Source organism: Mustelus asterias, chromosome 5 (genome assembly GCF_964213995.1).
Source record: "Mustelus asterias chromosome 5, sMusAst1.hap1.1, whole genome shotgun sequence".
In the NCBI taxonomy this organism is placed as follows: Eukaryota; Metazoa; Chordata; class Chondrichthyes; order Carcharhiniformes; family Triakidae; genus Mustelus; species Mustelus asterias.
The window spans coordinates 86,741,778-86,863,673 of NC_135805.1; the positions used below are offsets into that span (position 1 = coordinate 86,741,778).

The 121,896-nt window shown below is 42.9% G+C and overlaps 1 protein-coding gene across 1 annotated transcript; it reads left to right on the plus strand.

Moving 5' to 3' along the window:
• The first annotated feature begins 40,584 nt into the window (after positions 1-40,584).
• slc30a2 (solute carrier family 30 member 2) lies at positions 40,585-118,009 on the plus strand. The gene is made up of 8 exons (XM_078213735.1): positions 40,585-40,906; positions 66,307-66,515; positions 69,087-69,233; positions 102,141-102,294; positions 107,316-107,526; positions 115,149-115,254; positions 116,541-116,675; positions 117,702-118,009. Exons 1-8 carry the CDS (start codon positions 40,827-40,829, stop codon positions 117,845-117,847), a joined length of 1,188 nt encoding a protein of 395 aa, XP_078069861.1. The 5' UTR covers positions 40,585-40,826; the 3' UTR covers positions 117,848-118,009.
• The last annotated feature ends 3,887 nt before the right edge of the window (positions 118,010-121,896 follow it).

The window sequence follows — 121,896 nt, forward strand, 5'->3', positions numbered from 1 at the left end:
CTTGCTAATTTTTAAACTCAATACCCCGGCCGATGAAGGCAAGCATGCCGTATGCCTTCTTGACTACCTTCTCCACCTGCATTGCCACTTTCAGTGACCTGTGTACCTGTACACCCAGATCCCTCTGCCTATCAATACTCTTAAGGGTTCTGCCATTTATTGTATATTTCCTCTCTGTATTAGACCTTCAAAAATGGTAAGTATGATAATTGGCTGAATGTACAGGAGGAAGGACAAGGAACAAAATCTCTGGATTGGCAAAACGATGTAAAGATGTGGAAACGCAAAAAACATAGTATCAGTTCTGACACTGAATCAGAAAGTGGCTGCGACCCTAGAAAAAGATTACAAACTTGTGGATGAAGTCCTTCTTGTACGGGAGAAAGTTCATATAGTAGTAGTCTGGAAAGGGACAGGAATGGAAGTAGGGTCTGTAGTTTAATAAGAATGAGGCCCAGAGAGCAAATTAAGACTCTCGATTGAAGTAGAAGACCAAGAGATTGTAGTAGCTGCTAACAAATTGGAAAATAAGCTCATAAAGGATGTCAAACAGAAAGAATTAGAAAGTTGGCAGGAATTTGGAGTATTTATTGAAGTACTTGACAGGGCACAGCCAGCTTTACCTCACTGGTGGATCTGTACAGAAAAGGTACGCCCAGATGGCACGTATAAGGCCAAAGCGAGATTAGTACTCCAAGGCTTTGAAGAGAGATTAGGGGATCAGGATATTAGGGTGGACTCGCCTACTGCAGGAAAAGTAAGTTTGAGGATTTTCTTGGCATCATTCCTGGGAGTGTAAATCAATTGACATAAAGGCTGTGTTTTTACAAGGTGAAAAGCTTCAAGGAGAAGTTTTTTTTTAAACCCAAAGAAGCTAGTGATGTAGAAGGAAAGCTATGGAAGTTGAACAAGCGTGTTTACAGCTTGAATGATTTGTTAAGAGTATGGTATTTTTCCGTGAGGTCTGTCCTATTGAAAACAGGTAGCGTTTAGTTAAAGGCGGACCCCGCAATGTTCTATTGGCACCATAAAGGAAAGCTTGCTGGAATTTTCGTCATGTCTGTTGATGATTTCTATGGGGAGATTCTGTTGAATTTGAGCAAGAGATAATTGAGAAGATAAAGAAGGAATTCAAGGTAGGAAGACAGGCTTTTAAATACATAGGTTTGGGTGTTAAACAAAACAAGTTATGAGTGACACTGAATCAACATTTTTATCTAGAAAATTTAATTTTATCCCTATAACTTAGGTTAGATCCTCACAAAATGAATATCCAGCTGCCAAGCAAAAAAACGGAACAACTGAGAAATTTGATAGGGCAGTTGAACTGGTTGTGCACTCAGATTAGTCCTGGCACTAGCTATGATGTGTTAGAGCTAAGTACCATGATGAAATATGCTTCAATTGAGGATATTCTGAGAGCAAATAAAACTCTTAAAAAGCTACATTCAGAAAGATGCATACTCAGGTTCCCAGCTTTGGGTGAGCCAGAAGAAATGAGGTTGGTTATTTATAGTGATGCTTCACATGCCAAACTCCCAGATGGATAGTCTAGCACAGCAGGGTTTATCTACTCTTGGTGGGAAAAAAAGAGAAGTGTTGTCCATTGGCTTGGGAAACCAAGAAAATAGTCATATAAAACACATTAGCTGCTGAAACACTGGCATTGGTAGCTGGATATGGGGGTTTACTTGTTTAAACAATATATTGTCAGAAATTTTATATAAGTGGCATGGCAGCACAGCGCCAGAGACCCAGGTTCAATCCTGGCCTCAGGAGTGTGGAGTGTGCACATTCTCCCCATGTCTGCGTGGGTTTCCTCTGGGTGCTCTGGTTTCCCCCCACACTCCAAAGATGCTCAAGTTAGGTTGATTGGCCATGCTAAATTGGCCCTTAGTGTCAGGCTTATTAGCAGGATAAATGGGGTTGCCTGGGTGGTATTGTTGTTGGTGCAGCTTGATGGGCCAAATGGCCTTCTTTTGCACTGTAGGGATTCTATGGTTTATAAAGGGGAATGTGAAAAGCGTTTACCCATAGAATGTTATGCAGACAACTGATCACTTTGAACAATGTTCATTCAGCAAAGAATGTAACAGAGAAAAGGCTCAGAATAGACCTAGCCAGCATAAAAGAAATGTTGGAGAGAAGAGAAATCTCCATAATGCAATCAGTTGATACAAGTCACCAGCTGTCTGACTGTTTTGCCAAAAGAATTGCCAGCCCTAAGAAATTATTAAATGTATTAGAAGAGGGGCATCTTATGTTTAATGAAATTAAAAACAAATCTGTTTTTTTTATAATGGCTTATGTATATTTGGTAAAGGAATTACAGGATTCATAGATGTGAGGACATTTATTTCTGTTTGAATCCAAAAGAATGTTCTTTAAAATGTTATTTTTTTCTTCCAAATCTTTGATTTAAAAAGAAAGGAGGGGAATCTGCCAATGTACTACTAATCAGAGTGTAGCAATCACCTTGTTAACACCTTGGCAAGAACCAGTAACATTGATTGTGTTATAAATAGAAACAACTGCAACACTTTGGGGGTTGTGTTCCTGTATGCCTGCAGCTCTGACAATAAAATAGCTTGAACCTCAAGACCAGTGTAAAATGATTCTTCCATCACAACCATTTATCATGAGTAATACTGAAGATGATGAGAGATTGCATCCTGGTCCTTCTCAATCACATTCTCAGCCCTTTCCAGAAGGAAAAAACAGTAAAATGGAAAATAAGAATACTAGTCTGAACTGGTCTTGTATACTTTAAAATGGAACAGCAGTAAAATGGGGAAATAGGAATATTAGTTTGGACGGTTCTTTCCTTCCGGGTTAGCTGGTGCTCTGGATGTCTGGAAGAGAGCACCAGCTGGGGTGCAACTGGCATCCATCCTAAACATCTCTGCACTCTCAGTGCCAGTGATCAGTCCAGGTACAGAATGTCATGCATGCTGTGCACATCAATGTGAACTTCCTGCATCTATTCAAAGTATTGTCATATATAGCTTTTCACTATGGAGAAGCTCATGCACTCATAGTCCCAAGCCATTGTGGTCACGTCAGCTGTATGAATTCTGTCCATGACCGCAGACTGATCTTGTCTGAGTGCAAAACCAACTCAACTTCAAACAAGCTTCTCAACTGCTCTGTTTCTTCTTTAGATGTGACATTATGGGGGTGATTCTCCAAAAGTGCTGAATTGGTGGGATAACTGTTTCAGGTCATGACTGTTTTTTCAGTGCAGCTTCAGACGCGAATCTCCCCACTCTGTGCAATGCAGAGGTCAAAATCGGGAATCTCATTAAAAACTTGGGGGGCGGGGCCTATTCACGCCAGAGTTTGACAGTTCTGGAACTCTGCGCATGCATAGTGGTCCCGATCTGTCAGTCTCCCCATTTGCTGGCCAGCTCGATCTCTGGCCAGCCTGGGACCCCCACAGTGCTGTCCCTCCAGCCAACCCCCCACCCCACCACAACCTGATTGCGGCCCCCACAACAATTCATGAGCCAGTCCTGACCTCCCCTGCCCTGGAGCACCCTGATGTCCAGCTCACCCCCCCAGCGGTGGTGATCCCCTCACCCCCCTCACCCTGGCAGACTCCCCCCCTCCCCCACCCCCCCCCCCACCCCCCGGGCGGCAGGCCGCCCCTCCCCCCCCCCGGCAGACCACCACCTTCCCCAGCCTGCCCCAATTGCTGGTCTCCCTCCAGCCCAGACCAATCCCCAAGCAGAGTGGCAATGGGACCCCCCCCCCCCCCAGTAATCACCCTCTGGACCTTGCCCACGTAGGCTCTGCCCCTTGGCACTGCCTGATGCCCAGTGGGCAGTGCCAAGGTGCCCCTTGGGCATGGGCACATTGCCCGTTGAGCAGTGCCGGGGGCACAGGCTGGCACTGCCAGGGTGCCCATGCCCAGGGGCATCCCCCCGAAGCCCAACCCCTTGGGGAGCCCGGATTGCCCCCCCTTCATTCTGGCGGGGTCTCCCGCTAGTTCCCCGAACATGGGGAGCTACTCTAAACCCCACCGGAATGAAGTACTCCTGGCGGAGTGGGAGATGCTATCGGGCCTGGCAAGTTCACATGCAAAATATATTTTTTAAAAGATTCAAATGACTTACCTCTCTTCCCACCGGTTTCCAGCGCGGTCTCGACTGTGACTGTTCGCTGGCTGTGGGAGATGCGCATGCGTTCCCGACGCATGCACGAATTCCGCGAAACGACTGACACACAATTCTCCCGACCAGACCCGCCAGAAAAGTTGCGGGTTGCAATGGGAGAATCGGGCCTTATATTTCTGTAATGACCAAACACGATTAATTGGGATATGAGAAACACTTTCTGAATAAGTTACTCTGAACCTATTCTGCTTACTGTCCAAACCAAGATATTTAAAAGTCCCTGAAGTCTGGTTCCAATCTTCAATTCCAAAGTAACACCTCATAATAAATCACTATGCATCGTGAAGATACCTGAAAGTTTCCCTTTTTTGATATAAACATTGAGGGATCTGCATTTAGTTGAACACTGTCTACTTTCAGCAAAACAGATCACACTGGAAAATACCACACCCATGAGGCATCATGCAGGCCATAATGCATTTCTTTAGTTTTCATAGTTTCCTTTCTGCATTGCTTGCCTCTTTAGGCTGTTTCAGAAAACTCTTTCCTTGAAATTTTTCACCCTGCAGAAATACAGCTTTAATATCAATTGTTCTACAATCCCACGAATATGTGGCCTGATAAATACTTACGGCATCATTTTCCCGCTGGGGGTGAATGCACTCTTATATCTGTATCACCCAGTCGCTTTTTAAAACCCAGAGTAATTAGCCTTTCTTTAACTTCATAAATTCCATCTGCAAGGAATTTCTCCTTCCAAATCCATCTATGTGACCAGGCTGGTACCACCTGGTACTTCAGAATAAATTCTAAATTCCTTCCAACGAACTAATTCCTGGTGTTTTTCCTTACCTTTTAGTTTATTGGCAGTCACTGAAATGTGTATGGTCATGGGGCCTTCTGCTTTAGTCCCATTGTGGGACTGTTCTGTAGCTCTCCTTGTGCCGTGTGTTCTATTCAAGCTGGTGGCCTCCACTTGCACTTTGATGTTTTTTTCAGATCAGCTACTTTAGATCTCTGTTTCACATGGCTTTTGCTGGTTTGTGATCATTTCAAACAAAAGAGTCACTCTCACCCAGAATCAGAACTTACACTCCACTTTCTTACTTTCCATTCTTTTACCCTATTCCATCAGTCCATAGACCTCACTTTTCTGCCATGATCTTAAAAATTTAACCAATGTTTAAACTTGCCAATAGCTTTTCTTACACATCCCACAATAGTTGCATCCCTCCACTCACTGGACTCTTCTGGAATATTTGTCACCTGAGTATGCACTTCAGGCAAGTGGCCTTTGAATGTAACATCCTTGTCTTGTGTGTCATGTTTCACAGCCTACCACCATCCAGCCCCTGAAATATTGTATTCTGTTCCTCAGGGCAGTCATTGCAATACACATGAGTATGTGAGGTGCCGGGTGCCTCATCACTTTTGATCAGCGGCTCAGATTCTGAGAGTTTGTATATCAATCCCAATTCACTGGGAGGAATGAACCTTACTAGTTAGATTACCATGTTGGATAACCACTTCCTTACCTATTACTTTACCAGGTCAATTCCATTCCTTACAGCCCTCTCTTTTGCAATATCCACAGAATTAAAGTCTATCTCAGACAGTATGATACAATGCTTTAGAGCTCTCTGAATTTTCTTTTAGACCTCAACTTTAATGATAGCCCTTCTCTCAATGTAAAGCTTTCAACTGCGCAAGAAAAAATGAACTAATCATGCTGTAATTTTTTTGGATAAAAAGAAATAGTGGTCCAAGTGACTGGCTGACCTTTGCCCGACAAGCACCTATAGAAACCCTACAGTGCAGAAAGAGGCCATTTGGCCCATCAAGTCTGCACCGACCACAATCCCACCCAGGCCCTACCCCCATATCCCTACATATTTACCCACTAATCCCTCTAACCTACACATCTCAGGACACTAAGGGGCAATTTTAGCACGGCCAATCAACCTAACCTGCACATCTTTGGACACATCTATAGGAAAGAAGTTCAGAAAGAAGCCATTTGCCAGACAGACATAAAAGGAGAACTGCAGACACAAGCAAAGAAGCTGGGGGTGAAGGCAATCAGTATATTGTCCTTGCCATGTATTACTTAATCATTATTAATACTTCTCTAACACTCTGATCATCCCTTTTGTAAAGGGGATACAATAATGTCCCGATTGGGTAAAATGCATATCCACTGACACCTGAGACTTTGTATCTGTTTAATTAAAAACTCACTTTCAAAAATATTTAACCAAGGATTGCTTTCGCAGCCATATTTCCTTCCTCAGTCACTGTTTCTGATTCTGACATACCCCATGTGGATTCCAACTGAAGTTCCATCCATCATGTTTTGAATCCACCCAGGATTACAAGTATCTCTGCGACGTACAACGTCCCCGGACTGCTGTTCCTGCTACATCCTGAGATTCACACTCAGTGCCATGCACCACCATGTGTACACACACACACACCTTTCTCTCCAGCAGCACTGATGCACCCAATCTCAAAGCAGTCCTTCTACCAAGTTCCATTTCATTCTTTGTCTCACCTGACACCTTAACAGGAAACTTTTTCCCTTCCTTACAGGTGTTAAAAATGCAAGCTCCAACAAGTTATTGGTACCGATGCCCATTTGGATCCTTTCTCAACTTCCCGTCCCTCTGACTCCATCCCTTTTTCTAATCCCATTTCTTGCCATGTATTCAGTATTCAGTACTGATGTTAACCCCCAAGATCATTCTGCACTCAGCGAAGGACTCCGTTTTCTCCCCTCAATGTATTTTGGTCTCAGCATGGCAATGAACATGAAGAAGGGAAAGAGTTAATTTTTTTTTGTACTCAATGTATGTTGTACCTAAAAGGTTGAACTTTGTACCTGGAATGTATCACAAACATAACCCTTCCTTATGGCTAGTCTCCCCTTTGTTTATATTGCTCCTGGTAGTAGTATAAGCCATTTGTTCATGTCTTTCATCTTTTACTTTTAGTAGTATAAGCCATTTGTTCATGGTTCCCTCGCTTGTTTATATCATTCTGATAAAACAGACAGTTAAATATAGATGTTAGGTGGTAAGTCTTTCTTTCCCGTAGGCTTGTCTATGATTTAAACAAAGGAAGCAGCTACCAAATGGTAGAGTGTGAGAATGGCTGTTTGAAGGAGGACTCCCACTGGGACAGCTGCAATCGTACTCAGTCACTTCAAAGGAAAAGCTGCGGGAAGAGCAGGGGACCAGAGGTGGCACCTTGGCTTCGACTACCAGGAGAATTGTGCTTTATGACCCAAGGATATCAGATAGTCTCTAACCATGATCCAGAGACTATCAGAAGCTGTTAAAGGAACTATAATTTACGATCAAGGACTGTTAACTGGACTTTGCTTTATGGCTTGTATTGGGAACCCTGATGTATAAATATCCACACTTCTTGTGTTCAGAGAGAACTTTGGCTTCCGCTTTCAAGGGGTCAGGTTCTCCCTCAAGCTTGTGAGAATAAAGCCTGACTGTATTTAGACTCATACCAGCCTCAAGAGGTATATTTACCGACTTCAAACACTTCTTCTGTTGTCTATGATTCCATGCTCACTTCTTGGGCAGGGATCCTCCCCTGCATTCAATGAACCTTTTTAACTGCCTCCAATATTCTCCCTCTACCTGGCCCCACCCCCTGGCCTCATGCCCGTTCTTAAGCTTTTAATTGAGAACTCTTGGTGTGAGAACTCTTGGCCACCTCAATTTCTCTGCCCCCTCACCCACTCCAACCTGTTTCCTTTTGAACTTGCTGCACTCTGTTTTCTCAGGTCTAACCCTGATTTTGTTATCATGCCTGCTAACAAGGGTAGACTTTGTTGTTTGGCACACCGACCTCTACCTAGCACAGGCTGAACACCAAATCTCAGACACTTTTTCCTACCTCCCACTGGACCATGTCTCCACCACTAAACATCAAGTAATTGTTTTCAGGACTGTCACTGACCTCATTGCCTTTGGAGATCTTCCCTCCACAGTCTCCTACTTCATAGACCTCAACCCCAAACAGCCCTTTTCCACCTCCTTCCTAAAATCCACAAACAGGACTGTCCTGTTTGACCCATCATTTCAGCCTCTTCCTGCCTCACTCAACTTATTTCTTTCTATCTTGACTTTACTTCCCTTGTCCAGTCTCTTCCCATCTACATTCATGATTCTTCTGATTTCCTATGTCATTTCAACACATTACATTTCCTGGCCTTAACGGCCTCCTCTTCATTTTGGATATCCAATCCCTCTACAGCTCCATCCTCCACCAGGATTGTCTGAGAGCTCTCCACTTCTTCATGAACAGTTGCCTGAACAATCCCCATCCACCACCCCCTCCTCCGCCTGGCCGAACTTGTTCTGTCATTGAATAGTTCCTCCTTTAACTTGTCTCACTTCCTGCAAATAAAAAGTATGACTATGGGTACCCCACATGGGCCCAGTTATGCCTGTCTTTCTGTGGGGTATGTGGAGAACTCCTTGTTCCAGTCCTTATCACTCTTTTTCCAGTTCATCGATGAATGTATCGGTGCCACTTCTTGTTCTCGTTGGACCTGGAGAAATTAATGAACTTTGCTTCCAATTTCCACCCCTCTCTCACCTTAACATGGTCCATCTCTGATACTTCCCTTTCCTGACTTTCCTGTCTCCATTTCTGGTGATTGACCATCTACCAATATTCAGTACAAACCCACTGACTCCCACATCTAGCTGGACTACACCTCCTCACACCCTGTTTCCTGTAAGGATTCTATCCCATTCTCCCAGTTTCTCCGTTACATTTCTTTCCGGTATGATGCCACTACCAAACATATTTTCCCCTCACTTCCCCAGTCAGCATTCCAAATGGATCGTTTCCTTCCCTGGTTCACTCTTCACCACCCCCAACACTTCATCCTCTTCCCATGGCACCTTCCCATGTAAGCACTAGGACTGTAACATCTGCTCTTTTACCTCTTCCCTCCTCACTGTCCAAGGCTCCTAAGACTCCTTTCAAGTGAAGCAGTGATTCACTTGCATTTCTTTCAATTTATTCTGCTGTATTCACTGCTCACACTGTTCTTCCTCTTTAATTGGGAGATTAAATGCAGACTGGGTTACCACTTTGTGCCACACCTTCGCTCCATCTGCAAGCACGACCCTGACCTTCCAGGCGCTTGGCATTTTAATTCATTAACTTGCTCTCATGCTCACATTTCTGTTGCTAGCCTGCTGCAATGTTCCAGTGAAGGCCAACACAAACTGGAGGAACAGCATCTCATCTTCTGATTAGACACTTTACAGCCTTCTGGACTCAACACTAAGTTCAACAAGTTCAGGCTATGAATCTGTCTTGTAGTTTGATTTTTTTCCAACTCCCACCCCCAATGTCTGTCTGTTTCTTGTCGTCATGTTTTGCTTTCAGACAGTGCTGACTCTTTTTCTGCTATTAACACATCCTGCTTTCAAACTGGGCTGACCTTCATATCTATTTTATACCTCCTTTAGTCTACAATATTATCATTACTACTCCCTCTGTTTTATGACCTTTGTCATTTAATCTCTCCTGACCTCCAACCTATTCTTGACCTTCTGTTTTGCTCCCACCTACTCCACCCCCTCCTCCCCACCTCCGTTTTCAACAATTTGAAACCCAACACATTTTTCCTCTTCAGCTCTGAAGAAGGGTCATATGGACTCGAAGCATTAACTCTTTATCTCTCTTCACTGAGTGTTTGCAACATTTTCTGTTTCTATTTCTGATTTCTAGCATCAGCAGTATTTTGCTTCTATTGCCTTGCATCTGACTCTGTCTTCCTGCCTCAGGGGGAACTGCGCATAGCTGCTTCTGCCTTTGGTATCTCCTCCTGCACACCCATATCATAGAATAATAAATTCATAGAATCCCTACAATGCAGAAGGAGGACATTCAGCCCATCGAGTCTGCACCAACTCTCTGACAGAGTATCTTACCCAGGCCCTCCCCCCACTCAATCCCTACAACTCCACACATTTACAATGGCCCATTGAACTTACATATCTTGGAACACTAAGGGGCAATTTAGCATAGCCAATCCATCTAACCTGCACAGCTTTGGGCTATGGGAGGAAACTACACAGACAGTTAACCAAGGCTGGAATTGAACTCAAGTCCCTGGAGCTGTGAGGCAGTAATGCTAACCACTGTCCCATTGTGCCACCTGCACCGTAGGGTGGTACAGGTTGAGCAGTACCTTATCTAACTGAGTGCAACGTTACTGCATCTGCACAGATGGATGATATGCTTGTAAAGTGTGACGGTGCTTCTTTGGATCTTTGCTGGTCATCTTCGCCTGGGGCCAGAGGCAAGGCGGACATCTACACCTGTACAAGACGAAGAGTGCTTAGAGAGCACAGCCCTTTGCACTGCTGAGGCTTCCCAATGCAGTTCTTTTAACTGCCAGTGGGTTGGCAGATCCAATCATTGAGTGCATCTGCAAGTATTTTTCTAAGAAGTGGCATATGTCACTGGCAGCCTCCTTACTTAGACTAAACTTTCTCTGGCACTGCTTCACTGAGTGAGTGATTTGATGGACTATGCAGCTGTATTTTGTGGCAAGGTACATTCTGTATGTCCTTTCCAATGGCTTCACCATCAGGAGAATACTGTCAAATGGGGTGGAGTGCAATATGCACCTTCTTAGTGAATGCATTTCCCTCTGTAATCACTGTCTCAACTTGACTGCCATTTTAACAGGGCAGACTTCCTCCATCTGCAATCCTGGCTATTGCCATCATTCAATCCTCTAGTGGTGTGATGATGATGTGAACGTAGGACATCCCTCCACCTGTTTGTGCCCTCTTTTGAGGAGATGCAGCGGCGTAGTCGTATTGTCACCAGACTAATAATCCAGAGACCCAAGATAATCCTCTGGGGACATGGGTTCAAATCCCATCACGGCAGATGGTGAAATTGAGCTTTTTCAGATAAAGCTCGGCACAACATCGTGGGCCGAAGGGCCTGTTCTGTGCTGTACTGTTCTATGTTCTATGTTCAATAAAAATCTGGAATTAAAAGTCTAATGATGACTAAGAAACGATTGTCCTAAAAATGCATCTGGTTCACTTATGTCCTTTTGGTGAGGAAATCTGCCATCCCTTTACCTGGTCTGGCCTACATGTGACTCCAGACCAATGGCAATGTGGTTGACTCTTAAAATGCCCTCTGAAATGGCATTTTAACGGCAATTAGGGAAGGGTGACAAATGCTGGTCCAGCCAGTAATGCTCACATCCCATGAATGAGTTTTTAAAAAATGAGTCAGCATTGCTGTCCTCTATGGCCAATACATATGTTACAGTTATGATCCTTAGCATTACTATAGCTGTGGGGCATTCTGAGGAGTCAGGCAGAGGCCTCGGCATAGACCTTCCTCATGTTCCAGAGCAGCACGAGCCCTGACGCTCCCTCAACTGGGTGTCTTGTTGGAAGGTGAATACCCAGATGTCTGACCTGATGGTTTGGGGTAGCACCTTGCTAGAGCACATCAGGTCATTGAACCTTTTCCTGCACTGGATTCAGGTTCTTCTCAAGGCCTCCTAGGTCTGTGCAAGGTCTTGCCATGCACGCAAATAGTACTTCTCTCTTCTCCCTCATGGCATCCAAATCTGTGCCTGAAAAATGAGGTTGCCCTGCCCTGGGTTTCAGGTCTATGGCTCTCCTCAGCTATCACTATTTATACCAGAAGTTTTCTGTGCATTTTCAATATTCATTTTTAGAACTCGTGGTTGCTATGTGAGTTTAAATCAGGCCCACACTTGGATCCTTGATCTACCTCTGTTCCTTTTCCCATGGCTGTGCATTGGCTGCCAAACCCATCTCCACACCAATTAACTGATCATCTGTCAGACTTGAGGCCCATTCCTGTTCCCCAAGGAGGGACTTCATGACCCAGAATCTGTCCTGATTTCCATTGTCTGCCCCTGATGGGGAGGCTATTGGAAAGGATACACAGAATGTACCTTGCCACAGAACACAGCTACATCACTCTGTCAGTGAAGCAGTGCCAGAGAAAGCTTAGACCAAGTAAGGAGGCTGTCAGTGACATATGCCACCTCTTAGAACAATACTTGCAGATGCACTCAATGATTGGATCTGCCAACCCACTGGCAGTTAAAATAACAGTGCTGAGTTACTACATGACAAAATCTTTCCAAAATCCCTTGGGGATATATCTGGTTTAATTTGTAGTGCAATCAAGGATATGACAGATGCTGCTTTTTCACATACAGCCCTTTCACAGCAGCAACAACTGTTAGGGCAAAAAAAGTTTTACCACTGTGTTTCTTCTAAAAATCTGCTGGAATATGGTTTGTGTTGCCACCATGATTGGTGGATTCCTGGTGCAGTTCTTGGTTACTGGTATATGTGACCTAATCTCCTGAGACAGACTATAATCTTACTCTGACACTTGCTTTCAACTGGTTTATTAACACTAAATATAAGATAGGTTACAGAGTAGGTATGTCGCTCCTGAGTACAGAGTGTTCCAACCTCTCTCTCGGGAGTCTCGCACATGACTGCTGATGTCACTGGTACATCAAAGTCTACACCATTCATCAACACATCTGTTTTGTTAACCCTTTACACTATATCTTCTCTCAAGCATTCTACCAACTTCTTCATAACAAAGTGAAATGACGTTTTTAACAATTTACATTGCATTTCTGTAATTCCCCATTATGGCTACAGATTCTATCTCAATTTCTACTCCTACTATTTCTTTGCCAACTCCCACCTCCCCCCCACCCCCGCCCCCCCACCCCCCACTCGCATCCTCCAAGTCACTGTTATGAGGATTCAGTCTCCCACAGCATTCTCAACCCTGAGGGAAGACATTTTAGCAACATGTGGACTTCTTGCTTTTCTTTGAAGAACATCATCATGAGCAAAATGGGACAACAACTTTGCAGTAGTGCTGATTATTGGAGTGTAGACATCAGAACTTTAAGGACAATGGTCCTTTCTCAACAAGAGACTGATGCATGAGAGACCAATTTGTTACTGCCTCAAAGCACACTGGGGAAAGACCTGAGAAAACAAATGATCTTCAAGTTCAACAAAAACTATCACAGCCATATCACTCACTGCTGCATTGAAGTCATTGAATTTATTGAATTGATTTATTATTGTCACATGTACTGCAATACAGTGAAAAGTATTGTTTCTTGTGAGCTATACAGACAAAACATACCATTCATAGAATACATAGGGGAGAAGGAAAGGACAGGGTGCAGAATATAGTTTTGCAGTTACCAATAGGGTGAAGAAAAAGATCAGTTTAATATGTAATAGTGTCATTCAAAAGTCTGACAGCAGGGAAGAAGCTGCTCTTGAGTCAGTTGGGACGACTTTTCAAACTTTTGTATCTTTTTCCCGACGGAAGAAAGTGGAGGAGAGTATGTCTCGGGTGTGTGGGGTCCTTGATTATGCTGGCTGCTTTCCTGAGGCAGTGGGAAGTGTAGACGGAGTCAATGGATGGGAGGCTGGTTTGCGTGATGGACTGGGCTACATTCATAACCCCATCTGCCTTGATCTGAGATTCCACCGAACCTGGTCGATATGAATAAAAGCAACAAAATTGCCGTAGGTCTTTCAGGAAACAAAGAGATGTTTTCCCAGTGGTAATTTGGAAAGAACATTTTCTTTCTGTGGGTGGTGGTAACATTGCCACGTTTTTCCTGTATGAGGTTGCTCTATCATGGGCAATGGAAAGTATTTTGGAGGATATGAAGATAAGACAACACTATCTTCTACAATGGGTTGAAACTGTAAGACGATATGAAGACATTTTTCCTGTAAATTTTGAATAAATTGAAGACAAAGGGCGGAATTCTCCGGCTGTTCACTCCAATGGGATTCTGTGGTCCCACTGCAGTGAGAAGGACTGGAACAAGGAGTGTTCCGCACACTCCTTGGAAATAGGTCCTACCAACCTTTTGCCAGTATAATCCTCTATGAACTCAAGCCTGGAATCAAATAAATCATTCTGCCTGGAAGGCTCTTCATAGTCCGCCAGTTACAGACTAGACATTGATTGGTAGGTTCAGTGGAATAACGATCTGAATGTTGAAAGTGATGGTTTTAGTGCCAATCAAACAGATTGCTTTGTCCTGGATAGTGTTGAGCTTCTTGAGTGTTGTTCATCAAGTGGAGGGTATTCTAGCACACTCCTGACTTGTACATTATAGATGGTGGACAAACTTTGGGGATTCAGGAAGTGAGTTATTCACTGCAGAATTCCCAGTCTCTGACCTGCACTTGTAGATACAGTATTTATATGGCTCGCCCAGTTCAGTTTCTGGTCAATGGTAACCCCCAGGATGTTGATAGTGGGAGATTCAGCTACGGTAATGTCATTAAATGACATGGGGAGACAGTTAGATAGTCTCTTGTTGGTGATGGTCATTGCCTGGCACTTTTGTGGTGCAAATATTACTTGCTACTTATTAGTCCATGCCTGAATGTTGTCCAGGTCTTGCTGCATATGGACACAGACTGCTTCAGTATCTGAAGAGTCACGACCGGGACAGAACATTGAGCAATCATCAGTAAATCCTCATGTCTGACCTTATGATGGAGAGAAGGTCATTAAAACAGCTGAAGGTGTTAGGACTAGGACATTCCCCTGAGGAACTCCTGCAGTGATGTCCTGCAACTGAGATGATTGATCTTCAACAACTACAGCCATTTTCCTTTGTGCTAGGAATGACTCCAATCAGTGGAGAGTTTTCTGCCTGATTCCCAATGATTTAAATTTTGCGAAGGCTTCTTGATTCTGCATTCAGTCAAATGTGCCTTGATGACAAGGGCTATCACCTCTGGAGTTCAGCTCTTTTGTCATTATTTGCACCATCTGTAATGAAGTTGGGAGCTGAACATTAAGAAAATAAGAACATAAGAACTAGAAGCAGGAGTAGGCCCTCTGACCTTTCGAGCCAGCTCCGCCATTCAATAAGATCATGGCTGATCTTTTCATGGACTCAGCTCCGTTTACCCATCCGCTCACCATAACCCTTTATTCCTTTACTGTTCAATGAGGTAGCCTCAATTGCTTCACTGAGCAGGGAATTCCACAGATTCACAACCCTTTCCTCCTCAACTCAGTCCTAAATCTGCTCCCCCTTATTTTGAGGCCATGCCCCCTAGTTCTAGTTTCACCTGCCAGTGGAAACAACCTGCTTCTATCTTATCTATTCCCTTCATAACCTTATATGAGATCTCTCCTCATTCTTCTGAATTCCAATGGGTATAGCCTCAGTCTACTCAGTTTCTTCTCATAAGCCAATCCTCTCAACTCCGGAATCAACCTAATGAATCTCCTCTGTACTGCCTCCAGTGTCAGTATATCCTTTCTCAAGTAAGGAGACCAAAACTGTACACAGTACTCCAGATGTGGCCTCACTAGCACCTTATACAGCTGCAACATAACCTCCCTGTTTTTAAACTCCATCCCTCTGGCAATGAAAGACAAAATTTCATTTGCCTTCTTAATTACCTGCTGCACCTGCAAACCAACTTTTTGTGATTCATGCACAAGGATACCCAGGTCCCTCTGCACAGCAGCATGCTGCAATTTTTTACCATTTAAATAATAGTCTATTTTACTGTTATTTCTACTAAAATGGATGACCTCACATTTACCAACATTGTAATCCGTCTGCCAGACCCTTGCCCACTCACTTAGACTGTCTATGTCCCTTTGCAGACTATCAGCATCTTCTGTCCACTTTGCTCTGCCACTCATCTTAATGTCATCTGCGAATTTTGACACATTACACTTGGTCCCCAACTCCAAATCATCTATGTAAATTGTAAACAATTGCGGCCCCAACACTGATCCCTGAGGCACACCACTAGTCACTGATCGCCAACCAGAAAAACACCCATTTACCCCCACTCTTTGCTTTCTGTTAGCTAACCAATCCTCTCTCCATGCTAGAGGTGAGTGCTGTTTGACTGAGAGGGGTGCTTTTGGAGTTGGATGAAAACAGGGAGTTAGGTTAAACAGGCAGCAGAGGCTACAAGTGAGAGTGCTGCTTGGTAAGTAAGTGTTATTTTTCCTTTTTGCTCTTGGCTTTGTAGTTGTTATTGTACACTACTATAGTGTTTCTGTGTAATTTCTGTGGTTTATAGTTTGAAAAGGTTATACTCGGTAGTAACAAGGAGCAGGAAAGAAGGGCCCTAGAAAATTGGATATAATCTGAAACAAAACATCTTTCAAAAGTTTAATTTAAAGGGGTAAGACAAGACAGGAGAGCTCCAAGCCGTGGTTTGCTCCTCTTGCTCCATGTGGCAGGCTGGGGACAGTTCCAGACCCCTGGGTCAGCATGTGTGCAGGAATTGTCTCCAGCTACAGCTCCTGGAAGCTCGAGTTTCAGAGCTGGAGCGGCAGCTGGAGACACTGTGGAGCATCCGTGAGTCAGAGAGTATCGTGGGTAGCTCGTATAGAGAGATGGCCAAACCGCAGGCTCAGATTCCGCAGGCAGGAAGGGAATGGGTGACTACTAGACAGAGCAAGAGAGATAGGCAGGTAGTGCAGAAATCTCCTGTGACCATTCCCCTGCAGGACAGTTATATCGCTTTGGATACTGTTGAGGGGAATGACCTCTTTAGGGAAAGCAGCAGCAGCCAAACCCATTGCACCACAGTTGGTTCTGCTGCAGAGGGGAGGGGTAAAAGTGTGCCAGTGCAATAGTTATAGGGGATTCAATTGTAAGGGGAGTAGACAGGCGTTTCTGTGGCCGCAAACGAGACTCCAGGATGATATGTTGCCTCCCTGGTGCTAGGGTCAAGGATGTCTAAGAGCACCTGCAGGACATTCTGAAAGGGGAGGGCGAACAGCTAGTGGTCCTAGTACACATTGGTACAAATGACATAGGTAAAAAAAGGGGTGAGGTCCTAAAATAGAATATAGGGAGCTAGGAAGAAAGTTAAGAAATCGGACCTCAAAGGTAGTGACCTCAGGATTACTACCAGTGCCACGTGCTAGTCAGAGTAGAAATCAGATATTGGATAAATACGTGGCTGAAGAGATGGTGTCAGGGGGAGGGTTTCAGATTCCTGGGGGAGGTGGGACCTATACAAATTGGATGGGTTACACCTGGGCAGTACTGGGACTGATGTCCTAGGGGGAGTGTTTGCTAGGTTTCCCATTGTCCACTGCAGATGTAATGTTCTCAAAGGATTCCACCAAATTAGTCAAACATGACCTGCCCTTCATGAACCCATGCTGTGTCTGCCCAATGGGACAATTGATATCTAGAGGTCTCACTATTTCTTCCTTGATGATAAATTCAAGCATTTTCCCTACTACAGAAGTTAAGCTAACCGGCCTATAGTTATCCGCCTTTTGTCTTCCTCCTTTTTTAAACAGTGGTATCACATTTGCTGTTTTCCAATCTGTGGGAACCACCCAGAGTCCAGCGAATTTTGATAAATTACCACTAGTGTATTTGTTATTTCCCCCGCCATCTCTTTTAGTACCCTGGGATGCATTCCATCAGGGCCAGGAGACTTGTCTACTTTTAGCCTCCATTAACTTGCCCAACACTACCTCTTTTGTGATAATGATAGTTTCGAGGTCCTCACCTGCCATAGCCTTCCTGTCATCAATTTTTGTCTTGTTATTTGTATCTTCCACTGTGAAGACCGACACAAAAAACCTGTTCAATGCCTCAGCCATTTCCTCATTTCCAATTATTACATCCCCCTTCTCATCCTCTAAAGGACCAATGTTTACTTTAGCCACTCTTTTTCATTTTATATATTTGTAGAAATGTTTGCTATCTGTTTTTATATTCTGAGCTAGTTTACTCTCACAATCCATCTAATTTTTATTGTAGCTTTTTTTGTGGCTTTCCGTTGACCTTTAAAGATTTCCCAATCCTCTAGTTTCCCATTAATCTTTGCCACTTTGTATGCATTTTCTTTCAATTTGATACCCTCCTTTATTTCCTTAGATATCCATGGCTGATTATCTCTTTTTCTACAGTCCTTCCTTATCACTAATATATACTTTTGCTGAGCATTGTGAAAGATCGCTTTGAAAGTCCTCCACTGTTTCTCAATTGTCCCACCATAAAGTTTTTTGCTCCCAGTCTACCTTAGCCAACTCCTCCCTCATCCCATTGTAGTCTCCTTTGTTTAAGCACAAGACATTGGATTTTACCTTTTCGCGCTTCACCTGTATTTTAAATTCAACCATACTGTGATCGCTTCTTCTGAGAGGATCCCTAACTGTAAATCTTAATTATTCCTGTCTCATTACACAAGACCAGATCTAGGATAGCTTGCTCCCTTTTCGATTCCATTACATACTGTTCAAGGAAACTATTACGGATACATTCTATGAACTCCTCCTCAAGGTTGCCTTGACTGGCCTGGTTTGACCAATCGACATGTAGATTAAAATCCCCATGATAATTGTTGTACCAGTTTTACATGCATCAGTTATTTGTTTATTTCTCGCCCCATCGTGATGTTATTATTTGGTGGCCTATAGACTACACCTATCAGTGACTTTTTTTCCTTACTATTTCTAATATCCACCCAAGTGGATTCAATCTTTTTTCTCCATTGAACTTATATCATCTCTCACTACTACCCTGATGTCAACCTTAAATATCGGAGCTACACCACCTCCCTTACCTTCCTGTCAGTCCCTCCGAACAGTCTGATACCCCTGGATATTTAACTCCCAGTCGTGACTATCCTGCAATCATGTCTCTGTAATGGCCACCAAATCCTATTCGCAATGATTTGTGCCGTCAACTCATTTACCTTGTTTTGAATGCTACGAGCATTCAGATAAAGTGCCTTTATGCTAGTTTTTGTGCCTTCTTTTTGAATCCTAACACCACCATTAATAACCTCTCCTGAGCTCTCCTTCCTTTTAACTTTTTTCCTGATTTTAGATGTAGTTGAAAACCTTTCCCCCCCATGCTAACCTGCTGCTTTGCTTTCCATTAACCGTTATACTTCCCGTAGTTTTACTCTTCCCTTCCCCCCCACTTGCTTGTTTAAAGTCCTTTTGACCACCCTATTTATCCTTTTCATCAAAACACTGGTCCCAGATCGGTTCAGGTGAAGACCGTCTCTATGGTACAGATCCCTCCTATTCCAATACTAATGCCAATGTCCCATGAAATGGAACCCCTCTTTCCCACACCATTCCTTTAGCCATGTGTTAACTTCCCTAATTTTCTCAACCCTATGCCAATTCGCACATGGCTCGGGTAGTAATCCAGAGATTGTAACCCTTGAGGACCTGTTCTTTAATTTAGTTCCAAGTGCTTGGTAATCCCCAAACAGGTCTTCTTTCCTAGTCTTGCCTATGTTGTTTGTCGCAACATGGACCACAACAACTGGATCCTCCCCCTCCCACTCCAATATCCTTTCAAGTCGTCAGAGATGTCCCTCACCCTGGCATCAGGGAGGCAACCTACCATGCGGGACTCACGATCTGGCTTACAAAGGATGCTATCAATCCCCTAATTATAGAATCCCCTACAACTACCACTTTACTTTTTGCTCCCCCCTCTTGAATGGCCTCCTGTACCATGCTTTCTGTAGCATTAGTGAGTAAATTATGGCTGAGTAAGTACCACTTGATGGCATAGATGACAAACTTTCCATCACTTTGCTGATGATCAAGAATAGACTGGGGTGGTAATTCACTGGAAATTGTCTTGCTTTTTTGGACAGGACATACCTGGGCAATTTTGCACATTGCCAGGTAGATGCCAGGGTTGTAGCTGTACTGGACCAGCTTGGCTGGGGGTGGGCCTAGTTCTCGAGCACAAGTTTCAGTACTATTGCTGGAATTTTTTCAGGACCCAAAGCCTTTGCAGTATCCAGTACCTTTAGCCGTTTTTTGATATTATGTGGAGTTAATTAAATTAGCCGAAGAGTGGCATCTGTGAAGTGGGAGATCTTCGGGAGGAGGCCGAGATGGATCACCCACTCAGTACTTCTGGCTGAAGATGGTTGCAAATGTTTAAACTTTGTTTTTTGCACTGATGTACTGGGCTCCCCCACCATTAAGGATGGGGATATTGAGGTTGGAGGTGTACTTGCCAGAAACCCTTGCTTCCCTGCTGCAAGACAGGCCGCTCTGCATAGTCTCCATGACTCAGTTAGGGCGGCACGGTAGCACAGTGGTTAGCACTGCTGCTTCACAGCTCCAGGGACCTGGGTTCGATTCCCGGCTTGAGTCACTGTCTGTGTGGAGTTTGCACATTCTCCTCGTGTCTGCGTGGGTTTCCTCCGGGTGCTCCGGTTTCCTCCCACAGTCCAAAGATGTGTGGGTTAGGTTGATTGGCCATGCTAAAATTGCCCCTTAGTGTCCTGAGATGTGTAGGTTAGAGGGATTAGTGGGTAAATGTGTAGGGATATGGGGGTAGGGCCTGGGTGGGATTGTGGTCGGTGCAGACTCGATGGGCCGAATGGCCTCTTTCTGTACTGTAGGGTTTCTATGATTTCTATGATTTCAGTTCAGACCAGCTACAGTGAGGCACATGTGAAGGCAAGCAAAATTATCATAGTGATATTTTGGGTGTTAAAACCTTTTATTTGATGCTTGGAACGTTCAGCATTTGCAGTATTCAGGACCATGCAGTACCAGCCAAAGACAGTTGTGCGTGTCTAACTGTACACAGCCTTTGGTAGAGGTATTTCATTGGACTTCACCATGAATATGAAAGGGATAGGGGTCTGAATATTCAGCAAGTAACTTAATATCCACTGATCCAAAGAACACTTATACAGTGGTCAATTATCAGGAGATCAGCATTCAACTCCATTAAAATGCCCACATTGAAACCACTCAACCTTTGTGATAAACTCTTAATGTGGGCTTTCACATTTTACATTTAAACAGTAAATAAAATAGATACAGCAATGACTCAGTGAAGCAATTATTGTTTATTGTAGTGATAGTGAATGTCTGTAGGATGTGTAGTGTGATTGGCTGTTCTGACATTAACCTTTGTGATATGATTGCCTATCTTGTAGCTATGCTGCGATGCAAAAGCCAAATTTCCAAATGTTCCTCATGGGGAAGTGGTAGAGGAGGTTTCAAGGTTTGCTGTGCATGTTCTAAGGATTGTTCTGGCACCTGACCACCATCTGTTTCTAGCAATGTGGGACCAACAGATTGGGAATGCAGGGGACAGCACAAGTTGCATTACTCATTTGGAAAGTCAGTGCAGGGATGATGGACCGAATGGCCACCTTCTTTGCTGTAGCAATTCTGTGTTTCTGTGATCATCTTTTGTCATTGACCCAGGAATAATAATTCTTTCAGCAGCATCGTGCTTCACCTTGTCTTTCATGCGCGATTCAGCAACAGCAACTTTTTTTTTCTCTGCCATTTCCTTGGCTTGGTTTCTCCCTGTAAGCTGTTCATCCGTACGGCTTCCTTTCTCCACAGATGCTGCCAGAGCTGCTCAACGCTTCCAGCAATTTCTGATTTCACTTCAGATTTCTGGCATTGCTGTATTTAATTTCTTACAGTTTCCTAGGCTGCTGTCAAAAGGATTATGAGTTAAGTAAATTCATTTCTTTCCCCTTCTTCAGTATGCTCACAAACATTCACAGATGTACTCGGTATGCATTTTTCTAGCTGGCTGAAATATAATTTGTGCACAGCCAAGCAATCAAAATAATGCTTTACTCCCTAAGCAGACATGTGTTAATGGAGTAGGGAATCCAAAGGACTCCTTTAATGATGATTACTGTGTATAGCATGAGAGAGAGAGAAGGGTCAAGCAATTATGGAAGATAATTATACGCAGGTCATAGAACTTCAATAACCTGCTCCATGTAGGTGAGGTGAATTGGCCATGCTAAATTGCCCCTTAGTGTCCAAGCAGGTGTAAATTAGGGGGATTGGCAGGGCCAGCAAGAGATGGAAATTGAAGAACGGAACGTTGTAACGAAGAAGAAAGGAAATCTGCTAAAGATCAGTTTTGTAGAAAGGACTCCCAGTGCTGGAGTGACAGGGACTCTGATCGAGATGGCTGGAGGGATTCCTGTGTTATAGGAAGAGATTCTGAATGGAGACGTGGTGGAACTGATGCAGAGTGGTGGCGAAGGGAAAATTGTGGCTTTGATGATAGGCCAGCCTTCTGTTGTGAGGTAACGGGGATAGGGCGCAGGGTGGCCCTGGTTAAGATGTCAGAGTAAGAAGTTTAACAACACCAGGTTAAAGTCCAACAGGTTTATTTGGTAGCAAAAGCCACACAAGCTTTCGAAGCTCTAAGCCCCTTCTTCAGGTGAGTGGGAATTCTGTTCACAAACAGAGCATATAAAGACACAACCTCAATTTACATGAATAATGGTTGGAATGCGAATACTTACAACTAATCAAGTCTTTAAGAAACAAAACAATGTGGGTGGAGAGAGCATCAAGACAGGCTAAAAAGATGTGTATTGTCTCCAGACAAGACAGCCAGTGAAACTCTGTGGGGGTTACAAATAGCGTGCACTACAAATAGTGTCAGAGTCAGTGCAGACTTAATGGGCCAAATGGTCTCCTTCTCCACTGTAGGGATTCTATGATTTGGAATGATATATAGAACATAGAACATTACAGCGCAGTACAGGCCCTTCGGCCCTCGATGTTGCGCCGACCAGTGGTACCAATCTAAAGCCCCTCTAATCTACACTATGCCAATATCATCCATATGTTTATCCAATAACCACTTGAACGCTCTCAACGTTGACGAGTCCACCACTGCTGCAGGCAGGGCATTCCACGCCCTTACTACTCTCTGAGTAAAGAAATTACCTCTAACATCTGTCCTATATCTCTCACCCCTCAATTTAAAGCTAAGTCCCCTCGTGCTAGCCAACACCATCCGAGGAAAAAGTTCTCACTATCCACCCTATCTAATCCTCTGATCATCTTGCATGCCTCTATTAAGTCACCTCTTAACCTTCTTCTCTCTAACGAAAACAACCTCAAGCCCCTCAGCCTTTCCTCATACGATTTTCCCACCATACCAGGCAACATCCTGGTAAATCTCTTCTGCACCCTTTCCAACACTTCCACATCTTTCCTATAATACGGCGACCATAACTGTATGCAATACTCCAAATGCGGCCGCACCAGAGTTTTGTACAGTTGCAGCATGACCTCCTGGCTCCGAAACTCAATCCCTCTACCAATTAAAGCTAACACACCGTACGCCTTCTTAACAACCCTATCAACCTGGGTGCCAACTTTCAGGGATCTATGCACATGGACACCCAGATCCCTCTGTTCATCCACACTACCAAGTATCTTACCATTAGCCCAGTACTCTGTATTCCTGTTACTCCTTCCAAAGTGAATCACCTCACACTTTTCCGCATTAAACTCCATTTGCCACCTCTCAGCCCAGCTCTGCAGCTTATCTATGTCCCTCTGTAACCTGCCACTTCCCTCCGCACTGTCTAAAACTCCACCGACTTTAGTGTTATCCGCAAATTTACTAATCCATCCTTCCACGCCCTCATCCAAGTCATTAATAAAAATGACAAACAGCAGTGGCCCCAAAACAGATCCTTGCTAGTAACTGAACTCCAGGATGAATATTTCCCATCAACCACCACCCTTTGTTTTCTTACAGCTAGCCAATTCCTGATCCAAACCACTAAATCACCCTCAATCCCATGTGTCCGTATTTTCTGTAAAAGCTTACCATGGGGAACCTTATCAAACGCTTTGCTGAAATCCATATACACCACATCAACCGCTTTACCCTCATCCACCTCTTTGGTCACCTTCTCAAAGAACTCAATAAGGTTTGCGAGGCACGACCTATCCTTCACAAAACCGTGCTGACTATCCCTAATCAAATTATTCCTTTCCAGGTGATTATAAATCCTATCTCTTATAATCCTTTCCAAAACTTTGCCCACAACAGAAGTAAGGCTCACCGGTCTATAATTACCAGGGTTGTCCCTACTGCCCTTCTTGAACAAGGGGACAACATTTGCTATCCTCCAGTCTTCTGGCACTGTTCCTGTAGACAATGACGACACAAAGATCAAAGCCAAAGGCTCTGCAATCTGCTCTCTAGCCTCCCAGAGAATCCTAGGATAAATCCCATCCGGCCCAGGGGACTTATCTATTTTTACCCTTTCCAGAATTGCTTACACCTCCTCCTTATGAACATCAATCCCATCCAGTCCAACAGCCTGCATCTCAGTACTCCCCTCAACAACACTGTCCCTCTCCAGTGTGAATACCGATGAAAAATATTCATTTAGTGCCTCTCCTATGTCTTCAGACTCCACGCACAACTTCCCACTCCTGTCCTTGACTGGCCCTAATCTTACCCTAGTCATTCTTTTACTCCTGACATACCTATAGAAAGCTTTAGGGTTTTCCTTGATCCTACCTGCCAAAGACTTCTCATGTCCCCTCCTGGCTCTTCTTAACTCTTTCTTTAGGTCCTTCCTGGCTAACTTGTAACTCTCAAGCGCCCTAACTGAGCCTTCACGTCTCATCTTAACATAAGTCTCCTTCTTCCTCTTCACAAGAGATTCAACCTCCTTAGTAAACCACGGTTCCCTCACATGTCTGCTTCCTCCCTGCCTGACAGGTACATATTTATCAAGGACGCGTAGTAGCTGTTCCTTGAACAAGTTCCACATTACAATTGTGCCCATCCCCTGCAGTTTCCTTCCCCAACCTATGCCAGCTAAATCTCGCCTAATCGCATCATAATTTCCTTTCCCCCAGCTATAACTCTTGCCCTTTGGTATATACCTATCCTTTTCCATTGCTAAAGTAAACGTAATCGAATTGTGGTCACTGTCACCAAAATGCTCACCTACCTCCAAATCTAACACCTGGCCTGGTTCATTACCCAGTACCAAATCCAATGTGGCCTCGCCTCTTGTTGGTCTATCTACATGCTGCGTCAGGAAGCCTTCCTGCACACACTGGACAAAAACCGACCCCTCTAAAGTATTCGAACTATAGCTTTTCCAGTCAATATTTGTAAAGTTAAAGTCCCCCAGTACAACTACCCAGTTACTTTCGCTCCTATCCAGAATCATCTTTGCAATCTTTTCCTCTACATCTCTGGAACTTTTCGGAGGTCTATAAAAAACTCCCAACAGGGTGACCTCTCCTTTCCTGTTTCTAACCTCAGCCCAAACTACCTCAGTAGACGAGTCCTCATCAAATGTCCTTTCTGCCACCATAATACTGTCCTTGACTAACAATGCCACACCTCCCCCTCTTTTACCACCTTCCCTGCACTTACTGAAACATCTAAACCCCGGAACCTGCAACAACCATTCCTGTCCCTGCTCTATCCATGTCTCCGAGATGGCCACAACATCGAAATCCCAGGTACCAACCCATGCTGCAAGCTCACCCACCTTATTCCGGATGCTCCTTGCGTTGAAGTATACACACTTCAAACCGCCTTCCTGCCTGCCAGTACACTCCTGCGACTCTGAAACCTCATCCATGACCTCACTACTCTCAACCTCCTGTACACCGGAGCTACAATTCAGGTACCCACCCCCCTGCTGAATTAGTTTAAACCCTCCCGAAGAGCATTAGCAAATTTCCCCCCCAAGATATTGGTACCCCTCTGGTTCAAGTGCAGACCATCCTGTTTGTAGAGGTCCCACCTACCCCAGAAAGAGCCCCAATTGTCCAGATATCTGAATCCCTCCCTCCTGCACCATCCCTGTAACCACGTGTTCAACTGCTCTCTCTCCCTATTCCTCTCCTCACTATCACATGGCACGGGTAACAAACCAGAGATAACAACTTTGTTTGTTCTAGCCCTAAGCTTCCACCCTAACTCCCTGAATTTCTGCCTTACATCCCCATCCCTTTTCCTATCTATGTCTTGAGTGCCTATGTGAACCACAACTTGGGGCTGGTCCCCCTCCCCCTTAAGGATTTCGAAAACATGATCCGAGACATCATGGACTCTGGCTCCTGGGAGGCAACACACCAACCACGAGTCTCTCTCGTTCCCACAGAATCTCCTATCCGTCCCTTTAACTATGGAGTCCCCAATGACTAATCCTCTACTCCTCTCCCCCCTTCCCTTCTGAGCCACAAGGACAGACTCTGAGCCAGTGACCTGTACACCATGGCTTACCCCTGCTAAGTCGTTCCCCCCAACAGCATCCAAAAGTGTACTATCCCCAATTTCTACGACATTTTTTGTTTCTCCACCCACTTGGATGGCTCCCTGTACCTTGGTGCTGTGGTCAGTTTGCTCATCCTCCCTTTCCCTCCCCTTCTGAGCTGCCGGGCCGCACTCTGCACCGGAGGCACGGCCACTGTTGCTTCCCCGAGGTAGGCTGCTCCCCCCAACAGTACTTAAACAGGAGTACTTATTTTTAAGGGGCACAGCCACTGGGGTACTCTCTAGTACCTGACCTTTCCCCTTCCCCTTCCTAACCGTGACCCACTTGTCTGTCTCTCGTGGCCCCGGTGTGACCACCTGCCTGTAACTCCTATCTATCACCTCCTCATTCTCCCTAACCAGACGAAGGTCATTGAGCTGCAGTTCCAGTTCCCCAATGCGGTCCCTTAAGAGCTGCAGCTCGACGCACCTGGCGCAGATATGGACGTCCGGGAGGCTAGCTGACTCCAGGACCTCCCACATCAGACACTGAGAACAACAAACTGGCCTCACAATCATAATTCCCCCTTTCTTCCAATGACACAGAAAAAAAAAACTGTCTAAACCTACCCCACCTCTGCCTGTTTACACCGAAGCCCGATGAGCCAAAGCCCGTCAGCTCTCACTCTACTTCCCACTCACTCCACTGCCTGCTCCCGACGCTGCCCGCTCAAAAGTGCGGCCTGCTTTTAAACCCTCCAAAAACCTTCCCAAGCTTCTCCTGGGCCTACTTCCTGTTTTGCAAAAAAACCCTCCGATTTTTAACACAAATTTAACTGAAAAATAAATAAATAAATCACATGCAGGAACACACTCCCTTACTCTCAGCCTGCTCCTGTGGAACATATGAAGGAAAGTAACTGGTTTAAATGTTAAGGCAAGCCTTTTAGAGGGGAAAGGACTGATTAGGGACAGTCAGCATGGCTTTGTGAGTGGAAAATCATGTCTCACGAATTTGACTGAATTTTTAGAAAGGGTAACCAAGAGGGTAGATGAGGGCAGAGCAGTCAAAATTGTCTACATGGACTTTGACAGGGTACCACATGGTAGGTTGTTGCATAAGGTTAAATCTCACAGGATCCAGGGTGATTTGATACAATTGGATACAAAATTGGCTTGAAGCCAGAGGGTGGTTGTAGAGGGTTGTTTTTCAAACTGGAGGCTGATGGCAAGTGGTGTGCCTCAGGGATCGGTGCTGGGTCCACTCTTATTTGTTATTTATATTAATGATATGGATGAGAATTTAGGAGGCATGGTTAGTAAGTTTGCAGATGACACCAAGATTGGTGGCATAGTGGACAGTGAAGAAGGTTATCTAGGATTGCAACAGGATCTTGATCCATTGGGCTAGTGGGCTGATGAATGGCAGATGTTGTTTAATTTAGGTAAATGCAATGTGATGCATTTTGGTTGATCGAAACAGGGCATGCTCTATTCAGGGCATTGGGGAGAGTTATAGAACAAAGAGATCTAGGAGTACAGGTTCGTAGTTCCTTGAAAGTGGAGTCACAGGAGGACAGGGTGGTGAAGAAGGCATTCGGCATGTTTGGTTTCATTGGTCAGAACATTGAATACAAGAGTTGGGATGTCTTGTTGAAGTTGTACAAGACGTTGGTCAGGCCACACTTGGAATACTGTGTACAGTTCTGGTCACCCTAGTATAGTAAGAGTGGAGAAATGATTTACAAGGATGCTACCAAGACTTGGTGGTTTGAGTTAAGGAGAGGCTGGATAGACTAGGATTTTTTTCTCTGGAGCGTAGGAGGCTTAGGGGTGATCTTACAGAGGTCTACAAAATAATGAGGGGCATAGAAAGGTGGATATTCAATGTCTTTTCCCAAAGGTAGAGGAGTCTAAAACTAGAGGGCATAGGTTTAAGGAGAGAGGGGAGAGATACAAAAGGGTCCAAAGGGGCAATTATTTCACTCAGAAGGTGGTGAGTGTCTGGAACGAGCTGCCAGATGCAGTAGTAGAGGTGGGTACAATTTTGTCGTTTAAAAAACATTTAGACAGTTACATGGGTAAGATTTGTATAGAGGGATATGGGCCAAATGCGGGCAATTGGGATTAGCTTAGTGGTTAAAACTGGGCGGTGTGGACAGGTTGGGCCGAAGGGCCTGTTTCCATGCTGTTGAAGCGCTATCAATTAGGCAAAAGACTACTTGTGTGCTAATACAACTGTAGGCTTTTATTCATTACAGAACTAGGAGCATATCCTAACAGATAACCAACCCGAACTGAACAAGGGGGAGGAAACAGCTACCTTTATACTGGGTGACAAGGGGAGGAGCCGGCAGGGGATGTGTCCAGGCATGACAAACACAACAACGGTGGTCCAGACAGGACAAAGGCGCAACTGTAGTCCACCACAGCTGTAAACCTCTATGATTCTAAGCAATGAGGATGACAGTGAATTATTTCACACTCATATTGAGGGAATGTACCTAACATTGATTGAAATGTCTGAAGTAAGAGTTTGCAGGTTTCCATCATAGAAAAGTTTGGCAAGAGTATTCTACAACAGAATTGAGCCAATACTTTATAATGGAATACACCAGAGAAGTAATGATGATATTTCACAAGAATGATACAGGCTAAAAAACAAAATACATTCTTATTAGATGCTGAGAAGGATTGCTTGCCAACTATCCTTTTATCAACTGGAACAATTAATATGAACTGTGGAACTACAGAGGTTTACAACACAAAAAGAGTCAATTTGGCCCATCTCTTCTACACTTGTTCTTTACTGAATTACCCAAAACTAATCATGTTGTCCTGTTCACTCCCCACAGTCCTGTATCTTCCTCTGATTCAACTATTTGGGCATTTTCTTTTTGTACCATCTCCTACTTTGACAATGTTGCTCTTAGCTATGCTTTCATAAATGGCTGATCGCATTGCTGAACTAAAAGTATATTATTGTAGTAGTGAGTTTTTGGATGTCATAGCTTCTTTCGCATGTTCAAATTGGCATGTTTATTGAAATCTTTTCAAATGTAGTTATCATGTCAATGGTTCATAATTGCAAATCAAGACATTTTATGCATTCGGACATTTGATAAGAGGCTTTTTGTGAAAACCGAGGCACACGGCATTAAAAGTAACATGTTGTCCAGAAAGATTACTGCAGGACAAAGAGCAGAAGGGTTTTTTTTCAGGTTGGCAGGATGTAATGATTTACCCTGGGATCAGTGGTAGGATGTCTTGCTATTTATTTATTTGGCCATAAACAGAAGAATTATATCAAAGTTTGTTCATGATGCGAAGTTAAAGGGCAATGCAGTGATTCCAGGAGAATGTGTTTATTTTCAGACAAAATGAAGACACAGTTCAATGTAGAAAAATGTGAAATAATGCATTTGGACACAAAGAACAGCGAAAGGAGTTAAATTATCCAAAACTAGGAATCGTAAATATAGGATAGTCACGAGTGATGTCAGGAGAACGTTTTTCTCAAGAGATTGGTAAGAATGTGAAACTTGCTACTACATGGAATAGTTATATAAATGCATATTCTTGTTGTAGCTGAGGTGATTAGCATAGATGCACTGAAGGGGAAGCTAGATATGTACACAACTGAGAAATTAATTGAGGAATAAAAGAAAAGGATATGCTGATCGCGTGAGAAGAAGTAAGATTAGAGCTCATGTGGGGCATGAAGGTCGACACAGACTGACTAACCTGTTTCTGTGCTGTATATTTCATGTAATTCTATGTAATATTTATTCACTTTCACTTAAAAGTGTAATGGTTTGTACCAAATCATTCCATGCTCTAATAATTCTGGTTAAAGAAATTTCTCCTAATCTCTTTCCTTGCGCTCTTCCTGGCAATTTTAGATAGATGGCCTCTCATCACTGACACCTCCCCAGCTTGTCTAAGACAATCTATTTCTGACACAGAGTCAGAACCCTATTGGGCTGGAATGCTGTAAGCAGATAACAACATTGCAAGTAGATGCTTTCAAGAGACCTCATGTACTATTACATTAATAAAATAGTCATCACTTTTTATGTAAACACTAATGTGTAAAAATGATTTTGTGCATAATCAAAATATTTATTTTTGTATTTACCGATTCCTGAATTGTGTCCATATCTTTGCAGAAAGTGCTATGTGTGGGACTCAAGGGAAAAGTAATAATTGATGAGTTCTCCTTGCATCTTTGTCATTTCGGACACTAGGGTGTGCTGCAAGTGGTTCATGTTCTCCCTTATCCTCTTCCTGGTGTCATCCATTTTCTGCAAGATAATATGCTTCTTTCAATAATGTGATCACGCTTCAATTATTTTGGCAGCCCATTCCATTTCATACTGAAAGATATTGAAAGAGCAGTCCAACAACCAAAAACTTTGGATTAGGGTGTCAAGGATTTGCCATGTGTATGTTTCAGCTTTAAAAGTGTACTTCTTATGACCAGTTACCTACTGATCAGGTGTGTTGTGCAGAACAGCAACATTATTCAGTCAGGAACATTTGTTAGAGCAAAAAATTGAGACCTCAGCAAGAAACAATTTTGTCAAATTTTCTATATTCAAAGCTGTCATCAGAGAATTATTGAAGTGAAATCTATGACTAACAAGAGTACAAGAGTTAAAAGGAAGGGAAGGGGACTTAAAACAATTATAATCACCAGGGAAAGAATACCGAGAAAATTATTAGAACTAAAAACTGAGTATTCCCAGGTCCTGATGGGCTAAATCCTAGTGTCTTATAAGGAGTAACTGCTGAGATTGTAGTTACATTGGTTTTAATTTTCCAAAACTCCCTAGATTCTGGAAAGGTTCAATCAGATTGGAAAATAGTGAATGTCACTCATCTATTCAAGGTAGGAGAGAGACAAAAATCAGGAAAATACAGACCAGTTAGCTTAACATCTGTCATAAGGAAAATACTGCAATATGAAGGTGGTTATAGTGGGGCGTTTAGAGAATTTCCCTGCAGGGTCAATGTAGTTTTGTGAAAGGGCAACTGTATTTCATTAATTTATTTGAGTTCTTTGAAGAAGTAACAAGCAACATGGTAGAACCTTTTGATGTGGCCATGTTTTTTTTCAGAAGGCATTTAACAAGGTGCCACATCAAAATAACAGCTCATGGTGGAGAGGAATAGTTAGGAAATGGAGAGTAGGCATAAATGGGTCATTGGCAGCTTGACAAGATGTGACAAGTGGTGACAGTGCTGGGGCCTTAACTATTTACAATCTGTATTAATGACTTGAATGATAGATTGAATGTACAGTTGCTAAATTTGCTGATAACGCAAAGATAGGTGGGAAAGTAAGTTGTCAAGAGGACGCAAGGAGCCTGCAAAGAGACATATCTAGGTTAAGTGAGCAGGCAAAAACTTGATAGAGTACTATGTGGGAAAATGTGAACATGTCCACTTTGGCAGGGAGAATATAAAAGCAGGATATTATTTAATTAGGGAGAGATTGCAAAACTCCGCAGTAAAAGGTGATCTGGATGTCCTGGTACATGAGCAAAAGGTTAGTATGCAGGTACAGCAAGTGATTGGGAAGGCACATGTTTCATACAAGGTGAATGGATTATAAAAATTTTGCATGCAGTTGTATAGGGTATTGGTGGATCAAACCTAGAGTACTTTGTGCAATTTTGGTCTCCTTATTCAAGAAAGTACATAATTGCGTTAGGAGAAGTTCAGAGAATGTTCACTCAACTGATTCCTGGGGTGAAGGGATTATCCTGTGAGGAAAGGTTGGACAAGTTGGGCCTGTATACATTGGATGTTAGAAGAATGAGAAGTGATCATATTGAACCATATGAAGTCCTGAAGGGACATGACGGGGCAAATGCTGAAAGGAGGTTTCTCCTGTGGGAGAGACTAGAATTAGGGGACACAGTTAAAAATAGGCAGACTCCCATTTAAGGCAGAGATGAGGAGAAATATTTTCTCTGAGGGTCATGAGTATGTGGGATTCTATTCCTCAGTGGTTAAGACAGGGTCATTGAATATTTTTTAAAGCTGGATTAGATAGGTTCTTGATTGACAAGGGAGTCAAAGGGTATGGACGTTAGGAAGGAAAGTGAGGTTGAGGCCGCAATCAGATCAGCCATGATCTTATTGAACTGTAGAGCAGGCTTGAGAAGCTGAATGACCTAATTCTGCTCCTAATTCATATGTTCATACATATATTCTTACAAAGATAACAGCCCCAGCCAAACCATTACATTGAGAAGGTGATTATATCTGGACCATGTTTTTCAGAAAATTCACATAGTATATATATTTCCTGTAAATCTTTGTCAATTGTATTCTTAATCCAGATACTGGGAAGCACGCCATAAGTTGCTATGGTAGTCTGATTTCATCTCCTAAATAAATTGGAAGAAAAAATTGGCAGATGAGACAGCGAGCAAACAATGGAAAATATACAAATAGAGGATGCTTAGGGCACAAAGCTGCAAATTCCCACAAGGGTAGATGCTGAGAGACTGTTTCCCCAGGTGGGAGAGTCTGGAACCAGAGGTTATGGTTCTCAGATCAGTGGTTGGCCATTTTGGACTGAGATGAGGTGAAATTTCTTCACCCAGAGGATTGCCAATCTTTGTAATTCTCCAGCCCAGACAGTAGGGGATACTTAGTCATAGTGTGTATTCAAGACTGCAATTTTAATCACTATGGGAATCAAGGGTTGTGGAGGTGAGACAGGAAAGCGGAGTTAATGTAGAAGATCAGCTATGATCTTATTGAATGGCAGAGTAGGCTTCAGGGGTTTTATGACCTACAGCTACTCCTATTTCTTATGATCTTAGATTATGGAGCTGCATTTATTTTTAATAATATCAGACATCAAAATACATCACATTTTTAAACTAAAATGAGTGGTTGTTATTCCCAATTGCCTAGTCTAGTTGTATTTCAATCATGCTGCATATTTTTTAAAATATCAATGGATGGGGCGGCACGGTAGCACAGTGGTTAGCACTGCTGCTTCACAGCTCCAGGGTCCTGGGTTCGATTCCCGGCTCGGGTCACTGTCTGTGTGGAGTTTGCACATTCTCCTCGTGTCTGTGTGGGTTTCCTCCGGGTGCTCCGGTTTCCTCCCACAGGCCAAAGATGTGCGGGTTAGGTTGATTGGCCAGGTTAAAAATTGTCCCTTAGAGTCCTGGGATGCGTAGGTTAGAGGGATTAGCGGGTAAAATATGTGGGGGTAGGGCCTGGGTCGGATTGTGGTCGGTGCAGACTTGATGGGCCGAATGGCCTCCTTCTGCACTGTAGGGTTTCTATGTTTCTAAACTGATGCAAATTGGACTTTCTGTAATCTGGGGAAAATTACACAATCTCCCAGATGTGACAGTGGAGTGTAGTTAGTAGATTAGGGTTTTGCAAACTTGCTGCTGATAGACTAGGAGAAGCACTGACATCTTATGTTGTCCATTTAATTATCTTTTGTTGCTCAACTTTTAAATTTGATATCCATAGTGCTTTTTATTGATTTTTGATGATTATATCTTTCACAGATATACTTGGCTCCTTTCCAAACTTTTGAAACCATCTGACAACACTAGTTTGAAATAATATGTGTGAAGTATCTTAAGTGCATGACTTAATTCTTTCACTAACATAGCTACTTCACTGTCGGGAAAAAGGTACAGAAGTCTGAGGTCATGTACCAACTGACTCAAGAATAGCTTTTTCACAATTGCCATCAGACTTTTGAATGGACCTACCTCGCACTAAGCTAATCTTTCTCTACACCCAAGCTATGACTGTAGCACTACATTCTTCACTCTCTCCTTTCCTTATATATGAACGGTATGCCTTGTCTGTATAGTGTGCAAGAAACAATCATTTTTACTGTATACTAATACATGTGACAATAATAAATCAAATCAACTTTTGTATTCACTGAACAGAAGATGATTGTCGATACTTGGTCAAGTCATTTCATATTACCAATAAGTACACGTGTCGATTTTGAGGGATATAGTAGTGTGGTGGTTATATTACTGAGTTAGTAAACCATTAATTAATTGTTACAGTTGGTGTTATAACTGGACGGAAAAATCCCAGAATGGAACTCTGGCTCAAAAGACCGTAGCCTTTACACTTTTATTAAAATGTGGAGGAACAGAGTCAGAGGACTACTAATTAGGTTTAATAACAAGAAAAGAAACATTAAATATGGAAAAAATTGATGAGTATATAGTAGTCCTTTATTCTCCCTTAGCTTAAAAAATACACATAGATTTTCAGATTGACGTTGACGACTAAGTATATCTTAAGCTAGAATGGTCTCATTAACACAAAGTCCCTTTAAGCACACAAGATCACTGTGGTCAAATACATGCACGCGTTCTGAACCCAAGTTAGTATCTGTGGATTTCTCCTCGGAATCCCCGAGATGATTGTCACTTGAGAGTTTCCAATCTCCACTCCCAAAAACACTCTTTAAAATCTACTCTCACATGCTTTCTCTTCTCAATTTGCATTCCAAATCCAATCCAAATTTTCCAAATGACACTTCTTAGCAAATTTTCCACTCCACTTTTAACAGTGAATCCAGTCTAGGATTTTACAGCCACCCCCCCCCCCCCCCCCCAACCCGCCAAGTCTGCTACCCCACTTTAAATCTGGTTGCTGCAATTGTCCCTTTAACTCAAACACTTTGTTTACTCTTCCTTGAATTCTTCTGAACAATACCTTGGTGTCTGTTCACTTAACACATGTCGTCTTTACGCATTCTTTCTGTCCCTGGTTATCTGGACTGTAACTTGTTCCTTAGGAAGCCTGCATCTTTGCAACTCCCTTATCCTGTGCAGCTTCTCCTGGCAGAGCTGAGAGATGTTCGCTTCTCGATGTCCTGTCCCCAACAGTAATAAACCCAGCTAAAACTAAAACTTAGAAGCATATCAGTCCTTGATGGGCCTCCAGTTGCTAACTGTTGCCCATATACTTCTGCTGGTCTATTTATTCTTCATGCCGTAGCCCTCTCTAAGAACAATAGAATCACATTGGAATTGAAACCAACCCCTATACATACAAACACCTTTGTCCAACACGAATCTAACTATAGGTTTTATCCTTCCAGGCAAAGAAACATTAAATTAGACCCACTTAAGACTATACATTATTTCTAATGTTTACTAATACAAATATAAATACCTTAAAACTACCTTTGCTTTCCGAACATAATAATCCAGAGAATTGAAATTCAAATCCCAACAAGGAACTTTGAGAATTTGAATCTAGTTTTTAAAAAATCTGCAAATAAAAAGACGGTGCATGTAAATATCAGATTTTCACAAAAATCCAACTGTTTCACTAATGGGATGTTGTCAAACTATGTCTGACTCTAACCCCTCATCAATATTATTTGACTCCAACTGCTCTGAAATGACTTAGTAAGTCACTTGGTTGTACCAAACTATTGCAAACAGCACGGCACGGTAGCACAGTGGTTAGCACTGCTGCTTCACAGCTCCAGGGTCCCGGGTTCGATTCCCGGCTCGGGTCGCTGTCTGTGTGGAGTTTGCACATTCTCCTCGTGTCTGCGTGGGTTTCCTCCAGTGCTCCGGTTTCCTCCCACAGTCCAAAGATGTGCGGGTTAGGTTGATTGGCCAGGTTAAAAATTGCCCCTTAGAGTCCTGGGATGCGTAGGTTAGAGGGATTAGCGGGTAAATATGTGGGGATAGGGCCTGGGTGGGATTGTGGTCGGTGCAGACTCGATGGGCCAAATGGCCTCCTTCTGCATTGTAGGGTTTCTATGATTCTATGAGCACCTTCTCCATATAAACTCATTCATCATGTCCCACCACCTTCTCAAAGCAACTAGGGACAGGTTGCAGATGCCAGCCTGACCAGCCATCATGAGAATAGCTACTAATTACAAAAAAAGACCCAGAACGATAATGCTGACTCTGAAGAGGTAATCTTACATAGTCACTATATGATTTATAAGATTTTTTATATACATATAATTTCAACTTTGTGCTACACAGTCCAATAATAGTTCTCCTTTACTTTTATCAGTACTTTCAAGGTGCCAATGCAAACAAATGAATCATACCAAGGACTTTGCTTCTCTTATTTTGGTACAACAGATGTCTAGATTCCATGAAAAATCTTTATGATGTGCTTTGATGCTGAATAACAAAGCCACAGTAGGAAGTAAGGGGAATTTAATAATGATCATTTTTAGCCGTCAAGCAGGGAGAGTTTGGAAAAGAAGAGAGAATAAATAGAATATTTGCACTTCAAACAAATGGGAGTTGAAACTAAAGAAATGCTAATTAACAGTGCTGATAGTTGAGAACAAAGAATAATGTTGCCTACATCTTAACAAAACTTTGTAAAGTATTACATTTCAAGTATATTGCTACAATATGCTCACACCAATAAAGGGGTCCCCTAGTGTTAAAGATGCATAATGCAGGAATGATAACTAAGGAATATTTTTTATTTTGTGCCACTTACGTGTTTCGATAAATTTCCTGTTGTAAGTGAACTAATGCTCAATTGCATTGCAATGGAATATGGGTAAATTCTCCGTCCTTAACAATCTGTGTCCAGTGCCACTGTAATCTCCCTCCAGTGCCACTGTAATCTCCCTCCGGTGCCACTGTAATCTCCCTCCGGTGCCACTGTAATCTCCCTCAGGTGCCACTGTAATCTCCCTCCGGTGCCACTGTAATCTCCCTCAGGTGCCACTGTAATCTCCCTCCGGTGCCACTGCAATCTCCCGCAGTGTCATTTTAATCTCCCACCATTGCCACTGTAATCTCCCTCCAACCCCTCTGCAAATTCCTCCCAGTGTCACTATAATCTCCTCAGGTCCACTGTAACCTCCTCCCAGTGCCACTGTAATCTCCTCCCAGTATCCCTGTAATCTCCTAGTGTCATTGTAACCTCCTCCTTGTGTCACTGTAATATCCTTCCAGTGCCACTGTAACCTCCTCCCAATGCCATTGTAATCTCCCACCATTGCCATCATTTCACTGTCATCTCCCCCAGAGCCACTGTAATCTCATCTTCAATCTCCCAGTGTCACAGTAATATCCCACTGCCACTGTAACTTCTCCCAGTATCACTGTAATCTCCCAGTGCCACTGTACTCACCAGCTAGTGCCACTGTAATCTCCTCCCATTGCCACTGTAATTTTATCCCAGTGCCACTGTAACCTTATAGTGCCGCTGTAATCTCCCTCAGTGCCACTGTAACCTTATAGTGCCGCTGTAATCTCCCTCAGTGCCACTGTAACCTTATAGTGCCGCTGTAATCTCCCTCAGTGCCACTGTAACTTGCTGCCAGTGCCACTGTAACCTCCTCCCGGTGCCACTGAAAACTCCTCCCACTGCCACTGTAATCTCTGCCTCATGCCACTGTAATCTACTCTCAGACCACTGTAATGTCACAGTGACATTGTAATCTCCCCCATGCCACTGTCATCTCTCCCTGGTAGCACTGTAATATCATCCCTGTCGCACTTCAATCTCCCAGTGTCACAGTTATGTCCCAGTGCCACTGCACTCGCCACCCGGTGCCACTGTAATCTCCCAATGATTCTGTAATCTCCTTCCATTGCCACTGAACTTTTCCCAGTGCCGCTGTAATCTTTCAGTGCCACTGTAATCTTACGGTGCCACTATAATCTTACAGTGCCACTGTAATGTCCTCCTGGTGCTTGGAAATACTCAAAAGGTGAAAAGTAATGAAATTGCTCAGAATGTGATCCCTATGATTCTGCCAGCATTGCCTCTGACTGTACCCTCTGGCATTGATCTTATTGGAATTTGCATGGATGGTGGGAGAGTCCCTCATTAAATAAAGAAAAAAGTTGCATTTATAAAGTGCCTTTCATGAAGTATACAGCAGATGGCCACAAGAACCTCTACAGAGTGGCATGTAGGGCCTGTCAACTCCATGACATTAGAAACTTAGGTTTTGTAAAAGTTCCCATCTTTTTGCCAGTTCTCTCCTGGCATGGGGGCATGAGGTAAAAGGTCATAGACTTGCAGCCTGACTACAACCGGGGCAGCACAGTGATATAGTATTTAGTACTGCTGCCTCACAGCGCCTGGGACCCAGGTTCGATTCCTGGCTTGGGGAATCATATGGATTTTGCACATTCTCCCCACGTCGGCGTGGGTTTCGTCTGGGTGCTCTGGTTTCCTCCCACAGTCCAAAGGTGTGCAGCTTAGGTGGATTGGCCATGCTAAATTGCCCCTTAATGTCAGGGGGCTAGATAGGGTAAATGCATGTGTTATGGGGGAGGGCCTGGGTGGGATTGTGGTTGGTGTAGACTCGACGGGCCAAATGGCCTCCTTCTGCACTGTAGGATTCTATGATTCTATAATTGACAACAGCATGAAGCAATGGTGGAACCAAAATCCCAATGGAGTGGTTACATACTTGTCAGATGGTTATATCTATGTCCCAATCTTCAGCCTGGACACTACTACTGAGGAAAGTAAGTTGGGCAGTCATGTTTTGGGTAGACCACACCTTAGGGACTACACTTGGCCAGAGGGTTCAAGCAGATAAAGTTTTTGGTCCTGTTTGCCTCAGGAATTGGATAAAAGACCAGGTTAGACTTAAACATTAGATGCTGAGTAGTGGAAACTAAGAATTGGGTTAAAATAGCAAGTAGTTGTAGAAGGTGTGGTCTACCTTCCTATGATCTGCAAGGTTTTTTATTTAAAAAGACAGCCAAATATTGGTATATTGATCAATAGTGACAAGTGCAACACCAACATTAATGTACTGTGAATGTTGACAGGTCAAGCGTGTCTGAAAAATAGTGGCATTGAAAGTGCAGTTAATGTGTACAAGAGGTGCATTTTGTGCCTCACCATGGTGTCCAAGATTTTTGAGTAGGTTTCATTCACTAATGCATCCTGTTTTTTTCTCAGCCATACCTATCTGAACTGTGTAAATAATACCACCATGTAAAATTCAGTGCTTGCAGAGTGATTAGAGTATCCATTCTGGGAGCTTTGCTCAGTGGCCACATGCCTCTCCCTATTTCACACACTTTACAGTCTCAGCACCAAGGGGCTGGCCATTTCTGTCCTCGAAGTTCATTCCATGATGCAGATGTCCAAATCTAATCCAATGTGGTAAGGAGGAGAATGGGTTTTAACTTAGCCACACTCCACACAGAGAGATCTGAGGAGATGTTGCTTGAGCTGTTTTTGGGCGGTCCATTCAAACTATTCTGGAGGAAGTAGAGGTGTGAAAAGCGTGAAACCGTGAGGCCAGTGTCCAGCTGACACTTCGGTGCCACACTGAGAGGCGAACCTTGATGAAGATGTCTGGGGAAAGCAGGATGTTTCCGGTCAGCGGGGTGGGATGCAGTAAACAATGCTTAAGTGTTGAGTCCAGTAAGAGTTTTAACAACACCAGGTTAAAGTCCAACAGGTTTATTTGGTAGCAAATGCCTGTTGAACTTTAACCTGGTGTTGTTAAAACTCTTTGTCCAACGCCGGCATCTCCACATCATGAGTGTTGAGTGACAGTTATATGAGAAGACGCAGTGTTCAGAAACTATACGCCGCATGGTTGCAGAATCATCGGCCTCAAAAGATGATCAGATGCATGCCAGCTGGGAAGAGAGCATGTGAAGACACCAGAGCGAGACTGATCGCAGGGAAATCCGAATGGAAAATTGACAATGGGGAGACCGCTGCAGAGATTGGCATTAGTCTCTGTGTGACTCTAGCTAGCCTCCTTGTAACGACTGGCTCTCCCTACACCCTCCAAATGAGACATTGCACAATCTGCTTCCCCCTGCCTTCCATTCAACAGGCGTGTTAAGCTCATGTTAAGCAAAGCAAATAAAATTGGATTGAATTTACGGCCCTGAAGAGCTATTTTCTACACACAATGGCCAAACGCTCTGATACCTGTTGGACTCTTCACACGCTCTGTTAAAATACAATAATGTGTGGCAAGCGGCTAACTGCATTTGCGAGGCTCTCCTTGTGCAATTGAAATTCAGGTTTGTATGCCGTATGTTACTCCGTAAGGCGAACGGCACGGAATAAGTTTACAGTTGAGCTGCAGAAATGTTATAAAAGTCAACATTCCGGTAGTGTCGAGGTGGGAACGCAAGGCTACAGACTCGGTTTGCCAGCGGGCTCCACAGAAAGCGGTCGGTGGCAGGGATTTGTTGCCAGTCCTTGGGGACTCGGCAGCAGCATTTGAGTCTGAAAGATGTCAGTCGTGTGGGCACACGTCGCACAGTGTGCAGTGTTAGTGCTCACAGTCAAAAGCCGCTCGAATTGCCCTTTGCACACGACTCACTCTCTGATTAACATATAGCACAGCGGGAAAGAGCCCCTCAGGCAGAGGAGCTTTCAACCCAGCAAGGCAAACTTTACCCGGCCGGAAAGAACCACACGGGAGGAAAGGTTGCCTTCATTTCTCTCAGTGAAATGCTTTATGATTTGAGATGACTTTCAAACAGAGAATCTTCACTGAAGTGATTTAACTCAGTCTAAAGGATATCCGGTTAGTGCTTTCTTAAGTTCCACTGTGCTGCATTATTGCAGTTGGAAATATGGATCAGTTTGTGGATTCAGAAAAAGCTAATCTGATAACTGAAAACAAAGCGAGGATGTACACTCTGCGCCTGAAAAGGTAAGAAAAAAAAGCATAGCGGGCTGTCATTGTTACTGTACAGTTATTATAGCTTGGAATGTGCTTGCATTAAGGAAGGTCACGATGCGTTAATACATTGGCATTCAATGAATCAATTGAAAGGAAATTGCTTTCCGTAGGCTATTTAACTACAATAACCAAATGTATGCGTGTGGAATGTATTTTTCCTGCTATCAGCTATCTCACACAATTGGCGTTTTGCATTTTAAGCACATTAATGTGAAACGAGCTGGTGTTATTACACTGAGGCGATGCTGTTCCGGTTGGCTGTGAGTAAATGTTTGTCTAAGCTCGTTATTCAGTGAATTGGGTAAATGTTTAGCAAATAACGCGGGTATCCAGGTAAACGTGATGGAACCATCACAAATGGTTAGGTTTGGAGTAAAATGATGAGGGCTGGACTTTTAATCGGCTCACCGAAGAGCTGCAGCCCTGTAGGTTTGTAGGAGGCGCATTTAAATTCTGGTGCCATCGCTTTCCCTACTTTTGATTTTGTTGGATTAAATATAGTTCGAGAGGGAATCTGCTGGGCAGATTTTGGAGCCAGTTGATGTATCTTCCCGGTGGCGTTATCACACCCTGCAGTCTACACTGGTGCGCAAGCGGGAGGGAGAATGTGGCCAATTCGGTTACTGCGTTTGTAATCGTGATTATTATCTATGGTAGGCTGTGGGGAATATGCACATGGGTTTATGTTGGCTGTTATCTTTTATATAATTAGTGTACACTAAATACTGTACTTGGACATTTGTTTTAATTCAGCTTGGGCACACATTTTACATGTTACACTTTATGGTTACACGTTCAAAGGGCTTTTGAAGCAAATGCAGATTTCCAGCTGGGTTTCAATGTTTGTATTGTCACTGAGCTAAAAATCCACACTCAGAATAGACCCCCGCAAGAGCAGTTTGTGTGAAGAAAATCATTTTCACGCCTGGTTTCATTTCAGACAATCTGTGATTAATAGCTCGGGGAACTGATCGTTCACCAGATAATGTAAAAGGCAATACTAATGATTGATGCTATTTTTTAAGAAAGATTTTAGAAATTCGTTCACCATTTATTAAAATATTTATTTTAAACGCCCACACTTTGTTTCCCATCTGTTATCGTGGTTTATTTGATAACTTTTGACTGAAACGTTTGCTTTTGAAAGGCAGAAACTGCCACAAATATCCCATTACTTTCAAAATATTCCACATCCATACACAAATCAGTTAAACGGAGCGTTGAAAAGCTGGACCACAATTTCAACTGCATCTGATAAGAGCAAGATTTATAAAACACGATGTGAAAACAAATATATGTTGTATGAATTGAATCACAGAACAGCATTTCAACAATAAATATGTAGGACTTCCCTCAGTGCGTAAAGTTGTAGAAGTAACGTTTCACCACTGCATTGTGACAGCAGTTTGAATAAAGATAGTTTTTCTTAAACTTGACACACAAGAAATCATTCCACATGTCACAGTGATGTCGAAGAATTATTCATGCATAGGGCCAATTTCTACATAGGAAACGATTGGTTATAGCCTATGCTTTCAAATATTTAATAAATACGCCACGCCATTTGCCAAATAAATAGAAACAGAAAATGCTGGAAAGACTCTGCAGGTCTGGCAGCATCTGTGGAGAGAGAAACAGAGTTGACATTTCCGGTCTATGTGACCAGTCTACATTTGCCAAACTTGCCTTCACTCATAGTTTACCGGCGAGCGAGCAGTGTATTTTATCCAGTGTATTAAGTTTAAAACATTGGGCAAGATTTTTTAAAAATCAGCTGAACACACTGCACACTTCATAATGGACTAAAATATTTTCAGTGGCTTATGGTAATTATGGTAATACCAATTCTGCAACACTGGCCATTGTAATTGTAGCATCGTGGATAGTAATCATTGATTAATTTAGTCTTTGAATGCGGTAGATTACTCTAAATACTTCCGTGAATCGTTGTCAACATTCCAGAGCCGCAGGGACGCTTTCTTGGTCTCGGCACTCACCTATACTTTATTCCTCACCTGGACCACACCCGTTGGGCACCACAGGGGCTGGGGTGCATTATCGACCCCGATAGTCACATTATGATTTAATGTTTTAAGTTTCCTTTGTACTTTGGTTCTGTTCGGGCTGTTCCCCTTCCTTTTGGGGAGCTGCCCCTTTTACTTTGTCCCTGAGTTGGTTTATTTGTTTTGCCCTAAAAGAAACCTGGACCACTAATGAAATTCAAACAGGTTTGTAGAAAGAGCACCTACCACGTATCACCTCTGGGTTTGTCTTGATTACCTACTCAGTCCGGGACAGTTCCGTCAATTCAACCAGATTTGTCTAATTGGCGCGCTCCAGAGCTAGAAATGTATACGCTTAATATAGACTTCTAACGAACTCGGGAAAGGACGCAACACTTGAACTGTAAAATAGACCTAAGCTGTTGCGTGAAATCAGCCGTATCGGGGCTGGGGGACAAATCAATAACTAATTTATCTGGCATAATGCTCTTGTGAAATTGGTGGATCACGTCTCTGTATTGTAAATAAATGCAATGTAATTACATTAAGAAATAACACTGATAGTTCTTTTAAATATGTCCCAATATTAAATCTTTAAGAATTGGAAACACTGCACGAAGTTGAGATACCCACTAGCAAATGATCAAATGATATTCGAAGAATAACACATTTTTTATTCTTATATTACCCAATCAATGCAGGTTAATAATTATTGGCCTGCTGTCTGTTGTGTGAAGATTGGACTTGTTTCTATTGCGACGGTTTGGCTATTAGCTTTCCCCTCCACCACCACCAACCCAAAATAACACTTCGAGATCACAAATCATTTCAGATTCCGAGAAATGGGACGAAAGCTTAATTAGGAGATAGGAGATCGAAGCTGCAGATATATTACAGCACAGGCATGAGATGAACTGATCTGTCGAGAAAGGAAACATTCTAATGGCGAGTTTGAATTTACTAGTTAAATGCAGAGGATCATTTTTCTTGCCTTCTGCAAATAATTTTGTATAAAATAAGTATTTTCCATTGGTCGGCCATAAAGTCTGCTTATCCGCCGGATTCCAAAATTACAATGTGGCATTCATCCTTAAATCCAAAGGATCTTGAAAATGATCAGCATTTTCTAAGTGGGAATTACTGGTGGTAAGCAAAAGCACATTTGTATTCAATAAGAAATCTTAGCCACAAGGAAGACGTTAACACGTCAACACATAAACTATTGAAAACCAGACCAGACAAAAAGGGATGCAATTGCAACCGGAGAATCGTCATTGTTTAACAGGGGGGGAAAAAACCTTTTCCGGATGATATTCCAAAGGATATCAAAATTCAGCAAGAGTATTTCTTATCAATCGTCCCAGTAACCTAAAGGTCATTTACTAAAAACAGCTGCATAAAAAATTGTACCTGGAATTGCTTTTGTTTCAAAAAGGAGTATTTGAAAATAATTGAAACGCTGAACCTTGTGAAGCGAACTGAATCCACCCAAAATACTAAGTCACCTGACTTAATGTGTTTATGAATTTCAAACGTCGGGTTACTGCATTACTGACTGTCTGACTTGGAGGTAGGCCCCAGAAATCAGAATAATCGTATTTTCCGAGTTATGGATTGGGTCAGATTGTATCTTCTAATACTAAAAGCCTGTATTTGGAATATTGCAGCACTGTACAACATCTATCAGCATTAAATATGCATTTCATTTGCACTGTAAAATTATCCATTATTAATTTGTAATGTAAAATTATCACTCAATTTACAAATTCCTTATTTGCTTTGCTGAAACTGTTGTTCAGCTATATCATTAAATACATAAGCTTGCCATTGAAAAAATACATTTCAAAATATATACAGAACAAATTAGAATTTCACCTAGAGCGGAAACATTTTGAGTATTATCAAGGTATCTAGGTGCAAACAATATATAGCCCTGTGCCCAATAGTTATCTGCTATCCCATATCCTTACTGTGATGATGTTGTAGAACATGCATTCATGAAGAATAGGAACCACAATCTCCCACAGTAATCTGGAGAACAAAAATATATGCTTGGCACTTCATTAATCCAATGGAACCCAACAGCATAGGAAGCTTCTTCACAAACTGGAACTCTTCAAAATACACACAAGGCACCATTTGTGATTCACAAAGTTAAGGAACAGTAACAACGTAGATTAGATTTAATCGTTTATACCATGATAGCACTAAGTGCTCAGAATGGTTCCAGCTTCAGTTTGGCACCTTCTCTCCCGATTTGGTGAAGTATTTTCTTACAGTTCTACAAGGTTTCCTTTCAGTAGTTTTTACTCTCTTTAGCTGCCAGTCTGCATTTTATACGCTCATACTAAAATTACTCATTTAGCTATATAGTATGTTAATGCTAAATGGGTGGATCAGAGAAGACACACAAATGATGATTTTCAGAGATTAAACTTTGAATGTTGATAAAAGAGTACAGCCATAAACAAATGGTTATATTTGTTTATAGTAACAATAAGTAGTGGCACAGTGGTTAGCACTGCTGCCTCACAGCGCCAGGGACCTGTGTTCGATTCCCGGCTGAGGTCACTGTCTATGTGGACTTTGCACGTTCTCCCCGTGTCTGTGTGGGTTTCCTCCCACAGTCCAAAGATGTGCACATTAGGTGGATTGGTCATGCTAAATTCTCCTTTATTGTACCCGAAAAGGTGCCAGAGTGTGGCGACTGGGGGATTTTCACAGTAACTTCATTGCAGTGTCAATGTACGCCTACTTGTGACTAATAAATAAACTTCAAAAACTTGAAAATGGGATTCTACACATATTCTTAGCTTGCACAAAAACTGCGTGGCAAACTTGAATGTGAAGATGATTGCCAAGGAAACAAACTGGTACTGAGTCACCCAGACTGCAGTGTTTCTTTTCTGTTCGGTGGTTTCTCAATGGGGTGAGCGACCATGGATGCAAAGGATAGTCCTGGTCACTGAACAATTCCATCCAATGTTTCTTCTTCTTAAAATAACATTGACTTCATTGTGTGGAAGTCAACTGTGCCAGTGTATCCACTTTTGAGGTAATGGTCATTGACATATATAATGACATTTCTGTAGTTAGGTACCGCCTGAAAAATAATTGAATGCAAAACCTATTAGTTGACGTAGGCCATAGGATTGATGAGAGGAATACTGATACGCACAAGGGTGCGCAGTGCATGGCACTACCCTGCATTTGAAGGGGATCCACTTCTCAGAGAATTCTCTGCTCAGCTTCTTTCCACAAGAACAGAAATAAAGGCGTTGTTTCATTCAAAAATAGCATTTGTTTACTGGTTGGTACAGGGGTGCACTGTAAATTGCCTCATGTTACCGATGTTTCCCTTTAGAAGCTTAGAAGGATGACATGAGAGCTTCATGCTGTGGTAATCTTCCCTTTTAAAGTAAGAGTTGAACTTGTTCCTGATATTGTCAGCAGTTAGCTTGCAGCAGGTGGTACTGTTTTAGAGTGACCCTTGTGAAACAGAAACAGTATGCACAATGTATCCTCAGATACATCCAATAAATTCTGGAGTGATCTATGAATGCAGTGATGGGTGCAGACGAAATGTGGTAGCATCTGTATTTAGGCATTCATGAGCTCCTTCTGATCACAATGATGCAACATGTTTAGAAGTCCAAAGGAATATTGATCCCCACCACTTCTAGGATGAAAACATCATTAGCAATCAAGAATAATGAAACTCATTTGCTTTAAAAAGTGCCAGATTCTTCACTGCTGGATAACTTTGAAAAATCAACTAATGTGTGCATTAATAAACGTAAAAGAAGCCAAAAAAAAATCACAGAAACCTTACAACCTTACAAGCACTAAAAACTATGAATTAGCTTAACAGCAGGCCAGATCCCAAGTCCTCCTTTTGCAGGATTCATACAGGTATGAATAGAACCCACAGTTGGATGATTTCACATGGGCCAGTTTTATTTCCATCGTATGACCTTCAGTTTAATGTACCAGCTAACATATGATATTGGACATGCCACTGCTCACCATAGCTGAGCAGATTTTCAGATGTAACTTAAGAGGAAATCCAATTTATGTTAACATTTCTTTACTTATCAACGATATAGTGATGGCAAATATATTTGTTTTTGATATCATTATAATTATCTCCAGTGTCTTCCTTTCCTCTGTCAATCCTCATGTTAACTTTCATATACAGATTGAAAATCTACATGTCCCTCTTTACGCTTAGATTTTTTGTACTTTAATTTTCTGCCACATCTAATGCTCCTTCATGATTTGAATTTCGTACTCCCTTGCACTTTGGCAATTTTGTGCAAAAATATTACAATTCCAAAACCTTCCAGATTATCTATTCAGAATATGCAATATTTCAATGTGGATTCATTGCCAAAAAGGGTAAAATGGTAATGTTTAAAATGCTTCAATAACTAACTGGTAAAATGCTAGCTAGTAGTTGAACTGCCTTTCAGATAGTTGAATCTGCTGGGTGGGATTTGATAAACTGAATGTTTCCTGTTTGTAGCTCTTAATCATTTTGCAATTTCCATTAAGGAGCACTGTGCACATGAGTTGGATGTAGAAATTCTGAACGAATGAACTTTTAAATGGATCCAAGCACCAACAATCCAAAAAGAAGAGTCCATTTTATTGAGACAAATTAATGTTCTGCAGTTGTAAGATCATAATTGTGGATAATCATAATCAAATTGCTGCAGATACACAAATTGAACGATCATTTTAAATAATATCTCCAAATGCATTGCAGATAAAAGGAACAAAACCTGCAAATGTGAAATGCAAAATATCCATCAGCATTGGAAAGGAAAGAGGGAAGGTAAATATATCAGTGGAAACCATTCATCCGAACAGAACTGAGTTTTGATTAACGAGTGAAATTCTGTGATGTGATTCAAATTAATAACTGGAAAATTGGGTGTGCTGTAAATCGACCATGCAGATCCCTATGTCCAATTCTTCAACCCATGACCCTTCAAATATGGCTCTGTGTGAGGAGCAGAAGTCCATAACACATACCCTAAGGGTTTCAAAGTGAAACATTAAACGTTTTCCTTCTGATACTTTTTATCTGTTGGTATTTTCAGCATTGCATCTCATTGTCTTCATTTTCCATTCCTGGCTGGTAGCCTTCTATCTTGTAAGATGATGGTTAGTGCCGCAATGTTAACTCTGTGGTTAAGCCTCATCTGGTGTGACTCAGGGGCCTCACTCCAGCATGGCAGTCTCTGCTCCATTTGCTGACAATGGGTTGAGAAGGTGCATGATTCACTGCCCTCTATTTTCTCTGGGCCCTCTGCTCGGCTAGCTGAGCTTTCCGCTCGCCTCTTCCAATAGTCAGCCTCCAGGGGTCACCAACATCAGCAACTGTCTCCCAGTTTTCAGTGTCATTTCATAGCTTGCTTGCAGGTGTCCTTATAGTGGATGAATGGACACGCAGGAGGCCGTGACTCAGTGGCCAATTCACTGCACAGAAGGCCTTTGGGTACATGGCTATCATCCATCTGATGAAAAAGGCCAAGACAGCGTAGGCATTGTTAGCTTGGCAATGAATATATACTGATGGAATTAATACACTTTAGGATCTCTGAGTTGGTGACTTTGTCCTGCCAAGAAGTACCAAGGATACGTCTGAGACAGCGAAGATGGAAACTGTTCAGCATTTTGTCCTGCTCTGCATATGCTGTCCGGATCTCACCACTGTAGAGAGAGTATGCTGAGGGCGCAGGCTTGGTAGACTTGCAGTTTGGTGTTCTCAGTCAGGTTGCTGTTGTTCCACACTCTCTGACACAGCTTGGACATACCAGCCTCAGCTTTTGCGAAGCAATTGTTAATTTTAGCATCAAGTGACAGATTGCTGGTGATTGTGAAACCTAGATATGTGAAGCTATCAACAATCTCTAGCATCAGAGTGTGGTGCTGAGGACAGAGGAGTGGGGGTGATTAGAGATGTGGGAAAGCATACAAAGCCTCAATAGAGCCGAAGTGGCCTGAATGTCTTCTGTTAAATGATTGTGCCCCTCTTCCACTTGTTAAATTCTTTATTTACATCTGTCTCCTTCGCCCCATTGATGCTGTTTCAAAGGGCCATGCTGCTTGCTCCCTGAAGCTCCTTGCTGCTCTCTAACACACAGACACACACATACTTTTCCCTGGCTCCCCTCCCTTGACAGACATACCCAGAATCCCCTCTCTCCAACCAATCCTGAACACCTTAGTCTGTGTTTTTCTTGCAGTTGCCAGACTGAGAAGGTATGTCAATTGTTGATCTTCCAGTCCTGAAACCACATTGAGATTCAGGGTAGATGGATTCAGCCAGGATCTGCAGACTGACAAGAAAAACATGGGCAAATACTTCTCCCATGATGCTGAGCAGGGAGATGCTTCAATAGTTGTTGCAATTGCTGTGATTGTCCTTGTTCTTGTACAAAGCCACAATCTTCACATGTATATCCTGGCATGCTGCTCGTTCCCTCCAGTGGAGACGGAGATGTTTGCGCAGATGTTGCAGGAGCGCTGGTATCCCATGCTTGATGAGTTCAGGCAGCATAACATCAGCACCCAGAGCTTTGCCCATGGTAATTGTGTCAGTAACTTTGTGATGCTTCATTACTGTGGGTTTATTATCTAGCTGTGCCATGGCAGGCAGGCTATCTATGGTGTCTAGACATTCCTTGGTGACAGTCTTCTCCCTGGTGTACTACACAAGGTTGTCTTCCACCCATCTCTCCAAACAGTTTATTTCTGTTTGTGACATCTCTTGTTGCTTTTTTGAACCTTTCATACATGTCCCTTGCATTCCGTGTCAAAGAACATCTGGATATTCTGGCAGAGTTGTAACCAATATACTGCCTAGCAGTCTGCTGGACTTCACTTTGAGCAGCTCTTAATCATAGAATCGTAGAAAACCCTACAGAGCAGAACGAGGCCTTTCATCCCATCGAGTCTGCACTAACAACAATCCCATCTAAGCCCTATCTCTGTAACCCCCATATTTACCCTGCTAATCCCTCTAACCTACGCATCCTGGGACACTAAGGGATAATTTAGCATGGCCAATCAACCTAACCCACACATCTTTCGGACTGTGGGAGGAAACCGGAGCACCGGGAGGAAACCCACGCAGACACAGGGAGAATGTGCAAACTCCACACAGACAGTGACCCAAGCCAGGAATCGAACCCAGGTCCCTTGAGCTGTGAGGCAGCAGTGCTAACCACTGTGCCATCATGCGTAATGTATTCAGAGTTTTCTTGCTCTCTCTCATTAATGAGAGCGGACTAGTTGGCTTCATTAACACGTTCCATCACACTGATGTTGGCCTCAAAACAATGAGTACTTTTTTGCTATTGCTTTTCGTTTGTTGAGAATGCAATATTGTAGATGGTGTCTCAAAGTCGGTTCTATTTCATTTCTCTCCCCGGTAAGGAAATTCTGTGGAGCGCCTGTTCAATTGAGTCATAGAACTGTTGTTTTTTTAATCTGAGTAGACAGTATGACTGATGTTGATGCGAGGATGGCATTTCTGCTTTGAATGAAAAGGCATCAGGGTTGCAGCCTCAACCTGTCCCCCCCACAGGGAGTGATCCGTATCTCAGTCAGTCCTGTGGCAGCTGTGTGAGTTGAGAATGCTGTTCAGAGAGTCACGATTGCTGATGATCAGATCCAGCTAGTTCCAATGCCCTGATCTTGGATGTCTCCAGAACACCTTCTAGCATGTTTTTTTTTTCTGAAAGAAGGTGTTAGATGCGCAAAGCTCATTGTAGCGGCAATGAAGCAGCATGAATTAAGTTTGGAGCACTAAATGGCGGGGGGATTCTATTCTACAAGGACTTCATTTCCTTTAGCGCCTGACCCATTCTCCAACCTCTTTTCCCTTAGGTAGGGTGAAGCCCTCACACATGTTAGGTGGCTTCATGCAAATGAGATAATTATATAATGGTGCCATGGTTGAGGGAAAATATTGGCCAGGAAAAATTCCCTTTCCCTTCTTTGAAATAGGGTCACAGGATCTTTGTATCTCCTGGAGAGAATATACAAGGCCTGGGATTAACAACTCGCCCAAAAGATGGCCCTGCCAGCAATGCAATACCCACTCAATGCTGCACTAAATCCTAAATAAATTGGGACTTCCTAAGGCTCAAAAAGAGAGATCTAGAGGAGAGGGAGAAAGTTATATAAGAGAATAGAGAAAATGTATGCAAAACAATGCTTCCAGATGTGCCAAATAGCAAAACAGGCGGGCACATCATTGAGTGGAATTGAAGGTAATCTTGTGACCTTGTTTGATAGGTAGAAGATAAAGAGAAAGGATAAAGTCAAAGTTCTTTGATCAGCAGAGCTAGATAGTGACAAGAACATCCCACTAAACAACTCTTCCCATTTGGACCTAATTCATCCTTTGCATCCTTGCCGGTAAACATTTAATAATCTGCTACTGATTTAGTTTATCAATTAGTTTCTCAAGCCATATTTTATGAAAGTTTTTAATCTAAACAAATAATCCAATGTCATCAGACTATATGCAATGCTGCAATCACAAATTTTAATTTATATGCCTACATTTTAACTGTGAGCTGTTAATCTATGTATAAATTCTCCCAAAGAATAAATTCCCTAAGTGGTTTGATATAGAATTGTACAGACTAAGAAGGGCCCCAAACTCAATTCCTGATCAAGGCTAAATTAACTGATCCTATCTGGGATATGGCAGGGACTGCTGAAACTGGTCTCAATGTTCCTGGACTAGGACGGGTAAACTCAATAAAATTCTGCTGGGCTCCAAGTCCTGACTGATATCCTCTGATCCCTGCTGGTCATTACGAGTGTACAAGGGCAAATGCAGATAGGATTAGATCCTCCTTTCATCAAGTAGGCTTCTGACAATCTGAATTAAACATGAATTTTAATGTATGGAAACCTATGGGCGGCATGGTGGTGCAGAGGTTAGCACTGCTGTCTCTTAGCGCCAGGGACCTGAGTTCGATTCTGTCCTTGGGTGTGGCGTTTGCACGTTTTCCCCATGTCTGTGTGGGTTTCCTCTGGGTGCTCAGGTTTCCTCCCGCACTCCAGAGATCTGCAGGTTAGCTGGATTGGCCATGCTAAATTGCACCTTAGTGTCAGAGGGATTAGCAGGGTAAATATGTGGGGTTATGGGGATAGGACCTGGGTGGGATTGTTGTTGGTGCAGACTCGATGGGCTGAATGGCCTCTTTCTGCAGAATAGGGATTCTATGATGTACCTCAGTTCTTGAAATGCAATCCTAGTGCATGTAGCCCTGTGCCGGGAGCTATAAAGATGAGTCATCAATAATTGTTTCATGTACCGGAATACCAGTGCAAGTCATTACTTTTAAGAAAGGGTGGGAATGATGAAAGAAAGAGAATATTGAGATTTGAAGAAAATATCAAAACTATTAGAGTTCATGTCTTTGAAGTCTGTATCAGATGGAATTTTCCAAAAAAATGGCAAAGGCCGTGACTCTCCAGTCCTCGTCAGCGGCTAGGATTCTCCAGTCCTCGTTCACGGCTGGGATTCTCCAGTCCCACTGCCGTGAATGGAGATTTGGCTGAGTGCCAAATTCTTCATTCTCACTGGCAGAAGTGGCTTGTCCAGCATTGGAGAATTCTAGCCAAAGTGCCAAAGGTTCTGATAGAAAACCGTATATTTCTTCCCAGAAACACATCCAGGTTTTCATTACAAATCGACTGAAACTTTGTCAAAAGGGGACATGTTTTGTGCCATCGTTCTGGCAGGGTGGAGTCTGATGGAGCCCACAAGGCCAGTTCCACAAAGATCAGGGTGCCCCAGTCTCAAAGTGAAGTTAAAGGCCCCGTGCAACCGCGCACCACCCCCTCCCCGCCCCCAGGATTTTGGGACCACTGGCAAACAAGACACACCGAAGGCAAACCCCTTCCACCACTCAGTGGTCGGGTCACCCCTCACCCCCACCACCATCAGCATGCAGGCATCAGGGTGATCTAACCCCCACCCACCTTCACCGGCGTCAGTGGCCAACCTCCCCATTCTCAGTGTCCATAAACCCCCAACAGCCATGCAGGCACAACCTTCCCCCTCACCATCAAGGCTGTGCCCTCAGCCCCTCACTAGACTCCTTATACACCTATGACTGTGTGGCCAAATTCCTCTCCAACTCGATTTTCAGGTTTGCTGATGAAGCCACCGTAGTGGGTTGGATTTCAAACAATGACGAGACGGAGCACAGGAATGAGATAGAGAATCTGGTGAACAGGTGCGACGACAATAATCTCTCTCTCAATGTCAACAAAACGAAGGAGATAGTCATTGACTTCAGGAAGCATAGTGGAGAACATCTGTGGGGATGAAGTAGAAATGGTCAAGAGCTTCAAGTTTTTAGATGTCCAGATCACCAACAACCTGTCCTGGTCCCTCCATGCCGACAATCTAGTTAAAAAAGCCCACCAACATCTCGACTTTCTCAGAAGACTAAGGCAATTTGGCATGTCCGCTACAACTGTCTCCAACTTTTACAGATGTACCATAGAAAGCATTCTTTCTGGTTGGATCACAGCTTGGTATGGATCCTCTCCCTCCAAATTGCAAGAAACTACAAAGGGTTGCAAACAAAGCCCAGTCCATCACTCAAATCAGTTTCCCACCCATTGGCACTGTCTACACCTCCCGCTGCCTCGGAAAAGCAGCCAGCATAATTAAGGACCCCATGCACCCTGGACACTGGACATACACTCTTCCACCTTCTTACGCTGGGAAAAAAATACAAAAGTTTGAGGATACTTACCAACAGACTCAAGAACAGTTTCTTCCCTGCTACCATCAGACTTTTGAATGGACCTACCTCATATTAAGTTGATCCTTCTTTACACCCTAGCTATGACTATAACACTACATTCTGCACGCTCTCCTTTCCTTCTTATGCACGCAAGAAACAATACTTTTCGCTAATACATGTGACAATAAATAAAATCAGTAAATGTTCTGAATAGATTTTTAAAAGATATTTTCAGTTAATGTCAGGTTATTAAACATTCTTATTAAAATACTTTTTTGTGATAAACTTATTTTCAACTATATTAATAATACTAAAAATTAAATACATCAATTAATATTTTTATTACAATCTAAAGTGGTGCCTGATAACTATGGTTCAACAAAGATTTTACAAGTATGTTGGAAAAGAAACTTGAAGCACTAGATCAATTCAGAAAACCGACGCAATTGTGTCTGGATTGCTACTAGTAAGAAGTCTCACAACACCAGGTTAAAGTCCAACAGGTTTATTTGGTAGCAAATGCCACTAACATTTGGAGTGCTGCTCTTTCATCAGGTGGAGTGGGAGATGTGCTCACAAACAGGGCATACAGAGACACAAACTCAATTTACAGAATAATGATTGGAATGCTAATCAAGCTAATCAATACTAATACAGCTAATCAAGTCTTAAAGGTACAGACAATATGAGTGGAGAGAGCATTAAGCACAGGTTAAAGAGATGTGCATTGTCTCCAGACAGGACAGCTAGTGAGATTTTGCAAGAGCAGGCAAGTTGTGGGGGTTACAGATAGTGTGACATGAACCCAATATCCCGGTTGAGGCTGTCCTCATGTGTGCGGAACTTGGCTATCAGTTTCTGCTCAGCGACGCTGCGGTGTCGTGAGTCGTGAAGGCCGCCTTGGAGAATGCTTACCTGAAGATCAGAGGCTGAATGCCCGTGACCGCTGGAGTGCTCCCCAACAGGAAGAGGACAGTCTTGCCAGGTGATTGTCGAGCGGTGTTCATTCATCCATCATCCATTATCGTAATGTCTGCATGGTTTTCCCCAATGTACCATGCCTCGGGACATCCTTTCCTGCAGCGTAGACAACATTGGCCGAGTTGCAAGTGTATGTACCGTGTACCTGGTGGATGGTGTTCTCACATGAGATGATGGCATCCATGTCGATGATCCGGCACGTCTTGCAGAAGTTGCTGTGGAAGGGTTGTTTGAAGTCGAGAAGTGGGGGTGTGGGGATGGCCTTGGCGAGATGTTCATCTTCATCGATGACATGTTGAAGGCTCCGGAGGAGATGTCGTAGCTTGTCCGCTCCAGGGAAGTACTGGACGACAAAGGGTACTCTGTCCACTGTGTCCTGTGTTTGTCTTCTGAGGAGGTCGGTGCGGTTTATCGCTGTGGCGCGTTGGAACTGTTGATCGATGAGTCGAGCGCCATATCCTGTTCTTATGAGGGCATCTTTCAGCGTCTGGAGATGTCTGTTGCGATCCTCCTCATCCGAGCAGATCCTGTGTATACGGAGGGCTTGTCCGTAGGGGATGGCTTCTTTAACGTGTTTAGGGTGGAAGCTGGAGAAGTGGAGCATCGTGAGGTTATCTGTGGGCTTGCGGTATAGTGAGGTGCTGAGGTGACCGTCCTTAATGGAGATGCGTGTGTCCAAGATTGCAACCGATTCCGGAGAGTATTCCATGGTGAGTCTGATGGTGGGATGGAACTTGTTGATGTCATCATATAGTTGTTTCAGTGATTGTTCACCATGAGTCCAAAGGAAGAAAATGTCATCGATGTATCTAGTGTGTAGCATCGGTTGAAGGTCCTGTGCGGTGAAGAAGTCTTGTTCGAACCTGTGCATGAAGATGTTGGCATATTGAGGTGCGAATTTGGTCCCCATGGCTGTTCCGTGTGTCTGGATGAAGAACTGGTTGTTGAAGGTGAAGATATTGTGGTCCAGGATGAAGCGGATGAGTTGTAAAATTGCAACTGGAAACTGGCAGTTGTCGGCGTTGAGTACTGAGGCAGTTGCAGCAATGCCATCATCGTGGGGGATGCTGGTGTAGAGTGCCGAGACATACATTGTGATGAGAAGTGCTCCTGGTTCAACTGCTCCATGTGTGCTGAGTTTCTGTAGGAAGTCCATAGTGTCGCGACAAAAGCTGGAGGTTCTTTGTACAATGGGTTTCAGGATGCCCTCGACATAGCCGGAGAGGTTCTCGCACAGGGTCCCATTGCCCGATACGATGGGACGGCCGGGTGTGTTTGCCTTGTGTATCTTTGGGAGGCAGTAGAGATCTCCAAAACGTGGGGAGTACGTGGGATGAGAGCACGGAGGGTGTTCTGAAGGTCCGGATCAAAGGTCTTGATCAGAGTGTTGAGTTGACGGGTGTGTTCTTTGGTCGGATCTGCGGGTAACTGTCTGTAGTGTTCCTCGTTGTTCAGTTGTCGGTCCACTTCTTTGCAGTAATCCGTTCTGTTCAGTATGACGATGGCCCCTCCTTTGTCTGCTGGTTTGATGACAGTGTTGCGGTTGGTCTTGAGAGCGCGGATGGCATTGCGTTGTGCTTGGGTGATGTTCGGGGCTGTCTTGTGAGTGCGGCTGATGAATTTGGTGTTGACGCACCTCCTGATGGCTTGGGCATACATGTCAAGTCGAGGGCAGCAGCCTTCCGGAGGAGTCCAATTCGACTCTTTCCTCTTCGGATGCACTGCGGATCTCTCTGTCTGCTGTTCCAGTTCATTGGCTGTCTCATTGTGTTCGCTGTTGGCCTTTTGGGGTTTGTGGAAGAACTCCCGCAGCCCCATTCGCCTGATGAATTCCTCTGTGTCTGCCGCGAAACTGATGGGGTCTATTTTGGTGGTGGGGCAAAAATTGAGCCCTCGGCTGAGAACTTCGATTTCATCTGGTTGAAGTGTGTAGTCCGACAAGTTGACAATGGACTTCCCTGTAGTGGTACTGTTTTCTTCTGTGGTACCTGGGGAGGCTTGGTTGCTGCTGGTGGTGATGCCGAGTTTCTCGAGTTTCCTGTTCTTGGTGTGCATGTAGATGGTGTAGTTCCTTTGTCTCGTCTGCTTGGCAAAGTTTCGCAGCTGGTCTGCGTCCTGAGCGCAAGTTGAGAATATGGATTCTCTCTTGGTTTCCAGGCTGCGGCGTTTGCTGTAGAGCTGGTGTATGAGGTGGTTGAGGATTGTGAGGGAGGTGCGATGGCAAGGTCTCTCAGCGTAGTCTGTGTTATAGGTTGACCTGAGTGGGTTCGTGATCTGTAGTCCTTTCGGTATCTTGTCTGCTTTCTTGCATCTTTGTAGAAACTTGATGTCTGTGTCGATATGCGCGATCTTGTTGGAGATCCTCACCACTTGGAGCCGACAGTTTGCGGTGTCGATGGTAGTCATGATGTGGAGATGCCGGCGTTGGACTGGGGTAAACACAGTAAGAAGTCTCACAACACCAGGTTAAAGTCCAACAGGTTTATTCGGTAGCAAATGCCACTAGTTTTCGGAGCGTGCTGCTCCTTCGTCAGGTGGAGTGGGAGATCTGCTCACAAACAGGGCATACAGAGACACAAACTCAATTTACAGAATAATGATTGGAATGCTAATGCAGCTAATTAAGTCTTAAAGATACAGACAATGTGAGTGGAGAGAGCATTAAACAGAGGTTAAAGAGATGTGTATTGTCTCCAGACAGGACAGCTAGTGAGACACTTCCACCCTAAACACGTTAAAGAAGCCATCCCCTACGGACAAGCCCTCCGTATACACAGGATCTGCTCGGATGAGGAGAATTGCAACAGACACCTCCAAACGCTGAAAGATGCCCTCATAAGAACAGGATATGGCGCTTGACTCATCGATCAACAGTTCCGACGTGCCACAGCGAAAAACCGCACCAACCTCCTCGGAAGACAAACATGGGACACAGTGGACAGAGTACCCTTCGTCGTCCAGTACTTCCCCGGAGCAGAGAAGCTACGACATCTCCTCCGGAGCCTTCAACATGTCATCGATGAAGACGAACATCTTGCCAAGGCCATCCCCACACCCCCACTTGCCTTCAAACAGCTGCACAACCTCAAACAGACCATTGTCCGCAGCAAACTACCCAGCCTTCAGGAGAACAGTGACCACGACACCACACAACCCTGCCACAGCAACCTCTGCAAGACGTGTCGGATCATCGACACGGATGCCATCATCTCACGTGAGAACACCATCCACCAGGTACACGGTACATACACTTGCAACTCGGCCAACGTTGTCTACCCGATACGCTGCAGGAAAGGATGTCCTGGGGCATGGTACATTGGGGAAACCATGCAGAGGCTACGACAACGGATGAATGAACACCGCTCGACAATCACCAGACAAGACTGTTCTCTTCCTGTTGGGGAACACTTCAGCGGTCACGGGCATTCAGCCTCTGATCTTCGGGTAAGCGTTCTCCAAGGCGGCCTTCACGACACCGCAGCGTCGCTGAGCAGAAACTGATAGCCAAGTTCTGCACACATGAAGACGGCCTCAACCGGGATCTTGGGTTCATGTCACACTATCTGTAACCCCCACAACTTGCCTGGACTTGCAAAATCTCACTAGCTGTCCTGTCTGGAGACAATACACATCTTTTTAACCTGTGCTTAATGCTCTCTCCACTCACATTGTCTGTACCTTTAAGACTTGATTAGCTGTATTAGCATTGATTAGCTTGATTAGCATTCCAATCATTATTCTGTAAATTGAGTTTGTGTCCCTGTATGCCCTGTTTGTGAACAGAACTCCCACTCACCTGACAAAGGAGCAGCGCTCCGAAAGCTAGTGGCATTTGCTACCAAATAAACCTGTTGGACTTTAACCTGGTGTTGTGAGACTTCTTACTGTGTTTACCCCAGTCCAACGCCGGCATCTCCACATCATTGCTACCCAGAAACTCTACACACTTAGATTTCTCATGTGAAAGAATTTTTCAGAGCACTTCACGAGATAGAGGGAAGAAGAAAAAGGCTTGCTCCTGATTTATATTTTGTTTTTCAGATACAACTTGGAAGAAAATGTGGTGAGACCACATCTGGAGTATTGTATCCAGTTTTGGTCGTCTTACTTGAGGAAGGATGTGGTGGCATTGGTTCACCAGATTGATCCCGGGGATGAAAGGGTTGACATATGAGGAGAAATTAAACAGTTTGGGATTATACTCGCTGGAATTTAGGAGGATGAGAGGGGATCTGATCAAGGAATATAAAATTTTAAAGTAAATGTAGACCAAATGTTTCCTCTTATGGGGCAATCTAGAATAAGAGGTCACAGGTATAGGTTGCGAGACAGTGGATTTAAAACTGAGATGAGGAGGAACTACTTCTTGTAGAGGGGGGTGAATTTGTGGAACTTGCTGCCCCATAGCGCGGTGGAGTCTGAATCTTTGAATGGTTTTAAGAAGGAGATAGATATATTCCTATTAAAAAAAGGGATATGGGGAATAGGTGGGGAGATGGATTTGAGACTAGGCAGAGATCCGCCATGATCTGATAAAATGGCAGAGCAGGCTTGAAGGGCTGAATTTACCTACTACTGCTCCTAATTCCTATAAATCCTGAATCCACCATTACAACCCTGTAAAACTATGGAGTGAAAACATGAGGCTGGTGCTGTGTAGCAAGGACCGAACAGAATAGGTGTAAAATAGTCTTTATATAAAATCAACAGTATTCACATAAATTTACATCAGACAGAATGTATTGGTATCTGGAGAGCCTTCTAGTAAAACCAAATAATCTGTCGCATTAAAGTTTTGATGTGTGCTGCGCTACTGATGAGACTGAGCAGAGTTTGAGGTGCAGCAGAATATATCGATACATGGTTCAACAAGCTGTCAGAATGATTGATGAATAACTGCTGTTAGTGTAAAAGCATGAATGAACTGGTGATAAATTACTCTACCCAATGACTGTGTAACAGTGGGAAAAGATAGTGTGATGATCAGGCACTTGGTTGTTTTTTTGGTCAGCTGGGTGTCTGCCACAAGCATTTACATATTTCATTCTTGTGAAGCTCATCAGCCTCATGTCTGATTCCTATAGGTTCTTATCTTTGCTGTTGGTCTGTGGATGCTTTGTTTCAGATCAGATGCCAACCCCTTATGATTTATTATCCTCTTTATTCCTATCTATGTGCATGCCCAAAATAAATGAAATACATGACACTTGCCCTCCAAAAAAAGTCAAAGCAGAATTTTAACTGATTTAAATGCAGTAAGAGTCTCTGAAGTTTACAGTGTGTTATGAGAGCATTAACTACCTGCAGTAGCTCCTATTGAAGCATACGCCAGCCAGCATAGGATAACAATGCTCAGTTGCAAAATGAAATGCTTGGGGATGCAGAGCCTTAATGACGCCTGCTGCTCTGAACTCTCCATTACCTCCGCCACACACCACTTAGGTTTACAAGCTCCTGCTTTGAGTTTGTGGTTGCTCAGGTATGAGAGCTGTTCTATCACTGCACTAGTAAAGGGCAAATTCTCAAACTCAATCGCCAATATAACAAAAACAAAACATTACCGATGCTGGAATTCTGAAATGAAAGCGACAAATGCTCAGCTGGCCTGGCAGCATCTACAGAGAGAGGAAAAGAGTTAACATTTTGTGTTGATGAACTTCGGTCAGTACAATTGTAATGAGAATTTCAGGAGGTTGACCGATTATTTCTCCCAGGTTAGTTTTCATTAAACAGAACAAACAAGCATGGTGCTAAGGAAAGATTGCTGGCTACAGGAATTATTTATTGTTTGCTGGCATTAATATTTGTTTCATACAAACCAATATTCAATGAGAAGTCTGATGAGGTGCTGTTTAACTATTTTTGATCTTCATAGAATCCCTACTAGCAGAAGGAGGCCATTTGGCCTATCGAGTCACAGATGGATTTTTAACCATTAAGGGAATTAAGGGTTATGGGGAGCGGGCGGGTAAGTGGAACTGAACCCACTATCAGATCAGCCATGATCTTATTGAATGGCGGAGCAGGCTTGAGGGGCTAGATGGCCTACTCCTGCTCCTATTTCTTATGTTCTTATGAGTCTGCACCGACCTTTGTATAAAGTGTATAAAGCATCGTAGCTGTGAGGGACAGCTCGGTGGATAGGATATTGGTATGTAGAAAGGCTGGAAAATTGGGCGGGGATCCTGGATTCAGGATTCAATCCTGGACCGGGGAGCGGCGCGGGCTTGGAGGGCCGGGCCGAAGGGCCTGTTCCTGTGCTGTATTGTTCTTTGTTCTTTGACCACAATCTCACCCAGACCCCATTCCCTTATCCCCACATATTTACCGCGTTATTCCCCCTGATACTAGGGTCAATCAACCGAACCCACACATCTTTGGACTGTGGGAGGAAACAGGAGCACCCGGAGTAAACCCATACAGGCACGGGGAGAATGTGCAAACTCCACACAGACAGTGACTGAGGCCGGAATTGAACCTGGGGTCCCTGGCGCTGTGAGGCAGCAGTGTTAACCACTGTGCCATCATGCCGCCCCATTACACTTACCATGTGGTGATCCATTATAGATGGTTCTTGTGAATAAACGGCACCCAGCAGCAAAAACTGGTGTCAGTGTAACTGCATCAGAGTCAGGGGAAATTAACATGAAAAAAATGTTCAAATATTTTTGATTACAAAACTCTTGGGAAATTTTGGTTATTACAAGCACAATGGGAAAGGAGTCACCTGCAGTGAATAGCACCTTTCCCTCTGAACACCTTTTCCCCCCCAAAATATTTAACAATCCCACATAAGAATAAGAACCTGACTATTTAACATTTAACCTGCCAAAATATATCCCAGGGCCCAGCCTAATTCTGTTTGAGTAAAAACAGAAAACGTTTCTGGGGGCTTCTTGAATTTGTTAGTGTGAAGGGCCTGTACCTTTTTAAGGACCTTTCTAGGAAATTTGTTGGTGTTGAGTGGGATAGTTGTCGTGCCTCTTCTGTCCAGTTTTGTTTTGGTCCTACACTTGTTCCTTAAAGGATCAACTGAAGGCTACCATCAAACAGCAAAGTTAACTTTTTAAAAGTTGCCTTTCTGTGGAATCAAAGGGAACAGGCCCACTCTTCTATACACTTTTTTGAAGAAGTGACTAGAATGGTTGACGAGGGAAGGGCCGTGGATGTCGTCTATATGGACTTTAGTAAAGCGTTTGACAAAGTCCCACATGGTAGGTTGGTGCAAAAGGTTGGATCTCATGGGATAAAGGGGGAGGTGGCTAGATGGGTGGAGAACTGGCTTGGTCACAGAAGACAGAGGGTGGTAGTGGAGGGGTCTTTTTCCGGCTGGAGGCCTGTGACTAGTGGTGTTCCGCAGGGCCCTGTATTGGGACCTCTGCTGTTTGTGATTTATATAAACGATCTGGAAGAAGGTGTAACTGGGGTGATCAGTAAGTTTGCGGATGACACGAAAATGGCTGGACTTGCAGATAGTGAGGAACATCGTCAGAGGCTACAGAAGGATATAGATAGGCTGAAAATTTGGGCAAAGAAATGGCAGATGGAGTTCAATCCAGATAAATGCAAAGTGATGCATTTTGGTAGAACTAACGTAGGGGGGAGCTATACGATAAATGGCAGAACCATAAAGGGTGTAGATACGCAGAGGGACCTGGGTGTGCAAGTCCACAGATCCTTGAAGGTGACGTCACAGGTGGAGAAGGTAGTGAATAAGGCATATGGCATGCTTGCCTTTATAGGACGGGGCATAGAGTATAAAAGTTGGGGTCTGATGTTGTAGTTGTATAGAATGTTGGTTTGGCCGCATTTGGAATACTGCGCCCAGTTCTGGTCGCCACACTACCAGAAGGACGTGAAGGCTTTAGAGAGAGTGCAGAGGAGGTTTACCAGGATGTTGCCTGGTATGGAAGGGCTTAGTTATGAGGAGAGATTGGGTAAACTGGGGTTGTTCTCACTGGAAAGACGGAGGATGAGAGGTGACCTAAGAGAAGTGTATAAAATTATGAAAGGCATAGATAGGGTGAATGGTGGGAAGCTTTTCCCCAGGTTGGTGGTGACGTTCACGAGGGGTCATAGGTTCAAGGTGAAGGGGGGGAGGTTTAACACAGATATCAGAAGGACATATTTTACACAGAGGGTGGTGGGGGCCTGGAATACGCTGCCAGGCAAGGTGGTGGAGGCGGACACACTGGGAACGTTTAAGACTTATCTAGACAGCCACATGAACAGAGTGGGAATGGAGGGATACAAAAGAATGGTCTAGTTTGGACCAGGGAGTGGCACGGGCTTGGAGGGCTGAAGGGCCTGTTCCTGTGCTGTACTGTTCTTTGTTCTTTGTTCTTTGTTCACTTCCAAAGACCTCTATTGACCTATGCTCAACACCCATCCAATCCTCTTCCCCTTCCCAGTACTTACCAGAGATCCAGTCTGGGTGTTTCAGTAGCTTAAGGCTGATACCTAGCTCAACAGAGCTGCCTGGGGCCGCCAACGGGTGTTAGAGGAAGCTCTCCGAACTTATTAAAAGGAGACCCAAGGACAATATTGGTTGGGCCTCAGGCCCACATTTTTGGGCACAGTGATTGTTTGCTGCATCTTGTTCACACTGGCCTAGCAGTATTATCTAATTTGTAATCCAGAAAATCCAAAATTTGATATCAATTCTAACAAACAGCATGTAGTAAAGAAGAAACATCACCAAATTGTCAAATTCATGCCATCAGTGCACAGCTATAGGGTCCCATTCTACAATTCAGCCTTTTTCTCAATGCTTCTGTCTTCTGTTTATGGTTCAAAGTGTTTCCATAAGCAAAGTTGTAGCTTTCTATTTGTCATCTGTTTTGGTATCCTTCCATCAACTGGAGATGATGGACATGTAGCAATCAATCTGTGTGCTGGTTAGCATGTTGAAGTTTCATAACTAATCTCTAATTGCAGCATATTGCTTATTGGAGGTTACTTGACATGTCCACCAAATTCTCCAGTCTCTCCTGAAAAGTGAGAAATATCATTCCAATGTCAGACCAAAGGATACAGATTAAAACTACTTGGTTAGATTTATTTACAGAAGCAGTTTGTTCTTTCATAGGATGTGGGTGTTGCTGGCTAGACCAGCATCTATTGCCTATCTTTATTGCCCTTGAGTATATGGTGTTGAGCCGCCGCCTTGAACTGCTGTAGTCCATGTAGTGTAGGTACATCCATGGTGCTGTTAGGGAGAGAGTTCCATGATTTTGACTCTGAGACAGTGAAAGAACAGGGATATGGTTCCAAGTCAGGATGGTGAGTGGCTTGGAGGGAACTTGCAGGTGGTGGTGTTCCCATGCATCTGTTGCTCTTGTCCAAGGTGGTAGAGGTTGCAGATTTGGAAGGCGCTATCGAAGGAGCCTTATTGAGTTCCTGCAGTGCTTCTTGCAGATGGTGCGCACTGCTGCCACTATGTGTCGTTGATAGAGGAAATGAATGGTTGTGGTGAATTTGGTGCCAATCAAGCTAGCTGCCTTGTCCTGGATGTTTTTGAACTTTGTGTTGTTGGAACTACACACATCCAGACAAGTGGAGAGTATTCCATCACACTCCTGACTTGTGCCTTGTAGATGGTGGACAGGCTTTGGAGAGCAGAGAGGTGAGTTACTTGCTGTAGAATTCTTAACCTCCAACCTGCTCATGTGGCCACAGTATTTATGTGGTTAATCCACTTTAGTTTCTGGTCAACGGTAACACCCAGGCTGTTGATTGTGGGGAGCTCAACAATGGTAATGAATGTCAAGGGGCAATGGTTAGATCCTCTCTTGTTAAATATGGTCATTATCTGACACTTGTGTGACACAAATGTTATTTGCCACATAACTGACAAAGCTGAATGTGGCCCAAGACTTGAATTTTCATGCTCCCACCTCTCTCTCTCAAAATCCACTAGGCAGGGGGAGGGGAGAGTGTAATATTCTGGCCCAGGTCTTGCTGCATATGGTATAGGCTGTTTCAGTGTCTGGAGCCACAAATGGTGCTGAACATTCTGCAATCATCGGTGGACTTTGGACCTTAAGATTAAGGGAAGATCATTGATGAAGCAGCTAAATAATAAAGCAAGACAGTGAAAAAGCAAAATACTTTAGAATGATAAAATTAGGTGTTTATCTTATTCAGTAATAGTCCCGATTCCAAATGAATATCTTTTTATTCCCCTTTCCTTTAACCACCCATTTGACCAATACTTAAATGTTGACATGGGTTTTTTTTATGCTGCCCAGGACTAAAGCAGGTGTGATTCTGCTCAGTTCTATCTATTTGGGCAGTGGAAATAATTATCTCCTTTCTAGATGTTTCTGTAACATTTTTTAAGTTCCTTTCAGGTCTGGTGGTGTTAGTACAAGTTTCAGCAAAGTGATTTTGATGTCTAATATTTCTCCAAAATGTGATGCAATGATCACAAGTCAGTAACTGAGTACATAAATTAGCCTCTAAGCTCATTTGCCCAACCACTACTACATACTAAGTTAATATTTTGCATGGTTAGGGGTTATTTTCCTTTGACTTGCTCCTCATCTTGAGACAGTGAAAGGACAGAACGAGTTCTTGAAGGTTATTTGCCTCAAATTCGCTGTATAGAAAAAAATGTACAGCATTCTCCTTTCAAATATCTGCCAATCCTAAATGTATTTATTGCACCATATAAATAAGTCAAGGGGATAAAACCACTCCCTTCAAGTTATTCCCATCCATCTTGGCTCTAACCACAAAATTCATAATTTAGGGAGGTAACTTTAATCTAACCCATCAATGGGAAACTGGCTACCCTTCTGTATGGCGACAGTATTCATTTGCAAGTATTTACATGCTATCTGATTACAGGAGACAATATACTAATCCTAATCTCATCCCATCTCTCGCCTTGTGCATATGTGCACATTCAGTTTAGGTCATTCAGTGATCAGGAACAGGGAACTTGGAGTGCATTTTTTCCATCCAAACCCTGAGACACTTTAGCCATAGAAACATAGAAATGGAAGCATTAGCACTAGTTTTCTGTATACCACTAACCTATAAATATGCCATGTACATAGGTTTGTATGTACTTTTGCAGATATGCTTGCTGAGTAGGTGTTATGCGAGCTGGATATCCGTTGTATAATACCAACCAAATTTTATGGAAATAACATGTTACGCACAGATACCTTTTAAATTCATTTGAACACCTGAACTGCTGAACAGATGAACCAAACAACCATGAAATTGCATAAAATAATTTCAAATGTAAGAGATTTCCATTTTTGATATAATTATCTCAGTTAATCAGCTGGGCAGCACGGTGGCACAGTGGTCAGCACTGCTGCCTCACAGCACCAGGGACCCAGGTTCAATTCCCGGCTTGGGTCACTGTCTGTGTGGAAGTTGCACGCTCTCCCCGTGTCTGCGTGGGTTTCCTCCGGGTGCTCCGGTTTCCTCCCACAGTCAGAAAGACATGCTGGTTAGGTGCATTGACTCGAACAGATGTCGGACTGTGGTGACTAGGGGAATTTCACAGTAACTTCATTGCAGTGCTAATGTAAGCCTTACTTGTGACTAATAAATAAACTTTACTTTCGTTCCATTGCAGCCCCTTTTCCAGTTCAAAAGAAGTCTACCCAAATTACCCGTTTGACAATGGAAACAATGCCAACTCTATTGAAATGGAGAGATATACAAGTCAACACTGCCACAGCAGATCTACATCTGACATTGAAAACAGAGAAAAACTGCAAGCGAGAAGGAAACTCTACATTGCTGCTATTATATGCTTGATATTTATGGTTGGAGAAGTTGTAGGTGAGTATGATGTACCTGTTGTTAAATTGGACATTTTATCTTCCTTCTTCCAATTTTCCAGATTTTTTTCCAGAATTACTCTTTGGTCATAAGCACCATCAGCTACTGAGAGGCAGGACCATGACTAAGTTTCCCAGCCTAACTCTGGATGTCTATAAACAGTGCATTTGGTGAATGGCTGAAACCTCCTACATGTGCATTTTACTCCCCCATTTCCTCCCCTCCACCTAAGCAAATTAGTCAGACTCACAGAATCATGTCAATTCCATCTCTGAGTATTGTCTATTCAACCGGATACAAAAAACAAAGAAAATTACAGCACAGGAACAAGCCCTTCAGCCCTCCAAGCCTGCACCAACCATGCTGCCCGACTGAACTAAAACCCCCTACCCATCCAGGGACCATATCCCTCTATTCCCATCCTATTCATGTATTTGTCAAGACGTCCCTTAAAAATCACTATCGTATTGCTCCCCGGCAGTGAGTTCCAGGCACCCAACACCCTCTGTATAAAAAAACTTGCCTCGTACATCTCCTTTAAACCTTGCTCCTCGCACCTTAAACCAATGCCTAATTTTCCAGATTTTTTTCCAAAATTACTCTAGTTCGTTCATAAGCACTATTAGCTACTGAGGGGCAGGACCATGACTAAGTTTCCCAGACTAACTCGGGATGTCTATAAACAGGCAAAAGCTATTGGTCTCGACAACAGCCCAACTGTTATTATTAATGTTATTAGTACTGAACCCCCGAACTAGCTACACCTTTTGTCAAGCTGTTCCATCACACCTACAACACTAGCATCTACTTGAGAATGTGGGAGGGTGCTGGCTGCGATAAGCATGTCAAATCCAACCCAACCGGTTACTTATCCTCCGATTCTTAATCCCCTCAACCACCTGATGGAAGGAAACATCAACAGTGCTATAAAGTGACACTTACCAATAAAATCACGTTATTTTTATTATGTATAAGTGACAGTTTTGACGCAAATGACATTTATTGTGGCATATTTGTTGCCCTTGTGTTACATGTTAATGCACTGTGCAAGCAAAGAACTTGTGTAACAACTTTCCTGGAAGGTGATGCCCCTTTAACCCTTTGTGTGCTATGGATGAAATAACTGGATACTGTCAGACTGAGAGTCACTAAAATTGTATTAAAGCAATTAAACATCTTTTTGATTAAATTTAGAAAGACATTAACATTGTGAAGATTATTGTCTTTAACCATAGGAGCAGAACAATATTGAAAGTTATTAAAATAGTTAATCAGCTTCACTTAATTTGTGCTCAATCGTACAATGCTTCCATTAAGCGATAACATTAACATGGAAAGTGAATTCTGCTAAGTGAACTAACTCTGCCATTAATTAATATATGTGCATAATTACAGCACACTACAGGTTGAGTGTCCTTTATCTAAAACCTTCGGGGCTGATTGCATTTCAGATCATTTCAGTTTTTGGATATTGCCTACAGAACTAGGCCTCCTGACATTATAATAGCCTAAACCTGGTCTCGCTCTCGTCTAAAGTAAATAAAAAAGCTAGAAAAGTAAAATGTATCACTGGTAATAAATAAAGGGTACGTGTAATAAATTGCAACCCATGATGCCATCTGTAGTTCTGCGAGATTTGTGTTGAGTGCAGGCAAAAAATCAGATTTCACCTGCTAAAAGTTTGGATGCAGTTGGCGTGATTCTGTCGGCAAGATTCAGGTCATGTTGGGTTGGGTTGGGTCTGGGACTTCCCAAGCTAAATGTTGTGTGTTCTGATGAAGGATCATCCAGACTTGAAACGTTTGCTCTATTCTCTCTCCACAGATGCCGTCAGACCTGCTGAGATTTGTCAGTGTTTTCTACTTTTGTTGTAAAGGTTGTTGCGTTAGGGAACATTTGTTTTGGCTCGGATTGTGTTGGCCCTAGTCAGGGAATTCTTGCCCTCAAGGTTGATGAAGTCCAAAAAAATGTGGGTTTTGGTTTTATTCAGTTTTTGGACTTGCACATAAAGGATACTCGATCTGTAGTTTAAAACGGTTTGAAAGAACATTTTTTTTTCATGCTCTGCTAAAAATAAACAAATGTTAAAAGAATGTTACATGACTTTTCTTAAATGGTAGGGTCTGTGATAAACCCTGTGCAGATTGGAAATGACAGTAGCTGAGAAAATGATCCACTGTGAACTATTGTACTTTGTGTGTGTTGATGTGAAATGAAGAGCTTTGCAGATCTTTAAACCTCTTGCTGAAAGGCTGGATTGTACATTGATTGTAAAAGTGCGTGCTTTGTTCCCTAAAGCTTTGCTTTTTCAAGCATTCATGTTGTTTTTGTGCTTTGAAGATTTTGGTACCTTTGGTCTTTTGATTTGACCCTATTGAAGATGGAATGTGTCAAACATGTCGTGATGCCACCACAGCGAATGATTCACCAACCATGGTGAAGATAAAGGCTGCGGCATTATTAGAGAAATCCTACCTAATACATTCGCTATGTCCTGTTGTTACAAGGCTTCTGTGTGGCTTCCTAAATTGTATTAAACAGATGGTTTTCCTTGTTTCTTTTCCCTTTCAGGTGGCTACTTTGCTCACAGTTTGGCCATCATGACGGATGCAGCACATTTACTGACAGATTTTGGCAGTATGCTAGTTAGTCTCTTCTCCCTTTGGATTTCCACACGTCCTGCCACAAAAACAATGAACTTTGGTTGGCATAGGTCAGGTAGGAGAGTTTTTCTTTATTGTATTTAGAAATGGGGGCATATTTGCAAACCCTTTAAATAGTCAGTGCTTTGGAAGAACCAAGACCGGTTTGATTTTTTTAATAAAATCTTGTTTCTGTTTAGTACAATCATTCAGTATAATAGTATCTCAAATAATACAAGTTGCTTCTCTTTATGTACTTCCCCAACTTTTGTCTGTAACATTTATATTGAAAGTTCTTATTGAATAATTTTGTCCTGTTGAGAAAAATATGCATCTCATATTTAAAAATAAAAATCTATGATTTTTACCAAATATTTTGTTCTTTAAAATAAGACCTGATCTTGGATCGAATACGTTGGCTTAAGATACCACTGCTGTTTTCAGAAATATAGGTTTCTGTTATGCTGTTGATAATGTGATTATGTTTTATTAAGGGTTGCCACATTCATTTTAATTCTGTTGACATTTATGGGGCATTTACTTATGACTAAAAGGCTCTGCACAAATATAAAATCAGATTTTATCAATACATATTTCAGTCTGAAGGAACAATGTGAATTGTTGAATACAGAAGAACATTTGGGGTTTCTGTAAACAGACAAATTGATCCTTTTTAAAATTTGTATCGAATAAAACACAGGCCTGGATTTTGCTGTGGTAATGATGGCAAAGCTGTCCGCTCTTACCGTCATCACTGCACTGACAGCAATTCCTGAAGCTGACACAAACACAGGGCAACACAGAAATCCAGAGGTTGCTGTCAGTGAGTGTAAAATCCTTCTCCTTGTAGAGTCACACAGATTGCCATCTACCTGTCAGTCGTGAAATGATGAGAACTTCCAGTCTAACCACTGTTAGTCTCATTGGAAAACTCTGTAAAATATTACACCTTGTTGCATGAAGCGTTTTTAACAGCGTACTAACTTCATAATTACAACTTGCACTCTTAATGGCCTGAAGAACTAATTTTATATTTGTGGAATGTCAAATTTCTCTGCAATGATTAAAAATCTGTTCATCTTTATTTTATCTTCTGTCTGACTACAATCATGCCTGTATCGCACTATCTGACAACTTAAATTGAAATTGAACGATTTTAAGTGTTTTTAACTTCTGGTTTACTGTCTGTGTGAATACTTCAATTTAACTGGTTGTCTTCCTGCTTGCTGACATCACTGCTGTTGCATGCCAACAAAATCCCCTTGGTTTGGTGCAAGATTTGAATGGCTGTGGGAAAGGGGAAATTCCCTCCATGCAGCTCACTAGATCTTTGTGGGCAGCTTTCTTCAAAGGCAACAATCAGCACCCTTGCTTTGCCACCGATTGCAAAATCTGGACCATAGTGTTTGACATCTAAGGAGAATCTAGGAAGATTGCCACTATTCTGGTTTGACGGGCTTTTATATCACAAAAAGAAAATTAAATTGGAGAGATGCTTATAGAATCTTTAGTTGCAATCTTAACCCCCAAAATTTGGTGGGTTAGCATCGAGTCTCTTTTGCTGTTCCTACAGCTGCTGCCTGCTCTATAGTGCTTCCAGCCTAACAGGGCGCTCAACCTTTCAATCGGACCGACTTTCGGGTGGGGATCTTGTTGGGTGGGGATCTCATAGAAACATATAAAATCCTGATGGGACTGGACAGGCTAGATGCGGGAAGAATGTCCCCAATGTTGGGGAAGTGCAGAACTAGGGGTCACAGTCTATGAATAAGGAGTATGCCATTCAGGACTGAGATGAGAAAGAGCTTCGTCACTCAGAGTTGTGAACCTGTGGAATTCTCTACCACAGAAAGCTGTTGGGGTCAGTTCGTTAGAGGGAGCTGGACATGGCCCTTGTGGCTAAAGTGGTTAAGGGGTATGGAGCGAAGCAGGAGTGGCATACTGAAAGTGCAAGATCAACCATGATCATATTGAATGGAGGTGCAGGCTCGAAGGGCCGAATGTCCTACTCCTATGTTTCATGTTCCCAGTAGGACTATGTGTGTTAAGCGTTTTGGTATACAAAGTGTAGTGTCTTATGTATCTTTGAAAGCATTACCTTGTAGCCCATTATAAATCTTCTCTTCCTTCTCAAGATGAGGTAGAAAGAAGTGGCACTATGGACCCTGGCATATCATAGTTGATGGTGAATAGCTCTCCACCAACAGCACTAGCATAGCTAGTGGCATCCTGGAGAATTTAGGCAGTAATTTCAAGGAAGATGTAATCAGTGCACAAGTATGGTGGAGCAGATGGAAGTGACAGCACAGGGAAAAAACTAGCCAGCCTGTGAATTCTTGCCATAAGTAATTGCTACCTTACTTGTACCACTGTCACATACAGCAAAAATATATTTTTCACATTACTAATACCGTCGGTGAATAGTAGCTGGTGGAGAATGGTGATGTCCCTATGATATCACTGCAGCCCAACAAAAGGATTTACTCAAAAGTGCAGCAGTATAGAACATGTGGCATCTTCATGAGTGGGACATGCTTCATTATGATAGTGTCAGAACTGCCTTTATGTAAAAATAGTATGTTATATTTGAACATAAAATGAAGACTGGAGAAGGTCTAAGAAAGCTGCCTGGCCTCAGCACGTCTGACTTCCAACGAGATGACATTTGTTTTCAACTCCCCAACTGCAGAATGTGCATTTTGGAACTAGGACTGTTAAAGAATGGCCTGGATTCTGTAGTGAGCCATAAAATAACAGTGCCTGCTGCTGTCTTCAAAGAAAGCTGCTCACAAAGACCTAGCAAACTCTACACAATGAATGTCACCTTTTTCGCAGCTTTAATTTGATTCTGGGGCAAAAAATAGAGGTTCTCTGCCACCCAGCAACAGTGATGTCATCAAGCAGACTAGGCAGCCAATCACACTGAGGTACTCTCAGTGACAGCAAACCAGGAAGTAAAATGTACTGATTATCCTTCACTTTTTTTTAATGGAAAGTAAGGTAAAAATTGGAACAAAATATGGGATTAAGGTAGAAGCTAAAATTTCATAAACAAGCTTTAAAATAATATTTTGTTATGCTAAAAATGTTGCAATATTTATCATAATGGAGAAATTTGACACAAATATAAAATTGGTTTCTCAGGGCCAGGGAGATCGTTCAGAGATAATTATGAACTTAATACCCTATTAAAAACCCAGTTAGACTTCATTCAACAAGGAACACATTTCTCAAGGGTTTTTTAAGTGAGATTAATAGCATATTAGTAATAGTTCACATTAATTCAGAGTGATTTCAGAAGATATGAACAGTGAGTGGATCAATGACAGTTTAACTGCACATGCACAAATGCCAGAAATTACTTTCAGTTTTACCATTGTAATGGCAGTGGACGTTGATAGTTTCACCAGCAACTGCAAGATCATAATACCATCAATATGCATTTTTCTTGTATATAACTGGAATGCATTAAAAATTCCAGAGACTAATGGAAAATTTTAAGACTCTAGCGTAGAAGGTAATGCAGACAAATAAAGCAAAAGACTGACCCACAAAATCAGCAGCAAATCAGGACTAAAAGTCATTTGGCTATGGCTTAGTTAGTTGTGTTCTTACCTCTAGTCAGAATCACATAAATATTACACCACAGGAAGAGGCAAATTGGCATTGCATATGTGGCAGCTTTCTGTAGGACCAATTTGCCTAGTGGCCCTGCACATTCTTCTTTTTCAAGTGTCAGTCCAATTCCCTGTTGAATGGCTTGGTTGAACTATCCTCCACCACGATCTCAGGCAGTACATTCCAGATCCTAAACACTCGCTGTGTGAAGAAGCTTTCTCTCATTGCTCCTTTTGCCAATTACCTTGAATTTGTACCCTTTTGTTCTCAATCCTTCAACCAATGGGAACAGTTTTTCCCTGTCGGCTCTGTTGAGATTCCTCTTGATTTTGAATAGCTCTGTAAAGTCGCCTCTGGACCTCTTCTTCTCCAAGGAGAACAATTCCAACTTCAATCTATATAGGTAACTGAAGTCCCTCATTGCTGGGACTATTCCCATCAAGCTTTTCTGTACTTTTCTCTTGTCTTCATAAACTTCCTAAAGTATGGCACACAGAATATACCACCTGAGGCCAAACTAGTTTTCTATACAGGTTTAGCATAAATTACTTGGTTTTATGCTATATGTCCCCATTAATAAGGCTGTTTGCTTTATTAACTGCTCTCTCAACCTGTCCTGTCACCCCCAATAATTAGTGCACATATATGCCCAGGTCCCCCTGCTCCTTCACCCGTTTTAGAATGGTACCCTCTTTTATGTTTTCTGTCTGTGTTCTTCCTACCAATATGAAATAGCTCACACTTCACTGCATTAAATTTCATCTGCTCCTTATCCACTCATTCCACCAACCTGCCTATATTCTCTTGAAGTTCTACATGTTCACTATGCTTTCAAGTTTTGTGTCATCTGCAAATTTTGAAATTGTAGCCTGCATTACAAGGTCTAGATCATTAATATATATCAAGAAGAGCTAGAGTCCCAGCCCCAAATCCTGGGGAACTCCACTACAAAACTTCCTCCAATCCAAAGAACATTCATTAAGCCCTGCTTTGTGTTCATTGTCAACCAATTTTGTTGAGAAATAAAGTCTATGGAGGATACAAGTGATTTAGGATTGTGCAATGTTTAAAGATTTCAAGGTCTTTATGGAGTCAGGAAACCACAAGACTGCAGCTTCGTTTTGAGGAACAGATGACCATTGAGAGGGGAAACATTATTAAACCATGCTAAAATTTCCATTCTTCTATTCACCACAAGTTGTGAGAAATATCCCATAACAAGGACCATCTTACAGGGGCGCCTAAACACAATAAAAAAAAACAACCTCCCTCTTGAAATGTTGTGATTATGTTGCTGAGGTCTTGGACATCCACTTACAAGTCTGTCCCTGCTAGATTTGTCAGCGTGATTGTTTGGAAAGAGGTTCAGTCGCATCAGAAAAACCCCACTAACTACTTTCTTGCAAATTTCTGGTCCCACGCTATAGTACTCAGAACCAGGACTTAGCTGGAGATCAGGCTGATGAGGTGCACTTCCCTAATAGTATCCATATACATCCAGCCAGAAGTACCAGTGAGTAGGAAGCTCTGATAGCTACTATGTTGACCAGTGTGGTTTGGTGCTATGACATAAGTGTACAACCAGAGGCTCATGTCTACTGACATTCCAACAGCCATCACAACCAGCAGCTGACTGTCACCACAGTTCTGTGGTGAAGGATCATTAATCTGAATCGTTAGCTCCACAGATGCTGCTTGACCTGCTGAGTATTTCCAGCATTTTTTGTCTTAATTTCAGATTTCCAGCATCTGCAGCATTTTGCCTTTGTGTTGCTACTACAATCTGGGAGCACTTCTTCACAGTGTAGGTTATGGAGTAAGAGATCAGCAAAGGGTAGAATGGGCTTAGACACATTTACAAGAACGCTAAGAGGATAGTATTGATGGGTAGTACCATGGAAAGGTGGGAAGTGTGGGAGGAGACAAAGATGTGACGTCAACTCATGTGGGACACTGGCTCTGGTTTTTATGGGGAGACAGTGAAGGCTGAAAACAGCCAAAGAACCCAGCAAGGTCAGGGCCAGTGAGGTGCTGCCAAATCTAACAACAAGATCTTATTATATTTTTTTATATCTGTTTACCATGCAGCAACCAGGCAAATTGATAGCCTAACTGGTAACCAGAAAGAAAAGCAGAGGTGAAAATTATACAATTCAGGACTCTTGCGGATGCTTCCTGGCAATCAGAAGGGGGAAGATTGGCCATTGGGATTTGGCAGGGTGTGGGGGGGGTTGATGATTGGCACTGGGGCTGGGTGAGTTGGGGGGGAGGGGGAAAGAAAGAGAGAAACGATAGGATGGAGGGGGAATGTCAGCAATTTCAGCCGTGGGGGAAAGAGGACACAATTAGCATTGGAGAAGGCTTCTTTGAAATTCTGTTCCTCCCGCCCACAAAGAGTTTTGAGAGGCCTTTATCTTGTGCAGCCATTACCTCCTGCCTACCTTTCCATGCCAGGTTACCCAACCCCCTCAGAATTCCATGCAACTGCAGTAGTCAATTTTAAACTGGGCTCCCAATTGCACTGTGGGTGCCCAATTTAAATATGTTCATAAAGTGTTCTGTTTCTCCATGATGGGATACTGATATCTACACCATAAAAGCACCACCGGAAAATGAGTGGTGTGTTGGTGGCACATTGCTGTATTTAAATTTTTAACACTCAGCTCTCTCCCATCTAGTGAGTTAATACGCTGCTAATGTGTGTTATGTCCTTGGAACCTCAGGTATACTATACAGTATATTTGTAATTTGAGACATGGCATGTGGTAAGTATAAAATGCATGAGAAGAATAAGTGACTTTGGATGGTTCCTAAAGCGATCCAACACTGGGGATATCTTTGCATCAGGTCTGGGTCTGGTATAAAAGCTGAAAGTAAACTCGGCACCATCTGTGGAGAGAGAAACGAGAATTTATGTTTCGATAGAAGCAAATTACTGCGGATGCTGGGATCTGAAACCAAAAGAGAAAATGCTGGAAGATCTCAGCAGGCCTGGCAGCATCTGTAAGGGGAGAAAAGAGCTGATGTTTCGAGTTCAGACGACCCTTTGTCAAAGCTCTGAAATAATGTTTCGAGTCCAATATCACCTGTTATGATGGCCCTTCAGTCTACTGCTGTGAGGCTTGTCCAATAGGGAAGGAGCAGCCGGGGGTTGAAGACAAGTTGGCTCTGCTCAGGCCAGCAAGATCAGAGATTCCAGGGCTTGACCTGTACACTGCAGCCACCGAGCAGTACTTTATGAATGTTGTAAATAGAGGGTGATAGTGACGGAAGACTGGCCACATTGAGATTATTTCATCACCCTTCTATAAAACTGAAGAGAGATAGATGCCATCCCTTTCTGCCTCTCTTCAGCTATGAAGAAGAGTCATATGGACTCAAAACGCTAACTCTATTTCTCTCTCCACAGGTGCTGCCAGACCTGCTGAGTTTATCCAGCATTCTTCTGTTTTTATTTCAAATTTCCAGCATCTGCAGTATTTTGCTTTTACCTGGGCCTGGAATAGTTCTGTTGATGGAGATTAGCTGCTTGATTGGTCAATAATTCCAATTTTGTTATCATGCAACTTCCAGGCTAGCCAGAAGTGAACTAGATGGACCATGGTCTTCTCTGGTGTGACTACACTTTGTGTAAGACTTGGAGGAGTTCATTGAAGAAACAATGCTTTTCAGCAGCAGGATGTATCCCTGACTGGATGCAGTTCCCAATCACTGTGTTCCACATCAGTCTGTCTGTCAATACATCAGGTCTGTCCATGTTATCCTCCTCCTATTCAAAATCCTTTTCATAGAATCATAGAAACCCTACAGTGCAGAAGGAGGCCATTTGGCCCATCAAGTCTGAACTGACCATAATCCCACCCAGGCCTTAATCCCGTAACCCCACATATTTACCCTGCTAATTTCCTTGACACTAGGGGCAATTTAACATGGCCAATCTACCTAACCTGCACATCTTTGGACTTTTCCTGCTGACATACTGCCAAATGGGTCGACTTTCATCTCGCTGCATGGCCTCATTCTTTGAATGGTGTGTAATGTACCAGTATTGATGGAGGCCCTGACTTGTACCATAGAATTCCATGGCCTCAGATTGATCAGAATAGCTGAATCATAGCTGTGGGTGGCCCAGGTCTCATTATTGCTGAAGTGTAATGGTTTCTAATTGAGATCATCAGTCATGGTTACAATCAGTAACCCTGGTCTCCCAACATTCATTTTCTCTGGATTTTCAGTTAACCCAAGCACTATGAATTGCTGCAGAATAAAGTAGCATGACTGTGGCACTGATAGCAGGCATTATTCTACTGCTGACATTTCTGTATTCTGAAACCACCTGAATATTTATGGTCTGGTTGCCCGTCCTATTCATAAATACTTTCAGATTGCTGTGTAGATCTCAGATAGCCACATGGATTCCTTGTGTAATGAACTAGATTAGTGAAAACTTTGCTAGATGATTAAAGTTATATGTTCTCATCCCTTTTGGTAACTTTTCACAGAGAAAATTCTAAAGTGTTTTTTGTTGATAAGAGAGCATAAGTTTTATGAACTACAGACTGTTTTATTGATACAAGCCCCAGGCAGTGACCCAGAAGGATCTTGTTCCACAGAAGCTTAATGTCATTATGCCTTTCTATGGAGCAGCCTTCTCCTGGTGGCTACATTTTCACTATGTTCGAGCAGAAAGCATAATTCGGTCAATGCCTTGGTATTGAACAGTAGCCAGTGCATACAAGTCTCCTCTAACACATGTAAGTACGGCATTGTCTGGAAAGGCAGCTGCATGAGATTGGAGTGAATATATTAATTGAGGTATTTTTGGACCTAAAGCTTTTGCTCCCTGATTAATTGATCCTTCTTGTCAATCCACATGGAACTACAGGCACAGCCAAAGGCCAGAGTTTCCTGCAACCCCACCCGACTCCATCCCACATGACATGTTTTCCCACCATTAGCCACTGGCAAGATTTTCTGCTCCTGCCAAAGTCAATGGCCATTTGCATTGCTTGCTGACTGCGCCACCGGGGAACCTTTGGTGGCACCAGAAGATCCCATCGAAAGAAATACCCACGAGATGGAATTTTATGGCCCCTCTCACCAGGGAGATCTTCTGGTCCCACCAAAGTTAGAGTTTTGAATGGCTCGCCGCATTTTACAGCTCCCACTCCCGTCACGATTAAAATTCCATCCATCGACTCAATGTTTCTCGTACACCTTGTGCTGGAGCAGTAAGTGGAAGGGCCACTAAAGTGTGACTTCAATGCACTGAAGTTCTGAGAAAAGTGACTGAAAAATAGAGGAAAAGAATGCAACGTATGAATGTTTACCAGCCAAAAATCTAAACTTTAACAGCTGAAACACTCCAAGACAGCCTGAGCCATTAGCTGTCATGTTCCTGTTGCATTTAGGGAAGTGCATACTGAACAATGATGGAGCATCACCTAGAGTTGTAAAGTTCTGTATGGGTTCTAATTTTCATAAATATTTCACTTAAATGTGGCATGTGGATGCCTGCATGCAAGATGGAATACCTGATTTTCTAACCTTTGGCTGACACCACCAAGGCCCCTGGCAGAGCCTCAAAATTTACCCAATGGACCAACCACAGATAGATAAGTGAACATTTTACTCTGAATATAGAACTGAATTCCATTGAATACATTTCTATTTTCTCCTTGATAGAATTCGTTGCCCAAGCATTAAATGGACTCCAACTGTCTTATTTTCAAACAGACAATGCTTTTATGACTCAGAATTTACTGCTGTCAAGCCCTTGTCTTAATTCCAATTGGAGGCTGCAGGATTGATTGGAAAACAATTGGAATCTGATTTCTGGTAGTCTGGAGTATACAAGTAGTGAAATAGCTGTCCATCCTTTACAAGGATAATGATGCTGAGGGCTCGTGACCCTTATGCACTGAAAGTTCAATAAGGACAGGCAGTCTGGGAGGCCTATCTGCCCACAGGCGGCTGGTAGTCAATTGAGGTACATAAAGGCCTATTGTCGGAGGTGGACCTGGATTTTCCAACCTCCAAATCACCACAGGCAGTGGGAAACAGCTTTGCCACCTGGAGACAGCCTCCCAGCAGTGGACTGAAGGGCCAATACTCCAGACAGGCTTTGAAGCCTGCCTACCTGTGTTCTGCTGCAGTCACTGAAATAATCCCTCCCACTCCTTCAGAGAGAGCCTGTTTTTTTTGATCCATTTTTTAATTTAAGATTTAAATGTGTTACAGGGAGGGTGACTCCATCTTTGGGTGCCCTGGCACCCACTTATCTGTGAGGGCATCCTGCTGGAAGTCCCTCCATTTCGGAGGACTCGCGTACTCTCCTTAATTGGACAGCACACCTGCCTTCTGGTCACTATTTTGGGAAAACTACTTCATTGACTGATCCCCACACAATGCTGGTTTTTGATCTCCATGTATAGCTGTCAGAGGGGTCCTCGTGCCATAGGGAAAATCCAGCCTGTGGTCTACTATTCCGTGCAACTGCTGAGATCAGTGAGTGGATGTTCAGGGCCCATTAACCCAATGTCTCCATTTACCTGGAGGAAGTTCCACGTTTGCAGAATCAAACTGTGCTTGTGTAAAATATTCCTTCTTGTAAAATATTGATTGGCTTTAACTTATATTGGATTACTAAATTAATTATTTAGTGGGCCATGTGCCACAAATCCCCAATTGTTATTTTCAGATGTCACCAGCAAGTACCCTGATTTGTGCTGTGCTTTTTGTTGTCAAAACAAACATTGCCTTCATTGCAATTCGAATGGTAGCAGAGAGAAAGAGAACTAAAGAGACTTTGCTTTTTAATGTATTGCTACACTCACATTCACTGTGCCATGAATCTTTGTTGGCAGAGTGGCAGTACACATTATAAAAGACGCGATCCATTTTCTGTAACAATACCCGTGGCCAAAAGTAAAAAGCCACACACAATTACAATGTCCTCAGAGCCAGCTTCATTTGTAAAAAAAATGCATTTTAATTTATTTATTACGTACTTTAGAAAACCTAATTAACAAAGGCACTTTGAATGTATTTCTTCCGTGCTTTGCTTTTTAATTACTGGTAGCTCATCAATAAATATGGCAGATAATACAGTTTGATTACTATCCTGAATATTGATATTCTGTTACGTTATGTTATTTAAGTTTGTAAATAAATGGAAAAGAAAATAGCAGAGCCTTTACAATGCAGAAGGAAAATGACAATATCATCCAGAAATGTTGAAGAAAAAGTCCACCAAATTGTTATTAAAAGCAATTTTTCCGAGTCTCTGTCCATGGTGTCTGGATATTGAAAGTTATTATCTAAAGGTGATAAGCTGCAATGGGAAATGGAAAGATAGGGTTGAATTTTAAATTCAGGACTTGTTGGGAGTGGGTTGAGGAAAGTCCAACAATGCAGGAAGCGAGTGGTTGGATTTTATGCACCTTGCCAGTGGGTTTGGAGATGGAGGTGGGGGGATTTGTAAAATCCAGTGGGTGGCCTTCCCGCTGCTTACCTACCCACCCCGATCTGCTTGAAATCTAATGGGGATTGTAGAAGGAGGTAGACAGCTCACCCAGCCTTGTATCTATTGAGGCCCTTAAGTAGGCATTCATGGTGCAGCCAGTATATTACCTGCAGTGGGCTGGTGTCAGGTAAAGTAGGGGAGCCTCTTTTTGGATTCTCTGCGTCCATTGGAGGCCCCTGAACCAAGATCATACTTGCTTTAGTCATGACCCCTGGTCTTTTTGAACCACCACCCCCACTCACCTCCCCCATCCCACTCACCCACCTCTCCAGTCGAGGCTGCTCAGCACTCCCTGTAGTTCCAGCAGTGGTACTGCTGGGACTAGAGGTAGCGGTTAATCCAATTGGCTGGCAGCTCTAAGAAGGGACTTCCTCATGAGAAAGAGTTGGAAGTCTCACCTTAAAGCAATAAATGCGGCGCCTAGCATTAGACTTCTGAATTAGCCATTGGGATCATGGGTGGGCTTCCATCCCAACCTCTTAGCTGGGGAAAATGTTGGAGATCGCAATGCCCCATAAAACTCAGCCGCCAGGAGCAGTGCAGCAAGCTTCTCATTGGATTTTTAACCCAGCCACTGAACTACCAAATCTTTCCTGGGTTTTCTGTCAACTAACATTAGTGGGTGCGGTGAAGACCTTCACAACACAATTTCAACTCTAGTGTTTAAATGGATATTCCAAACATGCAGTCTGAAGGAGTTTGGTGTTGGGAGCCAAGGAAAAGTAAGAAGGAAAATGGAATGTAGAGATCAAGGTTCAGTGTTGCTGGTCGAGTGAGGACCCAGTTGGATGTACTGAACAACAGCTTATATTTATAAGAGTGCATTTAAAGTAACAAAATGTCTCAAGATGCTGCACAGGAGCATCATTCAACAGTGTGTCACAGAGCCACGTAAGGAGATATTGGTTCTTAACTTCTCATCTCCTATTGGGGGGGGCGGGGGGTGGTGGTGGTTTGTGGTGGTTGTTGTTGTTCCCCAGAGGTATACTAAGTAGCCCCTGGAAGTCTCCAGGGAAGGACTTCATGGTACTTTTCTGGGACATTTGTACAATTGATCAGCAATCTCTGCATCAATTTAAATTGAAGATTTTGGATGGTTCCATCTGTCTTAGCAGAAAGTTATCCAGGAAGAGTTGAAAGAATTAAAATCACTTCTATTCTAGATAACTATACTACTGACTCTCACAACCCCTCCACCCAGCTGACTACATTCCTGACTATACCCCCACCCCCGACTACCTACCCGACCCCTCCATCCCTCAACCATTATCTCGAGCCAACCCTTCCTCTGACCACCCGACAACCCTTCCCCCGAGTACCCAAGACCACCGGCCCCCAACCATTCTAATATCTCACCCACTTACCTTCCACATTTCTCCCTGGCTTCTCAAAGAAACTGGGACCTTTAAATTCACCCACTTCACAGCAGTCGGCGCCATTAACAGGGGCCATGGCTTCATTTGCCCTGAAGCTGCTGTCCTACATTGGAAGGATTCCAGAACTCCTACACTGCACAATTCACACCAGGCCTGGGACAGAAGCTCGAGTGAGAAATGTGCAGCTCCAGACTAAGGTAAATAAAAAGGAGCACCTTGGCAATCTGATGCTGTTGCCATTCCACGTACGTTCTGGCCATTAGGTCAGATGAGCAGAAGTTTAATCAATTAGATAGATTTTAAGGAGTCTTAAAGGAAGAAAACCAAGTTTGTCCCATTATCTCAATATTTTCACTTCCAACAGCAATCACGAGAGTTGACACTTCACTGTATGATACCAATAACAAATTTGTTAACACACTAATTTGAAACTCCGCTGCTATTAATGAAAATGGACCAGAAATCAGGTAGTAGATTCAGAATCAGCCCCCCTAAATATGACAAAAAATGTGATGAAAGCTAGATTAATGGATTGGAGAAAAGCTGATAGAAGGAATGGAAATTTGGGGAAGATAAAATGAGCGACAATATTGGCAAACAATGATGTAGAACAAGAGTGGGAAACATTTAAAAACAGTGTTTAACAGAGTGCAGGAAAAGTATACTCCGTTCAAAGGAAAGAATAAACTAAACACAAGTGAGACTCCACGAAAGAATAAAGATACAAGGAAACTACTGAGAGTTAGGACATTGGAGTACAAGCAGCAGAGAAATACATGAGTATGAAATGATCAGAAGAGAAGTCAAGGAAAAACAATTAGGAAGGCAAAAGGGAATGATGAAATTAAGTTATCAAGCAGCAAAAAACATTAAGGGACAGAGGATTATACCACAGATAATGATAGAGAGATGGCAGGAATATGAAATAATTATTTCATTTTGGTATTTACCAGGATTTTCTGGCCATTCACGACAGCGGGATTCTTCTGCCCCGCTGCAGCGAACGGAGATTTGGCTGAGGGCCAAATTCTCTGTCCTTTCTTGCAGCGGCATCAGGGCATGAACGGCCAGAGAATTACAGCCGACATTGAATGATAGCTAATGAGATCATAGGATCCCTAGAGTGCAGAAAGAAACCATTCGGCCCATCGAGTCTGCACCAACAACAATCCCACCTAGGCCCTATCAAAATAACCCCACATATTTACCCGCTAATCCCTCTAGTCTATGCATCCCGGGACACTAAGGGGCAATTTAGCATGGCCAATGCACCCAACCCGCACATATTTGGACTGTGGGAGGAAACCGCAGCAACCAGTGGAAACCCACCCAGACATGGGAAGAACGTGCTAACTCCACCCAGACAGTGACCCAAGCCAGGAATCGAACCCCGGGCCCTGGTGCTGTGAGACGGCAGTGCTAACTACTGTGCCACCATGCCGCGCATAAATACATGCTTTTAAAATAAATAATAGGGTGTTCTGAATAAAATAGAAAAACTCAAAGAGGATAAAACTTGATGCAAATAGACTGCATTCATGTATTTTAAAATAACCCAGGGAAGTTTTTTTTAAGTTTAAGTTCATTTATTATTGTCACAAGTAGGCTTACATTAACACTGCAATGAAGTTACTGTGAAAATCCCCGACTTGCCACACTCCGGCACCTGTTCGGCTACACTGAGGAGAATTTAGCATGGCCAATGCACCTAACCAGTATGTCTTTCGGACCGTGGGAGGAAACCGGAGCACCTGGAGGAAACCCATGCAGACTCCGCACAGACATTCACCCAATCCGGGAATTGAACCCGGGTCCCTAGCGCTGTGAGGCAGCAGTGCTAACCACTGTGCCATCATGCTGTCCTTGTGCCATTGTGCTGCCCTACTTACTCACATTTAACAATTTGTTAGAGAAAGGTATACTGCCAGAGGGCTGACAGATAGCTAATGTATTTCGTAATTCCTTTATTTGAGAAAGGGAATAAAACATGTCCACAGAATTATAGATCAGTCAGCTTAATATTGGTGGTAGGAAGAATAATAGAGCCCTTCTAAATGAGAGAATATAAGAACATCCAGGAACAAAAAGTATTATAACTAAAAGCATGAATTTTAAAAAGGGAAAAGCTTACTTGACCAGCCTTATTGAATATGGTACAGACAGTGTTGGAAGAGAATTGAAACCATTTCTCTAACTGTAATTCTCTAACCTTTTCTGCTGTAAATAACAGCAGAACTTTTATAAGTTTAAATAGAGAATTTTTTTTCACGCATTCACCCTGAAAGTCTAAATGCTACGTGCACAGGAAAGGTATAGTTGAAGAGATTACTATAGTTCTACAAACTAAAACAGTCGATAGTTCACTGTCTGGCTCAATGTTGAACATTCAATGCAGGCTGGTAAAGAAATAAATATTTTCCATTCTTGAGTTGTGGTTTAGCTGTGTTCTCACAGGTGGAGTTGGATATCAGGATTATTGTAGGATTCCCTCAAAGAGATGGCTTTGCAGAAGATCATGATGTCGGTTCCTTGTGGATTCCTTACCAGGAGGTCAAGATTTGCACTGGTGGACCTTCGGAGGGAAAGGAATTAGGCTGAGAGTTTCCTAAGATTTTCAGTCTTCAGCTTCTTGACAACAATGACACAGCAGTTTTACTGCTATTGTTCTGCAGTTCTTTGGTGCTCCCTGCAGATTGGATGATCAACATTGTTACCTAGTTCTTCCATATATGGGGGCAATTCTCCTAAAAAATTCTAAGTGCCAGATTCGCATGAAACCTGGAGTAACTGCCACCGATTTTCAGAATGAATCTCTGACACTCTGAACACTGCAGAGTGCCCTCGCGTGATTCTTCTGAAAATCAGTGGACGTGGCCTATTCTCACCTGAGAGGCCGGCAGCATAGCACCGATCAGCACCAAGATCGGCGCATACACAGTAGCCCCGCACTACCGGCCTCCCGATTGCTGCCCCTCCAAACTCCCCCCCCATTCCCAATCGCTGGCCTCCTGGACCTCTCTGCCGTCTCCATCCTCCCGCCAGCCTCGATCTCCCCAACCCCACCCATCCTCCAGCAGCCCCTCCCCCCAAACCCCAATCACACCTCTTCCCTTCCTTGCCTGCGATCCTTTTGCAAAGTGGCAGTGGGGACTCCCCCACCCACCAATCAGCCCCCTATAGGCCCCACCCCAATAAGCACCACCCCCTCTGGTCCTGCCCCATTGGCAGTGCCCAATGCCTGATCGGCAGTGCCAAAGTGCCCCTTGAGCATTACCACTTTGCCTCTTGGGCAATGTCAGAGGGCCGGCTGGGGGTGCCTCAGTGGCCTCTTTTCCATTCTGGAAGGGTTGGACTGCCTGTTTCCCATTAGTGGAGAGGAGGAGTAAACCCCGCTGGAGTGAACCACTCCTGGCAAGGTGGGGGGGGCGGGGCGGTGGTTAGCTACAACTTGGGTCTTGTTGTTTGCCGACATCACCCCTGCGGGTTTGGGGCAATCATCATTGCAGCACGGTAGCACAGTGGTTAGCACTGCTGCTTCACAGCTCCAGGGACCTGGGTTCGATTCCCGCCTTGGGTCACTGTCTGTGTGGAGTTTGCACATTCTCCTCGTGTCTGCGTGGGTTTCCTCCGGGTGCTCAGGTTTCCTCCCACAGTCCAAAGATGTGCGGGTTAGGTTGATTGGCCATGCTAAAAATTGCCTCTTAGTGTCCTGAGATGCGTAGGTTAGAGGGATTAGCGGGTAAATGTATAGGGATATGGGGGTAGGGCCTGGGTGGGATTGTGGTCGGTGCAGACGCGATGGGCCAGATGGCCTCTTTCTGCACTGTAGGGTTTCTATGATTTATATGATCATCTTAGCCTCAGACTGATCCATTGTAGTTAGGAAAGCAGATAGGTTAGTTTCACAGTAAGGGCATCTATCTCACTTTATCCTGGAAAGTCCCTTTGTCCTGTCAAGGTGGTGTGGCTGTGTTTTCTGGAAGCCACAGCCTGAGAGTCATGCGAACCCCTGAAAGCCATCTTTTAAAGCTCATCATAATCTATTTTCAAAAATGAAGGACAATCTCAAATGCTTCCATATGAACACAGTCCATAAAGTTATGAATGGACATGCCTTCACTGGGATTGATAAGTATTTTAAGGAGGTAACACAGGGTGGGAAGACAATGGTAATGCAGTGGGTGTAATTTATCTGGATTTTCAAAGGCACTTGACAAGTTGCCCCACAACAGAATGAATGAGTGTGGAGTCAGAGGACAAGTGGCAGAATGGATTATGGACTGGTCTCAAGATAGAAAGCAGAGAGCGGGTATAAAGGGTAGTTATTCAGAATGGCAGAAGTCGGGAAGAGGTGTTCCAGAAGGATCGGTGCTGGGACCACTACCGTTCACAATTTACATCAACAATTTGGACTTTAGCATCAAAACGCAATTTCTAAATTTGCAGATGGCACCAAATTGAAGTGATAACCAATATTGAGGATGGCAACAAATTAAAGGAGGAAATGAACAAACTTGCATGTTGGACAACTAATTAACAAATTAAGTTCAACACAGATATTTGTGAGGTAGTACATTTTGATAGGAAGAATATAAAGGCCATTTACTACTTAGGACATAGGAAGAAGTCTCACAACACCAGGTTAAAGTCCAACAGGTTTATTTGGAATCACTATCACTGTAACTAAATTTGGTGATTCCAATTAAACCTGTTGGACCTTAACCTGGTGTTGTGAGACTTCTTACTGTGCCCACCCCAATCCAACGCCGGCATCACCACATTATACTTAGGACATAAGAACATAAGAACTAGGAGCAGGGGTAGGCCATCTGGCCCCTCGAGCCTGCTCCACCATTAAATAAGATCATGGCTGATCTTTTCATGGACTCAGCTCCAATTACCCGCCCACTCAGTTTACTGTTCAACATGTGAGTCTAGGTGGGGTATGGGACCAAAGGGTACAAATAAACCAATCACCAAAAGTTGTGTCACAGGTTAGCAAGGCCATAAAAATGTAAACCAAGGCTTTATTTTTGGAAGGATAGAATTGTAAAGTAGGGAAGTTGTGCTAAACCTGTGTCGAATCTTGGTTAAATACATTTAAGTTACTGTGTCCAGTTCTGGTCTCCATATTATCAAAAGGAGATAGAGTACTGGAGAGGGTGCAGGGAAGATATGCAAGGATGATATCAGAAATACATGGGCATACATGTCAGCAAAGGATTGACAGTCTAAGTCTCTTTCCTGTTGAGAAAAGAAAGCTGAGGGTAACATAATAGAGGTCTTTAAAATTGTGAAAGGCACTGATAGATCAAAATTAGGGAGAATATTTCTTCTTGTGGGGAAGAGCAAATCTAGAAAGTCATCAAAATAAAATAGTCACTAAGAAATCCAAGCAGGAATTCAGAAGAAACTTATTTACCCAATGTGGAACTTGCACCACAGGGAATAATTTAGAATCCAGCAGTTAAGGGGAAACTGAACAAGAACATGAACAGAATAGGTGGTTATTCTTTGAATAAATGCTTTTTTGCAAGCTGACTTGCCATAGTCATGTCAAATTTTGTACGTAAAGATTTCTGGGCAGTAGCTATTTTGATCCAGCACATGGAAGAAAAGTGTGCAGCTGAAATTGAGTGGATTTTCATTGTTGCAAGAGAACCAGCAGATGAAAAATAGCAGACAATAACTAAAAATAACTTCAGTCTGCAACATTTTACAGGACACTGATTGCTGGATGAGTCAGAATGACTTTGAATATTCCTGTAGCTGCTCCTATGGAGATGAAGGGAGATTTGAGAGTGATTTAGAAATTCTTCCAGTCTCAGTGGCAACGTTGTGAAATTGCCACAGAGTTGAACAAGAAATCTGCAAACTCACATTATCCATGCTGGAGTAAAAGCTGTGTTGCACCCTGGGCCTCTTCGAGAAGGAGAAAATGCAGTTTTTAAAAAATTTGAGGCATTGAAGAGCCACTTTTAACCCTTTCCTAATGTTATTCATGAACAGTATGTGTTCAACACCAGAGCTCAGAAACGGGGAGAATATTGATCATTGTATGACTGCACTGAAATATGTGGCTGAATCGTGAGTTTGGATAGACAGAGAGAAAGGTCTATTTTGTTAGAGAGATAGACCTATCTTAGGAACAAGAGATCACAACCTGACTGTATGTCTACTGAGAGAAGCTGAATTTATTTTCAAGAAAGCTGTTGACGCATGTCAATATCTGGGGATTGTTAATTATCAGCTGAAGAGTATTAATGGGAGAACTGATAAGGTTTTGTACTCTGCTGAAAGGCAGCTCAAGCAAAATTCAATGAAGAAAAGAAAGAACTATTTACAGAAGGGCTGGTAGAAAGATCAAGGCCAGAAGACTGGGTGTAAATATTGCAGGGGATACCACAAATGAAAAGGAATGCACAAAGTAACTACAAGCAGCTGAATCACTTTGCACACCAGTGTTATTCTGGAAAGAAGAAAAGCAAGCTTATAAAGATGGTTGCTGGAGAGAAATTGGATGATGTTTCTGGCGAATCGCTCTACACCCAAGACCAGGTTGGCACTGTCAAGTTTCAAGAAAAAAATGGTTTGTTACTCTTGGAATGACAACTGCAGAAGGGGAGCATCAGGTTAATGTGAAGTTTCTAATAGACATCAGTGCCAAATGAAATATCATGAACTCTGTAGTCCTGTGTGAAGTGGTTGAAGTTGGTCACCCAAAAATGAAGCTGTCCATGGTAAAGTTGAGGCTATATGTTGGAACAATGCCCACCCCAAGAGGACAAACTAAGCTGAGAGCCCAATGCAATAGGAAGGAAGAAAATCTGCAGTTCCAGATGGTAGATGCTAAGCAAAAACCACTCAACTGAAAAGTCAAAAGCTTGGACGGTAACCTCTCATGTACCACAAGAGATTTACAGTGTCTCACACATGGCATCAAGCCATTGACGATTGAACAGATGCTGACAAATTAAAGATGTTTTCACAGGTTTTAGATGACTTCTTGCTGAATATCATTTTGAAGTAGATGTGAGACCAGCACAGTATCTTCCAAGGAGAGTTCTAGCTGACCTGAAATCCAGCCTGGAAGTCAAAATAGAGGAGCCTTAAAAGATGGGAGTAATCAAAAAAGTGATAACTTCTACAGACTGGATTAGCAGCTTGGTAGCAGTGAAAATAATTTGGAAAGTGGAGCATGTGCATTGATCCAAAAGACTTTAGCAAAGCTTTGAAGAGATCTCACTACCCCATGCCAACCATTGAATACATTTTTCCACTACTTGCCAAGGCAAAGGTTTTTATCAACCAGATGGTAAGGATGGATCCTGGCAAGTGAAGTTGGATGAAAGCAGAAGTTTTCTGACTATGTTCTGGATGCCATTTGGGAGGTTCAGATGGTTTTGCATGCCATTTGGCACTTATTGCTTTGGAAGAGTATCAATATAGACAGCATGAGATAGTGAATGATCTTCCAGGAGTGGAAGTGATTATGAATGATGGTCTACGGATGTATATGTATGATGGAAAAAGTCATTTCACCCACCAGATGGAACAATTTCAAAGTGAAGTACAAACAGGGGAAGCAGATGTACATCACTGACATGCTCCCTTTGAAGGAGTTGATGATGCCAGTACAAAGTGTAAAACCTTCAAGAGCTAAAGCGAAGCAACAACACATGTTCAAGGTTATTAACTCAGTAGAAACATTGAATTGGACAGACAAGGCACCTTGCTCAGATCAAGCAAACTACGCAATAAGATGCAACTCTCCAAGTGCTATGGGAGATAATGATGAAAGGATGACCTAAAACCATCAAACCTGTTGCTACAAGAGACTATTGGACATAGAGATGAAGTGTTTGCCCAAGATGGCATCTTGTACAAAGAAACTCAAGTCATTGTCCCTAAGGAGCTGAGAAAAGAGATCTGAAGCATATCCATGCAAGTCATCAAGGAATTGTATCTAGTCTGAGGAAGGCAAGAGAAGTGCTCCACTGGTCAAACATGAGAAATGAGATTAAGGACCACATCAGCCAGGAAAGTGCTTGAAACAGACATCAAGCTAAGCAAGCTGAAGAGCTGCTCAGGACTCATGACAACCCAAACAGATCATAATGAAATTTGGAGAAGACTTCTTCACACTCATTGGCACTTATTATCTTATCACCATGGCCTATTATTCAAACTACTGAGAATTAGGCAAGTTGTCATCAATGACTACCGGTGAGATCATAGAATGCCTGAAAGCACAATTCAGTTATTATGGCATATGTTATGACATTGTGATGAGTGACTATGGCCTTCAGTTCTTGAGTGAAGAATTCAGGTGCTCCATAAATATCTGGGAAATTCAGCACCACACAGTCAAACTATCCCTAGTCAAATAGAAAAGCTGAGGTCACAGTGAATATTGCCAAAGGAATCATCAAAATTTGAGTAGATCAAGCACAGATGTATACAAGGCAATCTTAGAGTGGCGAAATACACCTACTGAAGGAATGGAAAGTAATCCAATTTAGCAACTAATTTCATGTTGCACCAAATACTGTTCCAACAGCTAAAAAAACTACTGAAGCCAAAAGTAGTAACAAGCGTGAGTGTTAAAATCAAAGTGAAGTGACAGAAAATCAATGCACTCAACAAAAGTCAGCCTTGAGACTTTGTGGAGAAGTTGCCACGTCTATCGTACACGGTAAAAGTAAACAACTAGATGTATCATCGCAACAAGGTTCATAGCTCCTTGAAAGTGGAATAACAGGTGGACAGAGTGGTGAAGAAGGCATTCAGCATGCTTGATTTCATTGGTCAGAACATTGAATACAGGAGCTTGGATGTCATGTTGAAGTTGTACAAGACATTGGTAAGGCCACACTTGGAATACTGTGTACAGTTCTGGTCACCCTATTATAGAAAGGATATCATTAAACTAGAAAGAGTTTACTAGGATGCTACCAGGACTTGATGGTTTGAGTTATGAGAGGCTGGATAGACTGGGACTTTCTCTGGAGCATAGAAGGCTGAGGGGTGATCTTACAGAGGTCTATAAAATGATCAGGGGATAGATAAGGTAGATAATCATTTTCCCAAAAGGTAGGGGAGTCTAAAACTAGAGGGCATAGCTTTAAGGTGAGAGGGGAGAGATACAAAAGGGTCCAGAGGGGCAATTTTTTCCACACAGAGGGTGGAGAGTGTCTGGAACAAGCTACCAGAGGTAGTAGTAGAGGTGGGTACAATTTTGTCTTTTAAAAAGATTTTAGACAGTTGCATGGGTAAGATGGGTATAGAGGAATATGGGCCAAATGCGGGCAATTGGGACTAGCTTAGGGGTTTTAAAAAAAATGGGCAGCACGGACAAGTTGGGCCGAAGAGCCCGTTTCCATGCTGTAAACCTCTGACTCTATGAGAAACATATGCATGCAACTGGAGAAACTGCTTCTTCACAGCACATAACCATTGAAGAGTTGATTTTACTAACTGAACAAGGAACTGAATGACCTTCAGTCTCAGAGGTAAGCCATTTGCCAACTAATACATGGTCAGCAGCAACACTCGCCACGGCAATGACATTCCCTGGAGAGGCAATATCACCCCAGGAAAGAGCAGACGCCAGATGAACAGACAACAGTCCACATACATATTAGAAGACATGAACATTTTCAAAATTCTGGCCAGAATTTTAAGTTTTATTTTTGGGTGTTTTCTAACCCGGAAGAATGTGAAATAGTACTTGACAATGTTGGACATACGTCACAATGTTGGACATACGTCACAATGTCATTGCGCACTTGCGTGATATTACAGTCAGCAGGACCACAGACAATTAAGAGGGCAATTGACTGAAATTTTACAATGCACGTGAGATTTCTCGGGTGGTACGTGCCAACATGGGCAAGCAGCCATCCCATTGTTTCAGTTTTCTCATCCAAGGACAGAATTGTAGAGGATAGGAGTATTGACTGAGTGAGTTGTCAAGAGTTTGCTACTGCTTTATTATTGGGATTTCAGTCCTTTCCCTCTGGTTTTTCTGAAGTATTTGCTTTATTAGCCTTGTTCTGTCAACTCTGCTGGAGCATTTCTATCCATTGCAGCCTTCATTGCTTGCGGCAGTGCCATCAGCATTTCAGCGGATAAAGATTGTGTGGACGAAGACTGGGAGGACCTCCTCTGAGGAGGAAGTGAGGGGCAGAAAGGAAAAGAGTACAAGTATCTGGAGGCAACATCACAGGAGAGGTACAGGCACTGGGGATGCAAGGCCAGCAGAGAGAACAAGGTGGATAGCAAGACAGAAGAGGCTAATATCCTGATGCCAGAGTGTATATGATCTGAGGTGCAGTGTTGCAGGAGGCTCTGCCTCACTGGAGATACCGGTGATATTATTATGCCACATAATTGAGCCAGTGATTTCCTCCAACTGTGTGGGTGGATACCCGATACCAGTGGCTCAGAAAGTTGCAGTAGCCCTCATTTTTTATGCAATGAAATCTTTCCAGGGGGTGTGGAGTGTTCCAATCGGCTGTCCAGTTGAGGTAACTGACCCTCTCTTCGGACGGGTCTTCACATTCATTGGATCAAGCCAGCCAGGCTGAGCGTGCCAGAGGCTTCGCAACTATTGCTGGGTTCCCCCACATCCAGGGTGTCAGACTGCACTAACGTGGCTATTAAGGCTCCAGCAGGTCAGCTACGTTTATTTGTGAACAGAAAGTATTATCACTCCACAAACATGAGCCAGATTCTTCAAGTCTGCGCAAGCACTTTGCCAGCACTCATGATGCATACATCTTGCAGCACTCCCAGATACCAAGGCTATGGCTGCAGATTGGCTAGATAGTTGGTTGCTGGCAACAGGTATCCATTGAGAAAGAGGGGTATAACTGGAGTCCTGCCTCCACAAGGGCAGTGGTTGAGAATACAGTAGAGCTACTGAAAATAAGGTTCAGCTGCCAGGATCGTTCTGGGAGTTCCCGGAGATATCCTCCAGAGCACATGTTCTTTAATCGCTGTGGCCTGCTACACTCTGCACAATCTGGCACTCACAAAGCAGGAGGCCCACTCGAGGACGAGGATACTGAGACAGCTCCACACCCATTAAAGGAAGATTTTGCAGTGGATCTGATAAGAAGCTCAGTCTGGCACGAGTTGAGGATGAGGAGGCAGCACTCCCTCAGCTAGACTGCCAAGCCCTCGTGGCTAAGCGATGAATACTCAGAATTTGAACTTCTCATTGGAGATGCCACAACCTTGTCCTTCTTGCACAATTGCCCAGTCTCTCATCTATCCACTGAATTCTTACCATTCTCCGAGACCCCAGCCTGTCAGAGATCTGTGGACCTTCCTCTTTGCTTGCATTCTATGTCCAGGGTGTCCACCTCAAACCCGTTGGCATGAGTATCTCACGCTGGGCGCTCAATGTCTCCACTAGAGCATGCATGCAGTCAACGGAGAATCTTTGGCAGAGTGCCCACCAACATTGGCAGCATGCCCGCTGTGCCCATTGGGTGCAGAGATCATCACTTGTGCCAAATTTTCCATTCTCTTGCCAACAGCACCGTTATGCTCCTCCTCAACTCCTGGCAACCTTCAGGAAGCTGGATGGGCTCACTTTATACATCCTCAGGGTCACCATTCAATTCAGCACCCACAAGTGAGTTAGGTAACTTGCAATTAATTTCCTAAATCTTGGTTTTCTCTGAAGGATCAAGTAGCTTTATATGCTGAAAATATATACAAAATACACTAGATAATCCTTGGTTCTTAAATACTCCATCAGATTAATGAAGCATAATATATTGCTTTAGATCCACATGGTTGCTCTTTATAGCCTTCATGTTTCTTCAATGAGCATTTGATTTGATGCTAGCAAACATTTTCTTCACTGTAGTGAATAATAAATTTAGAAATTCAAATATTTAGAGACAGTTCCTATGAAACAAAGGGATCTTTAATACTTTATCTTCAATCGTCCTCGCCTGAAGACATTGAATGATGTTAATTTCTTTTGGACCTCACTCAAATGGCCATTCCCATGTAAACTGGAGCAGTGAGTGCCAGTGGGGTTTTTCAATCACAGAACCATTGCATTCATAATTGGCATTTGAATGTATACACTTGCTGCAACAATAACTAACAATGGACATCTATAGAAAGCTGCCCCAAGACCTTTCACAAAGAAGTAAGGAAAGTCAATATCAAGGCAAAGAAAGAAATATTAAGAGAAGTGACCAAAAGCGTGATCGGAGCTTACGGTGGGTCTTCAAGGAGTAGAAGGAGCAGGGAGAGCATTTTTGGAATACAATTCATTAATGCCTAGCAGCCTGTGGAAACCCAAACCAATTTTCTTTCCTCGGGAATGCTGAGTTCAATTGTGTTGTCTCTCTGTCTGTCACAATTCATCTAATTCAGCTTGGACCAAGGGTCAAGCTTGCAATGTTCTCATTTCTATGGCCCAGAACCAAACCAATGCCAACAGAGCATATCCCAATACAATTACAATTGTAGGTCACAAAGTTCCAGGGGCTGTGAGGGTGGGGAGTTGGTATCTCGGCTGCTGAAAGAGACAGTAGGACAGCATTTGGTTCTACTTGGATTTCATCCCATGCGAGAGCTACTGTAAATTCCATTTGGATTAATAGGCTAGTCTTCCAGTCCTTCCTCTCTAACGTGTATGGAACTTGTCAGAAATTTGCCCATTACCTCCTTGTGAAGTCTCAATGGATATTTTGTCAGCTGAGAATTGGTTTGAGTTCCGTTGATGCCTTTAAAAAGGCCTCAAAAATGTTTTGCAGAGGAAGGTAATCAATCCCAGAGTAAATTGATTACCTTGCTTACCGTGGCACTTTGCTGCTTAGGAACATTTTAAAATATACTGCCCTCATTTGCTTTGGCTCTGCCATGTGCAATATATCTTTGTGACCAAATTGCTTAATATTCTGTTAAGAGCGCTGATCGAACTCTAATCACTGAACCACAAGAGAAGCATTCAAATGCTAGAGGAGTACAGAGCAGAGCTACAGGTCTGATTCTGCTGTTAGACACTGGAGTCATGAGAAAAGTTTGGAGAATCTTGGACATGGAAATAAGAGGTGATCTTCTCGAGGGATGCAAGCTCATTATCAAAGTGGGTAAGTCTGGAGTGTTAAGGTTAAAAAGTTGAGAGTAGGGCAAGAACATAAATTCAAATTGGTGAAAGGTAAGTCGAGAACTGATGTTCTGCTGGGAAAGCCCATTTTTAAAGAGTCCAGGGCCCACTGGGCCTGATGAGGCCTGGCAGTTTTATATCTAGCTAGTTCCACTGGGGGTTACTGCACTATATAAAAGCATCAACCAAGTCATGGGAACGAAACAATTCCCTCTCTTTAAGCGGTTCAGCTCAAGATTGAGGAAGGGACTGCGAATTCTGCTGAGCTTATTACAAATTCCTCTGCTCGTTTGAAATCATTCACAGCTGGAATTTGACTAATGAGGTGATTGCTACAACAATGAGCCAATGAGCCACTGGCCGGCAGCTAAATACTTCCCGCTGAGCAATGGCTTTGTTACTGAGTATATATGGGCACTGTCTGTCATCAAGGGACTCTGTACCAGCATCGCTATTGTAAATCTAAGTGAAACTCATTAACCTCTATAACTCTGAATGGCTTCAGGCAAAGATTTTCTCTGGCCGCTATTTGTAGAAAATCCCAAACCAGAGTATAAGGGATGCATAGAAATAGGTACTTTACAATAGTTGAGATGATACATACAGCAAACAAAGAAAATCAAGCATCTTATTCAGTTTAGAAATAAAATATTGCTATTATTTTGTTTCAAATGATTTAAATTAAACATGACATTGAATTCTAGTGTTCTATCACATACAATAAAATAAATATCCAATAGCCTTGAAGTAAAGCCTATAAAATATGATGCTAATCTGTGAGAAATTAGATGAGCCAGAACAGGGTTATCCTGCTACTTCACCTGAAATCTCAAGTGGATAAAATTATGCTAATGCAGTTTAATTGTGCCAACGCGTTACCTTGTTTGTGTGAAATTGCTGCATCACCCGTGTTGGATATCCAACACTAATTCTGTGACAGGGAAAAAAGGATCATGCCAGATGGATGTTTTTCAGACTGGGAGGTGATTTGCTATGTTGTTCCCCAAGGATGAGTTTAGGGTTTATTACTCATTTTTTCCATTTTTATTAATAACCCAGATTCAGTTGGCAGATGATACAAAAATTGGCAAAGTAGTGGATAGTGATGATGATAGTTACAGGACTTGAGGCTGTCCTCAAAGTATTCCCGAAGAGGTCAAACATCTCCGCTGACTTGTGGGAGACTCTGGCTTCTGACCGACCAAAGTGGAGATAGCTCATTCAAAAAGGCGCTCAACACATCGAGGGACATGCAGAGGCGAAATTGAGGCACAAACCTCCAAATAGCCCATCTATCAAAACCTTGAAGCACCACCTGCCCCTCCTGTGGCAGAGTCTGCAGTTTCTGCATTGGACTCATCAGTAATTTCAGAACTCATTGAATGGAAGCGGACCAAGCCATCCTCGATCCCAAGGATAGCCTTCAGGCTGACATAGGTAGGATGATGAAATGGGCAAAAGCACAGCACAGCCCAATGCAGAGATGTGTGAAGTGATGCACTTTGTGATGATTAATGTGAATGGTCTACTGGCATGATTTTGAAAAGTGTAAATGAGCCGAGACCTTGGTGTGTATCTACACAAATCCTTGAAGGTGGCAGGGCAATTTGATAAGCGGGCTAAAAACGCCTTGGGTATATAAATAAGAGGGACAGAATCAAAAAGCGCGAAAGGTCATTCAAGAGTTTTATAAATCAGGCCTCAGCTGGAGATTTGTGGACAATTCTGGGCACCACACATCAGGAAATATGTAAAGACTTTATAATGAAAAAGGTTATAACAATGTTCCTAGGGGTGAGGGACTTCAATAATGAGAAGTTGGGAAAGTTAAGTCTTTGGAACAAAGGAAGTCAAGACGTGATCTAATGGATGATAGGATTTGATTGAGCAATTAGAGAAAAATTGCTCCCTCTGGCGAGTAGGCCAGTAACTAAAAGACTCAGAATTTATTTTATTCTTTCGTTGGTTATGAGCATTGCTGGTAAGACCAGGACTTTTTGCCTATTCCTAATTGTCCTCGAGAAGATGATAATGAGTCACCTACTTGAACCGCTGCAGGATCTGTGGTGTAGGTACACCGTAGTTGGTCAGGTCTCAAACAATGACGAGACAGAGTATATGAATGAGATAGAGAATCTGGTGAACTGGTGCAGTGACATAATCTCTTCCTCATTGTCAACAAAACGAAGGAGATTGCCATTGACTTCAGGAAGTGTGAAGGAGAACATGCCCCTGTCTATATCAATGGGGATGAAGTACAAAGAGTTGAGAGCTTCAGGTTTTTAGGTGTCCAGATCACCAACAACCTGTCCTGGACCCTCCCATGCCGACACTATAGTTAAGAAAGCCCACTAACGCTTCTACTTTCTCATAAGATTAAGGAAATTTGGCTATGACTCTCACCAACTTTTACAGATGCACTGTAGAAAGCATTCTTTCTGGTTGTATCACAGCTTGGTATGGCTCCTGCTCTGCCCAAGACCGCAAGGAACAACAAAAGGTTGTGAATGTACCCAATCCATCACACAAACCAGCTTCCCATCCATTGACTCTGTATACACTTCCCGCTGCCTCGGCAAAGCAGCCAGCATAATTAACGACCCCATGTAGCCCGGACATTCTCTCTTCCACCATCTTCCATCGAGAAAAAGATACAAAGTCTGAGATCACATACCAACCGACTCAAGAACAGCTTCTTCCCGGCTGCTGTCAGACTTTTGAATGAATCTACCTTGCATTAAGTTGATCTTTCTCTATACCCTACATACATTCTGCACTCTCTCATTTCCTTCTCTGTGAACGGTATGCATTGTCTTTAAAGTGGCAAGAAACAATACTTTTCACTGTATACTAATCCGTGACAATAATCAAATCGAATCAAATCAATTCAAACAATGCTGATGAGTAGGGTTCTCCAGGATTGTGACCCAGCAACAATAAATTGAATGGCGATACAGTTCCAGGTATAGTGATGTGTGGCTTGCACCTGACGGTGTTTCTGTGCTCCTCGCTTTTGTAGACAGTAGCAGTTGCAGATTTGGAAGGTGCTGTCAAGGATGCCTTGGTGAGTTGCTGCAGTGCATCGTGAAAGAGGGTATACACTGCAAACAGAGTCTGTCAGTAGTGGAAGAGTTGAATGTTTAAGGAGATGGGGTGCCAATCAAGCGGGCTGCTTTGTGCTGGATGGTGTCGAGTTTCTTGAGCATTGTTGGAACTGCACTCAGCCAAACTTGGGGAGAGTCAAGAGGTGAGTCATTCACAGGCAGGGCAACAAGTCTATATTCCAAACTGTTCATGTTCAGCTGACTTCTACAATGAGATTTATTGTTTTCATTAACAACAACACCATGGGTGCTCAGGCTTGCCAACGTTGCCACCACATCTACACCATGTATAATACAACTGTTACATCAGCAATGATATGCTGATCCAGGTGGACTTGACCAACCTATCATCTTAAATCTAGAAGGTCTTTTTGGATCATTGCCGAAGTCCTTCAGAAATCCCCCCCTTAGCATTAGTGACCAATGGCCTAGTGCTTGGAAGAACTGCGATATACCAAATGTTTCCTTATAGAGGACCTCACAGTACATTCAGAAAGATCAAACCTTCCTCCCAAATAATGGATAATCACCTCAGAACCAGATGTGGAAGAGGGTGTAACCTTCTCCATAAATGGATGGTGAAACCATCCCATCATGTGGAGCTCCTAATCAGACTATGGAGCACATAATTGAACACTGAGGAAGCTGACAGGCCACCTACAAGACATTCATACTGTTACATTGGAAATGTTATCTTGTATATCCAAATTATTGATTTTAAAATTTTTTTTTGCTATTTCTTTACTAAAGACACTGACTGTAGAATTCCCTGTAAAGACATTATCCGTACATTGAGGAAAGGATGAATCTGGAACCCTGTCTTTTCCTTAATCCAAGTTTATTTCCAAGACCACAGAGTTTTGGCACAGATTCCTCTTTTTCCCCCTCCATCCACTGGCACTCTTTTTAGACATTTGCAAACATTCCCTTATCCTTCCTCAATGGGTGGTAGTTGCTCTCAATTGTAAACTTAAATACCTGCACTCCATTGCAGCAAGATTCCAACATTAATATTCCCAGCCTCTTATCTTTTACTTATTTCTTTCATAGGATGTGGGAGTCACTGTCCAGGCCAGCATGTATTGCAATCCTTAATTGCCCTTGTGAAAGTGGTGGTGAGCTGCTTTCTTGAACCGCTACAGTCCATGTCATGTAGGTACTGTCAGGAAAGGGAGCTCCAGGATGTTGACCCAGCAACAGTGACGGAACGGCAGTGTATTTCCACGTCAGGGTGGTGTGTGGCTTGCAGGGGTGATTGCAGGTGGTGGTGTGCCTGTGCATCTGATGCCCTTGTGCTTCCAGTATGGAAGAGGTTGCAGATTTGGAAGGTACTGTAAGTGGAGCTTTGGGAGTTGCAGCATCTTGTGAATGGTACACACTGTTACTACTGTGTCTCAGTGGTGGAGTTGGAAGGTGGAGGATGCAGTGCCGATCAAGCAGGCTGCTTTGTCCTGGATGATAAACGGATTCTGGAGTGTTGATGGAGCTCCATTCATCCAGGCAAGTGGAGAGTATTCAATCACAGTCCTGACCTGTGCCTTGGAGATGGTAGACAGGCTATGGTCAGTTCAGTTTCTGGTCAATGTAATCCACAGGATGGTCATGTCATTGAACGTCAAGGGGAGACTGTTGGATTCTCTTCTTTTTAAGATGGTTATTGTCTGGTACTTTTGTGGCATGAATATGTCTTAACACCTAAATGTTGCCTAGGTTTTGCTGAAATGTCTAGCAGCTATGTCCTTTAGGACTTGGCCAACTCTGTCAGCAATGATGCTCCCGAGCCACTCTTGGTGACATTCTGCGTCCTTGCCACCCTCAGTGCTTCTTCCAAGTGGTGTTCAACATAGAGGAGTACTGATTCATCAGCTGAGGGAGGAGAGGGCAGCTCAGTAGGTAGTCAGTCATCAGCAGGATGTTTTCTTTGACTTGATACGATGAGGTATCATGGGATCCAGAGTCACTGTTAAGAAATCCCAACGCAACCCCCTCCTGACTGTATACCACTGTGCCATCGCCACCTCTGCTGTCTATCCTGATGATGACATGGGACATACCCAAGGTTAGGAGAGAGACTGTTAGCTATGAATCCATAAGTATGACTACATCAGGCTATTGCTTAACTGGTCTGTGGGACAGCTCTCCCAATTTTGGCACCATCCCCTAGATGTTAGTAAGGAGGACTTTGCAGGGTTGACAGGCCTGAGTCTGCCATAGTCATTTCCGGTTCCTAGATTGATACTGGGTCGTCCATCGGTTTCATTCCTTTCAGATTTCGCGGTTTTGATACAACTGAGTGGCTTGCTAGACCATTCCAGAGGCCATTTCAGATTCAATCACATTGCAGTGGGTCTAGAGTCACAAGTAGACCAGACCAGGTAAAAATTTCCTTTGCTAAAGGGCATTAATGAACCAGATGGGTTTTTATGACAATCGACAATGGTTTTATAGTCATCATTACAGAGATTACATTTTTAATTCCAGATTTCTTAATTGAATTTAAATTGCACCAGCTGCCATGGTGGGATTCAAACCCATGTCCCAGAACATTAACCTGGGCCTCTGCATTACTAATTCAGTGACATTATCACTGTGCCACCACCTCTCCAGCTGCTTTTGTAGCCAGAGTATTTATATGGCTGGTCCTGTAAAGTTTCTGTTCAATTGTAACTCCCATGATAATATTGGGGGATTCAGTGATATTAATGCCATTGAATGCCAAGGGGAGATAGTTAGATTCTCTCTTATTGGAGAACTGTCATTGCCTTGTACTTGTGTGGCACAAATGCTATTTATTAGTTATCAGCAAGCCTGTCTATTACTCACATTTTGCTATAAGTGAAAACAGACTGCCTCAGTATCGAGGAGTTGCGAATGGTACTGAACCATTGAATTCAATTTCACTAGGGACCCTCATACTCAGTCAAATATTGGTTCCAAGGCAGTTAACATCACCTTACCTCACTCTAGAATTTAGTTCCTTGTCCATGTTTGAGCTAAGGTTGTGATGAGGCCTGGAGCCAAGTGGTTCTCGCAAAGCCCCTAAGGCTAACAAGTTACCAGTGAGTAATTGTGACTCACTGTTAACAACATCTTCCATCAATTTGCTGATAAATGAGAGTAGACTGATGGGGCAGTAATTGCTGTGATTAGATTTGGCCTGTCCTTTGTAGACAGGACATACCTGGGCAGTTTTCTGATTTGTCAAGTAAATGAAACTACTGTCATACCTGTAATGGAACAGCTTGGTTAGCGGTGCAGTAATTTCTGGTAGGTAAATCTTCAACACTACAACTAGAAAGTTGTTGGGATCCACAACCTTTGCTATATCCAGTGCACTCAGTGATTTCTTGATATTGCATGAAATGAATCATTTTGGCAAAAGGCTGTCTTTTGTTATGGTAGGGACTTCAGAAAGAGGACAGGATGGATCATCCATGTTGTACTTCTGGTTAAAGGTGGCTGAAAAAGCTTCAGCCTTTGTCTTTTGCATACACATGCTGGGTTCAGTCACGATTGAGAATGGAGCCCCCTCCACCCATGATTTGTTCCTTCACAACAGGATGTGACTGGGCAGCAGAGCTTTGATCTGATCCATTGTATCTGGCAATCTTTTAGCTCTGTCTATGGCATGCTCCTTCCGTTATTTAATGAGCATGTAGTCCCTTGGCGTAACTTCACCAAGTTGACACCTCATTTTCAAGTATGCTTGGTCCTGTGCCTGGCATGAACATTCATTGGCAAAAATCTTGAGGGGAGATGAGGAGAAATATTTTCACTAGGCAGTCAGGATTTGGAACGCTCTACCTGTAAAGGTGGTGGAAACTAGTTCCATAAAGAATTTTATTTGGATGGGTCCTTGAGGATGAGGAACTTGCTGAACTCAGCAAGGATGTGAAAGAAAGCATGGCAATTCTTTCAAAGAGCTGGCAGAGACATGGCTGGCCTAATGATGCCCTTCATTGCTGTACGTTCCTATAATTTTAACAAAGCTGATGACCTAATTAAAACAATCAGGTTAATGTCCTGTGAAAATTGTTAGTCTTATAGATTTTTATTATAAAATAGTCAGAATAAATGTTTCCAAGACAAGTCTTCTGATAGTCACTTAATGCATGTTACTCCACATTTTGGCTGTGAACCTGAAAATGGAAGCTATCGGGATCTGTACAATGATAGTAGGACTGCCTTGCTCTAATGAATGTTTTTTTGCTTTGTGTCGCAGAGATTCTGGGGGCTCTCCTTTCAGTGCTGTCAATCTGGGCAGTGACAGCGGTATTGGTTTACCTTGCAATCCAGCGACTGATCAGCAAGGACTTTGAGATTGAAAGCCACGTTATGCTTATAACATCTGGGTGCGCAGTAGGAGTCAATATCATGTAAGCAATATTAATGTACATCAGCATTTAATCATGCAAAGAATCTTTGTTTTCAGAATTCCAACAAAAGTTGCATTAAGTCTTTTTACCAGCAGAAATTGAAACATGTTGGGATTTTGTGAGGGATTTATGAGGGTAGATTATGAGAGGACGTTTTCCCTGGCTGTAGCGTAGAAGTAGGAAATCGTTTCAGAATGAGGGGTTTGCCATTTCGAACTGAGATGAAGAAAAATTTCTTCCCTCAGAGTATTGTGAGTCTCTGAAATTTTCTACCCTAAGGGCTGTGGATGCTCAGTTGTTGATTATATTGAAGGTTTAGATCAAAATATTCTTAGTGCATGAAGGAATCAAGAGGCATGGGGATCAAGCAGTCGAGATTGAAGAACAACCATAATTTTATTGAAGGGCGGAGGAAGCTCAAGAGGCGTTTTGACCAACTCATGTTCCTATTATTTTTATGTCATGTTCTATGCAGACTATAATCTAAATTGTGGCAATGAAATTGAGTGATTCGATTTTTAAATAACCCTGTTTATATCTTCGATTTTGCTTTCTCCTGTTTTTCAAAATTGACAAATGATGATTTTAAAAACACAAGAAGTGGCTGGAATTATATATTGACTAACAAAATAAGAAGTTGTTTGGCAATATAGAACTTTAATATTGCTGAAAAGAAAAAGACACTTTGTCAAAGCTTGCACTCATCAGGTGGGATTCTCCCAAAACATTTCTGAGTGCCGAATTTGCGTAAAAACGGGAGTAACTCCCACTGATTTTTTTAAGCAGGATTTTCAAAATGTATCACAGAGTGCCTGAGAGAGATTCACGCTGAAAATCAGGGGGCAGGGCCTATTCCTGCTGGAGAGGCCGGCAACTGAGCGGGCCACTGCGCATGCACCGATCTGTCAGAGCAGAGATTGGCGCATACGCAGTAACCCCACACTGCCAGTCTCCTGATTGCTGGCCAGCACAGCAACCACCCGTCGCTGTCCTTCCGATCCCCCCACCCCCTGACCACTGGCCTCCCGGACGTCTCCAAGCCAACCCTGATTGCCAGCCCCAATCTCCGCCCCCCCCCGCCCCCCACCAGGCAGTCACCCAGCACTCCACCCCGATGCCCAGTTCCATTCAGCCCCTTCTCTCCCTCTGCCCACGATCCACTGATCCCAAGTGCAGAGTGACAGCAGGATTCCTCCACCCCCACTGATCTCCCACCCCCCCCACCCCCATAGGCCCACCCCCTCTGGCTCCGCCACCTTCGCACTGCCCAATGGGGGATGGGGGAGAGACTAGCAGGCCCAGAGACTTCAGTTCCAGGCCCGCTAATGATAAGCAAATTGCGATTTTAATATTTAAATCAGTTCCGTGCTGATTTCTGGAGCAGTGCGTACGATGCCACAAATCCTGGCCCCGGAGACGCACAGAGGCTGTGGCGCCAGTGGGGAGCCCGCTAAATGTCCTCTGCTGATGTCTCCGAGCTCTAGAGCAGCACAGCGGGCTGGGAGAATCGCCCCCATCATCTTTGCTGATCAGTCATGTATGGGCTGTCCAAGATACACAAAAATGATGTCCCTATATCTTAGCTACGACTGGTTCTGCACAACATGAATTGGCCAATTGATGAATTGTAACAACCAGTTTTGAACAATACACGGTGAAAGATTCCTTCATGTTTGTGAAGACCACGCAGGACTTGCACATCGATAGCAATGCTGATTTGCTTATTTGACATTGACAGCCTATACACAGTGTTCCACTTAAAGAAGCCACAGATATTTGCACTGCAACACTATATCATGGCGATCTAGACCTGCCACCATTGTGTGACCCAGCATTCACTGAGCTTCTGAAAACAGCAACTTATGCAGTTGAATTCAATTTTAAGGACACCATTTATAGCCTAATAGATGCTGTTGCTATGGGATCTCCTCTGTGCCCAACTCTTGCAAATATGTTGGTTGGATTCCATGATTTGATTTGATTGGATTTATTATTGTCGCATGTATTGGCATACAGTGAAGAGTAGTGTTTCTTGCACGTTATACAAAGCATACCATTCATAGAGTACCTCGGGGAGAAGGAAAGGAGAGGGTGCAGAATACAGTGTTACAGTCATAGCTAGGGTGCAGAGAAAGATCAACTTAATGCAAGGTAGGTCCATTCAAAAGTCTGATGGCAGCAGAGAAGAAGCTGCTCTTGAGTCGGTTGGTCAGGAGTCGTCAGAGTCCTGAGAATTACCAAATCATTCATAGAGAAGGAAAGGAGAGAGTGCAGAATGTAGTGTTACAGTCATAGCTAGGGTGTAGAGAAAGATCAACTTAATGCAAGGTAGGTCCATTCAAAAGTCTGATGACACCTAACCTCCTATCCCTTGCATATTTTCCATAGAATCATAGAATCCCTACAGTGCAGAAGGAGACCATTTGACCTATTGAGCCTGCACTGACAAAAATCCCACCCAGGCCTATTCCCGTAACCCCATTTATTTATCCCGCTAATCCCTCTGACTCTAAGGGGCAATTTACCACGGCCAATCAACCTAACCCACAAATCTTTGGACTGTGGGAGTGAGCTGGAGCAGTTGCATGTAATAATTGCCTTACATGTCTTAATGGGCTCCATCCTGCGCTCAAATTCACCTTTGAAATGGAACAGTCAAATGAACTCCCTTTCCTTGAAATACTAGTTATTGCCAGAAGTTCCTCTATCATGGTTTACCACAAGCCTACCTTCACTGATCAATATGCGTTGAGAATCTTACAGTTCCACCCACTATAATCCTTATCGGCAATCTTGTAAATTGGGCCCAAGACATTTGCTCACCATGTAAGCTTGATGCAGAAATAGTGCACATCAAAAACACCCTGTGGGATAGTGGCTACCCTGGTCAGGTCATTTTGTGCTTTATATCACACAAACACATGGACAGACCTAAGGCCATCACTTTAGGTCCTGAAAAATACCCATAAGGCATCTCAAAAATATGAGCAACAGGTGAAGCGAGCTGTTTCACGCAGCCACTGTCGCCATTAAGAAAATGTCAAACAAAAAAATGGTCTGCCTGTCACATAGATGAATAATGTTTTATATGAATTTCAGTGCCAGTGTGATGCTAGGTACGCAGGCTGCCTGTACCAATAACTGGCGGGTCGTATCAAACAGAATGTCTTTTCCATTGCTTGCAATAGGCAAGATACAGACCACATTCAACCAACTCATGCTTCCAAAACTCAGAACACAGTGTCCAACATTAGATGTAATTCCATGATAGGACAACATTTGCTAAATGATCCTCAATGTGCTAAGAATTATGCTGAGAAACATTTTAAGCTTGTCAGTCGGGCTGGTAGTATGGCACATTTGTGTGTACTGGAAGCTACATATATTGACACACAGGCCCTGTTGTTTGCAGACAGAAAGAACACATACACATATTAGGTCTGTTGCAGCTTAACAAAACAAGTGACAGCCATTTACTAGTTTATTCTTCAGGTCAATGTCTTGAAGTTCAGACTCGAGCTGCCTGGTTTAAATTTCAATTAGTGCCTGGCAGTTAACCGTCAGTCACCATCAACTCGCGCATTCTCCACGATAATATCTTTATCTATCACAATCCACTTACCAACCAATCAGCACTCTCTTCTCATACAGTATAAATTTGTTTCACCTTACATCGGTATTCTTGCGATTATCCTGATCAGTGAGAGATGAAAAGCTTTGACAAAAAGTATCTTTTTTCAGTAAAGTAAAAACTCTGCTAATAAATGTAATTCTTTTCTTCCCTGTTGTATGAATTTGCTGATTCATATTGAGGCATTGGTTCCATAGATGCTCAAGACCATCAATACCCCACCCTTTCTTCAGACGAATCTAAATAATGCTGGGAGTTTATTTCAAAAGGTGGGAATCATTGTCAAGACTAACCTCTCACATTCCTGCAGCAATCAGGGAATTGGAACCTTGCTTCTTTTTCCTTTTTTTTCTCTGGTCGAAAGGGCAATGTCCAATTTTAGTGTTTTTACTGAGATCACACAACACAGATCAGGGGCCTTCATGTGTTGTATATCTCAGTACCACACTAGGCCATCCCATCCACTTCCCAATAAGGCAAACAGTTAAACTTTAGACAAAATCTCCTTCTGCTTTAGATGTGCTTTAGACTGGGCCATACATGGTGTGGTTAAAACTGAACTCAACTGCATGATTTCATAAGCTCAACGTATACTGAGATGGTGCTTTAGATGTGATGGTTTGGTTACATCACGCTGCACAATTATCTGGTGGGGAACAGAAAGTTGGTTACCCTGAACTTATCTTTTTTGTGGCCTGTTCTTATTTTCTTAAAATGTTTTGTTTGCATTTTCTGGACAACTTTTATGGATGGTTAAGCCCTCAAAATCCATGACTGTTCCTTTTCCACTAGAACTTCAGCAGGACCTTACTGCAATGGTCATAACATTGGACCAGCCTTATGCTTGTGAAAGTGACAGGAGGGTTGAGGAATAGAAGAATGGCCAAAGACCTGGAAACCAGGAGACACTACTACTTAAATGTTTAGGAACAATACTCTTGTTTAAAAGTCTTTTTTCCTCCCACATAATTAACACTATGAATGGAGTAGAAATGTATGGAACTGAGGATGATACAATGTGTAATGTGAGTTTTATTAACAGAAAAATACAGAGAGGTGTCATAAAAATGTTCAATGATATTAATTAAATATAAATGATGTAGAAAAGCCGACTTTATTTAGTTACATGTATTAAATATTCAAACAAAGAAGATATCAAATAGGTGAACACCACTCGGATAGCTCAAGGTGTCTCAAACTCTCAAAATATATCAAGGACATGCTCGTGTATATATCAAAATACAACAGCCTTTAAATTTGACATATCATTGAAATTATTTGTAGGATGTGAATTCTACAAGTGCTGAAGTAGCTTAAATTTTAGTTCACAAGGTCCTTGAAAATAAAAAGAATTTGATAAGTTTTGTCACAACAATTTTGTGTGTTGCAGAATGGCTGTCATACTCCATCAATCAAACCCTTCCCACAGCCACGGTCATGCATTTGGCTACGAGGAGTTAGAAAACAGCACAGCTGACGAGCACTCTTCTCAACAAAACCACCTGGGCAACACCAGCGTGAGAGCAGCCTTCGTACATGTCATTGGAGACCTGTTTCAGAGCATCGGAGTGTTTGTGGCCGCAACCGTCATCTTCTTTAAGGTTCCTGCTGTATCCTAATAACTATATTTATTTGGTATTTTAATCACACAAGTTTATTTCACTGAGGTAAATTTAACAACTGCGTGATAAAATATCAAAACCATAGTATCAGATGTCGTTTAAAACATTTAAAGATTGAAATTCTTTTGAGATCTCTGCTTACTGCACTGATGAATGCATTTGCATCTAATTTCTATTTCCTACTTTAATGAAGTCAACCATGTATTTATTTTAAATAGGTTAATACCTCAGCTAAGCGAGCACTCGCAGAAATTCACAGTGATTATGTCAACCACTGCATTAAAAAAGAGCCCAGAGGACTTACAACTTTCTTTTTAATTCCTCTGGAAACTAACATTTGTACATCAAAATTTTCTCAATGGTGAGAAACCAGGAGCTAAAGGGATTTAAGTGTTCACATATGTAACTCATGAAAAACCAATGTACAGGTATGAAAATTAATCATAAAAGCTAATGGAATGTTGGCATTTACCTCATATGAGTTAGAATTTAAAAGTGAGGAAGTGGTTCTTCAATTGTACAGAAGCCCATCTGAAGTACTGCATTTCATTTTGATCACTGTGCCTCAGGAAGGTTATGCTGGCCTTGTAAGGGGTATAGTGCAGAATCACTAGAATAATACCAGGATTAAATTATAAGCACAGATTCGTTAAACTTTGCTGGTATTGCCTTGCGTTTAGAAAGGTGATCTGATTGGGTATTTAAAATGATGACAGGATTTGATAGAATGAAGGAATATCTTATTTGTAAATTTTAAAACATAAACTCTGGGTGGGATTTTCCAGCCGGGCTCGCCCCAAGACTGGAACATCCTGCCTGAGGTCAACAGACCTTTGCATGGTCCTGTCCCGCCTGTTACGATTCCTGTGGTGGGCAGGACGGGAAAATTTCACCCTTGGTGTGAATCTTCTGGAACTGACTTTTCTTTTAAAGATGGACAACAAAATCCTGCAGAAAGTGTCTGCCAATGATCATCTGCCTTAATCTGTCCATTCAAAACTACCACACTGTCTCAAATTGATACATTCCAGAATGAGGAAGTGTCACTACCCATCACTTGAGACCCTCCAAAAGATATTCCCTGACTTGAATAGATCACATAGAACATAGAAAAAATACAGCACAAACAGGCCCTTCGGTCTACAAGTTGTGCCGGTCATGTCCCTACCTACCTAGGCTTATATATAGGCTTACCTATAACCCTCAATCCTATTAAGTCCCATGTACTCATCCAGAAGTCTCTTAAAAGACCCTATCGAGTTTGCCTCCACCACCACTGACGGCAGCCGATTCGACTCACCCACCACCCTCTGAGTGAAAAACTTACCCCTGACATCTCCTCTGTACCTACTCCCCAGCACCTTAAACCTGTGTCCTCTTGTAGCAGCCATTTCAGCCCTGGGAAAAAGCCTCCGAGAATCCATCCGATCTATACCTCTCAACATCTTGTACACCTCTATCAGGTCACCTCTCATCCTTCGTCTCTCCAAGGAGAAAAGACCGAGCTCCTCAGCCTATCCTCATAAGGCATGCAAACCAATCCAGGCAACATCCTTGTAAATCTTCTCTGCACCCTTTCAATCATTTCCACATCCCTCCTGTAATGAGGCGACCAGAACTGAGCACAGTACTCCAAGTGGGGTCTGACGAGGGTCTTATAAAGCTGCATCATTATCTCCTGACTCCTAAACTCAATCCCTTGATTGATGAAGGCCAGCACACCATACGCCTTCTTAACCACCTCCTCTACCTGCGAGGCTGATTTAAGAGTCCTATGGACCCGGACCCCAAGGTCCTTCTGATCCTCTACACTGCTAAGAGTCTTACCCTTGATATTATACTCCTTCATCCCATTTGACCTGCCAAAATGGACCACTACACATTTATCCGGGTTGAAGTCCATCTGCCACTTCTCCGCCCCGTCTTGCATCCTATCTATGTCACGCTGCAGCTTCTGACATCCCTCCAACCTATCCACAACACTCCCAACCTTCGTGTTGTCGGCAAACTTACCAACCCATCCCTCCACTTCCTCATCCAAGTCATTTATGAAAATGACAAACAGCAAGGGTCCCTGGGGCACTCCACTGGTGACCGACCTCCATTCAGAAAAAGACCCATCTACAACCACTCTCTGCCTTCTGCAGGCAAGCCAGTTCTGGATCCACAAGGCAACAGCCCCTTGGATCCCATGCCCTCTCACCTTCTTGAGAAGTCTTGCATGGGGGACCTTATCGAACGTCTTGCTGAAGTCCATGTAAACCACATCGACCGCTTTTCCTTCGTCAATGTGTTTAGTCACATTTTCAAAGAACTCCACCAGGCTCGTAAGGCACGATTTGCCTTTGACAAAGCCGTGCTGACGACTTTTGAGCATACTAAACTTCTCTAAATGTTCATAAATCCTGTCCCTCAGGATCTTCTCCATCAACTTACCAACCACTGAGGTTAGACTCACCGGTCGGTAATTTCCTGGGCTATCCCTATTCCCTTTCTTGAATATAGGAACCACATCCGCAATCCTCCAGTCCTCCGGAACCTCTCCCGTCTCCATCGACGATGCAAAGATCATCGCCAGAGGCTCTGCAATCTCTTCCCTCGCCTCCCACAGCAACTTGGGGTACATCCCATCCGGTCCCGGCGACTTATCTGTCTTGATGCTATTCAAAATTTCCAACACATCCTCTTTCTTAATGTCCACATACTCAATCTTTTCAGTCTGCCTCAATCCTGTAGTACAACCACCTAGGTCTTTTTCCACCGTGAATACCGAGGTAAAATATTCATTAAGCACCTCTGCTATTTCTTCCGGTTCTGTACAGACTTTCTCACCTTCACATTTTATAGGTCCTATTCCTTCACATCTCATCCTTTTATTCTTCACATATTTATAGAACGCCTTAGGGTTCTCCTTAATCTTACCTGCCAAGGCTTTCTCGTGACCCCTTCTAGCTCTCCTAATTTCTTTCTTAAGTCCCTTCCTACAAGCCGTATACTCATCTAGATCCCTATCATTGCCTAGCTCTCTGAACCTTTTGTATGCTTTCCTTTTCTTTTTGACTAAGTTCAGCGCAGCTTTCGTGCACCACGGCTCCCGTAACCTACCAAAACCTCCCTGTCTCATCGGAACGTTGTCATGCAGAACTCCAAACATTCCTTGAAAATCTGCCACCTTACTTTCGTACTTTTCCTCGAGAATACCTCCTTCCAATTTACACCTCTAATCTCCTGCCTGATGGCTTCATATTTCTCCTTACTCCAGATAAACACTTTCCTAGCTTGCCTGATCCTATCTCTTTCCAATGCTAGCGTAAAGGAGATAGAGTTATGATCACTATCCCCAAGATGCTCCCCCACTGAGAGGTCCGACACCTGTCCAGGCTCATTAGCCAGTACCAGATTGAGTACAGCCTCTCCTCTTGTAGGTTTATCCACATGCTGTGTCAGGAAACCCTCCTGAACACACCTAACAAACTCCTCCTCATCCAAACCCCTTACCCTAGGGATATTCCAATCGATGTTTGGGAAATTAAAGTCTCCCATCACGACAACCCTGTTATTACTACATCTCTCCAGGATCTGTTTCCCTATCTGCTCCTCAACATCCGTTACTATTGGGCGGCCTGTAGAAAACACCCAGCAAAGTTATCGACCCCTTCCCGCTCCGAACTTCCACCCACAGACACTCCGTAGACAACCCCACCTTCTCTACAGCTGTGACACTATCCCTGATCAGCAGTGCCACTCCCCCCCCCCCCCTCTTTTGCCTCTCTGTCCTTTCTGAAACATCTGAAACCCGGCACCTGAAGTATCCAGTCCTGTCCCTGTCCCCAAGTCTCCGTAATGGCCACCACATCACACTTCCAAGCATCGATCCACACTCTAAGCTCATCCACTTTATTCACTACACTCCTGGCGTTAAAATAGACACATCTCAAACCTTTGGTCTGAGCTCTCCCCTTCCCCATCACCCGTCTATTCTCCCTCTTACCCTATCTACAATCCTTCTCTAATTGCGGGCTAACCTCCTCGCTCACAGTCACCTCATCACGATCCCCTCCCCCCAACCTTTCTAGTTTAAAGTCTCCCCAGTAGCCTTAGCCAACCTTCCTGCCAGGATATTGGTCCCTCTGGGATTCAAGTGCCACCCGTCTTTTTTGTACAGGTCACACCTGCCCCTAAAGAGGTCCCAATGATCCAGGAACCTGAATCCCTGCCCCCGCTCCAGTCCCTCAGCCACGCATTCATCCTCCACCTCACTCCATTCCTTCTCTCACTTTCCCGTGGCACAGGCAGCAATCCTGAGATTACTACCTTTGCGTTCCTCCTTCCCAACTGTCTACCTAACTCCCTATATTCTCTTTTCATGACCCCTTCCCTCTTCCTACCTATGTTAGCGGTACCAATATGTACCGCGACCTCTGGCTCCTCTCCCTCCCACCTCAGGATATCTGGGACGCAATCAGAGATATCCCGGATCCCGGCACCAGGAAGGCAGACCACCATTCGAGACTCCCGTCTGCCTCCGCAAAAACGCCTGTCCGACCCCCTTACTGTTGAGTCCCCGATTAATACTGCCTTCCTCCTCCTTTCCTTAACCCTCTGAGTTACAGGGCCGGACTCTGCTCCAGAGACACGGCCACTGCTGCTTCCCCCAGGTGGGCTGTCCCCCCCAGCAGTACTCAGACAGGAGTACTTATTGTGAAGGGGCACATCCACCGGGGTGCTCTCTATCACCCGAGCTTTCCCCTTCCTGGACGTTACCCACTTGTCTGCCTCCCGTGGCCCTGGTGTGACCACCTGCTGATAGCTCCTGTCTATCACCTCCTCATTTTCTCTAACCAGACGAAGATCCTCAAGCTGCAGTTCCAGTTCTCTAACATGGTCCCTTAGGAACCGCAGCTCGACACACCCATCACAGATATGGACGTCCAGGAGCCTCCAGGACCTCCCACATCCTACATTGGGAACAACAGACTGGCCTCACACTCATAATTTCCCTTCTTATTTCAAGGAACACAGAGAAACGTACTTAAGAATTAAACTCACCCTGCCTCGCCCTTTCCGCCTACACCCTTAGAGCCAAAGCCCTTCAGCTCTCACTCTGCTCCCTTCTCACTCCGCTGCCCGCTCTCAACGCTGCCCGCTGGATACTGCAGCCTGCTTTTTAAACCTCCCGCGCGCTTAAAAAGAAAACGAAATGCCTTCCCAGGTTGCCCCGCGGGCGGCCGACTTCCGCTTTTCAAATTTAAACTACTACAACAAGAAACCCCGTGAAAAAGTAAGTAAAAAATAATCAATTTCTTACCCCTTTAGCTGAACTCACAAATCGCTCCTCTCTCCTTTGCTCCGGTCGAACAATGAGGACTTGTTCTGAAACAATAGGGTCTCAGAATAGGATCCTCGTCAGTTGTGCAAAAAACAATCTCATAGATCTTTCAGAGAGAACTTCTGAAAGAACAGAGCAAAGCTGCCCTTTCATCTGCCTTTTCATTTGCCAACCAATCAGCTCTCTCTTCCTACACAGTATAAATTGTTATTCCCTTTACTATTGGTATTCTTGTGAACTGTCCTGATGAGTGCAAGGCGAAAAGCTTCAACAGCATGTCTCTTTTTTTCAGCAATACTCGAGAAATTCTCTCTTTTGGAGTATTGAGGAAAAGAAGGCATGATCTTAAAATTTGAGGAGTAAAATCAGGAAGTACGTATTTCTAAAGAAAAGGCAGATTCTGGGAAGGTGTTAAATACACTTAACACTCTCTTCAGCATTCTAATTAACACGCTGGTATAAAATTCCTCAACACGGTCATAAAGATAAATTTTCCCTTGGAATGTGCTCCCATTGCTAACTAGTGGCCAGGCTCTTGCAGTAATGTGAGAACAGCCTCCAGGGATGGGAAATTCACCAATTCATCCAGTGAGTGTTTTGCTTAAAATAATTGATCATTCTGATTTATGGGCAATAAAATTTGGAGGTCTCTGGGCTAGATCATTTCCTATATTCTCAGAAATAATTTCCTTATGGGAAATACATTTTAATTAAATTGATAATTCCCTCGCGCATGGAATGTTGCTCATTTCTGAAACAATATGAAGTCGAGACTCTCACAGCCAATGATACATTTCGTAGATAGTGTATGAATAAGTAAATTTACATTAAAACATAAGCTATTTTTAAACCAGCAATTTTCTTTAGCGTGTGTCAGCCTGAACCTCTGGTTTCAAAGATTATGCGTTGTAAGTCCACACTAGAACTGAACCTTAGTCATTGCTCCAGTGAGCCACTGAGAGAATAATCTCTTTCAGGTTAAAACTTAAACCCAAAACCTGCCTACTTTTCAGGTAGATATTAAAGGTCCCATTGCACCAACTGAAAGCATACAGGGAGTTTCCCCAAAGCTCCCAAAAATTGAAAGATAAATCCAGACAAGGAAGGTTCTTCCATGAATAAGGAATATCAAAATCTGATGAGAGGGAAACACTGAGGACCCTGAAACTTGAACAAATGTGAATGAGAAATTCAGAAGGAAAGACTCAAAATGCTTACATCATTAACAGGGGAAAGAAGCAAATGTCTTTACTCAGTGGAGAAAGTAGGTTTGCCCAACTGAGGTAGGATTGAACTCCAGATTTGGCTGACTTGGCAAATAGGACTGAACTGAGAACTGACAAATGCCCACATATCAAGTGCAAAGGCTGAGCCAGGAACTGCACAGATTTAAAGAACAATGAGAGAAGTTCCTATAAGCACAATTGAGGTGGTCCTCCATTGTCACATTGGCTGATCTCTAACCAAATGAGGCAGTTGCATTGGCTTTTTGTGTTGCTAGCTTTAGTCTTCACTAAGAACAGATGGAAGCCCTGTTAATGGAAATAATTGTAAACTCTAAGGGACTGGGATAAGAAGGAAGAACATCCAGACATCTGAAGTATTTTACTATTGATAAGAAATGGTGAATTCACTATTTCATTCATATCTTTGAGAAGTAATGGAAGCATTTGTGATCTGATATACATGGCCTTATGTAGGACTACAATTAGAATCAAGAATGATGAATTGCTATGGAATGGTAAAAATAATTAACATTGCCCAATTCAGCCAATGACTCAGTAAATGTATTCAGTGAACAGTTGAACCAAACTTCCAGACCAGAAAAGTCTTTGACTTAATCCCTGGGTTATCAGACCTCTGGTGGGTTGGGAAGAGGGAAATCAGACAGGAGTCTCATTTTTAATCAATATTTATTGACCTCTGTTGAAGTGACTTGAATAGATGTCATGTAGCAACAGGTTTAACTTTAACTGTGATGTCCTCTTGGTCAATTAGCCTTCCAACATTCAATATCAAGGGATATGCATGAGAATAATGAACACATGGCTAAAGCTGTCCAAGGGAATCTATTGCCCATACACTTGTAGCTCAATAAGGGGATAATGCCTTCAGGAGAGATGGGGAGAAAATTAATCTTATAATCTATTTTATCATTTTAAATAAACTGAATAAAAGCTCACAGGTTTGTAATTGTTTTTGTCTATGGAATCATCCCTTTTGAATATAAGCATGCTAGCTGGTCTCTTTATTGTTTGTTTTTCAATTACAGCCTGCTTATAAAATCGCCGATCCTATCTCTACGTTCTTTTTCTCAGTTTTTGTCCTGGGTTCCACCATTACTATTTTAAAGGATGTCTTCCGTGTACTCATGGAAGGTAGGACATATTTCAATGCAATTTCTTTAGAGAAATACAATCTATGCATTGACACATTCCCCCCTCCCTCCAACCACATCATCAATGAAAAAGTTGAAGTATAACTTGTAATTAGTAAAGTAAAACTTGCATTGTTACTGCACTTTGAGTCCACCGACATCATTAACAGGGGAAAGAAGCAAATGGCTTTAGTCAGTGGAGGAAGTAGGTTTGCCCAACTGGGGCTGGATTGAACTCCAGATCTGGCTGATTTGGCAGAACTGATAAATGCCCACATACCCAGTCCAAAGGCTGAGCCAGGAACTGCACAGATTTACGGACTGAAGCAGGAAGTGAAAGAAGAGTGAGAGAGATACCTGGACTGCTTTACAGCCAATGAAATACATTTCGAAATGTAGTCAATGTTGTAATGTAGGTTATTTGAAGAAAACATTTGCATGCATTTCATTGAGCTACTCGTCTATAAAATACTGTACTAACTGATTAAAAGTTAGACTGTGGATAGGATCAAAATGGCAGATAGATGACCATAAATACAGATATATAGCAAAAAAAGAAAATCTATAAATACATCAGGTGAGTGTATTTTTTCTGAAATTAAAAATACCAACTGTTGAAAATGTGCAACATCTATACTTATGATAGTTCAGACAATGGACAGTGATAGCTGCATCTGAGATCATAGTGTATGGTGCTAGAGGTGCTAACGCTGTGCTATTGCTAATATAGAGATTACCATAAAACATATTTCTTGTTGGATGACTGGCTTAACAGAAGAGTGTTGAATGAGATTGTGCTGGATTGTGCTAGATTTGCCCCAAATATCCTTGGTCTGTGTGGTCACATAACTGTGTTGAGAGATATCTAATCCAGAAGTGGCTACACAGTGTTGCTGCCACATCCTCAAGTAATTAATGCCACTAAATGATCATACCCAAACAGATATGAAACAGTGACACTTGTTGAGGGAAGGAAATGTCAGTAAATACTCATGCCACAAATGTACAATATGCAAATACTGGTCAACAATTACCACCCTAATTTATAAGGAACTGATAAACTAAAGACTCTGTTCCAGTGAGGTTGTTCTTAGATTCAACAGAGCAAGCAACTATTGCCAGAAATTTCATATACCTTGCTATGATTTTCAAAGACAAAAATGTTTTGCAATTCAATTCTTTAAGAAGAAAATGACCATAGGAAATGTATTTGCATTACTTCCGAGTTTGAACAAATCTTATTCTTTAAAATAAATGAATAAAACAAATCCTACTTCCTCTGCTTAGGTACTCCAAAAGGAATGAACTTCAATTCAGTGAAGGAAGTTCTTCTTTCCATCAAAGGAGTGAAAGCCATGCACAGTCTCCAGCTCTGGGCTTTGACATTAAACCAGCCTGTGCTCTCTGTTCACATTGCTATAGGTGAGTAATGCTATAATCACACCTTACCATTTAATTGCATCTTTCTATTTCGAAAGGAAATAGTTGTTGGTGTGTGACCATTCCAGTGGTTATTATGGTGATGAAGATAGATTGGAGAAGTTAGGATCGTTTTCCTTAGAGAAAAGAAGACTGAGAGGAAATTTAATAGTTATTCCAAATCATGAGGGGTCTGGATATAGGGAGAAACTGTCTTCACTTGTGAAAGAATCGCAAACAAGAGGGCACAGATTTAAATTAACTGGCAAAAGAAACAAAAGTGATATGAGGAAAAACATTTTCACACAGAGTGTGGGGTTAGAGTTTGACATGCTCTGCCTGAGTGTGCGGTGGAGGTTGGTTCAATTGAAGCATTGTCATCTGAAAGGGAACAATGTGCAGAATTACAAGGAGAAAGTCAGGCAATGGGAATAGGTGAGTTGCTCATTCGGAAAGCTGGTGTAGACATGATGGGCCAAATGGCCTCCTACTGCACCACAACAATTCTATGATTCTGTGATCATGACAACTGGAAATTAAGTTGTTTTTTTTTGTCAACACTAATTGTTTGGATGTGACTTCCAGCTTCAGATCAGTAGAGTTGAGGGCGTGTCTACATGGGCAAATGTTACTGAAATGGGATTGTGCTAAATGGTAAATGCTAGCCTCTGGGGATTGGGTGTAAGTCGTATTCCAACTGAAGATTCTCTCAATGGATAGGGGGAATTTTTAAAAACTAAAAAAAGAGGGATTTTCTTTAGCATCAACAGAACTATTGATACAGTAATTTCTTTAAGCAGATTAATATCATTTAACAATTCTTTAGCTGAATGTGTGTCATGTCTGGATGTTCGTCATGTCTGTCTTAAAAGAACAAAATTAATTTACCTTATAAACCACTGAAGATGAAATAACAACTATTTCTGTGGATCATCTCTTTAAAATAGAGTGAGGTAGTGGAGCCTGGAGAGGCAACCAGAGAAATCAACAACCATTTATTGCCTGTTAATTATACCCTTGCTATTACAGAGGAGAATGCAGATGCTCAAACTGTGTTGAAGGAAACCACAGAAATCCTTCGAAGCAAGTTTACCTTCCACACCACAACGATTCAAGTGGAAAAATTCTCAGAGGACATGTTAGACTGCAGCCTGTGTCAAGACCCAAAAGACTAAGATTTCTTTCAAATGTAAGATCCCAGGAGGTGCCATTTGTTGTTGTGTTGTACATTTGTCTCTGTAATTTACAGGATTTTCAAAAGACTACTCCAGCTTACCCTTCTACAGGGCGCTGGATTAAACACTTTCAGTACAAGACTCGATTTCCCTCTGCAAAGCAAAAATCAAAAAGAAGAAAAAGATAGGAAGGAGAGATGAAATTATTCCAGAGTGAGTAGAAACCCTGCTGTGCAGTTAGCCGAATCAATAGGGCTTTTGATATTTCCAGGATGGGGAGTCATTAATGAGATAAGTGCAGGTTTAACAACTCTCATTAAGTAATATTAAATTCCTAATTTAGGTACAACTTGTGGAAGCATACAACAAAATCTAAAAAACTTGATATGTTCATTGTATTTATTAGCCAAAGTAAGATGGTAGGACTTTTCTGAACTCTGCCACTGGGCTGAAATAGGAGTCAGAAGCCCTCGCTATCTGGGCAACCTGTGATTCTTCTGGGATCATTGATCTAATTGCCAGAGGGCAGGCTTGCTATTCAATGTAGGACAGAGGGTGGGTTGTCAAAGCTGGACATAATCAGAGGTTCTCCAGCTTGTGAGCAGCAGCAAAATGCCATGGTAGGTAAGTGAGGGAGAGAGAGAGAGCACCCCCTAAATGGGGAGGTCTGCTTTCTAACTTTTTTTAAGTTAAAGTAAAATAATAGATTCAGCAGCCTGATAATCATTTTGGGTGGGCAGTGGAGCTCTTGCACAGGGCAGCCTGTGGCTGCTGCTGGAGCCAGCCAGGCAGTAAGGGACCCTAAACCTTCCTGGAGGTTGGCACCAGGCTGCTAAATTGCCCCCACAGCCTGGATGCAAACTAGAAAATCCCAGTCAGTTTCCTTCAGTAGAATGCAATTGGTCCTTAATTAGATGAAAAGATACTTGTGACTTGTAGGTGAGGAGCCCTGTTGTCCACCTCTGGGAAAAAGACCCGGGGCGGGGGCAGGGTGTGTGCAAGGGAGCATGGAACCAAGGAGCTAGCACGCTGGCCAGCAATTATATTTTTAGTGCATGCCTGCCTCTGTTCCCAGCTTGGGTGGCAGCTAAAAAAATCCTCCACAAAAATTCCTGTTTAGCTCATTATTTGGCCTGACGCACTTGGCTTAAGTCAATTATTTTTGAGTGAGAGATTGGGGCTATCCATTTGTATAATCAGGATCTTATTAGGCTTGTTCAGGATAAAAATATACTTTGTAAATTGTTTACAGAGTACAGTATTGGTGGTGTTAATCCAAATGAAGTTACTAAGGGAACAGATTAATTCTTGCCACTAGGCTATGCAAACTAGGCACAAGGATTGGTTAAAAAAAAATTAGACCTTGGATATCATGGAGATAGCTCATCATCTCTAACCCCATCCTCACACCGCCAACACAAGTTAAAAGATAATGTTTGGGTGGCCTGCGATGCTGGCAGAACCCTCTTAGACATGACGTGGGTGGAGAAAGGAAAGTGAGGGAATTTAATTGGATATATTCATGTATTTTACACACAGAGTGTTCTGGTTGTGAACCCCTTTGCAACCAAGAAACCAAGAGTGAAGCTCTGAAATGAACAGTGCACAATGTAAATTTAAAAGGGGATGTTTTAGTGGATTGAGAGTATTTGGTAGGATCGTGGAGCCACCCCAAATGCTCTAAAGATGCTTTAATATGGCTCAGCTGATAAGTGCAAACTGAATGGTTAACAGTGGACAGTGACTTTTTTGGGAACATCCCAGGTATGGAGAAACAAAGTGCAAGAGTTTCCATTTGGACAGAGCAATTAAAAGAAAACATTTAGCATGCATGGCCTAATGTTATAGGGTAAATGCAACAACAGTTGCAAACCGTTGGCATGCATCATGTGATCAAACCTCCAGGATTGGTATAATTGTCATCCTTGTTGCTTCACGTGAAAGTTATTTTCTTAAAAAGCAACTACCTTTTATTCATGGCCACATCCAAGGCAGGAAAACCTGTGTGGTCAAAGTGTGTTGTCAGCACTGCTCAGGACAGCTCAATTTCAGAAATGACTCCAGCATCTGGTTTAAAGAGACCTAAAAATTGTGTCTTCGGGATGTGAGACATTATCTTGCAAAATTAGCCCTTTATGCCCCACCTGTCACCTAGATATAGGGTACAAAAAGTCCAATTTTTGCCACACTAAACGAAATATAAAACAGAAAGACACAACCCTGGATAACAGCACTGGTTTCCTCCCTGTGGGTCTGTGCTTCAGTAGAAGCAGCTCAGAGACTACTGTATGAGCAGGCTGCTGAGCAAACACAGTAGTAGTCTATAAATTCTGTAACTAGATCCACATCTTGGGAGTAGTCAAGCTGACATCAATTTCCCTCCCACCACCACCACCAGCCCTTCGAACTGTTAAAGGCAGATTCCAACTCACCCAGCTATAAAGCTCTCAATGTCTCTCGGTTTATTAAGGACCTCATTTCCAAAACTAAATGATTACAGATCTTTATTGATGTTGTCCAAAGCTCCAGGTCACCAATGATCACTGCAGGTATCACGGGTGTTATCAGGGTTACAGTCTAGGTTTTTAAGTTCAAAATCCCTAAAGGAGACCTAAGTAACTAAACAGAGAGTGTTATAAACCATTCAACTTTATGCATTTGTGCTGGATCATTAGAAGGTAGAATGGTTTCAAATCCATTGTGAATCAAGTGCAAACAAGATAGTAAATTACTGTGTCAAATCACATTTACATTTCACAGCAGCAGGAGTCAAGATACCATAGAATGGCTTCTTTTGAAACACTTCCATAAGACATAAATTGGTCATATTGTTCCCCTTATCCTCTAACCAATTACAGTCCTATGTTTGAAAATGTTTTTGAAGGCAGTTATTGTGTTGGGGTATGATGATGGCAGTAATGTTCACGTACCTTCTCCAAGTGACCATTTGTGTAATTCTGAAGTGAACGTCAGTTCACAAATGTTACTACAATCAAGCTTCATTCTATTCTCAACCACTATCCACAAACTGATCAGGTGCAAATATCTTGACTCTGCATCTCTTCTTTTTCCGACTTGGGATATTGAACTCTAGTTGCATTATCAGTTTCATTCTTGCTGACTCAGCATGGATCAGGGCAGAAAACTGGAGTTTCCCTGATCTGTTTACATAGTGCAGCTCAATGCTGGGTTTTTTTCCACCCACTGAACCATCAAAACCGGATACTGCAGATCTCAAAACAGTTTCAAGCCCAACCCAATTTGACAATCCATAATTTCAATTTAAATAAAACTTAGCATTGCTGCCTCACAATGCCAGGGACATAGGTTCGATTCCTGGCTTGGGTCACTGTCTGTGTGGAGTTTGCACATTCTCTCTGTGTCTGTGTGGGTTTCCTCCGGGTGCTCCGGTTTCCACCCACAGTCCAAAGATTTGCAAGTTAGGTGCATTGACCAAGCTAAATTCTTCCTCAGTGTACCCGAACAGGCACCAGAGTGTGGCGACTGGGGATTTTCACAGCAACGTCATTGCAGGGTGAATATAAGGCTACTTGTGACACTAATAAATAAATAAACTTTAGGTTTTGTTCACAATTACCAGCCGCTGCTTTGTAGACAGAACTTGTGGATTTGATCTGCAATCTACTGTGGCTGGTATTTTCTCCCTTCAGTAATATTTTCCACAACGTGTACAATAGGTCTTTTTTTTAATTTAAGCGTACTATGTCCAAGTTAATAACATCAAGTACTGCATGGGACCACTATGTGATCTGCGATGAGGAAAACAATGCACTGTCAACTGTATCGTTTAACCACAGAGCACAAAATTAATCAGGTTACTGATCGGCTTTCTGGAAGGTGTTCTACTTGTGCACCTTGGTTTATCAGTTGGTTTACAGTACTGGCAAAGATAGTATCCCAGTTCAAAAAAAAGGCTCTGAAACAATCACCCATGCCATACCTAGTAACAAACTCCATGAAATTGACTTCTCAAGTAATGGTGCAAAGTAGCTTCAATCTTATCTGTGCAGACAGAGTTGTTGGCAACG

Bases quoted from the DNA above. Each gene is read 5' to 3' on its own strand.
- slc30a2 (XM_078213735.1), top strand. From the start codon at position 40,827: ATGGATCAGTTTGTGGATTCAGAAAAAGCTAATCTGATAACTGAAAAC. The intron at 40,907-66,306 runs GTAAGAAAAAAA...GTTCCATTGCAG, and splicing joins TACACTCTGCGCCTGAAAAG to CCCCTTTTCCAGTTCAAAAG. The intron at 69,234-102,140 runs GTAGGAGAGTTT...TTTGTGTCGCAG, and splicing joins CTTTGGTTGGCATAGGTCAG to AGATTCTGGGGGCTCTCCTT.